This window comes from Sus scrofa, chromosome 8 (genome assembly GCF_054392235.1).
Source record: "Sus scrofa isolate SSC_HxYL_T2T_F1_AM1 chromosome 8, Sscrofa_HxYL_maternal_Yorkshire_Landrace_v2.0, whole genome shotgun sequence".
Classification (NCBI taxonomy): domain Eukaryota; kingdom Metazoa; phylum Chordata; class Mammalia; order Artiodactyla; family Suidae; genus Sus; species Sus scrofa.
Window position 1 is genome coordinate 6,813,791 of NC_139390.1, and position 144,179 is coordinate 6,957,969.

A 144,179-nucleotide genomic window follows, 5' to 3' on the forward strand; every position below is an offset into this window, starting at 1 on the left:
TTCATCTTGGGCTCAGCCTTCAGAGCTGTGAGAAGATAAACTTCTGTTTAACAACTGTAATAACTATAAATAAACTACCCAATCTGTGGTATTCTAGCATTGCAGCCCTAGCAATGTAATATACCATCCAGTTTATAGCTACTCTTTTCTCCAGACATCTCAGATGCCTGATACAGTCCCTGCAATGCATTGTCTTCTATCTCAATATTCGCAGAATTCACCTCCAGTAAATGTGGTAACAACTGGGCCACCATCTTCCAAAGCTGCCCGTGTTCCTACAATTGGGATGGGGTCAGCCAGGAGGTGGGCCACCCATCTCCAAATCTCCTCTCGTTACCCACTTTATTCTACCACTCTCTGTGCCAGTGGTTGTAGGGTGAGTTTTCTGAAGGCAAGCACTTAGACAGAGTTTGGGCTACAAGATCCTTTTCAGGGACCAACACCTGTGAAGGGAAGTGTCCAGAAAAACCGGACTGGTTGCAAGAAGTGAACTGTGATTCAGGATTGGCCAAGCCTCCAAAACACAGAGGGATCTCTGGATCTACCATTGTCCATTGGGGACCCCATGTTGCGGCAACATGGACACCCCTTCATATCCATACCATGCTCAGTCTCCAGGGGGAGGCTGCTCCAGGTAGGGGGTGGCTTCAACTGAGATGGCTGTCTAGCAACTCTGCAGTCCCTGAAGGGTTTATAGCTGGGAGCTGTGTGCTGACCACATCCCTACAGCTGGACAGAAAATCTCTCCTTGCTAGGGGACACTGGTGTTACAATATTACATGCACCCAAACAAAACTTAAAGCAAAAATGATCCTTGATAACTCAGTATTTAAAAGCAGTACCGTTGAGAAAGGAAGAAACAAACACAAGCATATTCCTCTTGCCCATTCTTTTGGGCATGGTATTAAAGCAACCCACTTTAATTCCCCTTGTGGCTCAGTGCATTAAGGATCTGGCATTGCTGCAGGCTGTAGGTTGCAGACACAGCTTAAATCCCTCACTGCTATGGCTTTGGTGTAGGCTGGCAGCTGCAGCGCTGATTTGACCCCTAGCCTGGGAACTTACATATGCTGTGGGTGCAGCCCTAAAAAACAAACAAACAAATAAATAAAGTGACCTGCTAGTGTAGTATGGCAAGACAATGAAAAAGGGATTGTAAAAGAGGAAACAACATTCTCTGCAAGTAATTTCTCTGTGCACACAATATCGTGGCAAATTGTATGTTCCAACACAGCCCCATCAATGCCTTCTTAAATGATGCTGCTTAGAGCGTGATTGACACTCCTCCTTGGGAGAGGTGGCATCTGTCCTCCCTCTCCTTGAAACTGGGAGGGTGTCTGTGAGGGCCCAGATCAATGAGTACAACAGAGATAGTGCTATGGTTCTCTGTCTCTCAGAGACACTTGATTTTGCAACCCAGCTGCCGTGTTGGAAGGAAGCTCAGAGGGCACGTGGAGGGGCCACATGTGAGTGTTCTGCCTGACAGCCTTAGCTAAGGTCTCAGCTAAGAGTCAGCATCAATTTCTCGGAAATGAACAAGACTTTAGATGATTCCAGGCCCCTGCTGTCCAGCCGAAGACATTGTAAAGTGGAGACACCCATCTCTGCTGTACCTTATCTGAATTCCTTCCCATAGAAAGAATAAATTATTGTTATTATTGCCTTTGACCACTATATTTTGGGGATACTTTATTATGCAACAATAGATTGCTACAAATATTAAAAGAAACTGTAAATACAATAGTAGAATTAATAAGAATTTAGCACAGCTGCTGGATACAAAATCAATATAAAAATCAATTGTTTTCTATATTCTAACGACAAACATAAGTCAAATTTAAAAGTTTACAATAGCACAAAAATATAATTACCTACAAATAAATATAACAAAAGTCATACACGTCCTTCAAAGAGATAATCGCAAAACTCTATTCAAGTACATCAAAGAAGACCTAAAAAATAGATATGTATTATGCATATGGATTCATAGTATACATTATGTAGCTATTTTATGTCCTATCAATCAAAATCACAATTTTTAACATAATGAGCTGATTCTAGAAAATTACACAGGGATTGGAAATGTGGTTCTCCAGGAGAGGAACAAGTGAATAATTTCTCTACCAGATTGTAAGGCTTAAGGACCTATGACACTGGGTTATTTGTACAAGAACTCTGGGGTATGAGCAAACAAACCACAACAGAAAGCTTAGACAGCAAACCCACATACCCATGTAGACCCAGAGGCTTTAAATATGGCAGACATGATAGTGTCACTTAGTAGCAAATTGATGGATTTTTTTTCCCTGAATGTTCTAGATACAACTTGGCAACCATATTGAACAAAAAATGAAATTAATTCCAGGTAAATTAAGAATGATACATGAAAGTTAAAAAAATTAAAACAAAACAGAAAACAAAAGAAAAATATTTCTTCTTAAACTTGTAGTAGGAAAGGTTGCTTCTTTTTTTTTTTGTTATTAGTTTTGTTTTTTCCTTTAGCTAGTCTAAAAAGCTACCCTTCTCCAAATAAGATTGGCTAAAGTGACCTATTAAAATTAAGAATATTCATTAAAAATTTATACAGATGATAGATGGAATTCAATGAGCTTTTGAATTGCTTTAGAATAATCAAAGGAGGCCAGAGGAGGAGGAAGGGGTTACATTTATCTCAAGTGTGGTCTTGAGATGGTGACTGTTGTAGCTGGGAATTGTTCATAAAAGTAAACAATGAAAATACCCATAAAGAGAATAGATAAAACAAACAAACAAACAAACAAACCAAAAACAAGCACACACACACACACCAAAAACCAAAAAACATGACACATTCACACAATGTAACCACAGAGCATACAGCGGATAAAATGAACTATAGTTACCTGCATCGATATAGATGGTTTTCATCTGAAGAAGATGAACCAAGCCCCAAAGACCTATTCACTATAATTCAAAAACAGTCACATAGTGACATTTGTTGAGGGATCCATGCATGGATAGGAAAACAAAGAAGGGGATGATTGCTACAGCACTTTGTGTAGCGATGGTCTCAAGGGAGGAGGCAGAGGGGGTGAGACACTGTATCTTCTCAATAACTAAAAATACTATTTCTTAATCTGGATGCTAGTTACTTAAATGTTTGCTTGACTTGAAAATGCTATATGTTCTATGGCACTTTATTATTTTTTTTGCACTTGCCCACATGTAAAATAAAATTCATTGTAGAAAGAAAAGTATCCAAAAAGACAAGGAGTTATCTAAGTTTTTCTTTTTTTGTTTTTAAGTGATTGTGGTTTATTTGTCTCCCAAGCAAGAGATGCAGAAGTGGCTAGTCCAGGGCTGAGAAAGATGCTGGAAGCTGGTGTCAAGTGTTCATGATCCTTTACTTCTGTGTTGCCATCCTCAGCTAGTGCTTTTCCTCATGGTCCTGGAAGCTGCTGTCCCTCTGGGCATCACACTTGAATTCCAGGAAGGAAGAAGAAAATAGGACAACGCATGAAAATGCACACCTGGTGACTGTAGGCTTCTGTGTACTTGACTTTTGTTAGGCAAGTGAAAATTTTCTTTGAAGTTTCTAATACAATTTTTCTTTTTTCTTTTTTGTGTCTTTTTAGGGCTGCACCTGTGGCATGTGGTGGTTCCCAGGCTAGGGCTCTAATTGGAACTGTAGCTGCCAGCCTACACCACAGCCACAGCAATGTGGGATCTGAGCCATCAGAGCCACGTCTTTGACCTACACCATGGCTCACGGCAACACCATATCCTTAACCCACTGAGTGAGGTCAAGGATTGAACCTGCATCCTCATGGATACTAGTCAGATTGGTTTCCGCTGAGCCAGGATGGGAACTCCCCACCTAGAATTTTTCTATTTGAATTTCATTGGTTGGAATGATGTTACGTGACCACTTCAGGATGGAAAGAGAATTCAGGGGGCGGATGTAACTGCATATAAGGTTGGTCAGCCACAGTGTCTGCTGCAAAAAGAGATGATCTCAGTTTCAATCTTTGAAGATGTCAGTGGAATATGTCACTTACCTGAGGGGAATATTTTAACTTGGTACCATGCTTACTCCATAGCAGGACAGGAAAACTACCACGTCTCTTATAAACTGCTTCCTTGTTTTTTAGAGTGGTAATTGGAGCCAGAACTTGTGGACTTATATCCCAGCTCCTCCTTTAATTATCCGTGTGACTTTGGGACAAGTTACTTGCTCTCAGGGTCTGAATTTCTCCATCTGCACTAAAAGGATTAAAAGTGGTTCTCACTTTATCAGAATGTTTCGAGAATTAAGTGAGCTAATCCATGTAAAACAGAGCAGTGATCAGCCCACAGCAAGCTCTCGATAAATGCTGGCAATTATTCTTCAAAGTTTAGAAATTTACATGGTGTCAAGTCCTATTGCTGGGTTTGATTGAAATGTCTTTCATTTCCTTTTGACTTCTCATTTTCCATTTCCCTTTAAGCGTCTTGTCTCTGAAGCCCCAGAGCTGTGCCTCTTGAGCTTCTTAAGTGACAAGGTTGCCGTTCTCTCTGAAGCAGGCATTCCCATCCTGACAATAAGTTTGTGGCCAGGACGTTCCATAGTTTCTCTCAGGCCAGTGGAATCTGCTTCCTGGGGAAGGTGCTTGCTTAGACCTATATTTGTTCCAGCGGGAACTCAACACACATTCAACAGATTCCTGAAATGAAGTTATAGATGTTTCTGAAGCACATACTCCTGGGGGTTCCAAGAGCTCCAAGACCTTTGTCCTGTGTTCCCCAAGAAAGAGTCTTTCCCTGGCTTTTAAATATTCCGTACCTAAAATAGCACTGAATTTTCTTAGTTCCCCTTTCTTTTCTGATGTTCCTCCAGGAGCATCCCACGGGGTTTCCTAACCTTTGCTTGTATTCCTTTAGGTCAGTTTCCATCTCTAGCACTCTTTGTTGGATCTCTGTTCCTTCTTTCCCTTAACTTCCCCAATGTTTTCTGGCCCAGATATTTATTTCACTAATATTCTCCTATAGATAACCTCTTATGGGGTCCCCATAGTGAGAGGCATGGAATCCATGAGTCCTGAGCTTACAAAAAGCAGGAGTCCAGGGTTAGATGATCCAATTCAGAAAGAAATTCAATCTTGAGACCAGTATCTAGCCCAGTCCTGGTCTCGCTCTATTGTTTTACAGACTGGTTCCCCTTTAAAATATTCCAAATCTGAATGTATTGTGCTCACCTGTATATCCTTGATTCCATAAATTCAACAATTATATTCCCTGAGGCACAAAGAATACTTCCACTGCAATTTCAATAACTGTGGTCTTGAGACATACCTGGTGATCCCTAACTGAGCTAAAAGGAATTCACCCTATCTCACTTTTCTTCCCCATGATACGATTCTAGTGTATGAAATATAAGTCCCTTTCTTCCAGAAAATATCAATCACCCAAGTTTTTGAGTTAAATTACTTGGAAAAAATCATCCTCTTCCTTTCAGGTAAACGAAGAAAGTGCTCCTGAGTGGATTATGTGATCTTTTGTATGAAAATGTCATTATAACAGTTCAAGAAAATGTTTAGTTGCCAGCCACCCTATGTAATAGAAAACCTATTTAACATATTTAAAAAAAAAGACTTTATGTAGAAACGAAATGTTCCTGATATGTTCAAATTGCTTGCTATAAGTTATAGAGGAAATTTTAGCACAATTTTATTCAGCTTAACACTGAACTTTCTGATTAAAATATTCAGGAGGGCCTCAAACTTATGCATCCATATCCATTATGTTTTTTTAAGAAAAAAATAATTGCATTTACAAAAAAAAAGAATGACAGGAAAATGAACACTGATGCCAGTGAATTTCAAGTTATCAGAATCATATTTATAATTTGAAACAAACTTGAAACCTGATGAAGAGAAAATATATCACAAATTTTTATATTCTTTCTACTTTTAGGTAAGGATGTTTAGTATAGAAAAAAATGAAGTAATCTAAATATTAAAATAATGAATCAATTTAAGCAGCATTTGACACCTTTTCAAATGTTATGAGTAAGAGTTCAAAGTACATATTCATTCTCCTGGTACAACAAACCATATACTTTCAATTGTTAACAATGCTTTTTATGTATACATAGTCCCTATGCTAATAGAAAATAATACACTCAAGGTCAAATACCAAATGTAATTTATCCTTATATTTCCAAGGGTAAAACCATATTGACAACTCTTAAGTAGTATTCAGTGTTTTTTTTTAAAAAGCTAAATTGATAAGAGCACAGTTAATTTCTTTGAAATTCAGAATTCTCTTTATAAAAACAAAAAAACAAACAAACAAAAAACAGCTGTTGACCTTGTTAATCTACAGCATGGGCAGGGAGGAGAAGAATGTAGACTATAATTTCCTGCAAAATTAGGAAGATTGTGAAGGCATAGTATTCCTCTCTGAGCTTGTCAATACCTAATTTACATACATGAAATACATAATTCGAGACGATTTTATATGAAAGTAAAACATTATTTATGATTGAGAAACTAAGACAAATTTCTTTCTTACATACTTTAGTCTTATAAATAAAACACATAAAATCCTTACTGAATATACTTCATTTTCATAAATTGTTTCACTGTATTTTTTTGGAGTTATTCCTCCAAAATAGTTATTAGTAAATATAATGTGATTTAACTATGTTCAGGATTTATTTTTTCTCTCCAAACAGGAGAGAAAAGAATTGCTTGCATGGAATGCTTAGAATAATAGCTTCACTCATTTATTTACTCAACAAATATTGAGTTCCTACCAGGTGTCAGGCAATGATACAAGAGCCAGGACACATTCGTGAATGTGACAGATTGAAATTCTTTATTCACCAGTTTATTGTCTAGTGTAGGTTAGATGCATGTCCCCCTCCACAAATAAATTGTACAGTCTGTTAAAAGGTAGTAAATACTATGTAGAAAATAAATCAGAGAAGGGAAATGATGGTACTGAGTATTGGTAATAAAAAAAGGTGTTTGCAATTTTGAATAGGAGGGTCATGAGAAGGGGACTTCGGAGCAAACGCTGAAAGAAAGTGAGGGAGGGAGGCATGGGGCCCAGAATCCTTGCAAAGTAACTAGAATGGCAAACGACTTACTAAGAAAGTCGTTTATGTTTGCAACAGAGAGTGTTCCAAGGACCCTCTGACACTAAGGTGCTATAAGACCTTCTCCAAGTCATTTCTTTTTCTAGTTCTGGCTCTCATCATCTGAAAAATAACGTGGTTGATCTTTGTTGGTTCTCAGCCAATGGTATTGTTGCCCCTCTAGGGGCATCTGGAAATGTTATGTTTCCAGCTGTCACAATGCTTGGGGGGATATATCTGACAGCTGGGTGTGATCCAGGGAAAAGAAATCTCTTGTAACACATAAGCAAGTCCAGCAGAGAGGCTGGTCCTACTGAATACATACATGGGTCCTCTGTTGAGGACGCCCAGCTGATGTGAACATCTGGAGCCGATGGTGAACATCTCCAACTCCATGTGAGTGGGGACACCTGCTTCCCATTCCCAGTCTCTATGCAGCCGAACCTTCATTAAGGTAACAGTGAGTCTCTTCTCACTCCTTCTGTCTCTCTTCTCCTTTTCTGTTTGGTGCATTGATAGCTTCCCTCTTTCTGTCTCCTTACTCTGTGTATTTGTTTTCTATTGCTGCATAACAAATTACCACAAACTTAGTGCTGGGAGATAGCACTCCTTTATTTGCTCACAGTTCTATGGGTCAGAAATCTAACATGGTTTGGCTGAGATCTGCTCAAGGTATCACAAGACTGAAATAAAGGTGATGGCCAGACTGAGGTTTTACCTGTGGAAATGTCTGCTTTTATGCTCATTTTTACTAATGTTGCTGTAGATTGAATTCAGATCCTTGTGACTGTAGGACTGAGGCTTCTTTGCCTTGTTGGCTGTCCACGGGGGCAGCCTCAGCCCTTAGATTCTGCCTACATTCTTTGACACCGGGTCCCCTCCATCTTCATTGTCTCTGACCTCTAGACTAGTTTTAAAGGTCTCATGGGTTTAGGTCAGGTCCATCTAAATAATCTCCTTATCCTAATATAATCAACTGAATTGGACCTGAATTATATTTTTAAATTCCTTATAGCAAGACTTAGATCAGTGTTGATTGAATAACTGGGAGAATGCATGTGTTTACCAGGGCCAGGAATTTGGGAAGGTATTTTAGAATTTTACCTACCGCATGTCAAGTTTTCTGTCCCATATACTCTCTGCTTCTCTGTATAGTAAATTTTATAGAGGCAGGCTACCTTTTAAAGGTTTTGCAGTTTCTAAGCCCTTGCTATAATTGAGAAGAGAAGGTGAGTATATTTCTGTGTAGAGTATTAGTTCATACGGCTTTCACTTTATGCCAAGTTCTCCAACTTAGCCTTAATCAGTAATAAAGCTTACATAAGGATTTCTGGTGTCTGATCCCTTCTCTAACTTCTAATTACTTATGAATGCAAGTTAAAAAGAAAAGGGGTGTTATTTATTAACTATCTCTAACCCTTAAAACAAATTGCTATTATTTTAGGTGTGAAACTATTAAAGAAACACATTACTAGGTAAACTAGTCAAATCTAAGAAAGACCCATAAAATATCAGTATTAAACAATAATTCTTATTGATTTCTAGCTTATATTTTAAAATTTATTTTAAAATCACATAAGTAATATAATAATGCTTTTATTATAAAACATTAAGTAGAGATTAAGCTTGATATCCCTCTCCCAATATTCTCCCAAGAACAAACCATTGTTAAAATTATATAATCATATAAATAATTTTCCAACAAAATTATATATATATATTATTAACCTCTTTGAATAATTATTCATTTCATTATTATATGTCACAGTAAGCCTTGGAAAGGTTCCCATGTTATTTGCACATATATCCGCCTTACCCTTTTGAAGTTCTGCATAGTAGTTCAGTTATGAGGTTTTCACAGTTTTTAATTATCACCTCAACAGTGACTATTTCCACTGTTCCTATTGCTTGCTCCTGAAATACTGCAGACACAGATATCTTTGTACAAATCTCTTTGAGTATATTTATGAACATGTATTTTAGAGATCCTAGTATTTATATTGGAGGGTATGCCACTTTTTATTTAATCAATGCCATCAAGTTGCCCTTCATCAAAGCATTCATGTGAGAAAAAAGAATGTACATATGTATGTGTAACTGGGTCGCATGCTGTACAGCAGAAAATTGACAGAACACTGTAGACCAGCTATAATGGAAAAAAAATAAAAATCATTATATAAAAAAAATAAAAATTTAAAAAAGCATTAATATTCCCATAAATAGTTTTCTTGAGGTATGCAGAAGCCCAATAAAAGCACTTCTTCCCTATCTGAACTTTAAACTGGCTCAGTAAGAAGACAAAAGTTGTGTGAGATAGAAATCAAAGATGAATACCCTTGTCTTTCCTGTCTCTACACTTATGATACTCTTCACACCAAAAGTAGAGTCTAGGCATTCCCTGGTGGCACATGATGGCTCTGGCACTGTCACTACTGTGGTTTGGGTTGCTGCTGTGGCAAGGGTTCAATTGCCGGCTCTGGAACTTCTGCATGCCATGGGTATGGCAAAAAAAAAGTAGAGTTTTGTTCTCCTTCCCTTGAATTTGGGTTGACCCAAGTGAGTAGCCTTGATAGAAAGGATGTGACAGAAGTGATATATGGGAACTTTAAATTAGGATATAATATAAAAAACCTTGCAGCTTTTACTCAAGTCTCTTGGAGTACTTGCTCTTGAGAAGTACCCACTGAGAGCAGAGTTAAATGCTATAGGAGACAAGCTATATGAGAGGTTCTTCTGGTCAGCACTCCTAGCTAACCAACGAGCTAAAATCCATCATCTGATAATAGAAATCTGAAAAGCTCCATCTTGAATGCCTAGCCTAGTTGAGCCTTCAGATGATTCCAATTCCAGTGGCTATTGGTCTGCAAACAATGCGAGAAATAACAACTGCCCATCTAAGTACAATCAGCACTCAGAACTCTAACATAAAAATAAGTTGTTTCAAGTCACAAGTTTAGGGATGTGCTATTACGTAGTAATAGGGAAATGGGATCGTGTGGTAGAGATGGAAGCAAACAATCTACTTTATCACTGATAAGATGTGTCTTTGAGAAAGCGGTTTTATAGGCGAGTAAACTTTCTACACTGAATCCCAAAACTAGACAGAATTCCCGCTGGAAGTCGCTGGATTGGGGCAGCTTTCTCTGCCGATCTCCCAACCACAGGGACAGGAAATACTACACAGGGGCAAAACAGAAAGCTTGCTGATTTTGAGCTGTGTACCCTCAAGAGAAAGGGAGAAGGAAGAAGCTATGGTATGCACTCTGGCTCTGTTGCATTTTCGGATCCCCAATCACATTAATCCTTCCTCACAGAAGAATAAATGATTGATAGGCAAAGAGAGGGGTGTTATGTGCCTGGGGTTTTCCTCACATGAAAGAAAAGAAATATAATTAGTGGGGGAAAAGTATTTCCCCACTCTAAGTGTATGGGAGTGCTCATTTATGCACAAGCTTGCTAACAGTAAACATGACCTTGACTTTTTCTTCCTATTCTGTGATCTGAAAAATTACATGTTTTTAGAATGTACTTTATTATAGACCTTTACATATAATGATATGTTACTGTACATTTTATATATCATACATTTTTATTGTGTAAAGTAATTATTACTTATGCATTACTATTACTTTTATGATTTATATAGTTTTATTATTTTTATTGACATGTTCTTGCAAAGCTGAGTATTTACTATTGCGTACTAATTCCTCACGTTTTTCTTTTTGTATGATATTTTCATATCCTTTGCCCACTTTTCCTTAGGATTTTTGTATCTCAGATACTAATGCTGTGGGTATTATTTAAGTTGAAAACGTTTTGCCTCAGTTAAAGGTTTGCTTTTTTTTTCACTTTTAAAATAATACCTTAGTTTTACATTTATATCTTAAATTACTAGAACTTCCATTTATGGCTTTAGTATTTGGGGGGGGTAGAAGTATTGATAACCGTATATCTTCTTTTTGTTCTTTAAGTTAAGGTATGGTTGATTTACTGTGTTGTGTATATTTCTTCTGTACAGCATAGTAACCCAGTCATACGGGTATATACATTCTTTTTCTCATATTATCTTCCATCATGCTATATGGCAGGAGACTGGATATAGTCCCCTATGCTGTACAGTAAGACCTCATTGCTTATCCATTCTAAATGTAATAGTTTGCATTTAGCAACCCCAAGCTCCCAGTCCATCCCACTCCCTCCCTGCTCCGCCTTACAAGTCTGTTCTCTGTCTGTGAGTCTGTTTCTGTTCTGTTCTCTGTTGTGTCATATTTTAGATTTTTTATACATATGGTATTTGCTTTCTCTTTCTGGCTTACTTTACTTAGTATGAAAATCTCTAGTTGCATCCATGTTGCTGCAAATGGCCTTATTTTGTTTTTTTGTTCTTTTTTATGTATTTTTTTTTTTTTGTCTTTTTAGGGCTGTACCCATGACATATGGAGATTCCCAGGCTAGGGGTCCAATCGGAGCTAACCGCTGGCCTATACCACAGCCATAGCAACACCTGATCCGAGCCGCATCTGCAACCTACACCACAGCTCACGGCAACACTGGATCCTTAACCCACCGAACGAGGCCAGGGATTGAACCTGCATCCTCATGGATGCTAGTTGGGTTCATTAACCGCTGAGCCACTCCTGTATTTTGTGTTTTAATGAGAAAGGCCTTTCCTATTTCAAGATTACAAAGGTATTACTTTTTTTTTTAACATTTTAATAATATTTTTATGCTTAAGTTTTCATCTCTAGTTTTTTTTTTTTTATGGTATGGTAGGGACAACTTTATTATTACAAGTCCCTAAATATTTATCTAATTTTCAGAAAACAGTTTATCAGCTATTTTACAACTTTCCCACTGGGTTGAACATACAACCTTTGTTATGTGATAAACTCTGGTCTTGTGTTGGAGGAGGTGACCTGTGAGATGGACCAGGGCAATCCAGAGGCTTCTTACCTCCACTGTCCTTGGAATGAACGTTCTGCTTATCATTTACACAGTGAGAACTGCTTTCAAAGATGCAGCCCTAAGAAAGCAGGATGTCGTTGAGGCTGTCTGGGCTGAGTATGCCACACAACTCCAGAGCCTCTCTGTAAATGGGTAAGATTCTGATGTGGGACCTGAAGATTTATTGTCTTGAGCTGCCCAAGACAAGCCTCATAGGTGAGTTTCTTTGGACACTAATCTTGTCACCTCCCAGTCTGGAGTGGTTTTTCTCTTTTGCATCTCTCTACACCCTCTGGGCACAGGGGCCAGCTTCAAATGTCACCAAGGGAACTTCTGAGGTTATGAACCCCTGATCTCTTATTCTGTTCCATTACTCTTTTCACCTATTCCTGAATGATAACACCTCAGTTGTTAATTAACTACTGCATAACACAGTGTTAGGATAATACAGTCTGTTCACTTTCATTTTTTTTTTCTTTTGGTTGTAGTGTTGTTGCAGACACTGGATTAGGGTTCCTATAGACAATTCCACATTCTGTATTTGTCTGGTTGCTTCCTGGTGGAGTCATTTAACATATTCTTTTTTTTTTTTTAACATGATTCTGCTGCTCTTTTAAAAAAATATTTATTTATTTTTGTCTTTTTGCCTCTTCTAGGGCCACTCCCGCGGCATATGGTGGTTCCCAGGCTAGGGGGTCTAAACAGAGCTGTAGCCACCAGCCTACACCAGAGCCACAGCAACTCAGGATCTGAGCGGCATCTGCGACCTACACCATAGCTCATGGCAATGCTGGATCCTTAACCCAACTGAGCGAGGCCAGGGATCGAACCTACAACCTCATGATTCCTTGTCAGATTGTTAACAACTGAGCCATGATGGGAACTCCATTTAACTTATTCTTATGCCCTCCTGACATTTTCTATGTATGAATGCTATGGGTTTGGTTAGACTCAAGTCCAAAGCTTTAGAAAAGAACATTTCATGACATGCTTTGTTGTGTGTCACCCAGGAGGTACACAATGTCTTGCTGTCCCACTGTGACTGATGCAAAAATTGATCAATGGGTTCAGGCAGAACAGCTCTATCTCATCATTATAATTGTCTACCTAATAAATTACGTTTCACTAATTGTTTGTGCATTGATTGTCATTACCTGAGCCAATGATTTCAACTGGGGTTTTAAATAGAGAATTTTTCTTTTATTTATTTCATTTTTCATTTTGTTTTATTGAAGTATAGTTGATTCACAACATTGTGATAATTTGTACAACAAAGTGATTTGGTTTACATATACACTTATCCACCTTTTTCAGATTTATTTCCCATATAGGTTATCACAAAATATTAGGTAGAGTTCCTGAGCTATACAGAAGGCCCTGTTGGGGGTTACCATTGTGGCTCAGTAGAGATGAATTTGACTAGTATCCATGAGGATGTGGGTTTGATCCCTGGCCTCACATAGTAGGTTAAGGATCTGGCTGTGAGCTGTGGTGTAGGTTGCAGACACAGCTCAGATCCTGAATTATTGTGGTGGTGGCATAGATCGGCAGCCGCAGCTCTGATTTGACGCCTGGCTTGGGAACTTCCATATGCTGCAGGTGCAGCCCTAAAGAAAAAAAAAAAAAAGTCCCTGTTGGGAATTTTTAATTCTGTGATCCAGCCTTCCATATTTATTAATTTATTATCCAGAATTCTTCTCTAAATAATAAATTTTCCTCATTACCTAGGGCCATTCGGTCAGTGACATACAATGTATAAAGGAAATACATTAAGTCTTTTCCTTTAATTCCCAGTTTTCAGGGAAATAAACTGGTGGTCTATTGTCCAATTACCTTCAACACACAGTAAAGGAAACTCAACAAAACGAAAGGACAGCATACTGAAAGGAAGGTGATGTTTGCAAGTGATATATCTGATAAGGGATTCGTATCCAAAATATTCAAAGAATGCATACAACCCAACAGAACAAAAAAATTAAAAAATGAGCAGAGGACCTGAAGAGACATTTTTCTAAAGAAGACACGCAAATGGCCAACAGACACATGAAAAGATGCTCAACATCACTAATCATCAGGGACATGCAAATCGAAACAGTAAGATATTACCTCACACCTGTCAGAACGGCTATTATTGAAAAGACCACAAATAACAAGTGTTGGAGAGGATATAGAGAAAGGGGAATCCTCATGCACTGTTGGTAGAAGTATAAACTGGTCCAGCTGTTATAAAAAAGGGTATGGAGTGTCCTCAAAAAATTAAAAACAGAGGAGTTCCCATAGTGGCTCAGTTGTTCACGAACCCAACTAGAAACTATGAAGTTGTGGGTTCGATCCCTGTCCTTGCTCAGTGTGTTAAGGATCCAGCGTTGCCTGTGAGCTGTGGTGTAGGTCGCTGACGTGGCTCAGAACCCATGTTGCTGTGGCTGTGATGTAGGCTGGCAGCTACAGCTCCAATTTGACCCCTAGCCTGGGAACCTCCATATGTTGTGGGTGTGGCCCTAAAAAGACAAAAAAAAAAAAATTAAAAATAGAACAGCCCAGTTCCACTAATTTGAAAAGACATATGCTCTCCTGTGTTCATTGTAGCATTGTTTACAATTGCCAAGACGTGGAAACAACTTGTCCATTGATAGTTAAATGGATAAAAAGGATGTTTTACACACACACACACAATGGAATATTATACAGTCATAAAAAGAAGGAAATCCTGCTCTTTGCAACAGCATGGATGGACCTAGAGGGAACTATGCTAAAAAAAATAGGTCAGATAGTGAATGGCAGATACTGTATGATTTCTTTTATGTATGGAGTCTGAAAAACAAAACATAAACATAACAAATAGAAACAGACCTACAGATACAGATAATGGACAGGCGGCTGCCAGAGGGGAGGGTGCTGGGGGATGAAAAGAAAAGTAAATCAGCTATGTGAGGTAATGGATGTTAAGTAGCTTGATTGTGGCGATCACAGTGTGAATTTATATGAAATCATCACATTGTACATCTTGGATGTTTACACCTTGTTAATTATACCTTCATAAAGATGAAAAAGGATTAAAAATTGCAATTTACCTGATTAAAATGCACCCTTAAATGAGTTTTGAGTAATTCACTTACCTGTGAAGTGACCACCACAATCTAGATAAAAAGCATTTCTTTCACCTCCAAAGCACCCCCTGCCTCTTTCCAGTCAATGCCCATCTCTACTGCTGCCCCAGGTCATGATGGTTCTGCTGTTTACCTTGTAGTCTGGATTTAGTTCTGCCTGTTACACAGCTGTATCAAATGAAATCACCTAGAATGTCCTCTTCCGTGTCTGACATCTTTTGCTGATTAATGTTTTTGCAATTCATCCCTTTGTTTTCTGCAGCGGTGTTTCTTTTTCACTGTCAAATGATCTTCCACGGAATGGATACATTGGAATCTGTTCATCCTTTTATTTGCTTATGGGCATCTGGGTTGTTTAGAGTTTGAGGCTATTATAAATAAATAAACTTCTATGCGTATTCAAATACGAGTTTTGGCAGAAAATGATTTCCATTTTCCTTGGTAAATACCAGGGAGTAGAATGATCACGATACATGGGAAGTCTAGGTTTCACTTTATAAGAACCTGCAAAGTCATTTTCCAAAGTAGTTATGCCACTTTCCAACCAGTGACATATGAGCATCTCAATTGCTCCACATCCTTGAGAGTCTTTGTTTTCATTTATCTTCCTCTCATGACTAATTGTGCTGAACACATTTTCATGTGCTTTTTGGCCATTCGTATATTTTCTTTTGTATAGCACTTGTTTGATTCTTTTGTTCATATTTTAAGCTTTGGATTGCTTGTCTTGTTATTGAGCTATGTAAGTTCTTTACGTTTTTGAGACACAAGTCCCTTGTTGGGTACACAGATCAAAAATATTTTCTCTCCATCTGAGACCTTCTCTGAATTCTCTTAAAGGTGTTATTTTATGATCAGAAGTTTCCATTTCCGATGCAGTCAATTCATTTTTACATGTCTTGTCTGCGAAATAGTTGTCTGCTCCAAGGTCACAATGGTGCTCCATGTTTTTGAAGGATTTTATAGATCTAACTCTGTACTAATAGCCCCTATGAGTTTATTTTTGCATATGACATGACCCTAGGGGGTCATGATGAATGGTTTTTCCATAAAAAAAGATAATTTGCTCCTTTTGATTTAGCACATCACCCTATAGTGGCTTCAAACAACTCAGATTTTTTTGTTTTAGGATACTGGAGGTAAGAAGTCAGAAACGGGTATGCCTGGCCTGAAATCAAGGAGTTGTCAGGGCTGCATGGTGGGAGAATTTGCTTACCTGCCTTCTGTATCTTTTAGAGGGTGTCAGCATTTCTTGGCTTGTAGCCCCACATTCCTCCAACCTCTGCTCCTTGTCACATCTCCTTCCCTGATCTTGACCCTCCTGCCTTCCTCTTACAAGGACACAGGTGAATAAATCTAGTCGACTCTCTTCATCTTGAGATCCTTCACCTGTAAAGTCCCTTTTTGTCATGCAGTGTAACATAATCACAGTTTCTGGGGATTAGACACTGGGCATCTTTGAAGGAGGAAGGCATTATCCTGTCAACTGCATTGGCGTCCCAGGTGAAACACAAAGTAAAGTGAACTACTGACAACGATTTTGAGCAAGTGAAGCTGTGTGGCATTTTCCCCACTTCCTTGACCTGCGTGTATCAGAAATTTGCAGGTCCAGACACATGAAGGGTCCAGTGGGCTTTGCTGCATTAACACATTTAATTCGACTCAGCAGGAACAGTTTCCATTTTAGAGATGAAAAGGATTCCCATAAGCTTATTTAACAACTGAAGGCTTGAGTGCCAGCTGGCTCACCCACTCTTTCTCACACACCCTGATTTTTCTTCTTCTTCTTTTTTTTTTGTTCTTAAAGAGTTGCAATACTTTTAATTTCAAGACAAAAATCTGTATCCTGAGAATAACTCCAGAACTCCTTTTTAGAGCAGCTGAAGCATTTTCGGTATCCATCTGTCACCTGCGGTTCATGGACATTTGGAGAAATGAAGCCTTAGGTTGTTGGGGGGGGGGTAAATGCACATGACGAATAAGGATCTCAATGTTATAGCAAATCCTTTCCTATAGCTTATGCCTTTTAAGATGTAGAGTGAACACCATGTAGTTAACAGCATCCGTTTTCATCTTTTGCTCAATTGGTATCAAATAGGATTTGGCACACAATCGTGAAGGAATATGAGAGTCCTATAATAAAAACATAATTTTCTGTGTGCTAACTTGGCCTCCAATACACAAGCTTCCCAAAGAACTGATGTTCAACTATCAGAGGAAAACATATATTAAATGAATATATGACATTGTTATTTTCCTAATCTTCCTTTTCTGACTATTTATTAAAATAAAATGTATATTCATCTATTTGCCTCCTGAATGACATGAACAATACCGTTTATTTCTTGGTCTGATGCAAAGCTGGTTGCTATGTGAATGTTTTTCTATATGGCTGAATGTGTGATAGCATTATCTTGTTGCTTCACCCTCCCAAGGTGTGTTGTTTTCATCTGCGGTGCTAAAAGTGGCTCACACACTGCATGTCTAGGTTCTAGCCCTGGGAGGGGAAGAAGGGAAGGTGAAAAGCAACATGTTTGTCTCTGAGGGTAACTTAGAACCTGCACAGGTAATGGTATCCTATTGGTCTACATTTTTTCACATGGTAAGAACAACCTGCCAGGAAAGCTGTGATATGCAGCGGTCAGCTGGGTAGCCAAGAGCACATCCAAAACCAAGCAGAGAGAGAGAAAGAGAGAGAAAGAGAAGGGGGGAGAGGGGGAGAGAGAGAGACAATAACTACAATTTGGTGGGTTTATACCAGATGTAAAGGCAACATTTTTGCTTCGAAGCATAGATGTAAATAGTGAAATATATGTTAAAAAATGTTTATTATTCTCTCTCCCTCCCACCTCCCTCTTTCCTTCCTTTCTTCCCCTCTCTCACCCTCCTTCTTTCTTACCCTCCTTAAAACGACAGAAATTTATTGTCTCATCGTCCTAGAGGCCCAAAGTCCAAAGTCAAGGCATCAGCAGGGCCATGCTCCCCTGACACCTGTAGAGAAGAATCTTTCTTTGCCTCTTTTAGCTTCTGGTCTTGGTCAGCCCTCCCTGGCATCCCTTGGGTTGCAGATGAATCATGCCCCTCTCTGTTTCCATGGTCACATGGTGTCCTCCCTGTGTCTGTCTGTCTTTGTGTCTTCACACAGCTGTCTCCTTATAAGGATCCCAGTCCAACTGGATTTGGACTCACCCTAAAGACCTCATCGTAACTGGATTCAGTTGGCAGAGACCATTTTAAGACAGAGTTGTGCTCACATATTGTTACTGGAGGTGAGAACTTCAGCATATCTTTGGGGGGGGGGCACAATTCAACTGTAAACAATACTCACATCAGGTCTAATTATCATGACATTCCTGGATTCCTACTCGTGCTGCTGTAGGTGAAAGGATCTTGCTGGAGAACATTGACCATGGGCCCTTTAGACATGCTTGTTCGTAGACCAAAGGAGGAGGAAGAAAGATTTGGACACTCTCAAGACCATCACCTGGCTCACAGGGCCTTTGCCTTCCTGCCCGATCTTCGTTTTGCCAAAAGCCACTTGTCACCTTCTGTCTCCTTTTTGCCTTCTGTCTGGGACAGGTTCTCATTTTTGTCTCCAGGCATATGCAAGCTAGCAGGGACAAGTTCATGTGTTGTCTTAAAGGCAAATGAATAAAAATTCCATTAGTAATGTAGTGGTTACTACCTAGATAAACATCTGGATGTTGCTAAATTACTACTGAATAATCTTAGGTCTGTGCTTCTGTAACCTGGCTTAATTTTTTTTTAATTGAAGTATAGTTAATATATGATATTGTGTGAATTTCAGATGCACAGAAGAGTGATTCATTAATTTTTTTCAGATTATATTCCATTATAGGTTATGATAGTGAATACAATTCCCTGCACTATAGATTAAATCCTTGTTGCTTATCTATTTTATGTAAGTAGTTTATATCTGTTAATTACACACTCCTAATTTAGAACTTCCCTTGACTTTTCTCTTTTGTGACCATAAATTTGTTTTCTATGTAAGTCTGTTTCTCTTTTGTATGTAGATTCATTTGTATTATTTTTAGATTCCACATATAATTGATATCATACAATATTTTTCTTTCCTTCTCTGATGTACGTAAGGATAATATTCTCTAGGTCCACTCAAGCTGCTGAAAGTAGCAATATTTATTATTTTTATGGCTGAGTGATACTGCATTATATATATATTATATTATATATGTAATACATATAATATCCATTTATATATATATAAGCCATATATCTTAAACATTTTTGTTTGTTTTTGTCATATATATATGTCATATATATTTTTTAATTTTTAATTTTTAATTTTTTATTGTTTTTTCCCCAACACACTTTTTTTCCCTACTGTACAGCATGGGGACCCAGTTACACATACATGCATACATTTGTTTTTCTCATATTATCATGCTCCATCATAAGTGACTAGATATAGTTCCCAGTGCTACACAGCAGGATCTCATTGCTAATCCATTCCAAAAGGAATGGTTTGTATCCATTAACCCCAAGCTTCCAATCCCTCCCACTCCCTCCCCCTCCCCCCAGGCAACCACAAGTCTCTTCTGCAAGTCCATGATTTTCTTTTCTGTGGAACGGTTCATTTGTGCTGAATATTAGATACCAGATATGCATGATATCATATGGTATTTGCCTTTCTCTTTCTGATTTACTTTTCTCAGTATGAGAGCCTCTAGTTCCATCCATGTTGCTGCAAATGGCATTATTTTGTTCTTTTTTATGGCTAAGTAGTACTCTATTGTGCATATATACCACATCTTCCTAATCCAATCATCTTTCGATGGACATTTGGGTTTTTTCCATGTCTTGGCTATTGTGAATAGAACTGCAATGAACATGCAGGTGCATATGTCTTTTTTTTTTTTTTTTTTGTCTTTTTGCCATTTCTTGGGCCGCTCCCATGGCATATGGAGGTTCCCAGGCTAGGGGTTGAATCGGAGCTGTAGCCACAGGCCTATGCCAGAGCCACAGCAATGCCGGATCTGAGCCGCATCTGCAACCTACACCACAGCTCACAGCAATGCCGGATCCTTAACCCACTGACCAAGGCCAGGGATCGAACCCGCAACCTCATGGTTCCTCGTTAACCACTGAGCCACAACGGGAACTCCGCATGTGTCTTTTTTAAGGAAAGTTTTGTCTGGATATATGCCCAAGAGTGGTATTGCTGGATCATAAGGTAGTTCTATGTATAGATTTCTAAGGTCCCTCCATACTGTTCTCCATCGTGGTTGTACCAGCTTACATTCCCACCAACAGTGCATATATATATATATATATATAGTCATATATGTATATGTCATATGTATTTTGTCATATATATGTCATAAAGACATACATAAGTATTATATATACCTATATACACACATATATTATACAATACTCTGCCGTGTATTATATTATATATTCCATTATATATATAATATATATAATATTTCATTTATAATATATATAAAACCCACATATTCTTATGCTATTTTGTTTGTTTTTGTCTTTTTAGGCCCTCACCCACAGCATATGGAAGTTCCCAGACTACAGGTCAAATCAGAGGTACAGCTGCTGGCCTACGCCACAGCTGCAGCCACATGGGATCAGAGCCGTGTCTGTGACTTACACCACATCTCATGGCAATGCTGGATCCCCAACCCACTGAGAGAGGCTGGGGATTGAACCCTCGTCCTCACAGATACTAGTAGGATTTGTTTCTGCTGCACTACAATGGGAACTCCCTAAGCCAATTGTTTGTTGATGGGCACTTGTGTTGTTTGCATGTCTTGGCTATTGAAAATGGTGCTATAGTGAACATTGGTGTGCATGTATCTTTTATAGTTAGTTTTAATTTTTGCCAGCTATTTACCCAGGATTGAGATTGCAGGATCATACGGATGCCCTAATTTTCAAATAACTCAGTGTTGGTTTTGGATTTAGGTGCTTCTACAAATAATAGCATCACCCAATATCACTTTCTTTGGATCCCAGATCCTAAGCTGTTTCCACCTGGAAGCTAGATATTGGTTTATGCTACCGGGATAAAATAAAGTCTTCCTGTCTGGGGTAGTTGCCCTCATCTCCCTTGAAATGTCCTCTCTTCCCTGCTTGGGATTCTCACTGTTTGGTCCATGGAAGATGGGCTCAGAGTCCTTAGAGATCTGTCCTTACAGCACCAAAGCATCTGCTGGATTCAGGAAGACAAATTAAAGCTTCTCACCAGCTGCTCACATTGTGTTGACCCAACAACTAATTGAATGGTCAGAATAGTTCACTTTTGATTTAGCTGTGTGCATCTTGGTAGAAGTAGTCACAGCTCAGTGGGAGAAAAGACACTAGACATAGAAAGACATGAGAAGGGGAACTGAATATCAGATAGACGTAATCAGGTGGAATTGGGCATTTTTAATTTTGGTGAATTTGGTGAACTCGGACTAGTCTTTGCCAACAACATAGATTATGGAAAATCCTTGCTAAGTTTCATGTACTTTGTTTTTGGAGCAGAAACACAGGGAAAACAGCTCCCATATGTTCTCACTTTCAAAATTGTGGAATAATTAGTGCACTGTAACGAGTCAGTAAATCTGTCTTCCGTGTGGCCATCATATGGTACATGCGTAAATTGTTAACTTTCCAGTGTCTGGGTGAAGCCCAACACTTCTGGAGTTCAGGTAGGTGGGAGTTTCTAATGATGGACAATTGCTTATTCTTCCTTAATTAGGTGCCTGCATTTTGCATGTTCCATGGTTTGTTTTCAGATCATAATAGGCAGCTCATTACCAAGACCCTCCCTAAATACTCCAGAAGAACACAGTGCATGTGTCAGAAGGAAATAAATATTTACTGAATTAATTGACAGCCTTGCTCACAAATATATGCCAAGCTCATGTTTGTATTTATTGTTTTAACTTTCACTTTTTCCCTGATGCTGCCTAAAATGTCTGCTTTTTCCTATGGACCAATGTTATTTTAATTAAACTTCTAAATATTCTTTTTTATTATTTATTTATTTATTTATTATCTTTTTGACATTTCTTGGGCCACTCCTGTGGCATATGGAGGTTCCCAGACTAGGGATCTAATCGGAGCTGAAGCTGCTGACCTATACCAGAGCCACAGCAACACGGGATCCGAGCCACGTCCGCAACCTACACCACAGCTCACGGCAATGCTGGATCCTTAACCCACTGAGCAAGGCCAGGGATCTAACCTGCAACCTCATGGTTCCTAGTCGGATTTGTTAACCGCTGAGCCATGACGGGAACTCCCTAAATATTCTTTCTATCATGATTATCATTAACTATCTGGAAACTTATTTCATGAGGAGAGAAGGCTGTCAGAGATGGAGATTGCCAAAGAATTTTTTAAAAAACAAAACAAAACAAAACCCTTTTATTTGTAAGGCTCTTCTGTGATTGTCTTTAGGTCTCACTTCATACTCCTAATTTTTAGAGTAAGCAGGGCAGTGGTCTTTTCCCTCATTATACATGAGGATACAGAAGCTTAAAGTTCATTCATTCTTTTATTCATTTGTTAGGTTTTTTTGGTTGTTGTTATTTGCTTTTTTTTTTTCCACTCAAACAGGAAATAAGTAGAAACCTTGCCCCTGTCTCCATTGAGTTTACAAACACAAAATGAACAAGTCTCTAGCATTCGGTAGCATGAGGAATAGCGGGTCTCCTTGACCTCCTGGTCCCTAATTAGACCATCTTAATTCAGGAGGTCAAGGAAGCTTATCTGAGAGACACTGGAAATGAAACTAGGAAGGAAAGAGGTGAATAGGAGAGTTAGGCAGTGAAGATGGGCCAGAGAGGGAAGGCTATCAAAAGCAGAGGGAAGAGCATATGTAAGGCCTGGGAGGCACAGAAGCATTACTGATTCGAGGAGATATTATCTAGAAACTGTGGCTAAAAATGAGCAAGAAGAAGCAGAGGAATTTTGGGTAATAAGCAGCCAAATGAGAAATTTAAGACTGGAATGAGCTAAAGAGGTGAATGTACATCTGTTCCAAGGAATGATGGAGCCTCTGGGGATTTTCTGATTCCATCAGGTTGTGAGATTTTTGTCTTGGATCAGACTATTTTACAACCTGTTGAAGATAGAAGGTAACTTGTAGAAAACTGATAGCAGTGCAAATAATTCTGCCTAGATAAAAGCAAATTAACTGTGGCCAGTGCACTGCAGTTGACTTAGCCCTCTGGACAGACTATATTTTGCAAATTCATGTCAACACTTTTTATGCTAAGTAAACTTGTGGTTCTTTGACTTTTCATCTAAACAGGTTGTAAGTTTTTTTCCAGTTCCTTCCTCAACTAATGAATTAATGACTTTGACAACATGTTCATTTTATACCTCTGTACCCAATGATTTTAGTTCCAAATAAAAATTTATTTTAAGCCTTGTACACAAAATCATTTGACCCGTATTCATACTGTTAACTTGAAAAACTGGGTTTCACCTCTTGGTGTGTGTTGAGCCAAAAGACACAACCAAGCGGAAGATCAGGAGAAGGATATATTGCTTGTGGCAAGTAAGGAGAACATTGGAGATCTTTCCCAAACCAGCGTCTCCCCGAATAGCAAAATTGGGGAAGTTTTAAGCTAACGATACATGCATATTCAAGAAGGAGCTTGGAAAGGCAACAGTGTCTAAGCGTCAATTGCGTGACATCACTAAGTCAGAAAAGGTCAGCATCATCTTCCTTTAGGTTCCAGTTGATCTGGTGGTTGAGCTCTTCAGGCTCATCTTTAGTACTGAAACAGAACTGGGAGTTTTTATAACAGATATGCCATCTTTGCTCTTGTTCCTGCGTTCCTTGGTTCTCTTAAGATCATTACTTACTGAGACATGTTGAAGGACCAGTATTATGCACGGGCTTAGATCACAAAATAGCGTAGGTCACAAATGGCTTCGCTTATGTTCATAAAGTCATGCCTTGTTCTCTTTCTCTGAGGACCCCCTACCATATCTGCTTATAATGTTTTCTTTCTTCTTTGGTCTCCACAGAGTAGCTAGTGGTCCACAGCACACATACTTATATAGTTTTGCACGCTCAAACACCAGGCAAATACATTCCTATAAATAGACGATTTTGGTTGGCTTTATGGCATTTTTCTAGTTCTTTCTATTATTCACACTAGAATGTGTTTTCTCTGCCCATGTTCCTCCATCTCACCAGTATACACATTGTTTCTCTCTCTCAGACACACACACACACACACACACACACACACACACACACACTCACTCTTTGCAGAGTACTGGAGTTCTCTGGAGGGGGCTCAAGGGCAGCTCTGGGCTCTAAAACATCCCCGTGTGTGGGCTCCAGGCCTTTACCTGGACATAGGTATTACAGGTAGCAACTGCTATATGCATGTGTATAGGAAAGAGCCCTTACTGAAGCTTGCTGTTGTCAGACAAATTTTTTGAAGGAGGGAGTTCTTGTCATGGCACTTGGTTATGAACCTGACTAGTATCCATGAAGTTGTGGGTTTGACCCCTGGCCTCGCTCAGTGGGTTGAGGATCTGGCATTGCCATGAGCTGCAGTGTAGGTCACAGATGCAGCTCAGACCTGGCATTGCTGTGGCCGTGGTTTAGGCCAGCAGCTCCAGCTCCAATTTGTCCCCTAGCCTTCTATATGCTTCAGGCATGGCCCTAAAAAGACAAAAAAAAATTTTTTTTTGAAGGAGATAGGGCTTTGCTGTGATGACAAGGATGAACAGGATTCCAAAGCTGAAAAGAGAATGAATGACATAGAAAATTAGAACAACAACAACCACGAAAATAAACGTATGCCCTAGAGGGACATGTTTGAGTAGATGCAGCCAGTCATGGAGAGGGCTGTGATTGAACTGGTGAAAGAGGCTGAGGGATCTACTGCTTTCCTTTAGGGGGACTTTCTGGAACAGAACAGGGCAATTCTACTTGGAGCTCAGACTCTCCAGCCAAAACTTACACAGCTCAGTACAAGGGAAGCCTTAGAATGGAGTCTTAGCTGAGAACTAACACTTCTTCTTGTTTTTTGATACTGATAACGAAGAGATTTTGGGAATCAACTCTAATGTCTGCTATAGCCCATTTCAAGTAACACCTTATCATCACCCCTGATTGAGATGATTAGAGAAGGATTCATCTCTCCTTCCTCTGGTATCACAGTTGGCTTTCTCAGTGCAACAGGAAGACCATTATTACAAAAATCACAGCTCCAGTGTCAAGGTTAAGACACTCAGTGGTAACCACTTGGTCTTTCTGAGCTTCTGAGCCTGGAGGCCTTTTTTTTCCTTATCAGCAAAATGAAGCAGATGTATTGGAAATTCTTTAGCATCTCTTCCTGGTCTCTTGTGATACATGTTCTTTTTCTCATGCTATAAGGACAAAGGCTATATCATATCACTCTTTCCTTGGGCTTGGTGTTATTTCACATGAAGAGATGCTCAAGAAAGTAATTACACTAAAATTCAGGTTGATTAAAAGTCTAGATGAATGAAATATTTTCTTCCATCCTCTCACTTTCAATTTGTGTGTGTCCCTAGAAGTGAAGTGGGTCTCTTGAAGACAGCATATATATGGGTCTTGTTTTTGTGTCCATTCAGCAAGTCTATGTCTTTTGGTTGGGGCGTTTAGTCCATTAACATTTAAGGTAATTACTGATATGTATGTTCTTATTGCCATTTTATTAATTACTTTGGATTTGTTTTTGCTGCTATTTTTTCTTTCCTTCTTCTCTTGTTCTTTTCTGCCTAGAGAAATTCCTTTAGTATTTGTTGTAAGGCTGGTTTAGTGTTGCTGAAATCTCTCAACTTTTGCTTATCTGTGAAGGTTTTGCTTTCTTCTTCAAATCTGAATGAGAGCCTTGCTGGGTAGAGTAATATTGGTTGGAGGTTTTTTCCTTTTATCACGTTAAGTATATCATGCCACTCCCTTCTGGCCTGCAGAGTTTCTGTAGAAAAATCTGCTGATAACCTTATTGGGGTTCACTTGTATGTTATTTGTTTCTTTTCCCTAGCTGCTTTCAAGATTTTCTCTTTGTCTTTAATTTTGGTCAGTTTTATTAATATGTGTGTTCAGTGTATTCCTCCTTGGGTTTATTTTATATGGTTCTCGTTGTGCTTCCTGGATTTGAGTGAGTGATTCCTTCTCCATGTTAGGGAAGTTTTTGGCTATTATCTCTTGGAATATTTTTTTTTTGTTGTTGTTGTTGTTGCTGTTGTTATTGTTGCTATTTCTTGGGCCGCTCCCGCGGCATATGGAGGTTCCCAGGCTAGGGGTTGAATCGGAGTTGTAGCCACCGGCCTACACCAGAGCCACAGCAATGCGGGATCCGAGCCGCGTCTGCAACCTACACCACAGCTCACGGCAACGCCGGATCGTTAACCCACTGAGCAAGGGCAGGGATCGAACCCGCAACCTCATGGTTCCTAGTCGGATTCCTTAACCACTGCGCCACGACGGGAACTCCTCTTGGAATATTTTTTCTGTCTCCTTCTCTCTCTCTTCTCCTTCTGGCACCCCTATGATATGGATGTTGGTGCATTTAACGTTGTCCCAGAGTTCTCTGAGACTCTCCTCATTTGTTTTCAATATTTTTTCTCTTTTCTCTTCTGCATCTGTAATTTCCACTAATCTGTCCTCCACCTCACTTATTCGTTCTTCTGCCTCCTGTATTCTGCTGTTAACTGCTTCTAGTGAATTTTTTATTTCAGTTATTGGATTTTGCATCTCAAGTTTTATTTCTTGTATCTCTTTGGTCAGTGTTTCCTGTAAGTTATCCATCTTTGCCTCCAGTTTATTTCCAATGTCTTGCATCATCTTTAGCATCGACAGTCTAACACATTCATATGGCTGCAGACTGAGCCTCTCATTCTGTTTCCTAAAAATCATCCATTCATGCAAGAAGCTCTAATAAGCAAAGAAAATTCTACTAAAGCATTTATAGGAGTGTCAAAGCAGGGAACTCACATCACTTGCTCAGCAGTGCCCAGCTTCAGAATTTCCAGTCTTTAAGTCATGTTTGGCTGTACCAGGGTAGGGTCCCCCCACCCCCACCTTGCTGTTTCTCCATGCAGGTCCAACTTTTCTGTCTCATCTTTAATCTCTTACATCCTCTTCCACCACCAACCCACCTCTAGGCCAAAACCACAAAGCAAAACAAAACATTAAATAAAGAACTGCAACTTTCTTCCAGCTAAATAAACCATTTATTTAGTGACATGTCTGCAACATGTTTTTTTCTAAGCAAAATGAGGGAACAAGTTCACAGGGACAATTTCCTTAAAAGGTGTGTGGGGGTTATAACATCTTATTTCTGGTTCAGCCAAATGGATGGAGAGATGAAGATGAGGTGATGGAAGGAAGAGCCGGGACACAGAGTCAACCATTTTTAACAGATGTCATTTACTGAGGATCACTGTACACTAGGCTTCCTATTCTAAAATATATTATTACCCTTATCCTGGAGATCCAAAATATGGTGGGATCTGAGCTGTTTGGGACTACTTCAAGATGCTAAATAGTATTTGCTATCAAAGGAATTAAGCCCAGAGCCACCCGATTCCAGTGTCTGCCCTTCCCTTCCTCAAAATGTTGCTTTGCTGCCTTCTGTACGGAGTTGATTCCATCATGACAGCCATCTCTCTGGATGCCTCACTTCCCCAGGTAAAGAATGGATGCCTAGCAGCAGCTAATTACACCTGAGCAGCTGTAGTTACTCCTTAAATTACTCACACTGTCTTGGCTTGTGCTTCACCAAGGATCCCCCTGCAGGACTCTGTAATCTGACAACAATCAGGGAAACCCAGCAAAGCGCTTATCATCTATTTCACAATGACAAATGTTTGCCAGCAGAGCAGATGAAAAGGAAGATCACAGAGGAGGCTCTTTTTGTGCGAAAGGTAGGGAAAGCATACTGTTTAGGGGAGGTGGTTCCAATAAGTGGGATAACTGTAATTCAGCAAAAGAGAAAAATGAGGATTGTTGGGAGTGGAGAGCTTGTATTCTGTTTTCTCAAAATCATCACAAGCAAAATTCATTCGGGGGTAGAAAACTATGATACAAAAAACAAAAAAACAAACAAACAACCCCCCCCCCCAAATCCCCAAACTAGACTAGTGTGAATAGAGAAGCTGCCTTTGGCTACACTGACTACTTGAATTTAGTTAGTTATAATTAGAGAAAATAAAAAATGCAGATCCTCAGTCACACTAGCCACCTTTTAAGTGCTCGGTAGCCACACATTACTGATGGCTTTTGGTTTGGACCACTCAGATATGTATTAATTCCATGATTGCCGATGGTCTTATTGGACAACACTTGTCTAGAGCGTAAAGTGATGAGAATAAAGAAGCCATCGATGATGGGGTACAGAACTAATTAGCAGAGTGAGCCTCTGCCAGGCAGTGCTCGGATTGAAACTGAAAGTCTCAGAACTCTTCTGCCTCACTCATCCTTCAGTGGCAATAGTAACATGCACCCCTTTTATTTTAAACTGTGATATAATGTACATAACATAAAATGTATCACCTTAATCATTTTAAGTGTGCAGTTTGGTATTTTTAAATATATTTACAATGCTGTACAAATAATCTGCAGAACTTTCCTTCTCGCAAAACTGAAGCTGTGTACCCACTAAACAACTCCCCATGTTCTCCTCCCCCAAGTACCTGGAAACTACCACTGAACTTTCCATTTTTATGAATTTGACTCTTCTAGATAATTCCTATGAATGGAATCATGGAGTATTGCTCCTTTGAGACTGGCTTATTTCACTGAGCATACCGTCTTTGAGGTCCATCCATGTTGCAGCATGTGTCAGAATTTCATTCCCTTTTTAAGGCTAAATAATATTACTTTATAAACTTGTACACCACATTTTATTTATCCATGTGTCCATGGACACATAGTTGCTTCTACCTTTTGGGTATGGTGAACAGCGTCTCTGTGTTCATGGGTATACTAGTAGCTCACTGAGACCCTATTTTCTTTCTTTTTTTAAAATTTTTTTGAGGAATCTCCATGCTGTTTTCTATAGTGGCTGCACAATTCCCGTTCTTTTTTTTTTTTTTTTTTTTTTTTTTGTCTTTTTGTCTTTTCTAAGGCCGCACCCGCAGCATGTGGAGGTTTCCAGGCTAGGGGTCCAATTGGGGTCCAGACCAGAGCCACAGCAATGCGTCTGCAACCTACACCACAGCTCATGGCAGTGCCAGATCCTCAAGCCACTGAGCGAGGCCAGGGAGTGAACTCACAACCCCATGGTTCCTAGGTGGATTCGTTAACCACTGAGCCACGACGGGAACTCCCTGAGACCCTATTTTCAATTCTTTTGGATACATATCCAGAAGAGGAAATGCTGGTTCATACGGTAGTTCTATTTTTAATTTTTTGAGAAACACCAGTTGTTATCATAATGGCTCTACGGTTTTATATTCCCATTCATGGTACACAAGGATTTCAAGGATTTCAATTTCTCTGCATCACTTTAACATTTGTTTTTTCTGGTTTTTTTTCTTCCTTTTTTTTCTTTTGAGGGCCACATTTGTGGCATATGGAAGTTCCCAGGCTAGGGGTCGAATTGGAGCTACAGCTGCCGGCCTACACCACAGGATCCCTACCCTTCAATTTTTGTTGAACTATGATGGCCCTCTACCTGTAAAATGTCCTATGCGAGGAAACCAGTTCCCCGTTAGATGGCCCCGCATGATGGTTTTCCTTGTTAGATCCTGACCTATGAGAGAGGGAACCTGGAAAAACCATTCCCTTGTTGAAAGAGTATAAGGTGTCTGTAGAAATTGAGACTTACAAAAGAATGATGCAATCCTGCTTTCCTTCCTCCACCACATTCCCCGGAGAGGGTTCCGAACAGCATTAAGATCTTGTGAGGTGGTGGGGAGTGGGAAATCTGGAGGAGACTTTCATAAGATACTTGCAAAAATTCCACAAGGCAAAGATCAAACCCTTGTGTGTTTGAAAGCTCTACCCACTGACCAGGAAACGGTGGGAAAATTGCTACCATTAAAGAATCCAAGGCATTGGAAAAGTGAGTGTTCAGGTACCCTTAGTCACTCTCACGCTTTGCTGGTATGTTTCAAACCACTCTTGTACCAAGTGCCTACGCCTCTGTATTTTCATTTTCTGAGGATGATAGAATCTCCTTTATGAAATTGTCTGTATCAATATGAGAATAAGCCTTTGAAGTACCATCACTGGAGTCTCTGAGCTCATAAGTGTGCTCGTCTTAGAAACCATGACCAGTATCTGCTATTCTACCTGCAATAAATGGACCAAAGATTCTTGCCAGGGTGAGCTATTCTACTGAAATGACTTTTTCTATTGTTCAGTCTTTTTTTATTATAAATTTTTATTATATTTTTATTATAATTTTTATTATAACTTTTTACTTTGAAATAGTTTTAAGTCTCACAAGAAATTGCCCAAATAATATAGGGTTCCTGTGCACTTTCATCCAGCTTCTCCCAAATGTTAGTATCCTGAAAAATCATAGTACACTGCCCCAATAAAGAAAGGGGCATTGTGCAATCATATTAACTCAAATGCACACATTATTCAGTTTGGACATGTTTTTACATGAGCTCTTTTTATTTTTATTTTTAGTGTATAGTTCTAGGAAATTTTATCACATGTGTAGATTGATGTAAACATTACCACACTCTACTCTGTCACCACAGAAAACACATTCCTAGTTGACCTAACTTTTTGAAACCTACTAGTGGTAATAGATCATGGTGTTGTAACTTTCCTTGCTTATGGTCATCTATTATAAATGTCTAAACAGAAGAGTTATTAAATTTTAAAAATGCCTTAGTGTATCAAGAAACATTTGGAAGATACTAGATAGTAAATAAGTATCCCTGAGAACTTTCTTCCGGTTACATATTATACAATTGCAAGCTAGGTTCTGGCTATTTTTGCTGCATAACAAATTGCCCCTAAATTCAGTGAGTGAAATACCAAACAGAATTTGTTTTGCTCACAATCAGTAATTTGGGTAGTGAGGACAGGTCCATACAGCATTAACTAAGTGACTCTACTGGGACCAGAGAACTCACTTCCAAGTTAAGTGAATCACCTGGCTGCCAAGTTGTTGCCCATCAGTTTTTGCCATGTGGGCTATGTCTATGGAGACATAGAGTGGCTTGGGTTTCCTCCCAGAATTGGGGCAGGATTTTAAGATAAGAGCAGAGACAGGAAATTGAAGCTGTCAGTTTTTTAATGTCCGGGCCCAGAACCTGCACAGAATCTCTTCTATCTATTGGTCAAGAAGACAAAGAGCCTGGATTCAAGGAGAAAAGGCATCTCACTGAAATGAGAGTGTTTATCTATTTTTCTTGATTCTAAAAAGTTATATTTTGTGTGTTATTCTCTAGTATTAACTGCAGTTAACACAGGAGTGAAAAATCAGTGTTTTTGATGAATGGTATATTTGATTTTATTTAATCATTTAGATTTCTGCACTAAAACTAAATAGCTAAAACTTTTTGCAAATGATCTAAACTATGGGATTTCAGTGGAAGTGAATTTTCACAGTTGAGATGTGTTAAAATTATAAATTTTCTTGTCTTATACGTCGGCTCTAGAAGGACCAGAATCCAGATAATCTGGAAATTATATGAATCTGTAGAAACATTTCCACTTGAACTCTGCAACTGTGGTTTAAATTTTTAATATCAGACTTGTTTTTCCAAATGCTGACATTTTAAAATTAAATTGCAATTTATTGTTATATATACTTTTTTTTTCTTTTTTATTAAAGTGTACTTAATTTACAATGTTATGTGTAAACCGGCTATTTTTTTATAATACATTTGATTAGCTTTGTGAAGTTAGAATTTCTACAGCATTAAGGTAATACATTTGAGAAATTTCTGTCCTAGGATCAGTTTATCTACAACTAAAGTGGAGACACAAGAAATATCTATAAGAATTTCAGGAGAAATGTCAAGAGCTTGTATTTATTTATTTCTCTCTGCTAGTGATATGGGATTTTACGATACTAGGGGTCTTGTCGATTCCCAAGTGGACAATGTAAACTTTAGCTGGTACTACATCAAGATCCTACTCGTTAGGATAATCTCATTGAAACAATACATGAGAAGTGTGTGATACATGTGAAAATAAGTGTGTTTCAATAGTGCTAAAATCATAGGAGGCAGGACTGGTGTATTCAACCAGGAAGCTAATATAGATATCTGGTATCTTGTACTTATAATTGTGTACCAAGTTGTTATAGGTGGCTCAAGTGATAAAATGAAACTTTTGTGCAGAATTTTGACTACAGAGCTGGTGGAGGTTGTTTGTTTTTAACCATCTAAAAGTCGAGCAGAAACTTTTTTTCTAGTGTTTGATAATTTTTTTTTTTTGGTCTTTGTAGGGCCTCGCCCACAGCATATGGAGGTTCCCAGGCTAGGGGCTGAATCGGAGCTGTAGCTGCCAGTCTACACCACAGCTCACAGCAACGCAGCATCCTTAATGCACTGAGCGAGGACAGAGATTGGAGATCAAATTAGATTAGTTTCTGCTGAGCCATCTAAGTAGCCTCCATTCTCTCTGGATTTGCCAGTGGTGACTGCTGGAATGCTAAAAACCTCAGGTTGAAGACCAGCAGAAATCCCTGAACGTTATAACACTGCAGATCTGATAAACACTTGCAGCTATAATGAGTGAGAAATTAAAACTGATTCTACAACAGTGATTGTTTTCATTTTTTAAAGTTTTATTGAAGTATAGCTGATTTACAATATTGCGATAATTTCTGCTATACTACGAAATGATTCAGTTATACGTATACACACATTCATTCTTTTTCAGATTCTTTTCCCACATAGATGATCATAGGATATTGGCTAGTTCCCTGTGCTCTACAGCAGGTCCCCATTGGCCAGTCATTCCATATACCACAGCGGTCATAGTGTGGTTCCTGTACCAGTGTTGTCAGTATCATCAGAAAACTTATCAGAATTGCAAATTGTCAGGCCACCCCAAATTTGCAGAATCAGAAATTTGGGGAAGGGGCAAATGCTACTCTTCCTTCCTTCTTTCCTTCCTCCCTCCTTCCTTTCTTTCTTCCTTTCTTCCTTTCCTCTATCTTTCTTTCTTTCTCTCCTTTTGTTGTTCTGAACAAAACTTCCTGGTATATTCTGATGGATAATAAAGTTTGAGAAGCACTATTCCTGGGAGGGTAATCTGATGGCACATCCATAACAAAATGCAATATAAACAAAAAGAACTATCGAAAAATTATTTATTTATTTATTTATTTATTTATTTATTTATCTTTTTGCCATTTCTTGGGCCGCTCCCACAGCATATGGAGGTTCCCAGGCTAGGGGTTGAATTGGTGCTGTAGCCACCGGCCTATGCCAGAGCCACAGCAATGCAGGATCCGAGCCGCATCTGCAACCTACACCACAGCTCTCAGCAATGCCGGATCCTTAACCCACTGAGCAAGGCCAGGGATCGAACCTGCAACCTCTTGTTTCTTAGTCGGATTCGTTAACCACTGAGTCACGATGGGAACTCCAGAACTACCAAAAAATTAAACTTAGTAATTATACTTTGCATTAATGTTGAATTGATCTTTTAGAATGGCTTTCTTGTTTTTAGTAAAATAAAAAGGCATCAATGTTTATTTCATTTGGAATCAAGATGTTCACTGTATTATCAAAGGAAGCATAATTTTGGAATAAAAAATTTAGGAGTTCCGATTGTGGCTCAGCAGGTTGAGAGCCTGACATAGTCTCCATGAGGATGTGGGTTTGATCCCTGAATTTGCTCAGTGGGTTAAGGATCCATCATTGCTGGAAAGCTATTGTATAGATTGTAGATGCAGCCTGGATCTGGTGTTGCTGTGGCTCTGGTGTAGACCTCGGCTGTAGTTCCGATTCAACTCCTGGCCTGGGAATTTCCATATGCTGCAGGTGTGGCCATAAAAAGAAAAAAAAAAAGTAATAACATTGTAATCTTCAAATTGGATTGGAAATATCAAAGTATAACTTTCCAAAGAGAATTCAGAATACATCGTTTTTAGCTCTGTCCAAAGAAATGGCCCCGGAGAAGTGCTTCCCTCCCACCCTCAACTATTTACAGCAACACTTAGATTCTTGTCTTCAATGCTATTTTCCTACTAAGAGACACCGGGGTTTCTTGTAAAAGTGCTTGATTCTACCTCTGGTTTGAAAGGTAAGAAGTGAGCCTGTGAAACATGTTTTGCCAGAAAGCAAGATAGTTTGCACAATAACAGGGTCATGTCAAAGGGAGATGTAAAGCCCAATGTGAAGGGAGTTTCTGCTGAGTTGAGACAATTGAGCCTCAAAATAACATGAACATTAACGCAGAGTGACTTCTATACAGTAAATCTGAAAAGTCATGAGTCCATAATGAAAACCAAAAGAAGGAAATACTAGCATAAAGGTCTCTAAATGAAGGTGAATTGAAGGCAGTGCAATCTTAGTCTTGCTTTCAAAATATGTTGGTATTATTGATTCATTTATTGTATCAATGAAAAACAAATTAGCAAATATAAATTCATTCCCTAGAAAACATATTTTTATCACTCATTGGAAACACCAATAGAATGATTCTATAAATTGTGAGCTCCAATTAGATAAAGACACATAAAACATCTAAAATCCCACTGGAAATTATTCTAAACATCATCTAAGCATATTTTTTTTTTTTGGTCTTTTTGTCTTTTTCAGGCTGCAACCGCGGCATATGGAGGTTCCCAGGCTAGGGGTCTAATCAGAGCTGCCAGCCTACACCACAGCCACAGCAACACAGGATGTGAGCCACATCTGCGACCTACACCACAGTTCACAGCAATGCCGGATCCGTAACCCTCTGAGCGAGGCCAAGGATCGAACCCGCAGCCTCATGGTTCCTAGTCAGATTTGTATCCACTTCGCCACTATGGGAACTCCCATCTAAACATTTTGTTAGCTGCTTATTCTACAGGGTTTAAAAGCTTAGAATTAAAAGAACAGCATTCACAATTCTCGTATCAGCCTGGGTGTGGGGGAGTAGCAGTTTTTTATTAGTAGAGATGATAATTAGATACTCAGTTTAATTTGAATTCAGAGAAAGAATCTCTTTCCTCTTGAAATTATAAGTTTGATGTAATAACCATAAAGTAGTTGCTAGGTTAAAATATCTCTTTGTAGATAATGCCATTAAAAAAAAAAAAAGGCCAGAACAAGCCTGGGGTCTTTCCAGTTGTCCTAATAGAGGTGTGGATTCAGGTTAAACAACATGAATTTAGCCCATGATAACTTCAATGATTTCTCAGCTGTTGATTTTAGCATCTGTCTCCACACACTGAAGTCTACCCCAAGGCTCACTTCTATTCCAAAGTCCTTCTCAACCTAAATATGAACTTCCAGGACAACAGTAGACTCTAGGGCAAACCAGCTGGAACACTGGGTCTGTGCAAAAGAATTTGAGAAAAAAACACCTGCTTCACTATGGAGACAGGTTCTGCCCTGTGAATGCTTTTGTGGCTCTTGTGGGTGAACAGAACTCATTGCAAGTTAGTGCACATTGTTATGCAAAAATCCTCAAACAAGCCACAGCCACACCAAACTTGCCACCAAAGCAAGATGAGCCTGACTCTTCAGAGAACTGCAGATGTCACTTAACGGCACACAAATCTAGACATTTTTATCCCACTGGTGCAACTATATCTTCATAAAGAAAAAGGAAATTAACCCGCCATATCTACAATGGACTGAACGAAGACTCGGAAAACGGTGTGGGAAAGGAAAAATCAGCCTAGGACTACTGAGGCGTAATGGAAAATCACTTATTTTAAGATTCCTAGGCTTCACTTTGTTTACCATGAAAGCCATCAGTCTCCTGAAGGGGTATTGTGACTTTTTCTTTTCAAAAGTATATTGGTATCTCCTTTCAGAGGCATAGCTTGTTTTTGTAATTCTGTTTGTTTTCAAATTGTATCCTTCAAAACCTTTTCACATAGTATATTTTAACTTCTTTACTATTTTTACTTCCTCTTTTCAAAATGAAGTTAAACAGTTTTTCATATAGATATTTCAAGCCTTTAAAAGTTTAATTACTAATAAATAAAACATCCTTCCTCCCCCCAGGAATTCCAAAACTATATCTGGGGAAATAAATGGGGGAGAGTGGTACCTTCTGTTGTGCTCAACTATAAAAATGAACCCATTAAACAGAGTTGGGGGCAAAAAAGTAAGGTAGGCACAACTTCTGACAAAAAAAATACTGTCCTCATTTCTTACAGACTTTAAGAAATAAATGATAAAAGCCATATTTTAAAAGTTATGTTTTCCATAAAATTTTTTCTAAGATTGTCAGTTGTCTTGTTTATTCATGACTTTTTTTTCATTTCTACTTATGTGTTAATAATGGTAACATGAAACATGCTGTCAATTCACACACACACACACAAAACCATACCTCTGCTAGGAGTCATTTCAAAACTCTAGATCAGTTTGGGGAGAATCTATACATTTTATAGTTCTCAATTTATTTAAATATTCTGTAATTTTTTAAGCTACATGGGGGACACACTCAATATAATTATATATCATTTAATAATATTTATAGATAACTATATATGTATATACTTTGTAAATACTATTTAAATTTAATTTTCAATAGTTGCTATTAAATAGAAATGCAATTGACTTCCATCTATTAACTTTGTATCCAATGAATTTGATAAATTCATTTCTTAAATCAATCTAATGCATTAATAGTTTTTAAAAATTACTTTCTATCTTTTCAATAGATATACTCAAGTATGTTATGAATAATGATGGTTTCACTTCTGATTTTCTAGTCTCATTATTTTCTTGCCTGATTGCATTTGTTACCACCTCCAGAAGAATTTTGGATAGTGCTAGTTTTTATTGCCTAGGTCCTGATCTCTGGAGGAAAATTTCCAATATTTTACCATTAAGTGTCTTTTTTTTTTTTAACATTTTTTTTTCCTTTTATCTGATTAGGAAAGTTCACTTCTATTTCTGGTTTGCTTAAGGTTTTGTCTAGGCTTGTTTAAATAATGATTAGACAGTTTTATTAATTTTTCTTGAGTTAGTTGTGATAAGCTGTGTTTTTTATTGAATTTGTCAATTTTCCCTAAATTTTTGAATAATGGTATAAAGTTGTTCATTATATAGTGCTTTCATATATACTAAATTTACCCTATCTTTATTCTATTTTTAATTTGTGATTTTTCTCTTTTATCATGATTAGCCTTGTTAGGGAATTATCAATTTTACTATTTCATAGTTATTTCATTATATTTGTTTCAACAAATTGGCTTCAACTGTGTTGACTGTCTACATTGTACATTTATTTTCCTTTTATTTTTTTTCTCCTTATTCTCCATATTTTTCTATTTACTTTATTTGGGCTTCTTTGACATTCTTCCACTATCTTAAGGAACATATATGTTTGTCTGTTTTTAATCTTTTAAAACAAATAATATACACACTTAAGAACTTTCTAACCACAGTTGTAGCCTCATATAAACTTTGAGTTTTTTTTAATGTTTTAATTCTGCCCAAAAGTCTTCTAATTTTCATTGTAATTTCTTCATTGACCCATTATTAATTTAGAAGAGTTTTTATTTACTTTCAAAACTAAAACCATAAAATTTAGTTACCTTCTTGTTCATTTCAAGTGTAGTTCTATATTATCAGAATATATTCTTTGTGTGATTTCAGTTCCAAGTGCCTTTGAAAGTATTCTGTAGTTTTCAGGTGTAGTGGCCTATGTATGTCAAACAGGTCAGGGTTTTTAAATTTTATTTTTAACCATTAGTATCCTTATTTTCTCTGATTTTAGTTAAGTCTGTTCCATCACACAGGAACAAAATTTCCACAACAATTAAACACTTTTATTATCTTCTTAAATCTGTCAATATTTACCCTATGCATTTTGAGGATACACTGTTAAAAAAACCAATTATTACAAGTTCTATATAATTTCAATGGACAGGCACTTTAAAAAATATCCTTATTTCTCTTTTCCAATTTTTAAACATCATTTTGATAGTTTACATAATTATACATAAATTATTAATATTAAAAATGAAAAAAGTTAGCTATACTATTCTTTTATCAGACTTCTTTTGGTTAATGGTTCCATAATGTGTCACTACATCTGTTTGCTTCCAATTTCTCTATAACTTTATATTCATAATGTATCTCTTTTAAGTTACATGAAGTTAACGGAAAAATTGAGATGATAGTACATAGAATTTCCATATACTCCACAAGAATTCCTCTTTTGCTAATATCTTACATTAGTGTGGTAATTACAGTTAACAAACTGCATTTTACATTGCTGTATTATTTTATTGATACATTGTTATAAACTAAAGTGTGTGATTTGATGAAATTTCTCTGGCTTTTACCTAATATCTTTTTCTGCCCCAGGATCCCATCCAGAACATCCTGTCATATTTACTCATTATCATTTCTAAGCCTCCTCTCAGAGACTGGGATTCTGTCTTTGTGAAATTTGGTCCCTTATCCTAGGATATAGTCATTTGGAATTCCAAATGAACATTTTTTTTTTTTTTAAATTGAGACTTGTTCTAGATCCCCCCTCTCAGAACCAAGAGGATGCTGGAAGCTCTCCTCTGCTTGTTAGTCTGCCAGCTGCTCTAGAGAAATGGAGAATCCATCGAGACGAAAAGTTGAAAAGTAACGTCAAATGCTGTGGTCACCTGTATGGATTTCGGGTCAAGTACTTTCCATTTAATGGTCTGACATCTTCAAGTGCACTTAAACATTTTTTTAACATTTCTACATTTTTTTTTTTAACAATGGGGATGTCGATACTTGCCATTTAATAGTCTGACATCTTCAAGTGCACTTAAACATTTTTTTAACATTTCTACATTTTTTTTTTTTTTAACAATGGGGATGTCGATCTGCACAAAATTAGTTCATCTTAACCAGAATGGGCACAGGCATTTAAAAGCATTTGTTCTACGTTGCCAACTAGCCTTCCCAAACAGTGTACCGATTTGCATTCTTGCCAAAAGTTTATGACAGTAACTATTTCTCCAGACTTCAACAATGATGTCTATAAATAGTATTGTTAAAGCTTAAAGAGCAAAGATTAGGATTCATTGATTGATTTATTCAACATATATTCTTGAATTTTTATTGTATAGCAGGCATTCTTACCTCTTTCCTTTTACTTTCAAGAGGTATTAGACTCTAGAGAAATTGTTTTCCATCTTTCTTTTCAGCAGCCTTAAAGCTGTATGAAGAAGTTAATTTCTATGAAAAAAATCATGTTAACAATATTTCAGTGTAAGGATGGAGCTACCTATCTCATAGTCATAAAACGAAAGAGCAACCTTGAGGTCCTTCATTGAATGAACACAATTTGATATTCCTTCTATTTAACTAAAAAACAAAAGCAAAAACAAAAACAACAAAAAAGAAATTCTACTGGGAACATTTAAATGAAAGTTTCTCTTACAAAAAAAAAAAAAAGTAAATAAACTATGTAAAAGAAAGAGGAGGAAACAATTTGACATCCCCTATATGGTTTGAATTGTTTTGTTATATATACATAGCTTGGTGAGCCATATGATGTGTTTTTTTTAGAAGGTCGTAATAGACATTCATTTAAACACTTTCATTAAGCAAGGAACTAAAAGGACCCACACTTTCATCTCAATATTCTCTTTTTCATCTTCAACCCATAAATCATTTCTCATGCATCATTTAGAGTAATATTATGTAATTTAAATGTGATCAATTACTTTTATGTGCTACATAGTGTTATAGGACTTTCATCAGTAGCAGCAATGGAACATAATTAAAATAAAAACAATATTAGTAGCCACTGTCTATTTCTCAAACATCGCATGCAAGGCTCACCATAAGCACTTTATAATCATGACCTCAGTTAATCCTCACATCAGCCATCTGAATTAACTGTTCCCAGTTTCCACTTTTTCTATTGCTCAGGCAATTGTTCCTCACTTAGAGGAAATTTGGATATTAACTGAAGCACCAAAACACTTCAGAGGATAATTGATGGAATGCAAATATCGTTACAGCTAATTTAATTAAACAATAAATAAAACTACATGTTCATTGTATGGTAAAATTTATGAGGAATTCTAGCCTTAGAAATTTGGTTTTAATTAGGTAGAGCTAAATAAATGACTAGTTCTAAAAGATAAAGGGTGTTTGTTTTTCTCAGCATGCCATTCTCAAGAAATTCATTGTTTTTAAAAATTATTTTTATTAAAGTATAGTTGATTTACAATATTGTGCTAATTTCTGTGTACAGCAAAGTGACATATATATATATATATATATTCATACATTTTAGGTTTATGGATACAAGTAAGTCAATCAAAGAAAACCAATTCAGAAACAAGAAATGAGAAAAGAAGTGTTAGGACTTGTTATTAAGTATCCCACATGGTTCATTCATATATATATGAATATATATATATATATTCATACATTTTAAAAATATTTTTTCCATCATGGTCTATCCCAGGAGATTGGATATAGTTTCCCATGCTATACAGTTGGGCCTTGTTATAATCCAATACATGTTTTTTAATGTAGTAAATGCTTCTCTGTTACATGGACAGACCCTACTTATCCATTTTTTACTTAAGTATAGCAATGACATATAGGAAGATATATCATTTCCACTGGGAATATGGAATAACTGTGCATGTTACCTTAAGATTCCACTAATTTATCATCTCCTAAGAATGAATTAAGAGTATACACAAGGTAAAATATAGTGCTTTTTTTTGTTTTGTTTTGTTTTGCTTTTTAGGGCCACACCCACAGCATATGGAAGTAACCAAGCTAAGGGTCAAATCAGAACCATAGCTGCTGGCCTATGCCATAGCCATAGCAACGTGGGATCCAAGCTGCATCTGTGACCTATACACCGCAGCTCATGGCAATGTTGGGTCCCTAACCCAGTGAACAGGGTCAGGGATCCAACCCGTGTCCTCATGGATACTAGTTGGGTTTGTTACCACTGAGTCACAACAGGAACTCCATATAGTACTTTTATATAAACTCTGTTACACAAAATTATATTTTTTTCTCAAAGAAAAAAATTCTGTTAATAGGAATATTATATAAGCCATGAAAAGAGAATAATTGTGGCCTTTTCAGATGAAAGAACAGAGGCTTAGTGCCATTGAGTGGCCAACCTGCTAAATCTGAGAGTTTAAAGACATTTTATCCAAGATAATACTGATTCTGGTGCGTTTGATGTGCATGTGTGAATTTGTGGGATGAAGAAAATAGAAGAAAAGACCTATTTTATGTGACTTTGTTGGAATTTATACATAATGAACTTTTATTAAAAATCAAGTAACACAGACACGCCTGAGAACACTTACACTATCTTTTGGTCAATTTGAATGCCAAGTCATTAGCACTTGGCAGTTTTTTCTTTGAAAAGAGTTGAAAATATTTACCCCCTTAGATCAAGTACCCAGACTGTGTGCTTTGGGAATCTAAAAAAAAAGACGTTTGGTTCTCTCAGCTATACAGCTTTCAAGAGATATAGAAATGTTTCCAGTATCGTTTATCATATTTGAATGAACCATGTGGGATACTTAATAACAAGTCCTAACACTTCTTTTCTCATTTCTTGTTTCTGAATTGGTTTTCTTTGATTGACTTACTTGTATCCATAAACCTAAAATGCAACACATTTTACCTCCCCAAGGTATAGCCCTTTCCAGTCAGCAAAACACCCATCCCGAAATGCCAGGATGACCTGTGCCCACACATTTCCTATTTATCATGGCCCTGCCCAAACTCTTCCATAGCTCCCCTTATGCTAGACAAAAACAAACTTCTCTGAGTGTATCTCTTGCCTTCTCCATTCTTCTCTCTCCAATTTTATATTCACCTACTTTCTCCCTCAAAACTCATGCTTTAGAAAAGATGGGGGAGTTTCCACTGTGGCACAATGGATTAAAAATCCTATGCCGTCTCTGCAGAAGCACAGGCTCGTTCCCCCAGTGCAGTGGTTTAAGGATCCGAGGTTGCTGAAGCTGTGGCATAGGTCACACCTGCTGCTTGGATTTGATCACTAGCCCAGGGACTTCCATATGTCATTCACTGAACAAGTGAGTACATAAATGCTTTTTAATATTATTTTTCTACTTACAAATGTCTTATCAAGTAGATAGAGGAGCAATCATTATTATCATTGAACAAATAAGTATATAGAAGCCAAAAGTCAGATCAATTTACCAAGGACGCTTAATAATATCTGACAATTCTTTACCATTTGATGTAGCAGTCCTGCTTCTGGACATCATCCAGAGGAATTGAAACCTCGATCCCAAACAGATACTGCTCTCCACGTTCATTACATCAGTATTCACAGTAATTAAGCTATAGAAACAACCTAAGTGCCCACTGACAGATGAATAGATAAATCCTGGGATAACTCACCATCAGTTTAACAAAACCTGTGCAACCCAAATTCTCTCCATAGGAAGGAGTTGATCCCTTTCTTTCTGGTGGGACTTGGACTGATTTGACCAGGCTAAGGATAAAGAAAATGTGGTTATTTAGGACAGAAAATTATTTAGACTTAAAAGAAAAGTATATCTTGCCATTTGCAAATAACATGGATAGATCTGGAAGACATTGTGAAGACACTGAAAGACAAATACTGCATAATCTCACCTACATGCAGAATCTACTCAAATCATGTGGAAATAGTCAAATTCATAGAGGCAGAGAGTCATTGCCAGGGAATGTGGGGAGGAGGAAATGGTGGGAGGTCTTGGTCAAAGGGTGCAAAATTTTATTTATGCAGAGTAAGCAAGTTCTGAGATCTAAGGCACAGTGTAGGGCCTATGATTAACAATAATTTATTGTATACTCAAAATTTTGCCAAGACCACAGATCTTATGTTATGTGTTTTTACCACAACAGTAAAGAAAAACAAAACCAAACAAAAAAATAGAGCGAGTCCATTTTTGGAGGGGATGGATCACTTTATACCATTGACTGTGATCAAAGTTTCACTGGTGCATACCAAACAAATTAAGCGCTGTGCATTAAACATCCACAGCTTGCTGTATGTCAAAAAAAAAAAATCATTATCCGGCAATTCTTGAAGCAGAGCACAGTTCTCTTCATGCCTGAGCAAGTGATCTTTCCAATTTTTCAAGAGTGTTGAAAAAATTATATATAATGTGTAGGTACTGAAAGATAGTGTGATTTTTTTTCTCTCGTTTTTAAGGAAGTATGGAAAAAATATTTTGGCTCCTCAGAGATCTGATCCAAGACTTTCCTTCCACTTGACAGCAGTGAGGACACACCCAAGGGTAGGGCACCAACCCTGATTTTCCTGTCTTCGGACCATATTTACTCCAGTCCTTTTCTGCTTCATATGGAAGCAGATTCTGTCCCTTGCAGGCTACGTTGTCTTCTGGCTCCCATGCCAACTTAGCTTCTAACTTGGTTCATCAAATGGGAGCCACTAGTGGAGGTTATGCCCTAATTCAAGAGAAAAGACATGGCACCTCACCCTTTTTATCTTCCTCAAACAGTGTTCCTCAGAGCAGCTGCATTTTCTTTGTGACTCCAGCTTCTGTTCAACGGGCTCATCAAGGTCACAGTGTCTGCAGAGAACCCTATATCTCTAGTGACTCTACCTCTCACATTTGATCCTGCCACCCGCCCTAAGGCTCCATGGTGCCTGCTCTTCCTCATGTTGGGCTAACCATTTAGGTGAGCTAAACCATTACCTGTGAAACCCAAATTCCCTCCATTAGAAATAATTGATCTCTTTCTTCCTAATGGGACTTGGACTGATTCGACTAGGCTAGGGTTACAAAACACATTTTGGTGTTGAGCTAAATATTCAAATATATTCTTAGGTTGGCAGATGACAAATGAGTGAAGTGGGCCAGATGTTGAAAAATATATTCCTAATATAAAAGAACAATAGCACAAGTGTAATGATAAATAGCACCTGTTGTTTCATACTGGGGTTGGAAGATAATAGGAAGGGGAAAGAGAGAGCTACAGCTCTGGTGTGCTTGGGCAGTCCAAACCTTCTCTTCTCCAAACAGGTCCACTTCCACCTGCATCTGTATCTCAGGAGATTGTTAGAAACACACAATCTGGGCCCCGAAACTGGATCATCCGCATTTAAACAAGATGCCCAGGTGACTGAGACACACTTAACATTTTGAGGAGCTGCCAGTCCAAAGGATCTTTTATTAAAGTTGTGCCTCAGCTCCAGCTGATTGTTTCCATATAACAATGCGTTTTTCAAGTTATCAAATCTTCCAATTTTTCAGGGTAAATTGGAAATTACCTGAAACCTGTGAAATTCTTTGATTCTTAATACTAGACTTAGTTTTTGAAGGGTGTGGATACCAGGTAAAATTCCCCTCTGGTCAGAGCAACAGGGTCAGCTGCCCACATATGCTTAAGGAAACAAATCATAGAGCTTAGAATGCATGCCAACAAAGCATAATGGAAACTTTAATCTTATTGAAGTTTACCTCTGTCTTACATGGTTTTCTCCTTCTATAGCTGGGGAATCACAGAGCGATTGGCTCCCAGAAGAGAAAGAGTAGTGCAAAGGCACGCAGTGTGGAAGGAGAGGCTAACCCTGAACTTCAGCAAACTCCAAAAGTTCCCTTTCTCTCACTATAGATTTGCTTCCAGAGTTAAAGGGTCAGAACCCTGGTGACCTGGGATCTCTCCAAGGTGCTAAAATCCTGGGAATTTCTCTCCTCCAGCTGTATCTCCAGCAAACAGAGCAACGGTTAAGTACGGAAACTTCCTCACTATTCACAAAGTAGACGTTTAATTACCAGAAGCTTCTGTGTTCCCACAGCAGGACGCATAAAAGGAAGTATAACATAATTGTGGCAGTGCGTATGGTTCGGAAATTAAAACTCAGCAAGGAAGGGCGTGTGGGGAGCCAGATGGCGTGGAGCATAAGGTGGCATGCAGTGAGCCATTTCCTGCTCAGCAGATCTCATTGGGAGCTGATTTGTTCCAGGCTGGGCTGCCTCAGGGCCAGGCCCCTGGCTCTCTGTTTGGGGATTCTCTGTGCCTGTTTTAACAATTGTTCCCTGTCTGGTAGATCCTTTCCAAAGAGGCTCAGATGTTCTGTCAATGGTTAGGGAGAAAAATTGCCAAATATCCAGAAACGCTTGGAAAGTGGATGGACAGGGAAGTGCTAGAAAACAACAACACTGCGTTTCTCATCTTCATCAGGTGACATACTCAAGACCTGACCTGGGTCCTGGAAGAACATTCAGATTAAGGGAAATGCTCCCCTCCATGTCCAGTGTTTGTGAATTTGGAGTCCTGGAGTGTCTGGACTTGCTTGTTCTATACCAGATTTGTTATTCTTAACCCCTTAAATATTACATAAAAACTGGACAGGGTGAAAGGGGGTGGATATCATGGCACATGACTGAGGGTTTTACTTCATCAAGCCTGGTGGAAATTCCTTGTTTCCTCACCACAAAAATTTTGTGTATGATTCAGAGGGGCTGCTGCTCCAAATTTCCTCTCCCAATTCTTTTTTTTTTTAACCAACTCTAATTTCTTCATGTATTTATTCTTTTTTCAACAAGTATTTAACGAGCAACTGTTATATGCTGCTTGCCATTCTCAATGCTGGGAATAAAGTCATGAATAAAATAAATAATACATATGAATACATTGGACAGTTTTGGAAAATGGGGAACTCTGGGCTGGAATGCACTTGTACACACACACCTCAGAATCCTGGGGTAGATGGGGTCACTACTTTAGTTAGGATGACCAAGTGAGGCCTTTCTGGGGAGAGGACATTTGAGTTAGGCCTCAATGATGAGAATCCAGCCAATAAGATGTGATGATGGAGAGAGGGAGGGAAGTGTTCCATGAAGAGGGAAGATTGAAGGTAAGGATCAGGAAGCAGGAATGATCTTGTGTGTTCAGGAGTAGAAGAGATGTGTTGGTGGATGGGGAGAATGGCAGGAGATGGGATTGGAGAGGGTGCAAGGGACTGTATCCTGCAGGACCGTGTAAGCCCAGACAAGGGTTTCAGTGCCCTTGTAGTTGAAAACACACACAAGGATCTTATTCTTTAATCTCATCTGTACCTTAGAGAAATTGCTCTGGCTGTAGGGTGGATGGTGAACTGTAAGGGGGACAAGAATGGGGAGAGCTGTTAGGAGGTCATTGCAGAAATCTAGGTGTGAAACGATGGTGAGAATCAGATGGTGGCCCAACCAGGATGAGAGAAGTAAGTATATGTTGTGGTCTGAGTGTGGGTTGAAAAAGAATTTCCAGACACAGAGCAGGGTGAAGAAAAAGAAGAGTTTATTGTCAGCAGGCTGACTTCCTTCTGATCACATAGAGCCAGCCCCTAGTGCATGGTTGTATCTGCTTTTCTAACCCAGGGACGTAGGAGGGAGGAGAGGTCTTATGATATACCTGCTGACCTGCTGATTGGTTGGGGGCTTACAAAGCCTCTATAGGGGTGGGTGAGGAGTGGGCCAAATATCTCTCCTAATATGGGGCAGAGGGAAGTAGACCAGGTTGCTGAATGGGGGAGGGGGATTCAGGGACTTTGTAACAGTTGCAGTGAGACTGTTGGGGGATAAGGGTCTGGTAATTTTTATCCTGGCCAAAGACTCTTGGAGTTTATCTCATTGGAGAGGCCTTGAAATCCCACAGAGTCGTGAACAGCATTTGAGCTACTTTTAAGAAGAGGCTTCCCCCCAAGCAGCCCCACCTTGGTTACATCAACCTTATTGGTTGAGTTTGCTCGAATTCCAGCAGAGGTTGAAGAATATGGGTCCTTCTTATGCAGAGTAGAGACCCTCATGATTCAAACAAAATGGCAAAAGGAGATATCTGGTATGTTAAGAACACATTGCTCAAGCCTCAATAAGCATTCTGAAAACTCGCACTTATTTATAAGCCATTGCAAGGGCAGAAAAGAGCAGGGATTGTAGCAGAGTAAAGCTAACACAGCCAGAAGAAGAGGATCACTACCCTGGAGAGGAAGATCCCTCAAGATGGGACAGGTGAGCTGATGTCAAATATTTGAAAAATCATCCTATGAAGAGGCAATCTGTTTGGCACCTGAGCAAAAATCAAAACAAAAAAATCAGGACAGTACTAGTTTTCTGGGGCTTCTGTGATGGTACCACAAACACAGTGGCTTAGGCAACAGATGATACTTATTTTCTCACAGTTCTTGAAGACAGAAGTCCAAAATCAAGGTGTAACTGCACAAGACCCTAGGGGCCCTTCCCAGGACAGACCCCTATCCCGCATATCCTCTGCTTTAACTCCTCTCTGAAGCACCTAGGTAACAGTACCTGATGCACGTTTCCTGAGTTGTTTTACAAATGTGAAACCCCCCCACCAAAAGAAAGGTGTTAACTACTTAAGGACCATGAGCATCTTAGCCCCCAGGCCTCCTGGGGACCTAAGGACTGATCACGTTAGTCTCCGTTAGTCTCCACGACACCGCCCTGTGACACCACCGTCAGCCAATCAGAGAATCGTGCACAAGCTGATCACTTACCCTGTGATGCCTCTTCCCTCAACTAGCTTTTAAAAATATTTTACAGGGGGTTCCCTATTGTGGCTCAGCAGTAATGAATCCAAGTAGTATCCATGAGGACTTGTGGTTTCATCTCTAGCCTAGTTTAGTGGGTTAAGGACCTGGCATTGCCGTGAACAGGTAGCTGCATCTCTGATTGGATCCCCAGCCTGGGACCCTCTATATGCCGTGGGTGCAGCCCTAAAAAGAAAAAAAATTTTTTTACAATTTTGGTTTGGGAAGTTTGGGATATTTAGGGGCACAAGCCACCCATCTCCTTGCATAGCCTGCAATAAACTTTTCTGTGCTCCAAACTCTGACATTTTTGTTTGTTTGGCATTACCGTGCATTGGGTACATGAACTTGCATTAACAAAGGTGTCAACAGGGATGGCTCCTGAGGGCTGTGGGGGCATGTGTCAGATCTGTTTCCTAGTTTCTGAGAGTTTGCTGGCAATCTTTGGTACTCTATGGCTTATAAAAACATCACCCAGACTTTTATGGCAACTCCTCTGTGTGTATCTGTCTCCAAATTTCCCTTTTTATTTTTATTTTCTCATGTTTTGAAGTTCCCAGGCCAGGAATCAAACCCACAGCAGTGACAACACTGGATTCCTAACCTTCTAGGCCACCCAGAAACTCCCAAATTTTCTTTTTTATAAGGACATCTGTCATAGTGGGTTATGGGCCATCCTGATGACCTCATCTTAATCTGAGTATACCTAAAAAGTCCTGAGGGTTGAGAATTCAACATATGTCTTCTAAGGGGAGCAAAATCCATCCTATAAGAAGGACTAATTAGTAGAAGTTGACAGAAGGCAGGTTTTATTTCAATGGTAAAGATGAATTTTTCACTAGCCAGAATTTTGCTGCCATAGGGAAGGTCTGCCTTTCTCAATAGTGAGTTCCTAGTGCCTGGATATTCTCAAGAAAGAGTTGAAGGATATTCTGCCAAGGGTATTGTGAGCAGGAATGTCTACACTGCAGGTAATGTGGGGTTGAAATGATCTCTACAATCTTCAAAGGCTAGTGCCATAGTTCTGTAGTATTTATCTCATTAATAATAATAACTGACATTTACTGATGCCTCACAAGGAGCCAAGCTCTAAATTGAGATTTTTTTTTTTAATTACAAAAACCTCATGAGGTTACAACATGGATGAACCTTGAAAACATTAGGCTAAATGAAAGAAACCAGACACAAAAAGCCACATATTGTATGATTCTATTTATATAAAATGTCAAGAAGAGAAAAATCCATAGAGAGTGAAAGTAAATTAGTGGCCGCCAGGACCTGGGGGATGGGGGAGGAGAGTGAATGCTGTGGGGTAAAGGGGCTCTTTTGGGGGTGAAAAAATCTCTGGAATTAGACAATCATGATGGTTGTACAACTTCATACATAAAACTACTGAATTGTATATTTTGAAAACAGTGAATTCTAAGGCACAAGATTATGTCAATTAAAAAAAATGAAAATTTCATGAGGTGGGCACTATTGTCCCCATTTTACACATGAGAAAACTTGGATTTAGAGAGATTTAAAGACGAGCCATACTCATACGGCAAACGCCAGAGCTAGGGTTTTATTTACCTTTATTCTTTCTTGTTTATATAAACAAATTTCTTTTGGACCACTTGACTGACATTTATGCACTTGATAAGACACACCTTCTGGCGATAAATATCCCTTATCTTGAAGACATTCCTTTTTTTTTTCTCTCCATTTTCTTTCCACTGGAGGACTTGAAGACATTTTTTAGAACCCAGCCTGTCCAGTCATTTAAGCTGTCCCCAGACTTGAAATATGAAACTCTTCTTTCCTTCATGGTAAGAAAGAAGCAGAGAAAATCATCTTTCCTTCCATCAAGTTTTCTTTGTTTTGTTTTGTTTTTTTTTTTTTTTTTTTGGTCTTTTTGCCTTTTCTAGAGCCACTTCCCAAGGCATATGGAGGTTCCCAGGCTAGGGGTTTAATCGGAGCTGTAGCCGCCCACCTATGCCAGAGCCACAGCAACACAGGATCTGAGCTGCATCTGTGACCCACACCACAGCTCATGGCACTGCCGGATCCTTAACCCACTGAGCAAGGCCAGGGATCGAACCCACAACCTCACGGTTCCTAGTCGGATTTGTTAACCACTGAGCCACAACGGGAACTCCCCATCAAGTTTTCTGATTCTCTACCAAATAAAGAAGAAAAGCCTATGGTGGAGACAAGATTTGATGCTAACCAAGATGTGAACATGGTGCCTGTGTATGTGTGTCTGTGTCTATGCATGGAGTTGTGGAGAGCAGGGAGAATCAGCATTCTGTCCTTGTGTTAGTTTCCCATTTGTGCTGTAATGGATTGTCACTAACTTATCGGCTTTAAATAACCAATTTTACTGTTTCAAGATTTTCTTGGGCCAACAGATTGAGCCTGGGTTTGCTGAGTCCTCAGTTTAGGGCCTCCAGTCAGATCTGGCTTAAACCCAGGTGCTGAACACAGCTTTGATCTTCTCTGGGGCTCTAGGTTCTCTTCCCAAGTTATTCAGGCTATTGGAAAAATTCAGTTCCTTGGGTTTGCAGGACTGAGGTTCCTACTTAACTTTTGGCTGTTGGCCAGGGGTTCCTTTCAGCTCCTAGAGGTCAATTTAGATCCTAGTCATATGGCTCTTTCACAGTTTGGCCACTTTTCCCTTCAAAGCAGGAGAAGCTCTCCCCTCAATCCGCTAAAGCAGACTCTTACATATAATATAATGTTTGTGTAGGAGTGACTCTTTTGTCATTTTCACCATATAACATAACCTAGTCAAACCATAATCCCACTCACTCTCAAAGGGAGGAGATTATACTGGGCAAAAACACTGAGGTGGGAAAGGGAGTGAGGGTGCTGTCTTGGAATCCTGTCTACCACAGCCATTAAGCTGTGTCGATCTGAAACTAGATCAGCTTACTTTGGTTCCATCACCAGCACAGTGGATTTTGCAAAGTCTGCTCTGTGGAACACTGCACAGAAAGACCTCCTAAGCAACAGACACGGGAGGCAGGAGGAAGTACTGGACATACCGTGGAGGTATTTATCATGTTTTGCACTATTAATTCAAAAAGCACTTCCACACAACCTTTGTGTCTGACATGCTCGTAGCTGCCAAGAAGCCTCAGTGGAGTGCCATTTCAGGAGCAGGTGCAAAAATAATCACCTAATATTTTCAGCACTGCAACTGTAGTGGTTAGTTGGAGCCACCATGACAAAATAACACAGACTGGGGGGCTTAAACGAGAGATATTTATTTTCTAGCAATTCTAGAGGCTAGAAGTTCAAGATCAAGTTATTGGCAGGGTTCATTTCTTCTGGGGTCACTCTTGTTTTCTCTTGGGTGTTGGTCTCCTCCCTGTGTCCTCACATCGTCTTCCCTGTGTATGTTTGTGTTCTAGTTTTCTCCTCTTATAAGGACAATATTATATTTGGTCCACCCTAATGACCTCATTTTAATGCATTACTTTTTTAAATACCCCAACACCAAATACAATCCCATTCCGAGGTACTGTGGGTAAGGGCATCAACATGTGAATTTTGGAGAGGACACAATTTAACCCATAGCACCAACCAAGTACGAGGCATGCAAAAAAACTGTTGCTATCATCATGCTACTAATGAGAAAGGGCCCTAATAGAGAAATGGCTCAAGGTCAAATAAGTTATAAAGGGCTGTGGGGCCATGAAAACACAGGGCTGCAGAGCTTCAAATGAGGCTCTTTCAAGTGCCCCAGGTGCAGATTTACCTCTAAGATACCAGAAGAAAAGCTACGAAGTTGGGCAGATTCCTGTAAAGACAATGTAGAAAAATCTCAGAGGGCTGCATTAAATCTGTAGCTCTTTGGGGGACGTGAAATTATCCTTGCTTCCCTCCTGCGTGGATGCTATTCAAAGACTTTTTGTTTTACCCCATCCTCTTGTTTTATGATGAATTTGTGCGTGAAAAGACTCATTAAGGACGTCATTATTCCACATTTATCAGTAATGAACTGTCTGTGGCACCTATTAGCAGGAAAATGGTCCAAGTCCCTTTTTGTATCTGTCTACATTCTTCTTCATTATTTACTGCTCAACTCTCATCCATTTCAAATGGATTTGGCTGGATGCAATTTTCCCCCCAATTGTTCTTTTATTTGAGAGACAAATATTAATAGAAGCCATAATCCTTGCAGAGTCCACTCTGCCTGTTTCAATGTTAAAATGGCTTTTTAATTTTTAATATTGGGAAGGGGCAGGGGAGATTCACCTGAGGAAACTACAGTTAGCCTACCCTTTCATTCCTTACTGCCCTTAATTTTTCACAAGGGCTCAGAGGTGGGTGTTTTCACCACCAAACAAAGAGACATTGCAGAAACAAAGGGGCAGACTGCCTTGTTTTGGTCACCAAACTAGTAATTACAGGCAAGGCTTGAGGCTGGAGATGGTTAGGAAACCCACAGTCAAAGGTTTTGATGCAGGGTAAGTTTTCTCTGACTTCCAAGTTCATGCTGATTCCAGTCTATTCAGACACACTCTCAAACCTTCAACTTAGTGAAACGTGTGAGCTGCTCTGCTGCCTGGAAACCCCACAACACCTTTGGCTCAGCCTGAATGATTTCTGTTCCTGTTTTATGATGCAAATGACTCCTTCTGTTATAGTCTGTCACCTTTTCTGTCACCTTTTCATGTGCCTACTGGCCCTCCTTATGTCTTCTTTGGAGAAATGTCTAGTTAGGTCTTCTGTCCATTTTTCAGCTGGGTTTTGGGTTTTTTTGTTGCTGTTGTTGAGGTGTATGAATTGCTTTTATATTTTGGAGATTAAGCCTTTGTCAGTTGCATCATTTGCAACTATTTTCTCTCTCATTCCATAGGTTGTCTTTCCTCTTTTCTTTTCTTTTCTTATCTTTTCTTCCTTCCCTCCTTTCCTTCCTTCCTTCTTTCATGGTTTCCTTTGTTCTGCAAAAGCTTGTAGTTTGATTAGGTCCCATTTAGTTTGAGTTAGTAGATGCATACTATTACAATTAGAATGGGTAAACAATATGTCCCTTACTGCATAGCACAGGGAACTATAGCCAAACTTTTGTGATGGAACATGATGGAAGTTAGTATGAGAAAAGGAATGTATTTATATGTATGACTGGGTCACTTTGCTGTACAGCAGAGATTGGCATAATGTTGTAAATCAATGATACATTAACGAAAATAAGTTTTAAAAAGTCTTTCTTAATTAATTCCTTTGCAGGGTTTTTCTCTTAGCTCTGTCCTCAATGATGAAATTTCCTTTTGAGGGCAGTGGGAGAGGAATCTTATCAGAGCTCCATTTGTTTTGCTGTCTATAGTAGTAAAGATATTTGCATCTAAACTCTCCAGCATCTCTTGCTGCAATTGAGCAATTTGCTAAGTTTACTTTGTGCAATTTGCTCAGAAGAGAGAAACCCAATCAGTGATTAACAAACCACCTCTTAAATATAACCTTAAAATGTTGAGAAAAAATTATTTATGTGTCTACCCTGCTAACCTTCAGAGTATAAGAATTTTTACGGACATCTGCTGACAGTGGTGATATCATCTGTGGCCTGAGTCTTGCTGTGCCTGAACTTCAGCATTATGCTTTTGAAATATTTTGCTACCTGTCAATGGATTTCCTTTTTCTGATCTTGAGATGCAGAAATCTAATTCAAAATGGCTTAAACAAAGAAGTCTTTGAAATTGTGACTACATCTTTCTTAAATTTTAAGTACTTCATAGTGCTGTCAACTAAAAAAAATATATGCACAACCTAAAAGTTGAAAGTTAAGTTTCATTTAGGGCAAAATGAAGACTTAAGCCCAGGAAGTGGCATTTCAAGTAACCCTGAGAAATTTGCCCTGAAGAGGCCGGGGGAGTCAGGATATGTAGTAGTTTTGCAACAAAGGGCAGGTAGTAGGAACAAAAGATTACTGTTAATAACAGAAAACTAGACATCTCAAGTTAAGGAATTTAGCACTTTTCTATGTATGGGGAGATGCAAGGGTCTGGGCTTACTAAGATCATTCCTTTGATATGCACCTTAGCCATCTGGTGCCAATGTCCTGTGTTTTCACATCCTGATTTTCCTCAGGGTGTGCCATGGCGGGTGGCTGCAGTCTGATGGCGGCTGGGTGGCAGTTATTCTGTTTCCTTCCTGAGCTCCCCCAGGGTGCACTGGCTCAGCCTTGGAGGTGGCTACAGTCACTGATAACTAGGGAATCCTTTGTTTACTGATAGGACAGGCAATATTTTATTTCTCAGCCCCTATGTTTCAGTGAATAATAAGGTTGTGATAAATATTTTTGACTGATTTATTATATGATATTAATATATTTATCTTTATTTTTAAAAATTGTTATTTAATGATCTCAATAAAATTCTGCTGGACATTTCTATGACCTCTAGCCATTCAAGGTGCTTTGCAGCACAAATCAGCACACGGCAGGAAGTTGGGTTCTGGACCTAGGCACACTGAGAGACATCTTTGCTGCATTCTTTTTTCTTTTTTTTCTTTCCTTTCCTTTCCTTTGCTTTCCTTTCCTTTCCTTTTCTTTTCTTTTCTATTCTTTCCTTTCCTTTCTTTTCTATTATTTTCTTTTCGTTGCTGCATTCTTTTTTCTTTTCTTTTCTTTTCTATTCTTTCCTTTCCTTTCCTTTTCTTTCTTTTCTTTTCTTTCCTTTCCTTTCCTTTCCTTTCCTTTCCTTTCCTTTCCTTTCCTTTCCTTTCCTTTCCTTTCCTTTCCTTTCCTTTCCTTTTCTTGTGGCCACACCTGTGGCATATGAAAGTTCCCAGGCTTGGGGTGGAATGGGAGCTGCAGCTGCAGGCCTATGCCACAGACACAGAAACGCTGGATCTGAGCCGCATCTGTGACCTACACCACAGCTTGCAGCAAGGTGGGTTCATTTACCCACTAAGTGAGGCGAGACATCAAACCTGCCTCCTCACAGAGACCATATCATAGTCTTAACCTGCTGAGCCACAAGGGAAACTCCTCTGCTGCATTCTGATTGTGTGATTTTTAGGAATGTTGCAGTATCTCAGACATGGGAGGTAAAAAAAAAAAGTCTTTCTAAAGAAAGTGATTTCAATTAATGTAATAAAATACTAAGCTAAGGATTTAAGAATTTGATGTTAACTAGCCTTCTCTGATCCCTCAAATTAGGTTTAGTATTTCTTTTTATATGCTATGGGTTTCTGCTGTATTTTCTTTTCTTAACATTTGTCACAATTTAGTTACTTGTAAATACTTATTTTCCTGAGGGAAGTATATAAAAAATTCAAGGACTCTGTGAGTGCTTGAAGGATTGATGGAATGTATGGTAGATGGTGGATGGGTAGATTGATGGGCAGATGGATAGGTGGATGGATTGATGGATTGATGGATAAGTAGATTGATAAATGGATAGCTGGTTGGATGGACAGATAGATGAATAAATGGGTGGATGGATGGATGCATAAACGGTCCACACCAGCAAAGTCCTAAAGGTGAAATAGAGCATGGGCTAGCAACCCTTTCTCTATTTTCTGAATTTCATGAGTAGAAATTATTTTAAAATGTACAGTTACAACTATGATATATATTCAGAAAAATCAGATTTTCTAATAAACACAATATGATATATGTGTAAAATCCTTCATTGGTTTACAGAATATAGTTACAGTAAGTAAAATATTTTAACATATATTTCAAGTAATTTATAAAAATATCATACCTATAAAAGAAAACCTCATATATTAGTATATTTTATTAGTCGTATTAACAATATAAAAAATAGCCATGTGTCCAAATCCAGGTTAAGTAACAATATTTCTAAACTTTCTCTCTTCTCTTTGACTATATCTTCTTCCATCTTTGCAAGAAGTAACCACTTTCTGGAATTTGTTCATCAACCTTGCTTTTCTTTGCAATTTTTCTAAGTGTGCACATGTCCCTAAAAGTGTATTATTTAGTTTAGTTTGTTTCTGAGCTTTGTTAAAATGTACATTTCAAAACTGAAAAGCATGACTTTCTTTACTTTTATGTTGTGAGTTTATGTTTAACAATGCTTTTAACTCAGGAGTGAGGGAGATGACAGAACAATAGAACTGATTCAAAGAATGGTAAGAGAGACTAGAGCATAAAGTTAATGAATAAAAGAATGATAAGATCACTAAGTTAGATAAAACTCTAAAGTCCTCTAGGTCAATAAACCCATAAACTTTGAGGTTATCTTTACTACAGGTCAGAAATTATCTGCAACTTAACAACCCTCAAAGACTAACATTGATTCTCCAAAGCTGGGCCCTTGATATCAGTGGTAAATAGACAGTTAAGCAGAAGTCACATTATCCTTGGGGGGATTGTTAGACCAGGTTCTAGGATAATGCTGTAGAAGTAGTAATTTTTTTTTTTTTGCCTTAGTGGTAATATTTCTGTCTTATTTCCAAATTTTAGATATTTTCATCTTTGTATATGTAGAATCATTACATATATATGTAATATATATATGTATGTGTACATACATGTAATGTATATGTATATGTAACATATAATATATACCATTACAGATATATGTAATATATGTGTATATGTAATATACATATAATATATATGCATAAGTAATATACATGTAATGTATATATTATACATATGTGTGTGTGTGTTGTCTATGTGTGTGTATAGAATGTATATATATTTTTAAATGTTATATGTAGTCATTATGTTTCTGAGTTAATCCATATTGATAGATATAGTTTACACATTTTAGTGTGAAAGCCCACAATTTATTCAATGAACAGAAATATATATTGTTGAGTGAAAATATTTATTTAAGGATTGTATGTTCTTTTCACACACTATAGTTTAAGAAAATCATTGTATGGTGCGATGGTGAAGTCTTTTTCAGTTCCTGGCTAACAGCTCATGAAAGTCTGGTGTCCGGGTATAAATCTGCTCTGGCAAATATTAAGTCATTCACGGCTTCTCTTGTCTCCCTCAGAATAGGGTAATAATCGCAGCTACCATACAGTGATATTGAGAGTATAAAATGTAACCCCAAACTTACAGCAAGCTAAACACTAGTGCTCATTGCTGTCATTATTTTGAAGTACAAACATCTGAACTCCAAATATATATTAATAATACATCTATCATTAAGTGGAAGTTCCAGATTAAAAAAAAAATCTACTGTTCTAATAAACTTGAAGAAAGAATATATTGTTTGGCATGGGGTCTGTTGGAAGCAAAATCACATGGGAAAGAGATTTAGAGAGGCAGGGGTAGAATTTGAGGACACCTAAGAAATTATGAGATTATATGCATAGTCAATTGATCCAACTACCCTTGCTCAAATTTCATGCTCTCCACTCCTCATCCTAATTACTATTTAACCTTTCCTGTAAGGCGGGCCAAGGGTGATAACAGCTGGCCATTTTTACTAAAGTAAAAAGAGCGTCTTGTCTAAAGCGTCATAACATGTGAATCTCAGGTAAATTTCAAACTCAGACCGTCTGACCCTGTGTCTTACACTCTGAGCGAAGTATGAACACTGTGATAGGATGTTTGTACAAACACTGATCCAGAACAAGGACCCATCTTACTCCTTGGTGACAAACTGTGAGCCCAAGTTCATGTTTTCTCCATGGTGGGGTTGACTCATATGCTGGACCAGCTTCTTAAAGCCAAGGTGGCTTTGACATTCAATCATTTGACTCCTCATGCAACAGACTCATTTAGGAGGAAGTTGACAGGCTGAAATGGAGACAGAGAGTATAAGCTGAGCTCCATTAAATTTACATATATACATATAAATATGTTTAATATACTATATATTTACTATATAAGTATATAATACACCTGTGTAATATAGATTATAAATAAAATTATATATGCATATGTGTAATATATATCATCAATATTATATGCATATGTACACACACACAATTTTAAACGTGTTCCTGTTGCTGAAATATCAGCTGCCTCCGTACACCACCAATACCAAATAGAAACATGGAGACAGAGTTGGAGGAAATAGGAAAAGTTGCTTAATTGCCAGGTAAAAAGGGGAACACAGCAGGCTACTGCTTCAAGGACTGTGCCCTCCCTTAGTGTAGGCAGTCAGGAATCTTACAGTGCTTGAGGAGTAGGACAGGATCAGTTCATGGACATTTTCCTGATTGGTGGCTGGTGAGGTCATTAGGAGTCAGTGTCATCAACCTTGTGCTTGTGGGCAGCACACAGTTGATTCTTCTGCTCAGTGGGGGTTTCAGCACCTGCAAAACAGCTCCAAGGACAGAGCTCAGAATATTATCTATCCACAGTCTTTGAAGAACTACTAAAGTCCTTGATTTGTTAAATGGCTAAACTATCATTATTTTGTCTTTCTTGACAGTTTTCCTTTTTCTCTATATTTTCTCACTTCTCTGATTAAGTTGATTCTTTGACTAAAGTTTTGCTATAGACAAAAGGCAGGTGGAGGACATGAGTGGGGGGTCTGTTCTTGGTAGAATCTCAGGGTCCATACTGGAGATGTGGTCACTTTTTTTTTAATGTTCTTCTTATTTTATAGATCACACTGATAAACCTGGCATCTCTAAAATGCACCTTTTTTTTTTTTTTTTTTTTTTTTTTTTTTTTTGCTTTTCAGGGCTGCGACCACAGCATATGGAAGTTCCCAGAATTGGGGTCCAATTGGAGCTACTGCCGCCGGCCTACACCACAGCCACAGCAACACGGGATGCCAGCCTCATCTGCGACCTCTACCACAGCTCACAGCAACGCTGGATCGTTAACCCACTGAGCGAGGCCAGGAATTTAACCTGCATCTTTATGGATACTAGTTGGAGTCATATCTTCTGAGCCACAACAGGAGCTCCCTAAAATACACATTTTAAAATGAAACTATAAGAAGTTTCTGTCACGGAGCAGTGGAAACAAATCCGAGTAGGAACCATGAGGTTGCAGGTTCAATCCCTGGCCTCACTCAGTGGGTTAAGGATCCGGCGTTGTCGTGAGCTGCAGTGTAGGTCGCAAACGTGGCTCGGATCTAGCGTTGCTGTGGCTGTGGTGTAGGCCAGAGGCTACAGCTCCAATAGGACCCCCTAGCCTGGGAACCTCCATATGCCGCAGGTGTGGCCCTAAAAAATGACAAAAAGATAAAAAAAAAAGATACATAAAAAATTAAATGAAACTAGGAAGAAGAAAGAAAAAAATAATGGAAGAAGAAAGAAAAATGGGAGAATAATCTTACAGTATTATAACAAATGAGTATCAACAGCTGTTTTTAAGTATGAGGTCACCTTTTCCCTAATAACGTTCAGAACTAATTCATTACACATCCTGTAGGTCCCTTGGACCTGCAGTCACTTCTATCCTGGTGTTCAGGGCACTGTGTTGAAGATGGTTATTTTCCACAACCAGGTGTGTTCTCAGAGCAGAGAGTTTTACTCGGTGCTTTGTCCTCAGAGCTTACAGCCCTTCCATCATCTTTTTCAAGCTGCCTTGTATATTGTTTATCTTTTCGGTGTCCTCAACCCATATTTTCCTGGTAATGAGCCAGAAGACAGAACATTCTTGGATCTAGTGATGAGTGATACTGTACCTCTTGGTCCTAACTGTCACCCCCTTAGATGTTATGACTTTTTAATGGACACCCTAAATTTCTTTGATATATTTGACAGCTCTGGGGATATAATCTCTGTTATTCACTTTTGGTTTCAGGTGTGTGTGTGTGTGTGTGTGTGTGTGTGTGTGTGTATGAATAAGAAGAGGAGAGAAAGAAGAGACTTCTCCCTCCTTTCTCCTTTTCTTCTGATGATAAATAAACATGAAATAAAATGAAAAAAAATGTAAAAGGGTCTGTGTATTGGCAGCAATAAGACTCCTCCCCTAAGGGACCAAATTTCCTCTTAACTCTGTAGAGTCCCCCTAGTTATAGCTCTCCTTGGCTTCTTTGACTTCACTCTGAGCAATTTGCTGAATGGTAGGACAGTGCTTTTTAGGGCAAAACTTCCCCCTCAATTTCAATGAAGCATTTGTATTGTTGGTGTAGCACCAGTGGGAATCCCTCTGCTTCTCTTTGCAGAGCTCAATGGTCAGGTGCCCAGGGCATATTCTTGTTTCCTCTCTTGTCTGTCTACACTCTATCCCAGGTGATTTCATCAGGATGCATAGCTTGAAATAACATCAATCAGCTGATGACTCCCTGATTTATACCTTCAGTCTTGAAAACTCCCTTGAGCTCAAGAAGAGTTTTCTAGCAGCTTACTTGACTGTTGCACCTGGATATCTAAAAGAATTTCAAATCTAACATCAAAACAGAAGCTGTTTTCCCTTGCATCCCCAAAACTGTTCCTCTGCTAATCTTTCCTCAGAATGTCTAGCATCACCATGGCTGTTGGCTTAAGGGCAACAAGTTAACTTAGTTTTGATTACATTGCTCGTTAACCTCTTAGCTCGTCCATCAGCAACTCTTCCTCCAAAATTTACACTGAATCTTTTCATGTTTCTCCATTTCCACTGACTTAGCCTAGCCCATACTAATAGTGCTTCTTGCTTGGAGCAATAATAAAATATTATCCCTCAATCTGTAGCTACAGAGATATTTACAATTTAACAATCAGATTATATCACCGCTCCTCTTGTTGAAAATTCTATATTTCCCTTTGCACTCAGAACAAAACCTGCCCTATTTACCATGGCCCTCAAAACATGATAAGATCCTGTCTACGCCTTGTTCTAAAAAGTCACATCGTGCCCCCTTCGCTCCAACTAACAGTCACCTCCTTTCCTTCGCTCTGTTTGCCCCACTGGGTTCCTCTCCCCAGCACAGGGCTTGCTGGCTCCTCTCCCTGCTCTGCTGTCACCTGACTCGTGACACACAGATCTCAGTGCACAGGGTGAGCTTTTCAGGAAGGATTTCCTCTCTGAGCAACTCATGGAAAACAGCTGGTCTCCTCCCGTCACGTCTTAATCTGTTGCTTTTTAAAAATTTCCTTCTTAGTGCCGATATTGCCAGAAATACTTTGTTTCTTTCATTTGTTTTAAAGTTTTATCGAAGTAATGTTGATTTATAATGTCGTGATACTTTCTGTTGTACCACAAAGTGATTCGGGTGTAGACATCCACTCTTGCTCAGATTCTTTTCCCACATGGATTCTCACCGAATATTGGGTAGAGGTCCCTGTTCTATACAACAGGTCTCCATTGGCTGATCTTTCTATACACAACAGTGTAATCTGCCAGTCCAAACCCCCAGTCCATCCCTCTCCCTGTACCTTTCCCCTTTGGCAACCATAAGTTTGTTTTCCAAGTCTGTGAGTCTGATTCTATTCTGCAGATAAGCTCATTTGTATCATTTTTATTAATTTCACATACAAGTGATATCATATGACGTTAGCCTTTCACTGCCTGACTTACTTCACTTAGCATGATAATCTCTAGGTCCATCCATGTTGCTGCAAATGGCATTATTTCATTCATTTTAAAGGCTGAGTAATATTTCATTGTGTATATGTACCACATCTTAATCCATTCTTCTGTTTATGGGCATTTAGGTTGCTTCCAAGTCTTGGCTGTTGAGAATAGTGCTGCGATGAACACTGGGGTGCATTATCTTTTTGAATTGTGGTTTTCTTAGGATAGATGCCCAGGAGTGGGATTGCTGGATCATATGGTAATTTTAGTAATTTTGTGACAGCCTCTTTCTACGAGAATATCACTCCTCGAGGCCAGGAATTTTGGTGCTTTCATATTTACTTTCCTTCCTATATATTAAACAGAACTCAGTGCAAAATAGATGATCAGAATATGTTTATTGATAACGAATGATTAATTAAATGAATGCTTGCTCTAAATTTAAGCTTTATTCTTATAGGCAGGAGCTTTGCTGTTCTTAGGCGGGTACATTTTCTTCTTCGAAATTTTATTGATGTCAATGCTTTTATATGCAATGGAAATGCTTCATCCGTGAATTATTTTTACAAGGCTCCAGGTATGAGAAACAAAGGTTTTTTGTCCGCTTTTCAGAGTCTGTTATATATTCATAGGTGTTTATGGTTATAAGATGACAGATAATGGCTTCTGTAACACATGCAGCTGATATTCTAAGGCACAACTGCAAGTGTGTGATTGAAAACACTAGTTGTCTGGTTTTGTTGCTATTGATAGGGATACTTACCTTTACAGGTGGAGGTCCCATGCATCTCACATGATCTTGTCTCTGCATCACCTTTGCTTGGTCTAGTTTTCACGATTTGGTTTTTATGTCCTGGCATGGCTCCCCAGTTCACTCCATTAGCTTGGACTTTCTGGAGATGGTGTCTTATCTCTCAGCTTCTTCTCATGACCCAATTTTTGGTCCTTTGTCTCACACCATGTGCTGTCATCAGAGAACTTAACGGTCAAGACTTTGGGCAAATTAGGTATCCATTCTCAGAAACAAATTTATTATCTATGAGAGACACTATTGCGTTTTTTTTGTTTGTTTTGTTTTGTTGTTTTTGCTTTTTAGGACCACACCCACAGCAGATGGAGGTTCCCAGGCTAGGGGTTGAAGTGGAGCTACAGCTGCTGGCCTACGTCACAGCCACAGCAACTCATGATCCGAATCAAGTCTGTGACCTACACCACATGCACGGCCATATCAAATGTGGCCCACTGAGTGAGGCCAGGGATTAAACCTGCATCCTCATGGATACCAGTCAGATTCATTTCCACTGCAGCACAGTGGAATCTCCAAGATACCCTCGTAATGGTGGCAGTGCTGAACTTACGTCTGTAAGAAGAGGTGAGGTAAACCACGTAGAAGACTCAGAGCAGTCTGGTCCAGAGGGCCCACGGAAGTAGGTGCTAACAATTATTATCCATGTTAACTCCCTGACTCATCCCCAGGCCACCTTTCCCTCTTTGTTCTCAACAAAAACCCCCGTCTTTTCGGGATTTGAAAATATCACTACAATCCAAAGCCATGATCCAAAGACTAACATGATTCTTGGCACATACGGTGCTGGGAAGGCCTGTTGATTAAATGGATATCTCCCTCTGGGAAGACTCCCCTTACCGTAATTCCTTTCCTTAGGAACAAGAGCCATTAAGATATTTCTATTGCTTTTGAAATTTTCAAGAGTATTCTCTCAAAGCTAATTTTCCACTCATTCAAATAGAGTATTTGCTTTTGCTTCATGCAACAAAAAAGAGCACCAAAACCCTATGTACTGGAAAATAAAGTTCTGCAAGCATTCACAGACATTCTCCTCTTATTAAGCCTTGGGACCACAAAAGTTTGTAATGTTTATGAGTGGACAGATCCGAGGCTGCAGCCAGGATGCATCAGGGTAGTACTGTGAGCTTGACCTGCATGTGTCCTTTGCTGCCCATAGTTCCTCAACAGTAGTATGGGGAAAACAACCCCGCCCCCGGAAAGTTGTTAGAATAAAGTATAAATCCAGGGCATTTTATGGAATACTAGATAAATGACTTCCTGGTCTCTGGCTTCACCTTCCTTATTTGCAAAGCAGGATAATAACGATGGTATCTGATAAAGGACTCAGTCTTACTGCAATGCCTGGTTCACAGTAAAACTTCAGTAAATATGGGCTCTCCTTCCTCTTACTCCTCTCATCCCTCTTTCCCGAATGCTCTCTTCTTTTTTCTTCATCTTTTGCATTTAGGACATATATTTATAGAATTTATATACCAACTACAGTAATAATACCTTTGTAAGTATTTATATACAGACATAGAAATTGGATTTACCACCAAAGAAAGTAAAAATAATAAGAGCTACTATAAACACACTATGTATCACATATTTCATATGTTACATTTTAACCTTGAATCCTGACAATAACTTTATCAGGTAAGCATTGCTACCCCCATTTTTAGGATGAGGAGAATGATCCTGAGACTAAGAGAGATTAAATAACTTATTCAATGTTTTAAAGTTAGAAAATAGCAGAGACAGCTTTCTAATTCAAGCTTTTCACATTCAGAGAATGCAATCTACTTTGCATACTGTCTCTCAATGTTTTATGACCATTAACCTCAATTTATCCTCAGGAGATGACCTTGAATCTGACAGGGCATTCTCCTCCCCTGAGTCTAGCAGTACGTAGAAACACAGAAAGTAAACTGGGGGAGACGAAGTTGTGTTCTTCAGCAGAGGAATCAACCTTTTGGACCTTGTCCTCTTAATTGTGCCTTTAGCTATTTCCTAGTATTTGTTATTTGCCTAGACTTGTGCCAACATAAAGATATCACCCAAAAGTATAGGTAGGCTGCCTGGGTGTCAGATTCTTTCCCTAGGCAATAAAGTTGGACCTCCCATATGTTCTGCACTGATTGCCGCCTACAGTCAAGGGATTGGGGCTGGGCTAAATGTGCTGGGTCACTGGGATGGCCAGAGCAGCATAAAGCTTGACCATGAGTGCATGCCTGGCCTTATTTGTGGTAGAGTGCAAGGTTGGACGTCAATGAGGCTTTATGGGGCAGGTGACACAGGAGGAGGTGGGGCAGATACACGTGGAGGTAGAGCAGGCTGAGAAGACGGTATGGAGGTGAAACACAAGATTAGATGACAAAAGAGAGGGGAAATCTAGGATCCCTCATGCTAGGTGTTGGCTGCATTATGGATGGACTGCTGGAGGCACAGGGTCAGGGTCAGCATGGCTTTCCAGCTCTGCTCCATAAAACTCCCATGTGTTTGTGAATCAAAACCATCTACCCACCACACCCAGCCTGAACACTGAACTGAACCCACAGTTTATGGTCCACATGAACTTGGCTTTGCTATTTTACTGTCTCTGCGACACCACCTTGCTTTACTGGAATTACTCTCCCTAATCAAGTGCTTGGATTGTTCATTTCAGGAACTTCCTGAAAGATCCACTGACGCTGCAAAGGAAAGCAGTGACAGAGCGTTTTCACCTTCAAATTCTTTGAGTTCTTCACCAAAGTCCCTGCTTGCAATTTCCACAAATCCTGGGCTGTTGTATCATGACCTAACTCAATCCATATCAAGACCCTGCACTGAAAGTCTTTCCTTAAGCTGAACTTCCAAGTCTCGGTAAATTCTGATCTGACCACCCCCATGCTGAGACACTGCCAAAGCGTTACAAAGATCTTGTTTCCCTCTAATGATATAAACAATACATTCACTTCTGTATTATCAAAAGTTACGGTGGTGATATTTGGATGGTCAGTTTTTGACAGGTTCCAAAAGAGTCCAGTGGTGTGTAACTGTGGACATCTGAATCTTACACAGAGAAGTGTTGCTCATATATTGTTGTCGTGCCATATTTGATTAGAAATATATATATATATATATTTAGCTTATAATAAAAATATTTTAAAAATAACTGTTGCATTCAAAAGAAATATGGCTTTTGAATTGTTTTCCCTGAGTCTGGTATGTTTCCTCCATTGCACCCAAACAATTTTGAGGAAATCTCACCTTCCAGATCCCATGCCCCTTCCTCTAAGTAATGGGGGTGTTTAGCCAGACATCCTCTAAGGTAGCGTCCGTCTTTAACATTCTCTGGTTCTGAAATGGCTCTGCATGGATGCCGTCTGTCAAAATGACCTCTTATGGCATAAACTTCTGTTCCTAAAATGCTAATTTTTCTCACAGCATCTCATGGCATGCTGGGCACATACCAGTCGCTCAATAACCAGCTGTTGGTAGTTTGTACAATTGAAGCTGGATCCAGTTCAATGTCTGGTGTTTTTTTTATTTTCACTGTCTGATTCTGTAATGTGCCAAGATAATTTTATATCAGAGACAAAGCTGATTGATGGAGGGAGAGAGAAGGCATATTTATTGAATGCCTGGCAATGGCAGGCCCAGAGCTGAAGTTTTTATATGCTGAAGAAATCATCTCACTCTATTCAAAAAGTTTGAAAACAGAGGCCAAGGCAGTTTAAGGAAATTTCCCCTATTACTAGTCTATGCAAGACAGGGATTGAAACAATTATGTCTCATGCCCGAGCTATGTTTGGCCATCAGAATCAGCCGAGGTTTCACCAAATGCACAGATCCTTGAGCATAAGGGCTGGGTGAGGGTTTACAGATGACGGATGGAATCTGCATTTGAAGAAGCAGCTCACATGGTTTCAATTCAGATAATCACCCAGAAATACGTTATTAAAGACTTTTCTACATGCACTTTATTATTATATTTAATTCATTTATTTACTTTTGGCCACAGCCTGCAGCAGCGTGATGTGGGGGCCTCAGTTCCCAGACCGGGGATGGAACCCAGGTTGCAGAAGTGACAGCGCCAAATCCTTACCTCTAGACCACCAGGGATCTCCCTCTATGTGCATTTTAGTAGGGAGATGTCCAGTGTGTCCTAAAACTGCAAACTTTTACAGGTAATGGAACTGAGAGCCATTCACAGGCACCTTGGGAAACACTGTTAGTTTTATGGAAGCATCTCTACTTAAACTCAGGCCCTTCTAGATTCTTAAATCAGGACACTTTCTTAAAAAAAAAAAGTTTTTCTTTTAACAAGTTTGTATCAGTTATTCACGCATGGAGTGTAAAAAGTAAAACCATCAAACAAGTCCTGTTGTGGAAAAGATGGCCCTAACTGCCCTCCGACCTCTTTTCTTCTCACCAAGAACAGCTACTTCCTTTTTAATTTTTAGTTCTTTCATCTTTTTAGGCCCACACCCAAGGCACATGGAAGTTCCCAGGCTAGGAGTCAAATTAGAGCCATAGCCGCAGGCCTACGCTGCAGTCACAGCCATGCCAGATCCAAGCCAAGTCTGCAACCTACACCACAGCTGATGGTAACTCTGGATCATTTAACCCACTGTGCAAGGCCAGGGATTGAACCGGTGTCCTCATGGAGCCTGGTCGGGTTTTCTTACCTCTGAGCCACGACAGGAATCTCAAGAAGAGCTAATTCTGTCACTTATCTCTATGTTTACAGAGCAACGTTAAACATCTACTTCTGGCTTTTACAGTTTTAAGCCTTATGTAATGTGTTCTTATTACAGAAAATGAGGATTTTTCTTCCTTTTGCATCTCCTTCCCTTGCATCCATCATTTGCTCACTTTCCGGTTTTACGTCTTCCTTTGATAAATGGATCATAATTTGGTTTAGATCCTTATTGAGAATTTAAATTATCCTGACCACGTCAATCTATGGATGGCTGGGTCATTTGTTTAATTTTTCCCTGTCTGGTATTTTGTCTTTGTTTGTAATCATCTATGCACTTATTGCTGATGTGTTCCCCACATTTCTCTCAGCTGTGAAAACTTTTGACACATGTAAATATTTTGGGTTTTGTGCGCCCTAGAAATTTCTTTTTTTAATTTAACTTTTTCTTTTCCTTAAAGCAATTTTAGCTCTATGACAAAATTGACAGGAAGGTACAGGAATTCCCCATATAGGAGTTCCTGTTGTGGCTCAGCAGGTTAAGGACCAGACTTGGTCTCCATGCGGATGCAGGTTTGATCCTTGGTTCAGTGCATTAAGTATCTGGTGTTGCCACAAGCATCAGCATAGGTTGCAGATGTGGCTTGGATCCAGTGTTGCTGTGGCTATGGCACAGGCCACAGCTGCTGCTCTGATTTGACCCCTAGCATGAGAACTTCCATACGCTGCAGGTGCAACAGAAAAAAGAAAAAAAAAAAAAGAAATTCCTCATACACCAGCACCCCCCCACATTCACAGCCATTACCAATATCATTCACAAGAGTGGTGCTTTTTTTTTTTTTTTTTAACCACAGATAAACTGCATTGACACATTATAACCACCAAAGTCCACAGTTCACCTTAGGGTTCCCTTTAATGAAGTGAAGACTATTGCTCAGTCTACGGGTTTGGACAGAAGCATAATGACATATATATATTATTATAATGTCATGCAAAGTACTTTCACTGCTCTAAAAAACGTCTGCATTCTGTGTACGCATCCCATTCCCCCAAACTCCTGACAACCATGGATCTTTCTATTGTCTCCATAGTTTTGCCTTTTCCAGAATGGCATATAGTTCAATTGTTTTTCCTTTTTTTTTCTTTTCCTTGAAAAGATAGGTTCAAAGCCTTTTTGTCTGTAAGCCCACTCATGGCCCACCTATGCATGGATCAAACAAGCTCTAGGTGGCAAATTTTCTCACCAAATGCTGAAGCTTTACTTCCAGTATTGAGACCCGGGCCCCTGATCCTGCCCAGCAGCCATGTGGAGATGCAGAGGAACGTGTCGAGTATTTGTTCATAGAAAGGCTATGGGTTTTGTGTCCCTTGTCACAACACGCCAAGGTTCCTGCCGCGTGTGTTGAAAACAGAGGAGCCGTTTCTCCAGGCCCCTTTCCCTGAGCACATCTCATAGAAACTTCTAATCTGTTCTTGTCTATGCTGATTTATTTCTGGTTCAGTTGTACAGATGCAATCTAGACACTTCCTTTAGCAATTTTCCTAGGACTTTCACTGCCTATTATACGCATCGTCTGTGTTGTGGATCTCATGCCTTCAACTTTTTAATTTTGATTCCTTATTTTTATAGGAACGCCCTTCAGTAGCTTCCTATGAGGGAATGTGAAGAAGGTAACATATTAAGAACTTGCTTTTCTGAAAATGCCTTTAGTTTCTCTTCACATGTATTTGATTTTTGGGATAATAGAATTCAAGTGTCAAGTTTTTTTTTTTTTTTTGGAATTTCAAAGGCATTTTTCACTGTTTCACGGCTTCCAATTTTTCTGCTTATAAGTTTGTTTTTCTGATTCTGCAAATGCCTTTGAATAGAGTTACTTTCAGTTTTTCTTCCTAGAAGCATTTTGAAGTGTCTCTTTTCTTTCTAAATTTTTTTTGTCTGTTTTTTCTAGGGCTACACCCACGCCATGTGGAGGTTCCCAGGCTGGGGGTCTGATCAGAGCTGTAGCCACCAGCCTATGCCAGAGCCACAGCAACTCCAGATCCGAGCTGCATCTGGGACCTACACCACAGCTCACGGCAATGCCGGATCCTTAACCCACTGAGCAAGGCCAGGGATCAAACCTTAAACCTCATGGTTCCTAGTCGGATTCGTTAACCACTGAGCCATGACGGGAACTGCTAAAAATTTTTTTTGAAATTTTTTTTTCCCCACAGCAGGTGGAAGTTCCTGGGTGTGGAACCCATGCCATAGCAGCGACCTGGGCTGTTGTTGTGGTAACACCGGATACTCAACCCACTGTACCACAAAGGAACTCCCTCTTTCTAATTTTAATTCAGGTGAAACTAGACAAAAGTTAAGTGTAATGCATTGTTTTGGTAAGAGAGAAAAAAATTTCAAACTCAAGTAAAAAGGTTTTTTGTTTTGTTTTGTTTTTGGTGAAAAATAGAGCTTACAAGAACTCCTGACAGAGTCAGCTGTTCATGAAATGTTCCTGTGGATGTTAAACTGATTTCCAACAAAGGCATCAAGGCAAATTCAAGGGCAAAATAAAATTTTGAACAAATAGTGATAGAAACGCTAGCTATCTGTCTACAAAAATAAATGGACTTCAACCCATATCTCATTTAATATGACGTTTAAGTTAAAGAAAGATCAGATCACAAACTGAAACTGAAATTATAGAAATTTGGGAGATGGACAAACTAAGCACTAACCATAAAAAATCATATATTAGATTTACAATGTCTAGTTAAAAGATTTGGGTTAAAAGATAACATTAATAAAGCTCAAAAGAAAGTCTCAAGCTGGATGGGGGTGATATTTAAAATACACTCATCTGGGAAAAAGACCTTGTGTCTAGAATAAATAAAGAACACATACAACTCAATAATAAAGATATAAGCAATTCAGATTTAGTAAATCCATTTAAAAGAGGTACAGATGGCAAGTAAGTAGATGAAAGTGTGCTCCTCATCTTTTGTCAAAAAAGGATACAAGTTAAAACATAGTGAGATGTATACTTCACATTCACTAAAATGGCTAAAATTTAAAAATGGACAATGGTTCCACATTAGACTATGAAGTAACATAACTCTTTTGTATTATTGATGGAAATGTAAGATATAACCACTTTTGGAAAAAGTAGTTTGGAATTTTTTTTATAATATTAAATATATATGTGCCCTCTGACCCAGCAAGTCTATTGCTAGACATTTACCCATGTGTAAGGGCAACATCTATTCACAAAAAGTCCATATACAGATAAACAGTCATAGCAACTTTCTTCTTAACAGCCCCAAACTGGAAAAACTCAAATGTCCATTATTAGGTGAATGAATTAAGAGCAAAAAAAGAAGGTATATTCTTTTTTTAAGCATTTTTTTTCAGATTCTTTTCCCATATAGATCATAACAGAATATTGGGTAGAGTTCCCTGTGCTATACAGCAGGTCCACATTGGCCAATCATTTCATATATGACAGGGTGCATATCCCAGTCCCAACCCCCCAGTCCATCTCTCCCACCCACCTGCCCTTTTCGGTAACCATAAGTTTATTTTCAAAGTCTGTGAGTCTGTTTCTGTTCTACAAATATGTTCATTTATATCTTTTATTTTATTTTTTGTCTTTTTAGGGCTGCACCTGTGGCATATGGAAGTTCCCAGGCTAGGGGTCAAGTCGGAGCTACAGCTGATGGCCTATACCACAGCCACAGCAACACAGAATCCAAGCTGTGTCTGTGATCTACATCATAGTTCACAGTAATGCCAGATCATTAACCCACTGAGTAAGGCCTGCTTCCACATGGATACTAGTCAGGTTTTTTACTATTGAGCCATGACAGGAATTTCTGTATCCTTTTTTTAGATTCCACATATAAGTGCTATCTATCGTTTGATGTTTGTCTTTCGCTGGCTAACTTCCCTTAGTATGGTCATCTCCAGGTCAAGATAGTATATTCTTACATAGGAATATTACTCAACCAGGAAAAAGGAATGGTGGATCCATATGATAACATGGATGGATATAAAAATATATATACTGGGGAAAAGAAGCCATGCCCCAAATGAGTAATCAATATATTTGTTTATTCATATGAAATTACAGAAATCAAAACAGAGTTTGCTGGGGGATGACTGGGGAAGAACATGAGGTACATACCTGGGGGATGGAAAACAACCTATTATATGGTGGGAGATAATTATGATTTAGGTACATAAGTTTGCCCAAACTTATTGAACTTTACAACTCAAATGAGTGTATTTTATTGTAAATAAATTATGACAACTGAAATTATAATATAAAAATTTATGGGACTGGCATGAGCTCTAAGGTCATTTCAACCAGGAAGCAGCATAAAAATTGTGTCCACTTACATCATCACTTTCTTTTTTTATAAAATAGAACTACTGACCCTTTCTCATCAGGGTACTGTTAGGGTTAAATGATACAGCATAGGGGAAAATTATCTCTGGTGTTACCAATGGTATTTGAATTGTTTATTTTAGCTCCCTCTCCTTCACTTCTGTCCTGAATCTCAAGTTCACAATATTGCATGAATTAGTTTGAATTGTTTAGAAAGCGCATTCAAAGGCTCATTCCTTTATCTGACTGCCTTACAGTTGCAGCTCTCTGTGACTTGCATTTTAAAATTTTTCTGCAAAGATGCTTCTCAAGTGAGGGAAACCTCAGCCTACCCTACTCCAGCTCTCTTGGGAGGGCTAGAAAGGGGAAGGTAAAGAGTGGAAGAAGGAGCATAGACCAGCACTGACTGCCAGGAGGGTTGGTGGTGTCGCTTTTGGGTCACATCTGGGCCAGGGGACTCTGTCCCTTGTCATTGATGACTGACCTGAGCAAACCAGCTGTCCCAGCTGGGTTGCTCTGTCTCCTGGAAAGGTCACATGAGAATGAAAACACATCGGAACTGAGTTCCATTGATGACACCAACCTGCAGGGAGAGACCACTTAGCCCCCTATGCTGAGGTCTAGAGAGCCTGTCCCAAATCTGGGACTTAAAACTCATCTTTTGATGCCTTACAGCATCTTTCCTTCAACATGTCAGTCTGGTGGCTTGTGATGTAAAGAATCAGAGCTACAACAACAATTAAAGGTCTCCTCTTCATTTTTCAAAATCTTTGTTCCTTCCATGTATTCCAGATTCAAAATCTTGTTACTTCCCTTCAACCCTCCCAACCCCACCCATTTGTAACACTCAGAAAAGGAGGCAGAAAACACCTACAGATCCTGCCGGCATGATGCAGCCTCTCATCCTCGAAGTCCTCTGAAGGGTCTTCCCTCCCCGCTGCACCATACAATGCAGCCTCCCCATCTTCCTATGGCTACTGCATTGAGATGAAAACATGGTAGACTCTGGGGCCCAAACCCTATAAATATTTGAAGAATGGTTCTCTTTTCATGTCCTGTTTGAAGAAAAATTTTCTTATGTTTTTTTTCTTCCTTCTAATTAGTTTATTTTTTTTCCCTGGAGCACTGGAAAGCAAAGTTATTCTATTAATATACACTAAAATATGTCCCTGATGTTTGAAGAATCATTTTCAATAACATCTGTAATTTTCTGTCATTTTGGATAACATGGTAGGAAAATAAAAACAAGGAAAATTCAAGATGTCTTTAATATATTAAAAACTATATTTTTAGTATATATATATATATATACATATATATATATATAAATTTAGATTCAGTAAATATTTATTAGGCACTCCTGTGTGCAGACTATTGTATTATGCTAGGCTGGCTTGATAATTTATAGCAATAATAATAACTACTATCATTTAAATGGACTAGGCAGTATATTGATTATTTAATCCTTAGAGCAATTTCAAAAGGTATATATTACTATAATATCCAATTTTTTAAGAAGAAGGTCAGACGTAGATAAAGGATGTAGAGTAATTTAAGTTCATATAGTATATGGTAGAAACAGGGTTTGAGGGTCTAGTTTCCCCCCCCCAGTTTTATTCAGATATAATTGAAATATAACATTGTGTAAGTTCAAGGTGTACAACATGTTGATTTGATGCAATTATATATTATATATTGCAATTATATATTGCAATTATCATATCACAACATTATCACATCACAAAATTAGTTTCTTTTTTGTGGTTAGAAAACTCTCCTAGTAAATTTTAGGTATGTAATATGATATTGTTAACTATATTCACAATGCTGTGCATTAAACCCTTAGAATTTATACATCATCTAATTGGAAGTTTGCATCTTTTGACCAGTATCTCATTTCCCTCACCTACTAGCCTCTGGTGGCCATATTCCACTGTGTTTATGAGTTTTAGTTTTTTTCAATTCCAAGTACAAATTGTATCATACAATATTTGTCTTTCTAAGCCTGACTTCTTTTACTTAGGATAATGCTCTCAAGATTCATTTACGTTATTGGAAATGGCAGGATTTCCTTCTTTCTCATAGCTGGCAGTACCTCATTGTCTGTATATTTCTTGTACACATCACATCTTTATCCCTTCAGCCACCGATGGGCACTTAAGATGTCTTCATATCTTGGCTGCAGTGAATAATTCTGCAATAAATATGGGAGTGTAGATATTTCTTCAATATCTTGTTTTCATTTCCTTTGGATAGATACCCAAAGTGGAATTGCTGGATCATATGGTAGTTCTATTTTAATTTTTTGAGAAACCTACTGTTTTCCACAGTGGCTGCACCAATTTACATTCCCACCAGCAGTATATGAGGAGTTACCTGTTTCTCTTCATCATCACTGGCCCTTCTTATCTCTTGCCTTTTGGAGGGTAGCCATTCTAACAGGTGTGAGGTGATATTGCTTTGTGGTTTTGATTTGCATTGCCGTGGCGATTAGTGGTGTTGAGCATCCTTCCATGTGCCTTCTAACCATTTGTAAAACAATACCATTTACAATAGCACTAAAAAACAATAACATACTTAGAAATAAATTTAACCAAGGAGTGAAAGATCAGGACACTGAAAACTGTAAGACACTGATGAAAGAAACTGAAGAAAGAAGAAAAGTGGAAAGATACTTTATGCTCATGAATTACAAGAATTATGATTGTTACAATGTCTATATTATCCAAAGCCATCTATAGATCCAATAAAATCTTATCATAAGCCCAGCAGCATTTTTCACAGAATCCCTAACTTCGTATGGAATCACAAAAGACTCCAAATACCCAAAGTATTCTGAGAAAAAGAAAAAAGCTAGAAGCATGAAACTTCTTGATCTCAAAATGTACAATGTAACTATAGAAATTAAAACAGTACAGTGCTTGTACAAAATAGGTACAAAGCCCAATGGAACATAATAGAGAGCCCAGAAATAAACATACACATGTGTGGTCAACAACACTTAACAAGGGAGAGAGGAGCATGTGGTAGGAAAAATATTCTCTTCAATAAATGGCTTTGGGAAAACTGGATATCCACATTCCAGAAAGTGGGCTCCTATGTTACGCCACTTACAAAAATTAACTTGAAGTAGATTAAAGACAAACATAAGACCCGAAACTTAAAAAACTCCTAAAGGAAAACCAAATTAAGAGCTCCTGGACATCAGTCTTGGAAAACATTTATTGGATATGACACCAAAAGCATAAGCAACAAAAGCAAAAATCAATAAGCAGGACTACATCAACCAAAAAACTTCTGTACAGCAAAGGAAACAATTGGCAAAATGAAAAGGCAGCCTCCAGAATGGGAGAAGATATTTACAAACCATTTATCTGATGGACGGTTAATATCCAAAGTGTGTGAAGGACTCAAACAATGTGATAACAGAAAACAAACAACCTGATTAAAAAGCGGGCAAAGGAACTGAGTGGCCATTTTCCCGAAGAGTCTAGCTTTACCTGATTCTAGTTTTATATTTCTTACTGCAGTGGCGGAGGCTGCAAGTGTCTCTCCCACATCCCCTCACCCTGTGAATTTCCAGTTCCCAGTCTCTGATTTCTTAAAGGCCTGATTCATTCTGCCTGTGATGTGGCTGACTAGAAATACTGGAGAATTCATGACCACGTCCCCGAGCGTCCTCAAAGATGACAGGAATTTGTATAGAAATATCCCAGATCACTAACCCTTCAAGAGGGCTAACTCTGAGAGCCAGGGTCTTCAGGTTCTAGAATTGTCCAAAGTGATACCCTTTAATCCTTGCTTTCTGTTCCAGGCTCACTCCCTATTCTTCACTGTGTGGTTTTTGGGTTGTTGTTTTTGTTTTTTTATTTGTTTTTTACTTGCACCTGCTTACCTGGTACCAAGTTTGCTTCTGAACGAACACAAACTGAGTCAGCCATGGTGCCACATCCTCATGGGAGACCAGCATCTGCTTCCAGGAAGAGAACCCGGGGCCAATAGAGGGGATCGAATGACTTGGTTTTGTAAAGCTCTGATGAGCACATAGTCCAGGAGACCACTTCAGTTCTGTACACAGCACCCCTGGGGACTTGTTCATGGGAAAACACAAGCTGGTAGGAACTGAGAGCTAATACCAAGCACTGAAGACACGATGGCAGAAAGTGAGAGGCAAAAGACAGGTGGAGACGAACTTTAAGAGGAGGAAGGACTTAAAGTATACTGTGAAAACAAGAAGACGTTACAGAGCAGGGAGACCTTCTGAACACAAGCACAGGAGAAAGACTAACGTCACCAAAAACAACAACAGCAAAAAAACAAAAAACAAAAAAACATTCAGGAGTTCCTGTCATGGCTCAGGGGAAATGAACCCAACTAGTATCCATGAGGATGTAGGTTCGATCCCTGGCCTCGCTCAGTGGTTTAGGGATCCAGCATTGCCATGAGCTGTGGTGTAGGTCCAGGCATGGCTCAGATCTAGCGCTGCTGTGGCTGTGGTATAGGCCAGCAGGTATAGCTCTGATTCAACCTCTAGCCTGGGAACTTCCCTATGCCGCAGGTTTGACCCTCAAAAGAAAAAACAATGACACATTCACTGATGAAAGCATTTTCTAGAATCCATTCATTCATTAAAACTTAAAGGCCTCAGGTTTGTAGAAGAGCCCTCTTATATGTTTGCCACACAGCTCTGAAAAGTTCATAGGCCATGGGTATGGGTTATGGCCTTTGAATTGTGACCTCATAAATGATCTGACTTTAGTAACCCTAACAGGTAACAATTTATTGTTCCATCCTTCAATGAGGAAATGCAAGGCTACTAAAAACAGATCCAGAGGTTACACAGCTGGCTTGTAAAGCCAGCTGGATATGATACTGAACCACAGTGACGAAAACCCTGGGAGCCGCATGCCGAGCCCTGGGGTGAGCTCTCTGCAGTGTGAGTTGTATGCCATTCAGTCCTCTTGGGAATAATCACTAGGGTATTGTCATTTCCATTTTGCAGGTGAAAAAACTGAGGCCCAGGATGTTAAGTTATTTACAAAGCTGATGTGTGATGGAGATCTGAGGATGAGAGAGAGAGAACTTGAAGTCAGGTTAACTTCCTTGGCCCTTTCATTTTTATAGATCGTGTGATTTTGTTTGTAACTTCTGAAGCAAAATGATGTCACTTCTTCTGCCTGTCTCCTTGATCCAGTGCTTTCTCTGGATGTACCCCATCCAAAGGGGCCTGTGTGGACACTTGGCTGTGTACATGCTACCAAGGCAGGGCCTTTGGGGTGGGACGTTGACCATCCAGGAGTAAGAGTCCATCACTCAAAGACCATTATCACTTGTTGTCACTTACATTGACTCCTACATTATCTCCCTGAGCTCTTTGTTTTGCAGTCACAGGACTCTGGATTCTGTCTGATTATCCAGTTGGATTCAGAGGAATCATAAATGCCAATATAAGTGGACTTGAGCTCCAAGTCAGGAAAAAAGAGATGCGATGAAAGACGCCAAGGTGAATGATGATGGGCTTTGAAAAATGGAGGAAGACAAACATGAGCCATGGAAGGAAAGTGGCTTCCAGCAGCTGGAAGATGTAGCCTGCTGATTTATTTTGTACTTGATGATAAGTGTTTGTTGGCTTAATCCACCTAATTTGTGGTACATCATTATAGCAGCAATGGAAAATGAATGCACTAGCTAATAAAGTCACCTGCATGCTGCCTCGAGTCAGTTACATGTGTTAGTATTGGAGCCAGAAGAAGAGTGTGAAGGACCAGGAATCAGGGCTTCACGATGAGATGTTCTGAATTTGAATCCCGGCAGAGTCATTTGCTAGTGTTATGATCTTAGGCATACTCCATGCATCCTAAATTACTAATTTGTAGCTCAGGGAGCAGACTAGTTCTCTCCAAGTGTTACTATGATAGAATGATATAATACAGTAAAACATTTTGGGCAATGGCGTCTGCATTGTGCATTGGCTTTATGCTCATTTATTTTCCTTCTGCCATTTAGTATGTAGTATATTCCTCTGTGTCACCCTAACTGGGCACTAGAATTTTTTGCTAAAATTCTCAACAGCATGGCTTCCTTCTTTGTCATGCCTGATAAAGTTCTTAGTTCAGGATTTCACAAGGATGGGTGCCAGTTGGGAAAAAGTCATACCTATCTAATCAAACTATTTATTGACTTTCTACTGTAATTATGATCTGACAAACCTGTACAACCACTGACCTCTCCTTTCTAGGGCTCTGATGCTCTGCTTTGGTATCATCGCCAACCTCCCTGGTCCACTTTGGGGTGCTGGCTGCTTTGTTTCTTAACTGATGGAGTGGTTGTAGAATTCTATGACTTTGGAGTCGAAGGTGCTCGAAGTTTAGCCCTCATGGCCTTGGTGCAGTGGTGTTTCCATGTGGTTTGTGAAGACATACTTACAGAAGGTACCCCACTTCTCTTATACCAACTCCTCTGGGGTTACCCCCATGGTCTCTGCTTCCTTCTTCTGTGAGAGGAAATTTATTTGCATCCACTGTCATAGGAGAAAAAAAATGACACCTTTGGGGACAAACCCTATCTTCTAGACTCTGTTCAACTCTCAAAAGCACTTTTCCTGCTCCTGTTTCCTGTCTCTACTTGCAGAGGTGCTCTGGTGATACCTCCCTAAGGTTGAGTGAATTTGGTTTCTGCCTGAGGATCTCCTGAAATGCCCACTTGGCTTCCCTAGATGTGGATCTCAAAACAGAGATTGTTTTCTCATAATTGAAAGAAGACTCAAATTCTGATATTTAGCTTTGATGCATCTGACACATATACATGGATGCTTCCCAAATGCAGAGCAGTTCTGAGTGAAATACTAAGAGCAGTTTCAGGAGACTGACACAGGGTTACCCACTTCCAGGAAGTCCTACCCTTCTCATATTCAGGGCCCAGAGTAAGAGAATAAAGGCAAGCCCACACACCATATGTCTAAATAGTAAAAAGTCATAAATAAAAATAACAAACTATTAAATTATGTTATATTCCCTACCTATTTTTTGTGTATCTCCAGTATCATAAATCAGAACAAAATGGACTCATCATTTCTGCAAAACTTTTCCCTCTCATGCAACAATTTACTGCATCCATGCCATCTGAAAGGAAAGACATGGTAAATTAATTAATCTGCCTTTTCTTAGTACTTCCTCTGCTCAAATCCTCCCTGGATTCTGAAGCAGCAGCCACATTCAAAGTCAGCAGATAGCATAACCCACAAACCTTCAAGTCACTGGAATGCAGTCATCTCTTCTTCGAGGATACAGGGCAAAAGATGGGGGCATTTCCCTGGGGCCTGACTAGTGTGAATCATGGGAGAGGAGGGTTTTGGTTAACGGTTGTACTATGTCAGTGTGAAGCACCTGACTGCAAGTAAAAGAGGCATCTCTGTTTCCTTTACTAAATTTGTGTGTGTGTGTGTGTGTGTGTGTGTGTGTGTGTGATTTAAGGGACCTTTAAAAGAATAGAGGCCTGTACAAAGGTCCCCCATTAAGCTCTGAGCAACATACCTTTCCAAGAACTTATATCCTAGTTGAATAAATAAAAATTAGGAATATAGAGTTGTTATGAAGCATCACAAGGCATCATGTCACATAACTAACAGGTAGTAGCAAGGACAATAGCTTCTTTAATCATGAGGAATTGCAGGCATAGGTCTCAGGACAGACCAAATTTTGTATATGGGAAAAAATTGGATTGAATTAGAGCAACAGAGGATAAAAATTACAATGCATAACATTCCAATAATAACCTCAGGTCATATTTTACATTTTTGTTATCACACGGGATGGGAATCCATGTCAGAATTAGATAATGAAGAGATCAGAATTACTCACCATTTTAGGGTTTATTAATACACAATCTTGAGGCTCTGAGAGTGATGCCAACTGGAGGTGGGGATGAGGATCCTGGTATGGAAGAGCATGATGCAGTGGTCCAGGAAGGGAAGAGGTGATGCTGGATCCAACCCAAAGAGTCTGAGTTAATCTAACACAGCATTGGGTTATGTTTGAGAAGTGAAGAGAGAGCAAATTCAAAGAACAAGTCACAGGCAAGCATCCAACACTCAATGCTAAGATCACAGGAGCTTGAGAGATGGCAGAAACCTCCAGAAATCATCCTCAAAGGACATGAAAAAAATTGAGTGCTGTAAAATGACAGTGATATGAAAGCAGTTAAACATCCAGGTGGGTCCATAAAAGAATATCACTCTCACCCTGTTACAAGGGAACTTAAAGACACAAGTAACAAAAGTTTATTGAAACATCTGGGATCTTTCTCCTGACTTCTAAACACTAAGAGTGAGGAAAGGAGTAAGATAGATATATATATATTTTTGTCTCTTTAAGGCCACACCTGTGGCATATGGAAGTTCCTAGGCTAGGGGTCGAATCAGAGCTGTAGCTGCCAACCTATACCACAGCCACAGCAACTCGGGATCCAAGCCACGTCTGCGACCTACACCACAGCTCATGGCAATGCAGGATCCTTAACCCACTGGGCAAGGCCAGGGATCAAACCCGTGTCCTCATGGATCCTAGTCAGGTTCGTTACTGCTGAGCCATGATGGGACTCATGACAGAGATCTATTTTTAATGCTGATAAAGCTGAAATGGAAGGAAGTGACATATGCCTGTGGGCAAGCAGGCTTCCTGACTTTGATCTTGTTATACTGATTCATCCTCCCCAGCATAGGCAGCCCCGGGTGCTCCAGCCCTGCTGTGTGGGACACCCACGTAAACACTGCGATGTGAAGAAGTAGAGTCAGTGGTATGGTCCCTGTGGGATGTTTACCACCAAGCAAAGGAACTACATGGCATGTAATAGTTCTCCTGTGGCCACTGTAACAAGGTGTCAGCAGGGTTACACTCCCTCTAAAGTCTCCAGGGGAAAATGCTTCCTTGCCCCTTCCAGCTTCTGGTGGCTGAATCATTCTAATCTCTGCCTCCATCCTCACATGAGATGTCACATCACCTTATTTTCTCTTTCTTTGTTTCTGCTTTTCTTTCAAAGGACACATGTCATTGGATTTAGGTCTCACCCTAAATCCAGGAAGATCTCATCTCAAGATTGGAAGATGCTTCATTGCTGAATAAGATCACATTCACGAATTTCTGAGATTCGAACTTGGGGTATATTTCATGTGTTTGGGGCAGGGAGCATGATGCTATTCAAGCCGCTACATGGAACATATCCATTTCTTCTTCCAACTTCCCACCAAAGAAGGTCTACCCTCTTCCCCCAAAGAATAGCAGGGGAGAGGGAGAAGGTGGAGGCAGCCATGGATTAACCAAAGGGGCCCATGGACAGCAAAGTCAGCTCAGGTGTGGGAACATTTCCTCCTAACAGTACTGAACTGATTAAAACAGCTTAATGTGCCAGGTACTGACATAAGTGAATTGCAGATACTCATTCATTTAATCCTCCCAACCATTCTATTTTTATTATCCCCATTTCAGAGATGAGGAAATTGAAACTCAGGGTATTAAGCCACTTGCAGAGTCGTGCACAAAACGAATGGTTCCGTTGGGATTAAACGCTGGTCGGATGGCTGCTGAAGCCATGCTGAGCCCCTGCACCATCTAACCTCTAACCTCTCATGTCATCTGCTGTTATGTCATCAGTACAACAATGAGACCCAAACATACAAGAAATATCACTGTGGAAAAACCATGATCTTTGAAATATTGAACTACATGTACAATGATAGCGAAATGGCGGAGTAAATTATTATCTTTTCACCTGATAGGATATTCTGCAGGAGATTTTTTTTTTAAATCTTATTGAAGTATAGTTGGATTACAATGTTGTGTTCATTTCTACTGTACAGCAAAGTGATTCAGTTATACATACACATATATACACGTGTCCTTTCTTTTTCAGATTCCTTTCCTGTGTAGGTTATCACAGAATATTGAGTAGAATTTCCTGTGCTGTACAGCAGGTCCCCACTGACCCTCCATTCCATACACATAGTGTGCCTAAAATAATGTCTTTGAAGATATTTAATGATAACCTAAAATATTCATGAATGATGTTAAAATATCAGAACACATAAAATTCAAAAAGATCAGATTGCCTATCTATAAATAACAAATTCATAGAAAAATAAGACAGAGGAGAAATATTAAAATGTTAATATTGGTTGTCTGTGGGTTGGAGATTTTGTTTCCTCTGTCATTTCTTTTGTATTTTTCAGATTATGTCTAATACATGTACATTGCTTTTATGATATGGTAAAATCAAGACTGCTATTGATTTGGGGGTGAAAAAAAAGAATTTGAATTGGTCGCAGAAACTGATAGAGAAAGAGAAAAAAAAGAACAATTAATAGTCCCCAAAGAATTTGAATTGGTCGCAGAAAGTGATAGAGAAAGAGAAAAGAAAGAGCAGCTAAAGGTCTCCATGTGTGGGCTGGTGGAGGAGCATCAGGAGGAAAAACACTAGGTGCTGCAGGGTCTTGGTTAAGAGGATCCAGAAAAGGGTGTTCCGGGGTGGTGGTTGCATGTGTGGGGGGCGGGGATGGGGAATACATCACGAACCCCACAGAAGCCTCAGAAGCTGCCTATAAGGAGAATGCCAGTGTTTTCTGGCTGAAACTTGTAACTGCCTCAGAGAGGCCAGGGAGGTGGCTCAGCATTTTGTGTGGCAGCATCCCAAGCTTGATTTTGTTCACGAAGCGTGTGCTTGTTCCAAATGGGAGCACTGAGCTGGGCTAGGTGCCTGCCTCTCCATCTTCCTAGCCCTCCCTAGGACGCACTCATGTCAGGCCCCTTGTGCATCCCAAGGGCTTGGTTCCTCAGGCCCAGCCCTTCGATCGCCTCCAGATCATGCAGCAGCCATCCCTACGTACTTTTCAGCCTGAGTTCAGGGCAGTTTCCACTCTACAGCACATTGCCAACATTCTCATAACCTGAGCCAGAGTTCCCGTTGTGCCTCATCAGGTTAAAAGCCCAACCTAGTAACTGTGAGGATGTGGGTTCCCTGGCCTGGCCTGGCTCAGTGGGTGAAGGATCGGTGTTGCCACAAGCTGCAATGTAGGTTGCAGACGTGGCACAAATTCTGTGTTGCTGTGGCTGTGGTGTAGGCTGGCAGCTGCAGCTCTGATTCGACCCCTAGCCCAGGAATTTCCATGTGCAGCAGGTACAGCCTCGAATTAGGGGAAAAATAAAAAAAAAAGAACCTGAGCTGAGCTCTCTCCAGAGTACGTGAAAAGGAAGTCGTGAAGAGGCACATGGACCAGGACCAGCCCAGGATCCAGAAGACCACGTAGCCTTCAGGAGCCAAGGCTGTTCCAGGGACCCTCGTGGTTCCCTTCACTGCCTCAGGGTGACCCCACATTTCCCAGGTGTTCCAGCTTCCTCTCGCAGCCAGCTGGCTTTTATTCACCCTTCTTTTATTTCTCTATTTCAGAGACTACTCATCACTTTGTCTCACTGGAGACCCCACACGTCCCCTCTGACCCATCACAGGGCTATGGCTCTGAGCAGCTGCTTCTTTGCTCAGGCTGCATTTCATTCAGAATTTGTTCGAGATGCAGAGAGGAAAATAATTTGATTGTCTCAGCCTGACTTTCCATTTAAATGCAAGATGACAGGGCACTGGTTTGGCCACGGATCTGCTTCCCTGGCCAATCATCCATGTTTCTTGGCATTGCTGACTTCTTCAGGTCCTGTGGGTGGTCGATTTCCTTTCAAAGAGGGTGTCAGCACGGAAGGCACTGTGGCCAATATATCTTTTATACAAATTATGCAGGAAAAAGACCACTTTGAGTAAGAAATAGCATCTCTATGGCAGGTGCCTAAGTCTAAATAAATGGATTCCTTGATCAGGAGTCCAACACATCTTTTGACCAAATGGAAAGGAAAAGACAGGAAAGACTGTCATCTATGGAGAGTTTATTTCAAAATATAAGAAGAGGGATCAGACCACTCAGAGAAAAAACCTAATGGGTTTTTCTTTAACTTACACTATTTTTAAAAAACATTGATCCATCCCTTTCAAGGACTGAACAATTATTTTCATAATGAATATGTAATATAATCTCTACCCTGGTAAATTATTTTGAAGTGTTGTCTTGGGGGAAAACTCTAAAGAAAATCTACCTTGACCTTATGTTAGCTTGGTGTCTCTCTCTACTGACTGCTGAGTTGTGACTCCAGAAATTTCAGGCAGAGTATGCCTAATTGGGGATACTGAACATGAAAATGAATTGCACAGCTGGGACCCTCAAAACTGCCTGGGCTAATTAACAGGAAGTAGCTTTGAACTTTTTGCTCTGTTGGGCTTCTTGGTAGTTACTAAATCATTGGATCAAGTCCAAAAGCAGAGAAGGATCCAGGAGTTAGAGGACATATCTCCCAGGAGTGTGAGCTATGAAGAGTGAGAGGATGAAGGCTGTTGCTATTTTAAGCAAGGAGGACTTTGATTTTTTAAAAAATTATAGCTCATGTATAAGCCTGAGGGATGGACGGGCTCATTTAGATCAGTGACCACATGGATTATACATTCTTGGCTTCAGCTGAAGTCTGTTAGGAAGGATTTGAGAAAAGATTATACATGTTCTGAAAGCACAAAACCTTTAGTTTTCATCTCCTCCTTGACTTCCTTTTGATTCTAGACTGGATCTAATCCTGGTTGTCAATTAGCCTCTATAATCTTCATTTTTTGTTGTCTATAAAACGGACCCATCCATACCTACCTTTTCTACTTTGTATGGCTCTTGTATATTTCAGATGACATGGTAAGCTTCTCCGTATGTTCTTTTTGTAGGTGTTCTAGTTTTCCACTGTTATGTAAGTAAATATTGCAAAACTTAGTGATTTAAAACAACAAATTATTATGATCCTCCATGGTTCTGTGGACCGCTGGGGTCAGCTGAGCTGTTTTGCTTGACTTCTCTCATCGGATCACAGATGACAGCAGGGACTGGAGTCCTGACAGCTGGGCTGAAACACCTGTGGCTGGTCAAGTTTCACTCATTCCGTATGGCCTTTCTACATGCCTACCTGAAGCTTCTTCCCAGCCTGAAAGTCCAGCATAGTCAGTTTTACATGGCAGCTGGATCGAGCATTTCAAGAGATGTGAGAAGATGTTGCAAGCTTTACAAGTCATAGCCTCAGAAATCCCCAAATGTCACTTTTCTGTTATGTTACTTTGATGAACCAAGTCATGGAAGCCCATTCAGAATATAAGGGATGAAAATTTATACTCTGCCTACATGTCAGTTGCAGCATGCCTACACGGAGGGGAGGGTTTTATGGCACTGTCTTTGGAAAGTATCACTCACACCTGTTCTGTGTTTCTCCTGACTTCTCATCCATCCATCCATCCAATTATTAAATAGTTAAAGCCTATTATGAACCCATCTCTATCTGGGTGCTGGCAATACAGTGTAAAAAATACAGGTCCTACTATCTCTAAACCTCGTAAGGATGATAGATTAGTGGGAGAGACAGGGACACTAACAAATAATCAAATACATGTATGGCTTCAAACCATGATAGGTGCAATTTGTCAAAACACGGGATAGGATGGCAGACTTTATTTGGATTTATGATAATTCACAAAAGTTCTCTTTGAGAGAAGGTCACTGAGACTAATTGCAAGTTGGTCAGGAAAGTGAAGGACGATCTATCTATGCAGGAAGAGCAGCATGGAACAAGTCCACCTTCGGATATTACTGTATGAGTGAAGCTTTACCTTCTTAAAATCTAATTCACTTTAACCCTTCTTGGGTTCCCTACTCCCTTTCTCCGCATAGCTTTTCACAGTGGCCCTTAACGTACCTAACACACTATGTATTTCTCTTACTTTTAGGCTTATTTATTTTCTGTCTAACCCACTAGCATGTACGTCCCATGAAAGTGGAGATCATTTCATTGTTGTTCCCTGTGACATCTAGGACACTGCCTAGTGCCTAGAGAGCAGTCAACATATTTATTGAATAAATGCATACCTTGTCTTCAGTCTCTCTACTCAAACTGGTAGAGTATACTACCAGCCACTTGTTTACCAATATTCTATTTTCTGGACACCAGAAACACCGGACAGATGCTGAGGAAACCTAGATGCTGGTCCCTGTCCTGCTGCTAACTTCCTGCTTGACGTTGGGAAACTGGCTCAGAGGTCTTCTGTCGACTTCCTCATCCCTAGGACAAAGACATTAACTTCTGCCCCCTCCTCCATAAATCTTTGATTTCTGTACAGCGAAATTGTAACAGAGGGACAAAGGCTTAACTCATTTGACCTAATTCACAAAAGAGATAGCTGAAGTGAGGGTGGGGGAGGAGAAAAAGGAGATTCTTAGGGGAAGCAGGACTTGTAAAGTTGTATTTTCTTTATACAGAAAGATGAAGAAGAAGAACACCCTTACCCTCTGGGATGTGGGTACTAAGGAGTAGCACAAAAGATTCATCAAACCGCTTTTATAACTGACTATGTGTGGTCTGGTCTGGGCTGGTCTGGCTCTCTTCACACGGAGGAAAGAATTTCTACAAGGGGTTTGGAGAAAAAAATCAGGACATTTGTCCTGGGAAATGAGAGAAACTATCCCAGGAACTCACTTCCGTCCTTACCTTTAGGGTGGCTTAAGCAGATGGCCATGCCATGAGCAGCATGGTTTAGGGGACACATCCATGGGCAAGATAGGAGTAAAGCTCCTTAGCACTGCAGTGTGCTCTGCAGGCAGGCGTGGCAGTAGGATGAAGACACGGAAGTGTTTCTTGCAGGCATGAATGATTCCTACCCAATGGTGAGGAGCATCGGACCATTTCAGAGTGAGCTGCAGATTGCAGTGAGTCACCTCAAGGGAATCAAGAGTTACTGTTAACTTAGACCCAAGTCGAAGCCTGGGAAAATAGGAACTCTTCTCATTCTTAGGCATAAACACACATCTATATTCTGATGGCTGGGAAATAAATCTGATGTTTGCAAGCCCTTCTTTGGGACTGAGGCATTGAAGATGTTTTTAAACCTGTGAATACATTACCTGGGTTCTCTCAGCAGCAGACACTAAGACAGATTCACGTAGATTTTTAGTTGAGGTTAATCCTAGGGAAATGAGTCAGGGAAGAATTCTAATATGGTATCAAGGGTGCAGGGCTAAGCAAGTGACCCCTGAGGCAACTGGAGCCTAATTTTGCTGGGAAAGTTTGGGTGTCAGAGTGGAATGCATGTCTCTGAGTCTCTTAAGACAAGGGGGAAAGTGCTGTGGGTTCATACACCAATTCCATTCAACCATTTGTTGAAGCGTACTCTCAGAAAGAGGGTGACATATTCATTTCTGGCACTTTAAGACCATGGTGTGCATAGGCAGAGGGGGTTCTAGAGGCCAGACAGAGCTTCAGATAAAGGCACATGGGTGCTGAGTGTTGGAAAGGATGTGGGATTGACTGGAACAATAAGAATGATGGGGGTGTAGGAGTCACATGGTAGTCTCCGCTCCACCTGGGTCGGGATCAAATGTCACAGATCAAATGTCACAGATCAAATGTCACAGACATTAATAGCTTCTTTAGAATCAATGAACAGAATAATAAGAGGTATTTTTTTTGCCAATATATAAGGTAAGTAAACATGGTTGGAGGGTGACAGTACGTGGGGAAGTTACTGTGACCCCAGAGCAGAACAGAGGTTGGAACGCTCTGAAAGGAAGAGAGAAGAATCGACAAATTTTATGGTTTGTGCGTCTAGTAACATGACGGCTACTTTCTCAACAGAAACAATGTACAGCAGAAGACAATGGGACGCCAACTTCAAAGTACTGAAAATAAAAATTAAAAAAGAAAACCTTTCTAAATGTAATTCTATGTCCAGAAAAAACTTTTCAGGTATGTGAAAAAAGATAACTTTGGATAAACAAAAACTGAGGGAATTCATCACCAGCAAGCATTCACTATAAGACATGCCAAAGGATATTTGTAATGGAAATCCTAGCCAGTACAACAGAACAAGAAAAAATAAAAGTGAAAGACACAAAGATTGAGATAAAAGAAACAAAACTGTCTTTAGATGACCTGATGGCATACTTGCAAAATTCAAAACAAACTACAAAAACTCTGACACACCTAATAAGTGACTTAAGGAAGGTCTCAGAATACAAAGTCAATAGGCAAAAAAACAGATCTCTTTCTTCAAGTCTGCAACAAACATTTGGAAAAAAGTTTTTTTAATATTTTAAATTTTAATGTAAACAATTTATATATTTAAGGTGGATAATTTATATATATGCTCTGGTATACATATATGTAAAACGATTATGACAGTCAAGCTAATTAACATACTATTTTCACAAAGTTACCAATTTTGTGTGCATAGGTGCTAAGAGCACACAGAATCTCCTCTGTTCACAAATGTCCCATATTCAATGCATTATTATTTACAATAGCCATCATACTGTACATTTTATCTCTAGATTTATTTATCTTACACAACTGAAACTTTGTATTCTTTGGTTGACATTTTCCCCACATTTCCACTCCTGGTATCCACTGTTCTATTCTCTGCTTCTGTGTATTTGACATTTTTTTATATTCCACAATAAGTGAGATTATGAAGTTTTATTTTTTTTCCATCTGGCTTATTTCACTTAACAAAATGTTCTTCAGATTCACCCATTCAGCCATTAGTTTGCAAATAGTAGAATCTCTCTTTGTGTTGTTTTTTTTTTTTTTCCTTTTTTGGCCACACTCATGGCACATGGAAGTTCCTGGGCCAGGGATCAAATCCAAGTTGCAGCTGTGACCTACACCATAGCTGTGGAAACACTGGATCCTTAACCCATGTCACCACAGTAGGAACTGCTAGAATCTCCTTTTTTGAGATAATAATATTCCATTAAATATATAGAGGTTAAAAATAGAGCTAGAAATATATGTGTATATATACATATAAATACAGACATATATTATGTATGTAATATGTCTATTAATCATAATTTCTTTATTCTTCTGTCACTGAATACTTAGTGTTGTTTTCATATCTTGGCTACTGTGAATAATGCTTTCATGAACATTAGAGCACAGATATCTCTTTAAGGTATTGATTTAATTTCTTTTGGGAAATATACCCAGAAGAGGGGTTGCTGTATCATTAGGTAATGCTATTTTTTTTTTTTGAAGACTCTCCACATTATTTTCTACAATGGCTGTACCAATTTAAATTTTCACCAGCAGTGTACAAAGGTTCACTTTTCTTCATATTCTCACTGACATTTTACATTTATCTTTTTTTGTCTTTTTAGTTCTGTACCTGTGGCACATGGAAGTTGCCAGGCTAAGGGACCTACGCCACAGCCACAGCAATGCAGGATCCTAGCCATGTCTGTGACCTACACCACAGCTCATGGCAATGCTGGATCCTTAACTCACTGAGCGAGGCCAGGGATCAAACCTGCATCCGCATGGATACTAGTTGGCTTCATTACCACTGAGCCATGATGGGAACTCCCATATTTATCTTTTTGATAATAACCATCCTAAGAGGTGTGAGGTGACATTTCATTGTGGTTTTGATTTGCATTTCCTTGATTAGTGATGATGATAACATTTCCATATTACTGTTGGCCATTTGTCCATTTGTATGTTTTCCTCTGAAAAGTGTCTGTTCAGGTACTTCACTCATTTTTTAATCAGGTTGTTTGTCTTGCCACTGGCTTGTATGCATTCCCTATATAATTTGGACATTAATTCCTTAGCAGATATATCAAAAAGAATATAAACTACTTAGGGATAGATTTAACCAAGGGGATGAAAAATCTGTATACTGAAAACTCTGAAGCTGATAAAAGAAATTGAAGAAGACACATATAAATCAAAAGATATTCCATGTTTTTGGATCAGAAGAATTAATATTGTTAAAATACCCATACTACCTAATATGACATAAAGATTAAACTCATTCCCTATGAAAATTCTAATGGTATTTTTCATAGAAATAGAAAAAAAAATTCTAAAATTCATATGGAACCACAAAGAACCCTGAATAGACAAAGCAATTTGAGAAAGGAGTATGGAGTTGGAGGATTCATATTTTCTGATTTCAAATTATATTATAAAGCTATAATAATCAAAGCAGTATAACACTGGCATAAAAATAGACCCATAGACTAAGGAAACAGGATGAAGAGCCTAGAAACAGACAAAGTGGATGTGGTCAACTGATTTTTGACAAAGATGTCAAGAATATATTGCTGGAGGCCAGCTCCAGCTGCCAGGGAGTGCACTTTCCTGAAGGAGATGGACGGGCGTTGGTGTATGTACACGGAGACAGCTTCTTTGTCCCTTCTTTCAGGGCGCTGGACTGCTCAAATTTTATTGGCATAAGTGGTTGATCATATAGACAGTTTTTCACTACAGATTACATCATAGTGTTAAAAGTACATTGGTTAACTATTAGGCTTTGTTTTTTGATCACATGGTACAGTAGCAATACGTCGTTTTAAAATCTTTAGCTTAAGTAAATTTAGTGAGTACAATTCAAGGACAAACAGGCACAGCATATCATGTGGGAAAGAGGAGATCCAGCACAAACCATCTCATGGCCAGCCAGTTCCCATAAGCTGAAGAAGTTACAGACACAAAAAATCTTGTCCTCAGACTAGTGTCTATCTTCAGAGTGTCCTTGGCAGAGAGACAGTGTGAGAAAATACCAATCAACTTAGCCAGCTATCACTAAAAGCTTTTAAAATCAAGGAAAAAACTCACAGCTAGGTTTCTTTTCATCATGAATAATATGTGTCTAACTTCTATAAACTTCATTAAAATCCTAACTCTAAAGTTTACTGTATAACTAGTTAGTAGATAAACACTATGCTTTAATTAAGTTGGATTTGAATAGGGGAAAGTCCTTCAGGATGAAATTCTTATTATATTATTGTTGTAACTTTGTTAAATCACAAATCACCACAGGAAAATAAGAATGGAAAATAAGAATCATAAGCAAATAATCAGGAAAGACTGAGGAAAAACCTGAATAGCAAGTGAATAACAGAAAAGACTGTCATCCATGGAACAATCCCTACTCAGCAATGCAAAATGGAAATTATTTCCTGGAAAATTCAGTTCTCCACCAAGTTCAGCAGGCGAGCCTTATTGTCTTCTGGGGCCTGTCCTCAGAATTGCACCGTGCAGGCAGGCATCCCCTTGTTTAGGAACCTGCCCTCGGAATTGCACTGTTCAGACAGGCCCCTTTTCCTGATTAGGAGCTTGTCCTTGAAATTGCACCATTCAGGCAGGCCCCTTTTTCTGATTAGGAACCTGCTCTCAGAATTGCACTGTTCAGGCAAGCTCCCTTCCTTGGCTCCTTGTATCTTCTCTGCTCCCCGCATATATAATGAGGAAGGAATAGTGTTTTCAATAGGTGATGTTAGGAGAACAAGATATCCACCTGCAAAATAGTGAAGGTGGACCTTTATCTTACACCATACGCAAAGATAAAATCAAAATAGATTAGGAATTCCCTGGTGGCACAGCAGGTTAAGAATCTGGTGTTGTCATTGCTGTGGCACAGGTTTGATCCTTGGTCTGGGAATATCTGCATGTCACAGGTGAGGCCAAAAAAAAAAAAATCAAAATGGATTAAAAAAGTTAAATATAAGCCTTGAAACTATAAAACCACTAGGAAAGAAAAACATAGGGAAAAACTTCCTTGACATTGGTTTTGGCTATGACTTTTTTGATATGAAACCAAAAGCTGAGGGTCCAAAAGCCAAAAATAACATGCGGTCCTGTATAAAACCAAACGGCTTCTCCATCACAAAAGCAACAACCAACAAAATGAAAAGGCAGCCTATGAATTGGGAGAAAATATTTGCAAATCATGTATCTGAACAGCAGTTGATATCTGATATTAAAAAGGATATATTTAAGCAAGTGTTAAAAATATAAAAATATGGGAGTTCCTGTCGTGGCACAGTGGTTAACGAATCTGACTAAGAACCATGAGGTTGCGGGTTCGGTCCCTGACCTTGCTCAGTGGGTTAAGGGTCCGGCGTTGCCATGAGCTGTGGTGTAGGTTGCAGACGCGGCTCGGATCCCGCGTTGCTGTGGCTCTGGCGTAGGCCGGTGGCTACAGCTCCGATTCAACCCCTAGCCTGGGAACCTCCATATGCCGTGGGAGTGGCCTAAGAAATGGCAAAAAAAGACAAAAAAATAATAATAATAAAGAATATAAAAATATTTATGAATAAATGTAATGAAAGATGTACAAGATCTTTGTGCTGAAAACCAGAAATTATTGCTAAGAGATAGTTTTAAAGAAATACCTCAATTAATGAAGGTAAGTACTGGATGCCCAAGAGTGGGGTTGCTGGGTCATATGATAGTTCTATGTATAGTTTTCTGAGGAACCTCCATACTGTTCTCCACAGTGGATGTACCAATTTACATTGCCACCAACAGTGCAGGAGGGTTCCCTTTTCTCCACACCCTCTCCAGCATTTGTTATTTGTGGACTTATTAATGATGGCCATTCTGATTGGTGTGAGGTGGTAGGTACCTCATAGTAGTTTGGATTTGCATTTCTCTAATAATCAGTGATGTTGAGCATCTTTTCATGTGCTTGTTGGCCATATGTATATCTTCCTTGGAGAAATGTCTATTCAGGTCTTTTGCCCATTTTTAAATGGGGTTGTTGGCTTTTTTGCTGTTGAGTTGTAGAAGTTGCTTGTATATTTTAGAGATTAAGCTCTTGTCTGTTGCCTCCTTTGAAACTATTTTCTCCCACTCTATAAATTGTCTTTTTGTTTTATGTAACTGGGTCACCTTGCTATACAGTAGAAAATTGAAAGAACACTGTAAACCAGCTATAATGGAAGAAATAAAAATCATTATAAAAGAAAAGAAAATGAAGGTAAGTATTGTGCTCATGGAATGGGACTCAATGCAGATGCCAATCCCCTCAAAATTAATATAAAGATTTGGTGCCATTCCCATTAAATTCTGGTGGGATTTTTGTAAAGCTGACAAGCTCACACTAAAATTTATCTCAAAAAAGAAGAAAGGTAAGAGAACACACACTCTCCGATTTTGAGACATAAAGCTACAATAATTAAGACGTTATGAAAATAAACATAGGCAAATAAATCAAGAGAACACAATAGAAAGCCCAGAAAGAGACCAGTTATAGGGTCTAGAAATATACTTTCAAACAATCACTGATTGACATATGAAAACAGTTCAATTGAGAATGGAAAACGTTTTCAATAATAGTGCTAGAAAACACGTCTATCTCTATGAAAAAAAGTCTTAATCGATACTTCACATCATACACATAAATTCTAAATGTGAAATTAATTCTCTATAGTTCCTAGAAGAAAATATAGGAAACTATCTTTGTGCTCTTGAGGGAGGCAAAGTTTTCTTAGAATTCAAGAAGCAATGTTTTTAAAAGAAAAAGAAAATCACTTCACACACTGGACGTCACAAAAAAAATGAAAACTTTATCAAAAGTTCACTTTAAAAATGAAAGGGCAAGCCACAGATTGGAAGAAATAATTTATAGTCATATATCTGGCAATGAACTTGTATCCTTCATATAGAAACAGTTCTTGTGGATGAATTATAAAAAGACTAAAACCTTAAAAACCGTGAGCAAAAGACGTGGGCAGAAATTTCACAAAAAGAGGATATACTAATGCTTGATAAGCAGATGAAATGCATTTATTAAGTTTAGGTATTAGGAATGTACTAATGAAAGCCACCATGATATATCACTACACAGCAACTAGAGTGGCTAAAATGTAAAAGATTTAACATTTCCAAAGTTTGACCAGAATACAGAGAAATTGCAGCTCTAATATACCACTAACGGGAGTACAAAATGGCACACTTGGAAACTATACTACAATTTCCTGTAATGTTAAATTTATACCTACTTTGTAATCCTCAATTCCTCCTCTAGTTGCTTATCCTAAAGAAATGAAAACATATGTCTATTAAAAAGATGTGTATAAGAATATTGATTGCAGCTGTATTCATAATTTCAAAAAAATAATGAAAACAATTCAAATGTCCAGTGACAGAAAAATGGCTGAATGTAACATACAAATGCATAAAGTTAATGAACAGCAACAAAGGCAGATACAAAAAGCTTATACTATATGCTCCATTTTATGTAAAGTTTTGAGAAGGTAAACATAACATATGGTGGCAGAAATCAAGTAACTAGTTGCCTCTGGAGATGGGCTGGTGGTGGGGTGCTGGGTGGCTGGTGGCTTTGACTGAAAAGGGACATAACTGAGGTTTCTGGGACACTGGAAATGTTCTATATATTGATTATGGTTGTGGTTACAGGACTGCATCAAAATGCATCAAATCGCACACTTTAAGATTCAAGCATTTTACTGACAATATTAATATTTCAATTACGTATATAATTGAAAAATAAGCAACGAAAGCCAAGGGAAAAAAAAGCCAGCAATCGTATTCTATGACTAAATGTGCATTTAGAAAATTTCCCTTTCTTGTTCATCTATGGATAACCACCAGAAACACTATGATTATGGCTAACTTTCAAGAATTATTCTTTTGTACTAATGTAAAGTTAATTTACAGGGTTGTGTTAATTTCAAGTGCACAGCAAAGTGATTGTTTTATATACAAAATGATTGTGTGTATATACATATATCTTATATATAAGCTGTGTATATGCATATATACATACATATCTTTTTCAGATTCTTTTCCATTCTAGGCTATTACAAGATATTCCCTGAGCTATGCAGTAGATCCGTGTTGTTTGCCTACTATATATATAGTACATATATGTCGATCCTAAACTCCTAATGCATCTCCAGAATTATTTATTTCTTCAAGCTTATCAAGTAGATAAGGCATTGGTGAGGATTCAACTACAACACCCGACATACGCTGGCTGGTAACCAGAGCTATGCAAATGCCTTTCAGAATAGATACTGGGAAAAGAAGCCGGAGAGAGCAATTCCCTGGTGGTGCAGTGTGACAGTCACTCAGTTGGATTTTCCCCATTCAGTTGCTTTTCCTGTAGAGAGCCTGGTTAAGAAGCATCTGGGAGGGGAGGCAGAGAATGTCAAAGCAGAAGTGCAGTATTCCTCACCACCCTGCCTCTTTGCAGCAGCCTTAGCAGAGGGGCTGGGTGAGGGGGTAGGTGGAAGCCATGGGGTGGACTAATAAAGAAACAGCCTAAAGTTTTCATTTGTCCCAAGCAAAAATCTTTTTGCCAGTTCCTGGACTTGCTGTTTAAATGAGGGCAAACGTGGATGCCTATTTCCTTAGCACAGCTAACCCTGGGCCCCACGTGCTCTAGATGGAATCCCTGACAACACTGAGAAGCTGTCTTTTATACACTTGGTGTTTGCTGGGAGGTGGCACCTTCACTGGATTTCAAGTGTGTTGTGCTTACGCAGCTCATTTTTCCCAGCCAGTTCCTCTGCAGTCTTCATGGGCTTGGTCCTCTCTGATGATATCATCAGAATCTCTATCCTCATCAACTGCTAGTAACGTAGATGTCAGATGGCTTTGATGGAGCAGAGACTGGGATTTGAATTTCACCTCCAACCCCCATTCTATTTTCTCAAACATTTTCGTGGCTGTGAAATGATGAGTCCCATCAAAGATCGATAGATTATGAGACAGAGCAAGGCTTTTGGATGAAATCGATCTGAAACCTGGCTCCATGGCTAATTTGGGCAATGCCCAATTTTACCAGTTGTTTCCACAATTTTCCAATGAAATTGTTCCTATGATTATGCAGTGAATTTATTGATATTCACTTCACAAGCTTGGGGGTAAGAATTTAATTACATTTAAGCTTATACAGAGATATAAATAGTAAACTGGCTCAAGTGACAGTATCTGGCATATCGTTGATGTTATATTCACCTCAGTTCCTACTCTGACTCTTAGTTTTTCTGCAGAAAAATCCATTTGTGGTATGTTTAGTAAATGAAAAGTTTTAAATGATTTCAAGACTGCCTCCTTACCACTCCAAAACACACGTGGGTTCAAATACTCATGAACTCCTTCATACACTCAGTCTTTTACTAACTCATACTATACATTTTCAGGCAGGTTACTGTATAGAAGCAAACAAACTTTTTTTTAAATTATAGTGACAGCTTATGGACCATCAATCCCATCATTGCAACTGACACTGTCACATACGAACTGGGTGGATCATATAATTTGGTGGAACAAATCTGGATTATTTATGAGCGTAAAAGCACGTCATGATTTATCTGAGGCAACAATCTGGGATTGACCTGGGCACACTGGATGCAGGAACACATAGAGTCTGAGATTTATTTCAAACAAGTATCAATTTTTCTTATCAGATGGTGAAATTGAGAGTCAGGAAAGTGACATATCTTGCGCAATATCATATGTGAGTGAATGTGAGTGTCAGAATTTCAGTAAAGATATATGGACACTGAAATCTGTGATTTTTCTAGAATAATAAAATTTAGGTTAAAAAGTCATAGGGTAGCAGAAATTATCACAACCTTGTAAATCAACTATACGTCAATAAAACTTTAAAAAAGGGAAAAATAGAGTCAGGGGAATGTCTGCATTTTTTCGTTCTGTTGGAATTTTGCTAGATTAAATATTGGATTGGCTAGAATCCAAACACTTTTTCATATGTAGCTTTTTGGCTTAGGCTTCGTTGTAATTAGACTTAAGAAGCGCCATAACTATCTTTGCCCACTGGGGTACTATTAAGTGCTGTAATGCATTATGGAAATGCAAATTTCCATAGCTAGAAGTAATCTTTGCTACAGAGTTGAAGTATAATCTCTTAGCCTGATACTTAAGGCCCATTATTATTAGACCAGAACTCCTTAACTCTTTTCTCCAAGCTTTCACAGAGAAGGGAACTGCTGCAGTTGCCCTCCAGAGAGAGAGCGTAAGGGGGGGCGGTATTTCTGGTCTCTCTCTTTTCATTCTCTTCCTCCCACTCCTCAAAGGAGTTGCTATATCTGGAGAGATCCAGGACCTGCCTTCCAGGAGCAGGTGTGTTTTTCTGAGCAGATTGCCAATCCTGACAGCCCTATGGGCCCTACAGGTATGATAGTGAAGCCAGATCTAGCCTCAATGCTCCAGGGATGGGGTGTGTCAAGAGAAGGAAATTTTCTTTAGGCCTCCATTGCAAAATTCCCTGGAGACCTCTGAATGGGAACTTGTAGATAATGTGCAAAAATGTCTACAGCTGATACTTAGATCTATTATGACCAACTTACATACAGGTCAGCTTTATAGACCAGACGCTTGGAGAGAAGGATGGATAAAGGGGTGGAGACCATGAAGCCCACATAGCATCTCTAAGATATCCACCAGCATCCCTGGTCATTAAACCCAAAGGCCTTTGCAGATGTAATCAAACTAAGGTGTGGTTTTTTTTTTGTTGTTGTTGTTATTTTTGCTTCATTTTAGGTCTGTACCCACGGCATATGGAGATTCCTAGGCTAGGGGTTGAATCAGAGCTACAGTTGCTGGCCTACACCACAGCCACAGCAATGCCAGATCCCTGACCCCTCATGGATATTAGTCTGATTCGTTTCCACGGCACCCCTACGGGAACTCCCAAGATGTGGCTCTTAAATACAACGTGGTCCCATAACTTTGCCACCCCCTTTCCTGTAATGGCTATGGATGCCACTAAGGCTAGTTTATCAGTTTCTCAGGGATGCCAAAACAAAGTACCATAAACTGTGTGTCTTAAAACTTCAGAAATGTATTTTCTTACAGCTCCGGAGAAGTTGAGTTGTCCTCAAAGTCTGAGATCAAGAGGGCAGCAGAGCCATTTTCCTTCTGAAGTTTCTAGAGGAGGAGGAGGATCTGTCCTCGCCTTTTGTTGGCTTCTGGTGGTTGCTGAGCATCTGTGGTTCTCCTTGGCTTGTAGATGCATCACTTCCATCTCTTCCTCCATCGACACATAGCATTCTCCCCTGCGTACCTGTGTCTGCACAATACCTTCTTAGAAGGACACCACATCTTAGCTTGATTACATCTGCAGTGACCCTATTTCCAAGTAAGGTCACTCAGGTACTGGGAATTATAACATGTCTTCTTGAAGGACACGATTCGACTCAGTACAGCTAGCATTTCTTTTTGTGTATCAAATTCGTCTCTTCCCTTATGTCTAAAAGTATCACTCCTGTTATTCTCCCCTTTCTTCCTGCAGCATGAGTTCTTTTATCCTCTCTACAGGGCCTTCTTTATTAGAATGTAAGGTGGTTATTTTATTTTATTTTTTTGAAAACTTAGGCCAACAAACCGCTCTCTACCTCTGGGTTAGGATCCTCTAGAGAAACAGAAGTAATATAAGAGGATATATCTCTGTCTCTATCTACCTCTCTAGAGAAAGAGAAGGACATTTTTTAAGGCATTGACTCACATGATTATGGAGGCTGACAGGTCCCAAGATTTGCAGAATGAATTGTTGGTAAGCTGGAGAACTGATGGTGTAGGTTTCATTTCAAAGCCCTTCGAGCTTGATATCTAGGAAGAGCCAGGGTTTCAGTTTAAGTTACAAGGCAGGTAAAAGCCAAAGTCCCAGTTTACAGGCTCCCATAGAGAAAGAATTCATTTACTCAGGAGAGAGGATCATTTTCTTTCTTTTTTAAATTTATTTTATTTTATTTTTTTGGGTACCATTCAGACCTTCAACTGGTTGGAAGGGGCCCACCCACATTAAGGAGAGCAATCTGCTTAAATCAATCTACTGATATAAATGTTACTGTCATCTGAAACACCTTTACAGAAACACCTAGAAGAATGTTGGAACACATTTCTGGGTACCAATGGCAAAATGAAATCGATACATAAAATTAACCATCACACCCTTTCTTCTCCTTCATCATTTTTCTTCTTGTCTTTAAAGCAAAATTCCCAAAGACGTATTTTACTCATTGCATCCAGTTGCTCTTACTAATGCTTGATCCCCTTCCAATTAGACTTTTGTCACAATTACAGAAAAAGCCTTTGTCAAGAACTGATTGCCTCCACAGCCTGAATCTAAAGTGATAGTATTAGAGGGTGGGGCTTTGTGAAGTGATGACATCATGAGAGCAAAGGTCTTAGGGGTGAAAATAGAGTCCCCTCATAAAAGAGACCCAAGAGGACCAGCTTATCCCTTCTGCTGTAAGAGGTGGCAGATAGAAGGTACCATTTAAAAGGGGGCTCTCATGCAGCATCACAGGTGCCTTGATCATGGACTTCCAGCCTCCGGAACTGTATGAAATAAATTTCTGCTCTTTATAAGCTACCCAGTTTATAATATCTTGTTATAGTTGCAAGAAGGGACTGAAGCAGTATATAAAGTTATTTTGTTTATTGTCTATTAGAATATAAGTTTCATTAGGGGTTACATTCTTTTGTTAAAGACTTTGTTCATGGGATCTAGAAGAAAGGAACATAACAACTGTTTGATAAACATGCTTTGAATAAATACAAGTCCTCCTATTCCTTTAGGAAATTATAGTCCTATCTCTTCTTTCAAGGTCCTGCTTGTATAATCACCTTTTTCCTAAAGACTTTGTAAATCTCTTCAACTAGAGTTAACCACTCATTGCTCTGGTTTTCCAATAAACCTTGCTTTTATATTTTATTGAATGGCTTCTTTGTCCTAGACTCACATATGTTCTCTCATTTAATAATTTATTCCAATCAGTAATACAATGCCTTTGAACTTTCAACAAATGTTTTGCAAAGGATGAAAACAATAATGTTTAATATAATAAAGAAAATGAGTTTCCATAGCAGTAAGCATCTTGCAGAAGGTTTTATAGCTGGTAAATGAGACTCAGAATGAAAATCAAGGTCTTTAATTTGAGTGCATTCTTCATTTCTGTACACTCTTTCAACCATATGGACTGTAGTTCCCAACCTAGGTTTAAGTGAACTGGTTTTCTGCATGGACTGTCACACCAATTTACTTTATTCTATAAGAGAATAGTGACCTACTTTATGACTTGGGAAAAAAAGGTTATAAGTTTTGTACTGCTAAATCAAAACTTATGTTACTTACTAGTTTGGCTATACTGTTTCCTTGATAATATTTTATTGTTATGAGAAGAAATAAAATTAGAAGCAGTGAGTGTGGTAAAGAAGGGAAGGCTGATACCGCCAGATGTCAAATCACCAAGAAATGGAAACAAAACAAACAGCAATAGCAACAAAAATAAGAGTAATAAGAGAGGTAAAAGGAAAGATCAACATTAAGAAAGTGATAATAGAAAGAAGTTAAGAGAGAAAGCTACATTTTATGTATTTATCTAAAATCTAAGGACAATTTTGCACTAGAGTAACTGATTTAAAATATTCTGGTTAATGGGGCGGGGATATGTATAATGATAATACAATTAAAAAAATATTTTTTTGTCTTTTTAGAGCTGCGCTGCAACATATGGAGGTTCCCAGGCTAAGGGTTGAATTGGGCTGTAGCTGCTGGGATCTGAGCTGCGTTGCAACCTACACCACAGCTTATGGCAATGCCGGATCTCCAACCCCCTGAGCGAGGCCAAGGATGGAACCTGCATCCTCACGGATACTAGGCAGGTTCGTTAACCACAGAGCCACAGTAGGAACTCCAATAATACAATTTTTGACAACAACCCCATCGTGTTATCTTTTTCTAAGTACAACTTTTTTTTTTTTTATTGCTAACTCTTAGTTTGCTCTGAACATAAATCAAGTCTCAGGTTTATGGATTAAATTAATATAATTTAATTGTTTCAAAATCACTTTGGAGAGCCCTCTACATCTGATTGAAGTGGAGTCATAAGGAAAGACCTACCCTCTCTCCTGAAACAATCAACACTTAAAAAAATACTACAATGGCTTTCAAGACAGTGACATTAGGCAAAGTAACCACGGAGAGAAAGAAAATGAATGAAGTCAGCCCAGTGCTTGCCTCAGCCTACCGCAATGAGGCGTTTTCTGTTTAGTAATGTATGCTCCCAGTGGGTTCAGCACTGTGCCCTGTATATGTACACACTGAGCTTCTGTTATGTAGAAGATACTGCTCTAAAGAATCTAGAAGATACTATTTTGGGGAAAATGTATACAAGCTAGAAAGGTAATAGGGCTGCATATGTTTTTGCATATCATTCTTGGCATACAGTAATCAGGCAAAGGTGTATGTATGGGCAGAAATTTCACTGGTCTCCCTACTCCAAAATGTGTTTTGGCTGTAAGGGTTGGATCCATTCAGGGAGACCTTTCTTTTAATTTGCAAAGGCCTTGCAGAAAGAGCTTACAGACACGGTTTCTATTATAATTTAGCTTTCATTCTCGTGGCAGAGAGGTATAATAAACATATAAAAAGGACAATTACGTGCAATATCTGCTCTGCAAAGGTAAAATAGAGTAGCGAGAAAGAAAGTCACTAAGGGGGCTACCTTATTTGTTTACTAATTTACTAATTCCTTCTGATTTTTTTATTTTTAATAATATGTATGTTACAGAGGTCAAAGGGATGAACAAGGATACAGGAAAAAGTAATCCTTATCCCCCTTTTCCTCACACAAATTTTCAACTCATCATTTCTCCTCTCCAGAGGTAATTAGGGTTATCAATTTCCTATGTAGAATTCTATAGATATTCGTGCCTATCAAACCATACATGTGAATGTTTTAAAATCTCCGCAAACGACAATATACAAACTCATGGTTCAGCATCTAGATTTTCCCACTTAAAAATATATATGCAGATCATTCCAAATCAGCATACAAAGCTGTCACATTTTTTTAACTGCTGCGTAATGTAACATAGAAGGGAGGGATCTGGAATTATTTGATGAGTTTCGCACTAGTGGAGTTTTAGGTCATATGTAATTTGTTGCTATGAAAAAACAAAGCTTTGAGTATTCTTGAACATATTTCACAGATGACAAAGTTTATCTGTAGAATAACTTCCTAAAACTGAAAATGCTGAGTCAAACTTTATTTGTTTTTTTTTAACTGAATAGAAATTTCTATTTTCCCCTGAGGTTATACTAATATAAGGTTTTATAAGCAATCTATAAAATTGTTCTTCCATGTGTAATAAGAAACTTTCAGATATTTGCCTTTAAATGATGTTGAAAATTTTATAATTTCACTTTAAGTTATATATTGAGGGCGGTTACTTACTGTTAGAAACTTTTCTATCTTAAATAGCCTGGACACACTCTTTATTCATTTTTCTATTAGATCCTTGGTAATTTTTTATTTTTTACTGAGTTTTAGGAGATCATCTCATGTCTAGCACATTAGCTATTAAGTCTACGATATACTTTGTAAATATTTTTTTCCCAGTTTATCAATTTCCTCTTGATTTTCATTTTTGGCACTTTTCCAGGCCAACTTTAAAATGTACTTGTAAGTAGTCAAGTTTTCATATTGAGTAGAATGTGGATGAAGAACATGCAAGCATCAATAATGGAAAGGAGGTGGTTAACGAATTGGCAATTGGAGAAACTGTAAGAGTTAATTACTGGATAAGAGATCATAGGTTGAATGAGGTGATAGACCGAGGTGGATCACAGAGGGTAGGATGATGCCCTACTCAAGTTATCACAGAGGTTTGGTGATGACAAGGTTAAGGTATGACCTTGGGAGTGGTAGCTGGCAGTAAGTGGGTGATTGGAGAGATGCCCAAAAAGAAGAATGAAGACAACTGTGTATTAGAAAACATTCTTCTGTGGACACTGGAGCGACAGGTGTATGGGTGGACAGGTGGAAAGAAGTAGTGACCTGCCGAGTTGAAAGCAACATGATATTGTTTAGTAAGTACTCAATTACAAGAAAAAATTAGCAAGAGGTAAGAGGACAGTGCTGTATTTCATTTTATTGTTTCAATCCTATCATGGTGTAGCAGCGTAAGTGCTGTGGATCAAGGAGTGGGTGGAGAGTCAGAAAAATGGTGTCCTGTGTAAGACTCTTTCCCTCTTTGAGCCTCAGTATTCTCATTTGTAAAATTTGTCTGCTGGACTAAATGAATTATCCAATTATATCTAGCTGTCGTAGTGGATGAATTTACAGTGCCCTGGGCAGCATCACTGTAGATTAATACCTTTTCTACCAGACACACAACAGGGCAGGCCAGAAACCCCAACACACTCACCAAACTATCAGATGGGGGAGACCACTTCTGGTTGGCGTGGGGCCATCTTCTAAGCAAGGCTGTCTCCAGGGGAGCTTTTGAAATATTGACAGTCAAGTTGGACTAAGGCCCAGAATTGAAAAGAGATCAAAAGCCTAGCCTTAAATAAAACCAGCTGGAAACACAGCTATTAAAAAAGAAGGAGGAAAAAAAAACCGAGATACTGTAGGCTGGGACCTTATTTTACCATGTAAAACACAAACACTGGAGGCTGGGAATCAGACCCTTTGCCGAGCATTTATAGAAGAGGTTGAGTGAGCATTTTGATTTGTGTAATGAGAACCGGCTGTTGAAACATGTTTGGTCTCATTAACCATGTGTAGGAAGAAGAGATGTCTTTCTCTTGTGCTTGACAGGACTGTAGCAAATGCGTTTTTGCAAACAAACAAACAAACAAACAAACAAAAAAACCCCACTTGGAGGTGAAAGTGCTAAAGCTGTCACCACATCACCTCATTTAATTTTCATAAGAAACCTTTAAAAATGAGGAAAAAAAGCTCAGAGTGTGCTTCTAAGTAACGGAGGCTCAGAGCATTTAAATAACGTGTCCAATAAATGGCCAAACAAAGACCCTTAAGACTGTAAAACTGGCAGCAAGAATGAGAAGCTCAGTTTGAAGTCATGGTAGCCGAGAGACTGGGACGGGATGGACTCCTAGGGCAAAGTGATGGCCCCGGAGAGGAGCAGGATGCCTCAGCCTCAGTGCTAGTGACATTGGGGCCAGATTATTCCCTGTGGTGGAGGACGGTCCTCTGACATTGTGGAGTATTAAGCAGCATCCCTGGCCTGATCGGTAACACTCTTTCTTGATCAATAAAACTCTTTTTGGTGACAATCAAAAATGTTTCCAGACGTTGCCGGATGTCACCTGGGGAGGAAGGAAAAATCACCCGCAACTGTAAATCCGCGAACTGGAGAATGAAACACTTCTGAAATGAACCATAGTGGGGACTGGATTACAACGAAAAGAAGCAGTTTGGCTGCAAGAACAGAGTCCTATGTTTTCTTACCGTGGTAGGTTCACCCGGATGTGTCTGTCTGTCTGCCTGGTCAAGTCACTTAGCCCCTCTAATTCTCCACTTCTTCATAATTCAAGTTGAAGTAGGAATATGCAAATTTCACAGTTGGTGAGAGGTTTAAAAAACAGAAGAGCATGTATGTTAACACATCAGCTTCTTATTCTCTCTCCATGAACTTGGGGGATGTGAATGTGAGCAGCTATGTGAGCATGTTTGCCTGCTTATTTATCACAGACAAGTTATTCAAGTATAGGAATGATGCCTTAAGTCAACTTTATGGTTAATTCCTCTCCCCCAATGCCTTGTACATTTACGTACAGAAAAAATAATGCTAAAAATTTTTAAAAGTTATTCTCTTCATCTAGCCTTAGAACATTTAGTTTTCTAATTGATACTTAATGGTTTTTTCTTTTTTTTTTAATCTTCCATTTGGCACAGAAAATGCAAATATTATACCAAAGCAGGTTTTGGAGTTCCCGTTGTGGCTCAGTGGGAATGAACCTGACTAGTGTCTATGAGGATGTGTATTTGATCCCTGGCCCTGCTCAGCAGGTTAAGGATCTGGTGTTGCCATGAGCTGTGGCGTAGGTTGCAGATGTGGCTCAGATCTGGTGTTGCTGTGGCTGTGGCATAGGCTGACGGCTGCAGCTCTAATTCGACCCCTAGCCTGGGAATTCCCATATGACACAGGTATGGCCCTAGGGGGAAAAAAAAACAACCCCAAACCAAAAAAGCGATTTTCCACAAACACGTTTGCATTCGGGAAGTTTTGCTTAATTTATTGCTCATTAGAGCAGGCTTTGCTTTATGAGGACACAAGAAACTCTGACAAGGCATGAAATAAGTAGCCCGTGCTTGCAGTAGCTTTGTGGGGTGGACAGAAGCAGAGACTTTCCACTAAAGTCACAAAGTGGAGACACAAAGTCAGAGGATGCCAAGGTCCTGATAGAGAGCTGACGTTCAAAACTGTCCTGCGGTAAGGGGAGGCATGGGTGTACCAGGAGAAGCACATCTCTCAGGGCACAAAGGGAAACAGTGGTGTATTGAGATTAGGATCATTCAAACAGGGGGTTCCCTGCCAGATGTAGGAATTAAAGGTGGGAGTGTGATGTGGGGAACTAAGAAGGATAATGCAAAGACTGTTATCTTCCCCGATCTGAAGGGATGGGGAGGGGAGCTTGCTGGAGTCTGGAAAGCCAGAGAGAGTTCGTGTATAGAGCAGGTGCCTCGGGAGGAGAGGTGGCCTGAAGGGGACAAAGCAGTCCTGAAATGATCTCATTGCATGGAATCCAATGGAAGAAATACCCTGACCTCTCTCTCTTCCTTCTCTCTAGTCTCTTGCTAAGTCCCCCTATTGGTTTAACTCACTCAAGGGACAAAGTGCACAAGAGACAGCTGACATTGCCTGAGAGATCAGCCTCCCAGATTAGAGCTCGGTGGGTCTGGGTGGGCAGCTGGAAGATGTCAGCAGTCACCAGGTCAGAGAATGCACCTGGAAGAGGAGGTAGCTGAGTAAGAAGTGGGGTTGGGGTGATTTGGGGCTAATATTTAGTGTGTTTTAATGCCAAGTGTGAGTTCATTGCTTGAATGTCAGGGATGTACAGCAACCCGGTCTGTTTCATTCCCACTAAGGTCTGTAGGTGGTAAAAATGAACGCAGGTGTAACGATGGAACACCAAGTGTTGATTGGTTGGGATTGTGCCTGTGGACAGATCTGAAAAATCTTCAAATAACCTTGAGCCACGTGTTTGCATGTATGAAACATTTGCAGGAAGACTTAGCCCATTCATTTAAAAGTAATTGTACACAAAGCTTTAATGAACACTGACTTTGTGTCAGCCTCTGTGCCTGGGGTGAGAGGTGTGCAAACGCATATGCTGTGGTTATTGTGAAAATAGGCCCAGCTGAGTGAAAAATACTAAGCCAATAATGTCCACGAATTTAATGCTATTTTAGTAGAGGTTTGCACAAGGGAGAAGTCTCAGTTATATCTGAAACTGCTCATGCCAAATATGCTGTTTTCATCTCCAAGAAGACTATTAACAAGGTCTTTGAATAAGACCCTGTATCCATTCCCAAATCACCTTATTCCACTAGAGCTTCATCCTTTGACTTTAGAGAATCGAACAGACTTAATCACACATGAAGAGGCCAAAAGATGTTCTTGTGTTTGACCTCAAGAAATGACTTTTCTTCTATTCTTAAATCAGAAGTGCAGACAGTCTGGGAAAGTTTAAAAAGGATTATTTCTTTTTCATTTATTTACACGGTCATCATCACCAGTATTATTGTCACATTAAATATGTATTGAATGTCAAGCAACCACAGGCTAAGAATAGAGTAGACTAAAGTAGAAAGCTAGGGGATGGAAATACAAAGTGAGTCTCCAACATGGAAACTGTGATGGGTAGACTTATGCTCAAGGGTGAGAACTGGATTCAGGACAAGAGTGCCCTACAAATAGGTTTAGATTCTACTGTGGATGATCTGGCTCTGGTTGGATACCTTTCAGGGGATATTTGCATTTCTTCATAAAGAACCAGTGTTTTAAGCCAATCTCTGTCTAACAAAATGGTTATTATATACCTGAACTTTGTCCAGGAACTTAGGCTAGTTTTATGCACGATAAAGCAAATATCCATTTCTCAGAGGGAAAGATAACAATATCAAACACAGACACGGAAGGCAGAGAATAAAACAGTGGCTTTGAGTGTGATTTAGTTACTTCAGTTTTAAGTTTCTAAAACGTTGAAAAAAGAGGAAAAGAAAGAAGAGAAGCAAAAACAAACGAAGCCAGTTCTTACCAAATTGGTGAATGAGAGCTGGTGTGTCTTCACTGAAGAGGTTTTATTTCTGAGATTGAGGTAAAATAGAATGAATTAGAGGAAAACTGTGTGAGGAATTTCAGCAGAAAAAACGACTTAATTAAAAGAAAAAACAAACTCTCAGGGAGTTAACTGTTGTGGTTGAGCTGTAATGAACTCGACTCGTATCCATGGGTTCAATCCGTGGGTCCCTCAGTGGGTTAAGGATCCAGCGTTGCTGTGAGCTGTAGTGTAGGTCGCAGATGCGGCTTGGATTCCTTGTTGCTGTGGCCATGGTGTAGGCTGGCAGCTACATCTCTGAGTTGACCCCTAGCCTGGGACTTCCATATGCCACAGGAGTCGGCCTAAAAATCAATCAAACAAACAAAAAAACCCCTCTCAGATGATTTTGCCTTCACAATATGCAAAGCTGACATCTACATTCTTCACCAAACACTGAAAAGGGTTGCCCTACATGAAGTAGACCTCTGTTGGTTGCCCCAGCGGTATCAATTTTCCTCCTTTTTTTTTTTTCCTTGTCTTTTTAGGTCTGAACCTACTACATATGGAAGGTCCCAGGCTAGGGGTCAAATTGGAGCTGCAGCTGCTGGCCTATGCCACAGCCACAGAAACGTGGCATCTGAGCTGTGTTTGGGACCTACACCACAGCTCCTGGCAACACAAGATCCCCCACCCACCGAGCGAGGCCAGGGATGGAACCCGAAACCTCATGGATACTAGTTGGACTCGTTTCTGCTGCACCACAATGAGAACTCCAATTTCCTCATTTTCTTTATTGGAACCACCTTGATTTCCAGCTGTGGACTCATGTGACTTTAGAACAGCTGACATCCCCCTGTCTCCAGGAGTCAGATGTTGTATTTGGCTGACACTGGATTCTGGAATGGAAATGTGACCTAAGCTAGTGCAATTAGGGTTAGAGTTGGAACTCTTGCCTCTGCCTTGAAGGCTGGGGACCCCTCTACTTCTGAAGGTTGTAGGTTGTAGAAATGAATAACCAGTTTGAATAACCAGTATCGGTAGGAAGCCAGCCTTAGGATGAAACCACAGTGAAGGCAGAGTTCAGAATGTCTAAGAGAAATGAAGCTGAAATCTCGATAACACTGTAAACCTCTCAATCAAACTGCCTGAAACCATCCTAATCTTTCGGTTCTAAGTTGCCTAAGTTAAAGATTGTTTTCATTTCTTAGTCAATTTAGATGTAGTCTTTCCTGGTGACGGCTAAAGTGATTCTAGCCAGTACGTGTTTAGAAACGGTAACTCTTTGTCCAGACGTCCCGAAGTGTCTGACCCCGTGATAGTTACACAAGTTACAGGGAATTATACATTCCCCAAGTCCATGCTCCCGCCTTTCCTCCAAAACGTTGAAAAGTCCCAATTTACCCTTTATGCCTCAGTTCTGTTCCCCATCCTTTGCGAATTAGACCCATCTGACTGCTGACCTTAATAAAATGTATCATGTCCTCTTCGTATTCACATCATTATAAATATAATTCATGTGAGGCACTTACCACCTTGTCTTCTGGTTGATTGTTTATGTGACGGTCTTCTCACAATACCATCAATCTCTGAAACCCAAGTGCCTGGATCAGAACCTTGCCCATGGTACATGCTCAATTTCATCTGTTCCCTTGTCCTTTCTAGCCTGTCAAACATTGACGAGTGCAATTCAGAGACGAATGCCTCATCTTGGCTTTTACAGAGACTACGGTCTCAAGATATTGGATTTATTTTTGGTTGTCCATTTCTCCTCATTTATATCCCACTTGTGTCTGCAGACAATAGTAATTAAAACACAATGGCAATATATAACTTTATTTATAAATTATGTAGATGTGCCACTGTGCTAATATGTTATGCACACTACAAAATTTAAAGTAAATATTCAATGAGCTAAAACGAAGCATAAATCAATGGCATGCTAATGGGTTGCCTTGGGTGTGCCCTGGATCCCCACCCGACAGTGAAGTCTGCTGGCCTGTTGGCTTGGAGGTCAGTGGGAAACAGACAGGTTGGGAGTTCCATTCTGTGAGTCTCGTCCCTGGAAGGGAGGAGATGGAAAATGTATTCCCAGTGCTCTGGGCCAGAGGCTTCAGGGAGGGAAGGGCTGGAGTCCCTCCACTTCCCAGAAAAAATCATGTTTTCTGCCTCTCCCAGAAAAACCCACAGAAAGCAGAGTTCCTGTGGGGACTAAAGGCCATTGCCTCCAATGAGGATTAATCCTGTTGTTTCCGCAGCTTTCTGCTTGCACGGTTCCTGGACATACAGGGTATAGAATGCGTGTCTGGAATCCTTCACTGCCCAAACAAGGGTTTTTTCTAACTTAATGATGAGCTCTGTGTCCATAACCCATATTAAACACAAAGGGCTTGCCTTTAACCTTGACGCCAAGAGGTCTTTATTAGCTCCCTGACTCCCAATGTCTCCAACCAGGCAGAACTAAGGGGCTTCAGTATTTCATTTGCCATATGCCCGCTGGATATTTTTAAAAGGACAGAACTAATGAACTAGAAGGCACTATCTCATGAATTTTTCTCCCCTCACGGAAGTCCCATGAGGGGGCGAATGATCCCATTTTACAAAGGAGACAACCGAGGCCATGACAATTTAATAACTGCTCTAACGTCAGTTAATATGCTGAAGAACCAAGATCCAAACCAGAGTTCTCTGGCCTCACTTACTTTTATTCTTCCCACTATGCCGCTCTGCTCTTTCTCCTTACTGGTGGTGGAATTATTGTTAAAAAAGTATTAGATTCTATTTGTAAGCAGATAGCAGGTGCATGGGAATCAAACAACTTCAGAGTTTCAAGGGATTACAGAAATAGAGTATCTACAGGCTTCTTGCAGTAGCACAGTGTTCCTTTAAAACTTTTTTTTTATTATAATATAGTTGCTTTGTAGCGATGTGTCAATTTCTGCTGCACAGCAAAGTGACACAGTCTCTCTCTCTCTCACACACACCCACACTTATTTATACCCACTCTTTTTCTTATATTTTCTTCCATCATGGTCTATCCCAAGAGACTGGATATAGTTCCCTATGCTCTACAGTAGGATCTCATTGCTTATCAACTCTAAATGTAGTAATTTGCATCTACTTACCTCCATTCCACTCCCTTCCCCTTTCCCCTGGGCAACCACAGGTGTGTTCTCCATGTATGTTAGTCTGTTTCTGTTTTGTAGCTAGGTTCTTTTGTGCCATACTTTAGATTCTATGTATAAATGATATTCTATAGTATTTATGTTCATATTATTTGCTATATTGATGTTTATTTCACCTGCAAGGTGAAATGACTGACTTACCTAGTGATGGTGTTGGACATAAAATCAGAGTCCTTCCTTCATGCCTACCTTTCCTTCGTCCAACCCTATAGGCCTGATCTGGTTCTTTATGAAGAAGACAGGCCAGGGCTTTACACCTGCAACACAAGGTAATATTTTGCAGCATCTCAGAATTGAACGAATACTCTGATATACATTATTTCCTTGAAATCTCATCACCATCCTGTGAGGTTACTGCTATTCTTCTCCCCTGTTGACAGGAAAGAAAACAGATTTTGAGACCACAGATAAGTTCAATTATCCAAGTGGGGAGCCAGGACTTGAAAACCATAGGATACTGCTATCCCCAGTGAAGTACACCTAACATTAGTTTTCAGCTTCATGTTTTATGCAGACATTTATGATTCTAAGGCTTACTTTACAGTTTCCCCAGCTATTAACAGCAACTCATGCATGAGGAAGACAGGGACACAGTCAAACCGACTGGCCCCAGATCGTATTACGAGTTACTACTGAGGGTGAATTTTTTATTAGGAAAGTCAAGGGATCCTAGTTATCTGCAATGGGACACTTTATTTAATTTCTATGTTTAAACAATCATTTATGTCTAACAGATAGAAAGAAAAACAATCAAAATTATAAAAGTATCGTAAAAGTGTAGCGAATAGAGATGGAGACGTGGGGTAACCAGAAAAGGTTTACCCTGATGCATAGGGGTGATCTGAAGAGTCCTTCTTATGACACGATGTTCATGGAGTTACAGTGTCCAGGCGTGGCTTATGTATCACATCCACAATCCTCACAAGCTCCCATGAGGTAGGTTTATATTATGATCATCGCTGCTCTTATTTTACCTAGAGAACAGCCAGGCCTGCCTGGGATCCCATAGCCTCTGTGTGACTTAGAGTCCAGACCAGCTAAGTACAGCTGGTGAATGACAATGCTTCTCACACACTTCCCCTCTTCAGTGGTGCATTAGCTCATTTTGGAAAGAAAGGGGATTGCGGAGCTTTCCAGACCCTCATCTTCTTGAAAAGATTTCTTAGCAGTTCAGGACTCAAAGGACACTACATTTAAATGCTCTTTGGGATAATATTCTTGTCGAAGAACCAGCAAAATAATGACAATGTCTTTTCTGTTAATTTTTTTCCCATCAAAATGGAAGTAGAAAAAGGTTTTATTGTGAGCTAAAACTAGGTCCAGCCCTAGATATAAAACACAAAGCATTTAATTTGCTCTATAATTGTGATGTAAAATGAGATCAAGAGACTAGTACTGCCTTCATGAGAAAAACAAGAAGCAGAGAAAAATCTAGGGTTTAAGTGGGGCCTGTCTGAACCCTAAGGCTGTGCATGACACAGAGTCAGTTCAACCAATATCGACAAACATAGAACTCTCGTTACATGTAAAAGCAGTGCTGTGGGGCCACACAGACCAGAGAGGACCAGACTGAGCTGGTAGTCAAAGACTTTGCTTGGGGTTAATAGATACAAACTATTGCCTTTGGAATTGATTAGCAATGAGATCCTGCTATGTAGCCCTGGGAATTATGTCTAGTCACTTATGACGGAGCATGATAATGTGCGAAAATAGAATGTGTACATGTATGTGTAACTGGGTCACCATGCTGTACAGTAGAAAAAAAATCATATTGGGGAAATAACTATTAAAAATAATAATAATAAAATGAAAAAAATAAAAAATAATAATAAAATAAAATAAAGGGATAATACATAATAAATAAAAGGATCATACATTTCAAAGTCAAGTGTGACTCATACTGGAAGAGCCATCTCAACCAAGTTTTCTTTCTGAGTAAGAATGCGTGAAGAAATATCAAATAATTTGGGTGGGGGGCACAGCGTGGAGTGAGTTAGAGGAGGCTTTGCAGACTGGAAATCCGTTGGCTTGACTCCAGAAAAGGAAACAGGACAGAGGTGGAAAATGCTCTTGCCAAACACAAAGATGTGGGAAAGGAAGGGGTGTACTTAGGATCTTATAGGTTCTAACACAAGTGGCAATGGTCCCAGAGACCAAATGCAACCATTTACTCGGCGATGCTGGACTGGGTTGGTTACAGTCGGAGACAGTCTTTGTTTTTATCCCTTGTCCTCATTAATCTCACTCTGTGGACTGTTGGTGTGTCCAGGGGACCCAGGATATCTCATTTCTCTTCTCTGTGTGAGCACCGGACAGTTGAGAGATAAGATAAAGGGTAAACACATGGAGACCAATACAGGGTTTTCATGTTGCAGAAAGGCTGATGGTTGGACTTCGCTGAAAATGAGAACCAAGTGCCCCAGGGAAGTGAATTCCTGATTTAAACAGACTTCTCCAACCTGTCACAGGTAAGCTGGTCCAGCATGAGTATCCATAGGCTGAGCAGGCCAGGTGCTGTCCAGGTAAGATTCACCACTGGGAGCAGCTGAGGGCCTGTCCTCTGTAGTTTGCTCCCAGTGGGAGGAGATAAGCTGAGTACGCTGTTGATTCTTGTAAATGTATCTTATTGTACCTCCAATAAGAAAGGTGCTAACCATTTAAAAATTGTTAATTCTTTCCCATGTGAGAAGGGTCCTTACAGGGTCCTTACAAGATCCTTTGGTTTCCTGCCCCAACCACGGCTCAGCCACTTCCAAACATTCTGGGGTTACATCAAAGTGCAGATCCTTTTAAGTAATTTAAATATCCAGAGTTCCTGTTGTGACTTAGTGGGTTATGAACCCAACTAGCGTCCACGAGGATGTGAGTTCAATCGCTGGCCTCACTCAGTGGTTTAAGGATCTGGAGTTGCTATGAGCTGGGGTGTAGGTCACAGATACAGCCCTAAAAAGCATATATATACAGAGAGAGAAAGAGACTGATGCCATCATCACAACTCACACCTTATTTAGATTCCTAGCTCCATAACTCCCTCCTGAGTCAAGGCATCTTCAGACCTTCAGGCTTGGAGGCCTTGGGTGATGCATGGGCAGGAAACATCTTTTCAATTTCCCCAGTCTTCCCTTCTGTACCCCCTGCTCCCTCTAGTCTAGATTTCTGATCTTCTCCATAATCAATGCAGGAAAAGAAGGTAATAGGGAAAAAGCACCTGATGTAACATGGTGGCCTGTGTATTGGGCAGACATGTGGTCAAGTGAGGTTTCTTCAGGACACAGCATAAGAGCGCTCTGTCAGTTTAAGGACATCTTTCAGAGGTCTTCCTGAGACAGGCTTTTAAAAAAACTTAATTTAATTTTTTATGGCCACACCCAAGGCATGTGAAAGTTCCCTGGCCAGGGACTGAATCCAAGCCATTGCAGTGGCACCAGGCTGGCTAGGGAGCCAGCCCTCCAGCCTACACCTCTGCAATGGGCTACTGCAGTCAGATTCTGCGCCCTGGCAGGAACTCCCCTGCTAGAGGATTAATACAGGTGTTGCCACACCTCCAGCTGGCCAATCTCAGCTTCTCCTCCTATCCCCTTGTCTCTCTACTATTCATCCCACAAAGATTCCAGGCTGGCTTCCAACTTTGAAGTCACATCTCTTTCCTAGAAACTGCTGCTTGCTTCGTGGATGGGACTCCATCTCCCTCCTTTGCCAGGAGGCATAGTTCTGGCCACAGATCTCCCCACTGGGGTCTTCCCAAGGCAAAGGTCATGTGTTTCTCAAATCCCATATCACGAAGGAACCCCAGTGCTCCTTTAAAGCCCTTTTCACTTGGTTTGAGGTAAGGGGCAAACACTTCCATTTTCATTGTAGGTTTTGGGAGGGGGCACACAGCCCCTATGGATACTCTCTTAGGAAACTTTTCTCACCTCCCACTCAAGCCCTTTATTGCTTTGAGGTGGGTGATGGACATTTCAGCCGTACAGTTTAGTACCAAATATGGTCTGGCCCTTATTTAGGATCTGCTGATTGTCACCCATTGTTGTGGTCTTTGGGTCGACAAGAGAGGCCCCATTGATAGGTCTTTTATGCTAACATTTATCAAGGGCTTACTACCTGCCAGCTTCTGTGCTAATCTCCAGTTATTCATTTAATCCCCAGAAAAGCCTATCGGGTGGGCATTGTTTTACCAATGAGGAAAATTTCGACACAGTAATTCAAGTTAACGCAGTTACAAGCATTGGAGCCAGGCATTAATCCAGCCATTCTGATAATTCCAATGGCTAAACACAGCATTGAACTCCTCCTTCCCTTACAATAGCAGCAGCGTTGGGAGTTGTGCCAAAGTCAACTCCTTGGAAGGAAACCATGCTTACATCTTTTTTTCAAATCTGATGATCACTAGTACTTTAACTGATTCATGTATGCCCTGGTGTTTGGAAATTGCATTTTCTTTTAAATATGGTGGTCTTAATTTTTTTTCAGATAAATTATTTAAAAGCTGGGTATCTTTTCTTTCTTCTTTTTTTTCCTTTTCTCCATTTCGTCCTTCCTTTCTTCTTTCTAGCCTGTTTCAGTTAGGTTTCTTTGGTCTTTCTTTTGTACTTATATTAATTTAAATACCAAAAAATTAAACAGTTTGTTGGGTGGATTTGAGGTTGCTCTCTGAATGGAAAAGGAAAGGAAAAGGTGAGTCCCAAAGCCAGAAACCGAAACTGCATCCTCATGGTTCCTGGTTGGATTTGTTTCCACTGTGCTACTATGGGAACTCCAGGCTATTCTTGTTTAGGTCTTTTTATATAGCTCAATGCAGCTTCTTCCTGGAGGACTCTGCTGATGATGCATGAGTGAGGACTTGATGAATGTTTGATAAAGGGATAAACTGTGGTGAGAAGAGTCATCAACAACCCACTGATAATAAATGCTGGAGAGGGCGGGGAGAAACGGGAATCCTCTTGCACTGCTGGTGGGAGTGTAAATTGGTGCAGGCAGTGTGGAAAACAATGTTTGTTTAAAAGAAAAACAAACTAAAAATAGAGCCACCGTAAGATTCAGCAGTCCCGCTGCGGGGCATATATCCAGAAAAGAAGAAAACTCTAATTCGACCCCAGGCTTTTTAGCAGCACTATTTACAACAGCCCAGACTTAAGTGTCCATTGACACATGAATAGAAGACTGCAGTGGTGTGTGTATATATGTATACTTTATATATTTATAATATTCCATTATATACAGTTGACCAGTCATAAAAAGGGTGAAATAATAATGCCTTTCTCAGCAACATGAACGCACCTAAGGTTATCAAACTAAGTGAAGTCAGTCAGACAAAGACAAATATCAGTTATACATGGACTCTTAACATGATACAAATGAACTTGTTTACCAAAGAGAAATAGACTCACAGACAAAGAAAACAAACTTACAGTTACCAAAGGGGGCTGGGGTGGAAAAGGGATAAATGAGGAGTTTGGGATTAATAGATAAACACTGTACATAAAACAGGTAATCAACATGGGTCTACTGTATAACACAGGGAACATTTTTCAATATCTTGTAATAATCTATAACGGAAAATAATCTGAAAAAGAATATACATATGAATCACTTTGCTATTTATCAGAAACTAACACAGCACTATAAATCAATTATATTTCTGTAAAAAACAAAATTAAAAAAGAAAGCATTTCCAACAGTGATCAGCAGGGAGCACTTCTCACCTCTAACAGTCCCATCCTGTGAAAGATGCTCAGTTGATATAACTCTCAGCTTCCTCTGCTCTTTAGCTCATGAATGAAATGATTTACCTGGGTCACTTGGATGAGATATCCATAAGGAATATCCAGGGATGCTCAGATCAGCTCAGCAGAATACATCTCAAGAGTTAGAGGCAGGGGGTGCTGTGCAAGGCAAACACTGCTGGCATTTGAGGGGCCAGGATTCCTTAGACCCAGAGTCTGGTATTATCCTCATCAAGCCTACTTGATTAATTGACCTAAGGATGTGCCTTCCATCTTGGCCTCCATCTGTAATAAATATCATGTTTGGCCTCCATACTTATTTTTTGATTTATTTCCCTCCTTGTTCAAAATCCAGGTGGTAAAGGGGAATTACATTTTTGAGGGCACAATAAAATAATTGGGAGCATTTTGGAAACTCTGTGGATCATATAACTGGACTAGAGGTGTGGGATGGAACATAAAGCTAGAAAGGCGTGTGAGAGTCAGACAATGAAAGACTTGTGTGCCATACTGAACAGTATGGGCTTCATAATGAGGGCCTTTGTAAGTTGTGGATATTGGTTAATGCAGGGAATGGATATGAAAATATCATGTTTTGGAAAATCCACTCAGGAACCATTGCTGAGAATGTCCAGTCAGAGCCTCAAGGACAATGCAATGGAGCTAAGTCATAAGCACCACCTTATCGATTCAAATGCATGTGTTCCACAGGATACAAAAAGCAGAGAAGTAAAGCAATCAAGAAAAAGAGAAAAGGATCAAAGAGAGGCTGAGAAAGAGTTTTCAAACTGTATAGGTGATTTCACTGTCCATTCTCACCAATGAATATATTGGACTTAGTCCGGCTGCTATGGAACAGATTCCTATATATTCCCAAGGCCAAATTTCAATCTGAAATTGTTGAACTCTGGATCCAAAAGGACTCAGAAATGATTCAACCCATTTCTCATGAAGGTTTGATGATTTCCACAAAGTCCTATATAGTTCACTTTCCAGTCTTTTTCGGCTCTGCAAACTAGTTGTGCTTCATGTGTTCAATATTTCATATTATGTCCTATAAGCAGGACTGATAGGTGTTATCCTCCATTCCGCCACTTCCTCTCTCCTCCAATTGAATCTGTTGCCTTGTTACTTGTTTGTTCTGTCTTAGGAGAGTTGCCATGCATTTCCATGGCAGTAAATCACGTTGTCAGTCATGTCAGTTCCCTGCTCAAAAGTCATTCAACAAAGATGTCAGGACATCGAAAAATAAGAGTTTCAAAAAGTCTTTTGCAGCCATATTCCATGCTTCATCTCACTGAACACACCCTATATACCTAGGCTTGGACGAAGTGCTTGTGGATTCTGACCAGGGGTCTTAGGCTCAAACAAACACCTGACTTGCTCTAAACCACTCCCTATCCTTGCCTCTAGCCTTTTCCTTTCTCTGCTCTTGCCATCTGTCTGCTGAATTCTATAGTTTCATTAAACCTCCAATTATTCCTTGTAGTTTAACTGCTCATAAATTTCCATTCAGAATAAACTTTGACCTACAAGCTGGCCTCCTGTGTTTACAGATTTATTATAGCATGATTACACTCATTCATTTGCACAGGTCTAGGGCTGCTTTCAGGCTACGACAGCAGACTTGAGTAGTCATGAGGCAGACCCCACAGCCCACAGAGATGAAAATATTTACTACCTAGTTATTTACAGGAAAAAAAATGTGTTGACCCCTAATTGAGAAGGTTAACCACCTAGCACTTTGCTTCTACTGCTCTTCGTAATAAATAATGGCCATTAGCAATAGTTACCATAGATAGGATGATTGATTAAGAATTTAATAACAATGGAATCTTTTTTTAACATTATAGCTTGATGTATCTTAATATATAATTCTTCACATGATAGAGAGAAGTAAACAAGCACTAGAGAGGTCAAGAAATCTGAACAATACAACACGTGTTAAATAGCAGATATGAGATTTGAACACAGTTTTTTGTTGAAACCATGCATTGGTCTACCCTATAGCTGATTGAGCGTCTCTTCTCTCTTAGGCTGAATTTTTACTTCCTCTTTGTACAGTGCCTGACAGAGGGTTTTGCATGGGGCATGCCATCAGTCTTTTCAGTTACTGAATAAGATCAAGGCTGCATTCTTGTAAGCAGAAGAAAGATAACTAGGGAACATTTAACCATCAGCTGGTTCGTTGTACTCTGAGTGTGACCAGAGGTATAGATTGGTTTTGGCATTGCCTTAGTAGAATGAAGGCACAGAGTCACATCTCCATTGAAGCAACCAAGAAATAAAGTCATATCTGGGGAATGCCTTTGAACTAGAGACCAAGAGAACAAGCCTATAGTCATGCTTTAGCTGCAAATTAAGTATTACCTTGAGCAAGTCACTCATCTTTCTAAGCCTATGTACTAATCATATATCAAGAGGGTGTGATTTGCTGATTTCCAGGGCTGTATTACAAAGCCTAATCAAATAGAAGAATCTGTGAGTACAACTGTAACACTACTTTTGGTGTATTTATTATAGAACCATGAGGTCTAAGACAGAGTGGGGAAAAGGAAGAGAGTTGGCTTTTATAAAATGCACAGGTCTGGGTATATTTCATGCATCAGGTCATTGAAACCTCAGAGCAGTCCTGGGAGGAGGGAGCAAATTATTAAACTAATTTAAATGGAGTTTCAGATAAATTGACAGTTTTTTAAGATCAGGCACCAAATAAGAGTCCCAGCGGGAATCAGAACCCATGTCAGATTCATGACAAATAATTTGCTGAGCTCACTGCATCAAGGTTTGCTGCACAATGTCACTCCACACTGGACACTGAGGGCTTTAATTCACTTCTTAGCTTTCAGTTCAAGACAAGTGATCTGAAAATGCAGGGAAAAGTTAAAAGTTCAGTATAAGCAGAAAGCATTTTTACAGTGAGACTTCAGTTTTCACGTCTTCTGAATCATAAGTTGCCTACTACTAAAATCTGTTGTGATTCTTTTGCCATATGGTTATCAAAGAATCTGAAAAAGAAAGGATATGTGTGTGTATATGTGTAACTGAATCACTTTGTTGTACAGCAGAAACTGACACAACACTGTAAATTGACTATATAATAAAATTAAAAAAATAAAGTCTGTTTTGTTATGTGCTATATCTTATCAGTTCTTTTAAAACAATATATTTTTTTAAAAAGTTGTCACTACGAGCATCTGAATATGGGCCTTTGTGGTTCTGATTAGGACAGGTCAAAAATGTCTCTGCCATTTCCTGTCAACAAATCTCAAACTTTTCCAAAACAGTCTTCATGTTTATCAGAGCCGATCATGTCAACCCCAAACTGGGACAAACAATAAATTCTTAGCATTTATTTCATGTTCCTGAAAATAAGACACTATTTCCATACCATCAAGCTCTCTGCTTGATGATATGCTATATGATATACACATGTTCTCTTCGACTTTGGTATAAAAACACAGATTCCAACAAAAAGTAATATTAACAGCTAATTTGGAAATATAATTTCCATTCTCATATATCACCATAATTAATCCTCCTTCCCTACTTTATGAGGTGGGTTTACTGATCCATATTTTATTTTTTAATTAATTAATTTTTTTTCATTTTAAGAAAAACAATTTTAAATGATTTTTATCTTTTCCATTATTACTGGTTTACAATGTTCTGTCAATTTTCTACTGATCCATACTTTAAAGACAAGGAATAGAAGTTCAGACAAGTTAAAAACATTGCCAACTCTATCTAGTCTTTGCAGCCATTCATAGGGTTAGACACTCTTTCAAGTATTTTACGTATATCAGCTCATTGTAATTTCAATGGGGGTAGAGTCAGACTAGAATCCAGGCTCTTCCAACCAATTCCCATCCTTTTTCTTCACACATCAACCATTTCACTGGATGGTGCTGGCATATCACTTTTCCCATTTTGCTCATTCTGTGGGATATTTTATCCTGTAATCACAAACAAAACTTAAAGAATACAGAATGATCAATCATTGCATGGTGCTTCATAGCTTATAAATCAGTTTTGGTAGAGATGTTTTGTTTTCTCTTTTCCTTACGATAACTCTGGGAGATAATTATCATTATTCTCAAGATTGTCAGATTGAAACAAACAAACAGACAAAAATGAAGACTTGGGAAAATGTCAGCACAAAGATTTCTATACTCTCAGTGCTGGTCCATGTTTTTTTTTGTTTGTTTTTTTTCCTTTCATTTTCAAGAACTTGTTATGAAGTTAGCATTGCTGTAGGCGCTGAAGGCGAGGCAGGAAGAAAGCAGAATCTCTATGTTCGTGGTGCTGGAGGGCACTGGAAGCCATTTCAGAAAAGCTGAAAGTCAGTTGATGCAGCAGGATTGTAGGGAGCAAGGTTGAGTGTGCATCAGGACAGCCCTGAAGGGCTTTAAGGCAAAAAAATCAGGAGTTTGGAGTTTGTCCTCGGGGCAGTGGGAAGCCAAGAGCGAGTTTTCTCGGTCCATATGTGTTCCTCTCTTCTTGTTACTGTCTCATTCTGCCCAAACTCTCTGAATAACTGATACTTCATCCTGACTCAGTAGTCTCATCAACTTTCAGAAGCAGATTAGGCAAGAGAAGATACCAGTCAGATCAAACAGAGTGAATATTTAACCTACTGCTTCTTTCTGGCTTCCACGTTGCATTATACCATCAGGCAACAGAGGTTTCTGTGAAATTAGGGAGATTAGATTTTATGACAATGAAGACGTCTCCCTGAAGGGTTGCATTTCACCTTGTGTGCACTGTGGGCCTGCTCTGACAGTGCCAACTGTGAGGCATGTTCCGCCACTCACGGCGTGGCTGTGACTCACCTCCAATAATCTGTCTGCAACATCTGTCCAATTTGTCTTTTCTCTTTCAAATCGTGATGTTAATTTTACATTCATCATGCTTTCAAGCAAAGCCCACGTACTGCTGTCCTACCAGAGAACTATTTAAAACAACCATGGAAGTTAAAATGCAGAAAATATGTCACTCTCCAAAGTTTTTCTAAACGGGCTCTGGTCTTGGGCATCATTATCAGTGGAGGAGTAGAGTTAGAGTTGAATTTTAAGCTCTCAGGAACCGTGAACATTTGGTAGACACTGTGTATGCATTCATAAACCATAGACCTAGCAGAATAATTCACCCATTTATTCAATATTCCAATATCTTTCCTTAAGTTTCCAGAGCGCTCCTAGCATGTGGTCCTCCACCAAGGATGAGAGCTACTTTTCCAGGATAGTATTCTTCTGCCTCTGTGTCCACCATGATTTATGCCTTGTCTCTGTCGTGGGGTTTATTCTCTGAGGTTTTCTTAGTAATCCTTTCTGAAGTTAGCATGAATTATTGTCTTAAAAATTTAAGAAATACTACAAATCTTAACCAGTTCCTTAGAACTCTGACCCTATTTAATCCTAATCTCCAATAAATTTTTGTTTCTAAACTCCCCAATTTGCATACTGACATTTATTGTGACAGTACGGTTAATTTTACACTAAATCATATTCCAGAGGCCAAGTGCCTGTGGGTGAACCACATGAGTTCACAGGCAATGTCTTATTTATCTCAGATTCCCCAGCACCTAAACTCAACTATACCTCATCTAGTAATTCATAGGCTCTAATAGGTTAGAGTCCTTAATATCAACTTCTGGACCAGTCTCTCTCTCTCTTTTTCTTTTTTTTGGCTTTTTAGGGCTGCACCTGCAGCATAAGGAAATTCCCAGGCTAGGGGTTGAATGGGAGCTACAGCTGCCAGCCTACACCACAGCCACAGCAACGCAGGACCCAAGCTGCATCTGTGACCTACATCAGAGCTCACGGCAATGCTGGATCTTTAATCCACTGAGTGAAGCAAGGGGTTTAACCCACATCTTCGTAGTTTCCAGTTGGATTTGTTTCAGCCGTGCCACAATGGGAACTCCCTGGACCAGTCTTTAAATAGCTATTTGATCTTTGATACCTGTGTTAACTTCCTGGAGTCTTGGTTTTCTCATCTGTGGAGAAAAAAAAAAAAAAGCCAGTAGTGACACTTAATGTATGTATTTTAGTAGCAGACTAAATAAAAACAAATGAGTTAATTCATGTTAAGATCAGAGCACAGTGCCTGACATATAGCAATTACACAAAAATGGTAGCTATTATTATTAGACAAGGCATTGATTTAAAATCTGCTGAAATAATCTTGAATAAAGTTGGAAAATATACAATCTTATATCATCTAGAATTTTCTATTACTAGAAAATTTCGAAGAAGACTCAGAGGTGAAATGGAAAGAATACATGTATTTCTGACCAGACATCCTGGCTTGGAGTCTGTGCTCTGTGACTTACTAGTGGGCAAGTTTCCCATCCCTCTGAGGTTTGTGGACCTCTGTTAGTAACCATGGATAATATTAATAACTGCTGCCTCAGTTTGTCCTGAAGATTGGATCTGTGGAAACATTCTTCAGGGCAGGGATTTTCAAATTTTTAACCCCCAAAGGTTTTTTTCCCAAAAGATTTTTCTTCACAAAGAAGCTCAAAGAATAAGAAAAGAAAACAAATTACACCGGGGCTGAATTTGTAGACTTGCACCATGGACGAATGAGAATCCTATGTACTGACACCTGCATCCCACCTCTTACCACTCCACCTCACTCTACCCCAGTTACCCCAAAATTAGAAAATCATTTCTCTAGGGTAAATAAACCCTGAACCAATGGAAGAATTATGACACAAGAAAATGAGTGGGCGGATAAATTGTTTCCTCTGTCTCTACTTTTGTAGTTCCAAATATTTCTATAATGCATCATATTCTTCCTGGATTTGGGAATAAGATCCCAGTGACACTAACTGGGGAGGTTTTGGGAAGGCTGAGACTTTTGTAAGGCTCTAGGGTTACTAAATATTGCACAATAAATCTTTGTTCAGGCTATAGGTAGTAATAAAGGAAGTATGGAAAAGTTGGTGTCTGGTTAACCACTGAATGGAGAACATCCCACAGAATCAGGATTTTGGTGGTGGGGACCTAGTTTAATGGAATCAGTCATTTTCTGTCTGACTAGTTCTATTTGATTGATGCTTTACTAAAAATCAGTTTATTAACAATTGGTGCATTTGATAGAGAAGGAGGAGATGACAGAATGAGAGGATTTATAATTGGAGGACGCTTTCAAGATTAATTCATTCCAAACCCCCCTTTTTTTTGCAGACAGAGATGTTAAGACCCACAGAATAAAGAGCCTTCCCCGAAACTATCACCTGTAATCAGGTTACTTGGACTATCCTGAGGATGTGCTGGGGACAATGATCAGAAAAACTCAATCATTATTAAGACGGTACGGTGCTGTCTCTGGCTGACTTCTTACATCTTTAGTGCAGGTGAAAGAGAGGAGAAAACATATGCTTATCTAATTTGAAAGGCGTTTCAATCAGAGATAGATAGAGAGATAAATAGATGATGGATAGATAGACAGACAGACAGTTGATGGAAGGATGGCAGACAGATGACAATTATCATCATTTAGAACTTGGACTTTCTGTAGGCCAGGCACTAGTCCAAGTGCTTTATGTTTAACTTAATCTTCACACAGATCTCCGCGGTTATTCCTTATTACTGTCCTTGTTTAACGAATGAGGAAATTGAGGTGCTAAGGAGTTAACTACCTGGCCTGAGGTCACCCAGCTAGTGTGGAAGAGGGAATGGAACTCTAGAGTCCTAATGTCTACCTCCTCTGCCCTTCTGCTCCAGAAAGACCCTTCACTGTATGGAGAGCAACTGAGAGGTTGGGAGAGGTAGGGTGTTCCCCGGGTCTGATGAGCCTGTTCCCGGGTGTCATCTCCAAGCCCTGTGCTCGGGAGCATTCTTCCTGTGTGGTCTCTGTCTCAATCACCTTCCTGCTTCTACACCACACCTCCTCCTGCCATGTGGTATGTGGGTCCTTGGAATCAGGCCGTTTATCCCAAGTTCCACCCCTTCTCTCTTCCCAGATGTCTGCTTTGCCCCAGGTCTCCTCTTGCTGCTCATTCCTGTACATGTTGTGAGTCCCAGCTTTCTCCCTTCCTCTGTTTCCATGGCTGGGATGGGGAAGACAGAAGCCAGGAGATCTGGAACTGGCCTTCTCACCAAGTGCTAGGAGTTAGAAGTGGCAGCGGGCTTCTCAAGTATGTTGTAGGTGATACTAGAACACAGCGGGGTGACAATTGTGGCTTTGTGCTGGTGTGTCTTGCTGGGAAGCAGTGGTCAAATGGGGGACGTTGTTTCATGTGTACCTATAAGGAGCGACCATGACTGTGGGGCTGTGTCTTAGAGGTCCAGGTAGCTTGAACGGAATGAAGCTTGACAGAAGATAATTTCCTTCTAGCCCGAGGGTGCCTCCTGCTCAGGGAGCATTGACGGAAAAGCACCCTCACACTGAGGAACGTCCATGAGGATGGGGGACACTGAATCATCTCCCTGCATCTCCATCTGGGCTCCTGGGTCTACAAGTTTCCATTTTGCCCATGAGACAAACCAGCAAAAGAGACTTGCCAGCATGGCCAAGTCAACAAACCAGCAAAAAAGTAAATAGACAGTTAAAAAACTGCCTTGACTCTTAAAATAAAAACTGTTCTGGAATTCTGGGAGAGTACTTAAAGTGAGACTCAGCCAAGATATTTTGATATTTTAAAGTCCTGCAGAAGCTCTTATTCCTGCCCCACACAGGTCTGCACCAGGCTGTTGTGAGGCTGGCTCCCAGCCCTTGTGACCCTTGCTGAACGTCCCTCTGTCCCAGCACTTGCACCTGCTTGCAGCTCCTGTTAGTGCCTGCTTTTCAGTGGTGCTGCTCAGGGGTTCACTGCCAATAGGCTGTGTAGAGAGCAGGCTTCTACCTCCTGACAAAGCCAAGTGGGCTTCTCCTTTTCTGTTTCCTGGGTGCTGTCGCTATCCCCATTCTTCTTGATCCTGGTCTTGCAGACCTTTTTATTTTCCTACAGGCCTCATTCTCTGCTATCAAAAGAAAGCATATTTAGGAGTTCCCATCATAGCTTAGCAGAAACAAATATGACTAGTCTCCATGAGGATGCAGGTTCAATCCCTGGCCTCGCTCAGTGCGTTAAAGATCTGGCATTGCCATGAGCTGTGGTGTAGGTTGCAGACACCGCTCGGATCTGGTGCTGCTGTGGCTGTGGTGTAAGATGGCAGCTACAGCTCTGATTCGACCCCTAGCCTGGATCTTAGTAAGTGTTGGGCCATAGCAATGCACCACCCAGATCCCCCTTTAATGAAAATCATCTTGCTCCATTTGTGAAGAGTGTTGTCATAACACAACCTTCAGCTCTCAGCCCCTTCAGGGCTGGCTCTAGCTGCAGAGAGCCACCCTGCACCAGGTTTTGCACCATCGCAGAGTGGCCCACATCCAGTGGGGATCAATGTGGAAATATAAAGATCTGATCATTTTGGTCCAACTTGGGACAAGTCTGAAGGGCCATTCTAGCTCCATGGGGCCCATGGAACCAGCTGCGTTTCCACTGCATCAGCTGCATTGCAGCTTGGCTTCATTCTGCCCAGTGCTTCTTCCCTTGTCTCCTTTCCAAGGGCACTGATCTCAGGGTCACTGCTTAATAAACATTCTGCATTCTCAACCCTATCTCAGGGTCTGTTTCCTGGGAACACAATATGTAGCCAAGTGTTTCTACAAATGAGCAGTCCTTCTGGGATGGGACTGGAGCGTAAGTTGAAAGTGACTTTCTACTGCCAAGATATATTTTAAATATGCTTTCTCTTTTTTTGTCTTTCTTTTTTATTTTAGGGCCACGTCTTCTTGTTCTTTTTTTTTTTTTTTTTGTCTTTTTGCCATTTCTTGGGCCGCTCCCGCGGCATATGGAGGTTCCCAGGCTAGGGGTTGAATCAGAGCTGTAGCTGCCATCTTACACCACAGCCACAGCAGCACCAGATCCGAGCGGTGTCTGCAACCTACACCACAGCTCATGGCAATGCCAGATCTTTAACGCATTGAGCGAGGCCAGGGATTGAACCTGCATCCTCATGGAGACTAGTCATATTTGTTTCTGCTAAGCTATGATGGGAACTCCTAAATATGCTTTCTTTTGATAGCAGAGAATGAGGCCTGTAGGAAAATAAAAAGGTCTGCAAGACCAGGATCAAGAAGAATGGGGATAGCGACAGCACCCAGGAAACAGAAAAGGAGAAGCCCACTTGGCTTTGTCAGGAGGTAGAAGCCTGCTCTCTACACAGCCTATTGGATGCAGTGAACCCCTGAGCAGCACCACTGAAAAGCAGGCACTAACAGGAGCTGAGCTTTCCTTAAGAATCTTCCCCTTTCATAATGGGGGTGGGTGAGCTGGAACATTTTTACTATATGTGATTTTCCCCTTGACATGTGGTTCATAGTACCAAGAATGGAACCTCTGACTCAGTCCCCTAGATTGTCCCCAAAATGATCAGATCTTTATATTCCCACATTGATCCCCACTGGATGTGGGCCACTCTGCGATGGTGCAAAACCTGGTGCAGGGTGGCTCTCTGCAGCTAGAGCCAGCCCTGAAGGGGCTGAGAGCTGAAGGTTGTGTTATGACAACACTCTTCACAAATGGAGCAAGATGACTTTCATTAAAGGGGGATCTGGGTGGTGCATTGCTGTGGCCCCACACTTACTAAGATCTCCCATCTCTGACACCAAGAAGTAACTACACTTTAACCTTTCCATGTTCAACATTGTTTAGGATGATGTCTGTTGAGACTCTGGGACACAGATGCCAAGATGGAGTTAGAAGGACTGTGTTAAAGAAGAAAGGTAAAGAAGAACACATATGAGTTGTTGGGAAAGGTCTGTCAATCTCTGTGTAGGTCTGGCACCTGTGAAGGGAGGGAAAAAAGAAGGAGGGTTGGAGAGCAAGGGCCTTAGTTGGTAGTGCAATGGGGAGCCCCAGGGCAAAAATCCTACATCAATCAGAAAGAGCCCCTAATGTGCTCAGTCATTGACTTGAACCTGCTCAGGAGGGTGTGAGCTCAGTATCTACACTGCAGCAGATCCCACAGGTGTAGAAGCTGGAGGCTGCAATGAAATTCTCCTTGCTGAGCAGGTCCTCTCTTGAAGGGAGGTCTAGGTGCCACAGCCCCATGGCTGCCCCCAGGATAGTCCAAAAAATGTCTAACGTGGCAACTGAATGCATTCTGTAAAGATGTAGCCAGTAGACGTTTGGAAATCTGTTTGGCCCCCAATCCACTGAGATGAGCTTTCTTTAAGAATCTTCCCCTTTCATAATGGGGGTGGGTGAGCTGGAACATTTTTACTATATGTGATTTTCCCCTTGACATGTGGTTCATAGTACCAAGAATGGAACCTCTGACTTAGTTCCCTAGATTGTCCCTATATTTGAAAATTTGGAAATGGAAATTCATGATGACAATTCAACATATATGTATATAATTATATACATATATAAACATATATATATATATAATATACATTTATGTCTATTTAAAGTCATTGTAGCTCTGTGGTTCAGGGCACAGAGTCTAGAGCAGGACTGCTTCAGCCACAGTTGAGTCCCAAGGAGGATACATCTTCTGTCACCTCTGAATATCCAATATACCCTCAACAGAGAACTCCTTGCAGCCCCCAATCTGTCGCTGTTCCAACTGTCTAGTGGACAACTAGGTTGACGCTTGGTGGCAAGTTGACTATATCAGTCCCTTCTTGTCCTGAAAGGGCAATGGTTACTCATGCAATAATGAGCGCTGGACACTTATTCCTGGGATGGGTTTGCATTGCCTTCCCACAGAACCTGAGTCTGCACCATTCCCAGGTGACATTTAGAATTTCTGAACGAGAGTCATGGCATCTTAAACAATGTAGCCTTTGATCAGGGAACCCACTTCATAGCAAAGGAACTGTGGGAGCTCCATGGTCATGTCACCTGAAGTGCCATTCAGAATCTGCGGAGTCACACGTAGAAATGACCTACTGCAGGCACAGCCTTGGCCAGCTCAGAGACAATCCTGAGTTGGAGGTGCCATCCTGCTGAGTAAAATATATATACTGGCTTAGAAAACTCGCTATGGTCCTGCATCCCCAGTAGGAAAAATACCTCAGTCTGGGACTCCAAGGGTGTTGGCAAGAATCACCTCATTCCCATCATTGTCAATAACCACTGTGGGAATTTGCATGTCTCATCTTTGGAACCCTGGACTTGGTAGGTTTGTGCATTCCTTCCAGAAGACACATCTCACACACACACACACACACACACACACACACACACACACACACACACACACACAAAATATATAAGCTATATATACACTTATATTTATTTACTTAGATATAGCTTATATTTGTGTGTGTGTGCACGTGTGTGTATGTCTAAACTGGATAAATGAGATTAAATAGCAAAGATCATATCAAGGAGAGTGTTAAATAAACTTTTCATCATGGCAAAAAAGAAAAAAGAGTCTGCTCTCAGATTTGCAAGTGAGTCATTTTGGATTTATTTTTTTTTTAACTATTGGGAAGTTTCTTCTCTTTGGGGTAGGATTCCAAATATTTGCTGCACACATAAACCTTTTTGACTCTATGTAGACAGCAGCCACTAACAGAAATGTACTTTACAGTGTCAAGAGTTCATGCACATACATCACAGTAGCAGGGCAGATATGTTCCAGTTTTAGTTTTCAGAGGCAGACTGCCCACATTATAGGTCTTGCAGACCCAAGCTGAGTTTAGAAACTAGTTATATATACTCCACTCCAAGTGTTACCTTTATAAATAGAATTCAGAACATTAAGGGCATTTCCAGAACAATGCCAACAGGCCACATGCACCCTCCACTCAAGATTCACTTGATCAACAAATACATCAATCACCTCCTATGCACTAGGCATTCCCCTGGGGATTGGACATGGGGGCAAAGAGACACACACATTTAGCTGTGAGCATTAGACATGGGTAATTTATTACAATAATTTTAAAATTAGGTAAGTACCCTCTTTTGGCTAAGAAAGGTATTCAGAATTAGAAGTAATACTAGATTTTGTTCTTACCTGTGGTACATACTCAGAAAGCAACTTATTTGAGCTTCTTTTTTATCTTTAAAATGTGGATAGAAATGTCTATTTTCTAAGATTCCTGTGAATATAAAATGAGGCAATGTCATGTAATGCACATGATAAAATATCTGAAGTTCACAGAATATACTCTTCCTTAAATTCTTGTTCTAGCTCCCACTTCTCATTAACCAACAATAATAATTATTTTATATAATTGGCCCATCTGCATATATATAAAATAATTATTATTATGTATTATGTACAGTAATAATTATTACATATATATGCAGATGGTCCAATTATATCTAATTACAATATATACATATATATACAGTTCTCTTATGGCACAGTGGGTTAAGGATCCAGCTTTGTCACTGCTGTGTCTTGGGTTGTTGCTGTGGTGTGGGTTCGATCCCTGGCTTGGGAACTTCCAGATGCTGTGGGTACGGCCAAAAGGAAAAAAAAAAGAGCCTATCTTTCTAATTCTGGCAAAGTGCTATGACAGAGAAGGTCTCAAATAAAGGAAGCAAGAGACTGGTTGATACTGTAATGCTCCTAGATGACTGTGTGTGTTAATACCCCAAACCCAAAGAGTTTTCCACGGTCATCTGCCTTTAATTTGGACAGAAATCTAAGTGACAGGGGATATATCTCTTCCTATAAAAATAGCTTAGGCTTCTGGAGAATTTGCTCTGTGACCTGCCTCTTCTGAGGACTTGAACATGCTGGGGGGGCTCTCTGAGTTTCTCTCCCTCTACTAAGATAAGTCGAACATGGTTAATGATGCTTTCCTTGCAGGTTGGTTATAAGAATCAAATAAGCCCTAAAACTGGAGTAACCTGAGGGTGAAATGGCCCCCACCCAGCTTAAAAAACTTGTGAAACTTGTGACTTTCCATTTTCCATTTCCCCGTCTTTGTTTCTTGCATGGCTTTATGTTCTTCGTCTGTTGTATAACTCAATTGTCAAAGCCCCTTCAGCATGGGGTAACAAAATAAAGTCACAATTCCATTAAATAAACAATTTAGAGGGGCTTAAAGCTTCAGTTACCCAATTAACAGGAACTCAGCTTTTCATTTCTTCAGTCTCCTGGGATTTCTTTTACTATATTGTTTATGAGTCAACAGAGGCCTTGTGTTCTTACTGAAATCTGTTGATAAAAGAGGAATTGAATCTTGCCCTCTGATGCTCATTTTTGCAGCCACTAACCTCATGGGCAATCTCTCGTTCTGCTTTCTTTTTTTTTTTTGGGGGGGGGTACCAGGGCCACCACCGTGCAGCTGGTATGCACAACCTGCTGAAATTACAAAACCTATGGCAATGTGCTCCCAGTTGAGCTGCTGACTCTGGTACCCCAGAGCCTTCCTTTCTGCCCCCTCTTCCCACTTCCCACGGTTGGTCCTTGAGTCTCTTCTCAGGGTCCTGTTCAGCCATTCTGCTTAGGTCCCTAGATGCACCCTCAATAAGGTATCTCAGATTTACACAATCCAGCCTTTTCCTTCCAAGACACAAATGTGCAGTGCCAGAGTTTTGATATGAATGGTTTTCAGTGCCAGCGGCACAGAGGGAAGAGGATCAGCCTTCACAACTGGCACCAGCCCCAGGTCTGCCTTTTGTTCTCTTCATAGCAGAGGGCTCCTCTTAGGGCATATCCGCTGAGTGCACAAGACATGCGGTTTGGGTTCCTGCCTTACATTCTTCAGGAGAGTCTCTGAGCCCCACATACCAGTGAATACAGTGGTTGTTGGGTGAGAACAGCTCTTCTCTGCCAGCCCTAGAGCAGAGAAGCCCCGGATCTAAATGCCTCTCAACTTTCTAAGATGGTTGTATTGGAGAGTAAACAAGCCACTAAGGGGAGGCAGGCTGGGAAGCAGTATGGGCAGGGGGAAGGTACAGGGATGGAAACTCACACTGTATTTGAAAAGCAGCAAGTAGTTCACTGTGTGCCGAAGTAAGTTGAACAATGGGGTCATTAGCAGGCAAGGCTGAAATTGCACTGAGCTCTATAGAACTCAGAAAGGCTCTGACTGCCACAGCAGGGAATTAGCCTCTTATCCTGTGGTCATTGGAGCCACTGTTAGACTGTTCAGAGATTACTCAGCAGTGGGGCTGGGCTGATCACATCCACAGAGGCATTTCCAGCACATGAGAAGTTGGAGTCAAAGCCCATTCTATTCATCAGTCGTTACACTTTCTGATCAGAGTTCTGCTGACCACAGCATCCCCTGACTACCAGTCGATATTTTGCAGCAAATTTACAGAGGTGGGTCTATGAGGAGAGAAGGAACCCCCCACGAGACTTCTACACTGGCCTCCCCCACAGCCTCAATCCAGCAGCAAGCTTAGCTACCTCTGGGATTCCCCATAAAACTTCACCTGGTTCACACATGCCAGGGCTGGCTGGTATAGATCCAGTGCCCGAAGTCTGGTTCTTTTTTTTTTTTTTTTTTTGTCTTTTTGTCTTTTTGCTATTTCTTGGGCCGCTCCCGCGGCATATGGAGGTTCCCAGGCTAGGGGTCTAATCGGAGCTGTAGCTGCCAGCCTACGCCAGAGCCACAGCAACGGGGGATCCGAGCCGCGTCTGCAACCTACACCACAGCTCACGGCAACAGTGGATCGTTAACCCACTGAGCAAGGGCAGGGACCGAACCCGCAACCTCCTGGTTCCTAGTCAGATTCGTTAACCACTGCGCCACGACGGGAACTCCCTTTTTTTTTTTTAATTAATTTTTTTTTCTTTTTATGGTTGCACCTGCAGTGTATGGAAGTTCCTGGGCTAGGGTTTGAATTGGAGGTGCAGCTGCCAGCCTATGCCACAGGAACACCAGATACGAGCCTCATCTGTGACCTATGCCGAAGTTGGGGCAAAGTGGATCTTTAACCCACTGAGAGGCCAGAGATTGAACCAGCATCCTCAGAGAGACAGTGTCAGGTTCTCAACCTGCTGAGCTACAATGGGAACTCCAAAGGTCTGTTTCTTATAAGACTTTGATTCCGTCATCCTCTTAGAGGCTCTGCTTCCTTGATTGATCCTTAATATGCATGCATATCACATTTTGTTTATGATCTACCTTAAATGGTTACATAGGATGGTTTTTAATCATTAAATGTTATTACTTTCTCAACTTCATGCACTGCATATGTTGAGTTACTTTCTTTTTGAAAATTTTTTTATCGTAGTTGACTTACAGTGTTCTGTCAATTTCTGCCGTACAGTTTTATTTTTTGTTTTTTTTTTGTTTTTTTTTTTTTGTCTTTTTGCCATTTCTTGGGCCGCTCCTGCGGCATATGGAGGTTCCCAGGCTAGGGGTCGAATCGGAGCTGTAGCTGCCGGCCTACGCCAGAGCCACAGCAACGTGGGATCTGAGCCGAGTCTGCAACCTACACCACAGCTCACGGCAACGCCGGATCGTTAACCCACTGAGCAAGGGCAGGGATCGAACCTGCAACCTCCTGGTTCCTAGTCGGATTCGTTAACCACTGCACCATGACGGGAACTCCAGCCATACAGTTTTATAATTTTTTAAAAATTATAGTTGTGACGTACCATCAAAGACAGGAAGCTTAGGCTTAGGGAGTTGAAGCAATACTTGTTTTGTGATAGTGGCAGACAAGCCCTTGATCTTAGGACTCCAGACTGATTTTTTTCCATGCTGCCATTGCCACACCCAAGTCCCTGAGGAAAGGAGTTACTGCTCTAACTATAAGCTACAGCTAGAGCCTTTTGCCCATTTTTCACAGATCTCTTGTTCTCATAGGGCCTGGGGTTTTGACTGGGGTCATTTCCAAGGAAAGAGTAGATCCTGAAAGATGACCCTCTATTTCAGATCAGGAAAACCACAACTGAGTGCTTCTTGCAAGTTCCAAGACATGTGTTCTTTGTGGTCAACCACCGTGGTGCTGTTCACATGGCACATTCACCGAGGAACAGTCAGGGAGATGTGGGGGAGGGCGTGGGGTGGCAGATGCGGAAGAGCTGGTCTCTGCCTCAGAATTAGGCTGTGTAATCAGCAAGCATGGGCGCGCTCGCACAAACACACACACACACATACACACAGGCACACGCCTGGCAAATTTCAGTCACAGGGCAGAGAAAGGAATCAGGGTTTTATAGCAATTAGACCTTAGACAGTTGGTTGACATGAGCCAGCCCTGTGATGGGTGAAAGAGTGGGAGTCAGCAGGAATACCTCAGAGCTGGCACATTTGAAACAAGAGGGTGGAAGATCGTTGCCTAAACATGAGTCTACTATTTTTGTGAATGTTCAACAAAGCAATGCACACACACACACACACACACACACACTTTACCTGCTTAAAGTCACCGTGAAGAGCTCATGCTTTCTTTACCAGTTTCCCTCTTCTGTTTGGAGAATTTGACATTAGATTGTTTGGGCCTTAAGAGCTAATTTTTCCCAGAAATAAGAGTAATGAAAACTTATTGCAACAAATGTTTCTTACATTTTAATGGCTCTCTAATCTTTCTAAAGCGCTTTTACATTTGGTCCTAACCACAGTGAGCCGGAAAGTGGGCCTACAGGGCCTGCCTGAGTGATATTTCTTCCTCTTTAGCCAAGGGTGAACTAAATAGATAAAGCGACCTAGCAGAGTTTAGACTTAAGGGTAGATTCTGCTAAATATCTGGCAGGTGAAGTAGGTGGTCTCATCTTATTAAAAATGAAGCAAAACACAACCCAAAAAGCTACTTGTGAATATGTGTATGCACATACACAGTGAGTATATCATAGATGCCTTGTTTCAATTCTAAATAAAGACAACATCTTTATTCTGGATAAGGCGGCATCTTAAGAGTGATTTCAATAAAAATATCAATTATAACTAGAACATGACTTTTTAAGTTGGTGCCCATCCATGCATAAGCTTCTAGAAGATTTTTAATCTCTTCAATTATGTGCAAAATGTTGACAGTTTATGTGCACCCCAAGAGTGGCTTTCACAGAGTAGGTTATTTCTGTTGAGTCCTGGGCATTCCTCTCCAGCATGTTCTGGGTACCAGCGCATGGCCTCCTAGGGTGGGAGAAAGTACATCCAGGCACAGGATTGCTCTTCTTTTAGACAGTATGAGTCCTGGAGTCTGGACAGCTCTTGGCCCTGAGGCCTAATCACTCTGCTATGTTTATACTCAGCTTCCCAACTTGGGAATGAGAGGAATGTGATGGAGTCCAGCCTGTTCCCCCCAGGGAGCTCCAGCTGCTGGACCCCTCCCTGCTAGAAGAGACATAAAGCAGCCCACCCACCAAGGACTCTGAACATAGTCTGTCCCTCTCCAAGAAGGACTTCTGTCCAAAAAGGAGGGTATCCTAAGAAAATTGTGAATGGATGTTATATAGATTTTATGTCGAGTCCTTGGATTAAGTTGAATATTATGTCATTTGCTTGCCCTGGGTGCATTTCCAGATTTTTTTTTTTTTTTTCACTTGGCACATCACCTAAACTCTATACCAACTTGGTTCAGCTGGCAGATTTTATTCATTTACAGGTGAGAAAAAAGAGACTCAGAGAGGGCAGTTACTTTCCTTGGACCCAGCAGTAGAATGAGGACTGTATCCCGTTGTTTACAGTCAAAGTGAAGGTCCCACCACTGACAGGCCAATCACAGGCTTTGCTTTGGATTTCTTGTTCTTTTTTTTTTTTTTTTTTTTTGTCTTTTGCCATTTCTTGGGCCGCTCCCGCGGCATATGGAGGTTCCCAGGCTAGGGGTCTAATCGGAGCTGTAGCTGCCAGCCTACGCCAGAGCCACAGCAACGCGGGATCTGAGCCGAGTCTGCAACCTACACCACAGCTCATGGCAACGCCGGATCGTTAACCCACTGAGCAAGGGCAGGGACCGAACCCGCAACCTCATGGTTCCTAGTCGGATTCGTTAACCACTGCGCCATGACGGGAACTCCTTGGATTTTTTGCTCTCTCATCCTTGTATAAGGAAACAATTCTAGTCGAAGAGTAGGCATTATTAACAAAGATGTATGTGGCTGTATGGTTTTAGGGAAAAGCAGGAAATGATTGAAATAGTATCTACTAAGTGTGTTTATTCTGAACTCTGAACATACATTTACAGAATTGAGTATAACAAGGAAACATTCTCTCTCCCTCTCTCTCTCTCTCTCCTTTTTTTTTTTTTTGGCTGCACCTACAGCATATGGAAGTTCCTGGGCAAGGGATCAAGTTCAACCCACAGCTTCAACCTACACCACAGCTGTGGCAAAACCAACACTGGAACTTTAAGCCACTGTGCCAGGCCAGGGATTGAAATCACACCTCAGCAGCAACCTGAGCTCCTGCAGAAACAATGCCAGATCTTTAACCCCCTGTGCCACAGTGGGAATTCTGAAACATTCTCTTTTATAAATAACAACAACAAAATAGTTATAGAAATTTCTATATTAAATTCACCTATGTCAAGAAGACAATATATTAAGTTCAGGTAATGAGATATTTAAAGTATCTGTACCCTAGTTTTCATCGTCTTTCAAACTTTTGAAAATGGTCATGATTGATTTTATAATGGAAAAAAAATCATGGAATTAATTGGGGTTCAATAGCACTGATATTAAACACCAGTGTTACAGGATCAATGTTGGTGTCCTTTCAACATTCCTATGTTGAAACCCTCACCAGCAACTTGGAAATCATGCAGTTTAGGTGAGGTCATGAGGGTGGGGCTCCTGTGATGGTATTAGCGCCCTTATTTAGTAGAGGAAGTCAGAGCATCTCTGCCTCCATGTGGCTGCAAAGAGGAGTGGCCTTGTGAGCACAGCATGAGAGGGCAGCTGTCTGCAAGCCAGGAAGTGGGGTCTCAGGAGGAACTGAATCTTCTGGCTCCCCAGTCTTGGGCTTCCCAGCTTCCAGAACTGTGAGAAATAAAAGTCTCTTGTTTGAGACACCCAGGCTAAGGTATTTTGTTATCACAGCCTGAGCTAAGATAGTCAGATATTGATGTAAGTACTTTTTTATGTAGCAATTGACAAAGACTCTCCTTGACTAAACTTTCGTCCTGCTTCTTTGAGACATCTGCCCTTTTGGGCATGCATAGCCCAGTTTCAGCAAGAATATAGCTAAGCCATTTATTTATTTATTTACTTACTTACTTATTTATTCTTTTTCAGCCACCCAGTCACATGTGGAGTTAACAGGACAGAGATCAGATCTGATCTGAGCCATAGTTGTGACCTATGCCACAGATATTGCAATGCCAGATTCTTAACCCACTGACTCTGGCCGGGGATCCAACCTGCATCCTAGTGCTCCAGAGATGCTACCAATGCTGTGGCACCACAGAGGGAGGTCCAGCTAAACCACCAGGTTAGTGAGAATCCCTCCTCACCCTTAATATGTGGTCACCCTTATTGTTTGATCAGATTCCTTATCCCATGCACTTGACATCTGATCATCGTCCCTGCCTTCAGCAAGAATTCTAAGCTGGTTTAGCAAGAATCTCCCTGCCATTGATGTCTCCTCTTAGTAATTTTCCATTCAGTGACCTTCTACCTCTGCTCACAGGCTATAAATCCCCAGCTGTCTTTGCTGTACTCAGAGTTGAGTCCTATCCCTCCTCTTTACTGTGATGGTCTGGACAGCTATTGCAATAGCCCTAAATAAAGTATTCCTTATCATTTTAATGAGTGTCTGGATATTTTTAAGACAATTCCTTTAAGCATTTTAAGGTAGATATCATCACCCCATTTTATAGATGGGGAAACTAACTAGAAGCATTATGACATCTTTTATTACTTACTCAGCAAGTGATAGTGCTAGGATTTGAATCTAGGTTGTGTAGACAATGTGAGAATTCATGCCATTCTGCTTATTTAGCTGAGTCTTTTCTTGGACCATGCTCTTTATTTCCCTATGGGTCCTTTCTTTCAGCTCATTTCTGCTCGGCTGATATTCATATGCTTGTTCTTCTTTCAGTGCTTCTTCTGTGTTTCTTCCATGAATTCTGGCTGGCCCTTTCTCATTAGCTCTGCATGCCTATTAAGCATGATTCCTGACACCTTGGAGATCCTCAGCAAAAACTGGCTCAGTGTAATAAAAATGTATATTATCACAGCACTTGGGAAATATCAGGTGACAAAAACACATATCTATTACATTGTTGAATTTGATTTTTTAACAGTTTTAGGTTTATAGAAAAATTAAGCAGAGTATAGCAGCCCCATACAACCTCCCTTCTTACCACCAGTTTCCCCTAGTCTCATACATTTTTGTACCAAAAAGAAAATTGGATGGAATTGAGGAAGAGTGACAGATATATTTCAATGTGCTCTTGACCTGATAAATGTGTATTAAGCAATGTCCTAGCATTTTTCAGAGGTCAAGACTACTCTAGGGAAGTTTATTCATTCCTTTGGCTCATGGAAGTAGGTATTTAAGAAATGTTTGTTGAGTAAAAGAGCTAAGTGTCAAGCATCATAGGAAGAGTGAGGGAAACAGAGCCAGATCTCTGGAAAGGAGGCGAGTTTCATGGTGATAAGCTCACTTTATTGCCTCCTCTCCCACTTCCTCCTGCTTTTTTAATGAGAAAAAAATTAACCACATCCTTGTGTGGGGTGTGGGTGCAGGGAGGATGTTCGGGCCATGCCATTTTCAGAAGACCATCCTTATCAATCAACAGGTAGGAGCACTGGAGCAAATCCGACTGAGCATCAACTGTCCATGATGTGTTGCATTTTTGTAAATGCCCTGCAGATTTGGGTAAATAAACAAAAGAGCTAACATGAAAAATAACTTACAAAAATGAGGTGAAATGTAGCAGGTGCCAAATAAAGTATGGAGAAATTGAGGGACCAGAGGATCTCAGAGCAGAGAGATATCCAGCAAGGCCCACAGGGAGGATGATGGGGGAGGTAACAGGTCTTGAAACACAGCTTCCCTTGGTTCAAATTGCAAATACATTTATTTACACTAACAACAAAATTCAGAAAGAGAAATTAAGGAAACAATACCATTTACTATCTCATAGAAAAGAATAAATTACCTGGGAAAACACTTACTTATGGAGGCAAAAGACCTGTACTCTGAAAACTATAAGATGCTAATGAAAGAAGTTGAAGATAACACAAACATATGGAAAGAGATACCATGTACTTGTATTGGAAGAATGAATATTGACCAAATGACTATACTACCCAAGGCAATCTACTGATCTAGTGCAATCCCTATCAAATTACCAATGGTGTTTTTCACAGAATTAAAACAAAACATTTTAAAATTTGTATTGAAACCCAAAAGACCTCGAATAGCTAAAGCAATCCTGAGAAAGAAAAATGGAGCTGGAGGAATCAGGCTTCCTGACTATAGGCTATACTACAAAGTTATAGTCATCAAAACAATATGGCACTGGTACAAAAACAGAAATATCAACCAGAGGAACAGGATAGAAATCTCAGAAATAAATCCACACACCTATGGCTAATTAAGCTATGATAAAGATTGCAAGAACATCCAATGAGGAAAAGATGGTTCCTTCCTGGGAACCATGCTGGGAAAACTGGATAGCTACATGCAAAAGAATGAAATTAAAACTCTAACATAATACACAAAAATAAACTCAAAATGGATTGAAGACCTAAATGTAAGACCAAATATAATACTCTTAGAGGAAAACAGGCAGAACATCATTTGACACAAATTGCAGCAATATGTTTTAGATCTACTACTAGAGTAATGAAAATAAGAGCAAAAATCAACAAATGAGACCAAATTAAACTTAAAAGCATTTTCACAGCAAAGGAAGCCATAAATAAAAACAAAAAGACAACGAATGGGAGAAAATCTTTGCAAATGAAGCTATCGATAAAGAAATAATCTCAAAATATTCAACAGATCATGCAGCTCAATAAAAAACAAAACAAAACAAAACAAAAAAACCCAGCAAAAATTGAGAAGAAGATCTGAATAGACATTTCTCCAAGGAAGACAAATAGCCAAAAAGCACATGAAAATATGCTCAACATCAGTAATGGTTAATGAGACACAAATCAAAACCAGAAAGAGGGATCACCTCACAGCAGTCAGAGTGACCACCATCAAAAAGTCTACCTATAACAAATGCTGGAGCGGGTGTGGGGAAAAGGGAGCCCTCCTGTACTGTTGGCGGGGATGTGAATTGGTGCAGTCATTCTGAAGAACTGTATGGAGGTTACTTAAAAAACTAAATAGAGAAGTACCACCTGATCCACGAATCCCACTCCTGGACATATCACCAGAGAAAACTGCAAATTGAAAAGATACATATACCCCAATGTTCATAGCAGTAGTATTTACAGTAGCCAAGACATGGAAACAACCTAAATGTCCATCAACAGAGAATGGATAAAGAGGATGTGGTATATATGTACAATAGAATATCACTCAGGCCATAAAAAACAATGAAATAATGCCATTTGCAGCAACATGGATGGACCTAGAGATAATCATAAATTAAGTCAGCCAGAGAAAGACGAATATCATATGGTATCACTTACATGTGGAATACTAAAAAAAGTGATACAAATTTCCTTTTTTATAAAATAGAAACAGACTCACAGACTTTGAAAACAAACTGATGGTTACTGAAGGGGAAAGCTGGGGGGAGACAGAAATTAAATGTTTGGGATTAACATGTACACACTACTTTATATAAAATAGATAATCAACAAGGACCTTCTACAAAGCACAGGAAATCTACTCAGTATTCTATAATAACCCTATGTGGGAAAAGAATCTGATAAAGAATGGTTATATGTATATGTATGGCTGAGTCACTTTGCTGTATACCTGAAACTAGCACAATATTGTAAATCAACAATACTCCAATAAAAAAAATGAAAATTAATTTTTTAAACAAGGCTGCCACCATCTCAAATCCTTCCAGCCATGAGCCTCTTGAGCTGCACAGACACCAGACCCATCAGTGGTTTTCGACTGTGGTTGTGTATTAGGAGCTTCATTCAGATGGTAAAGGCCACGAGATTGTAATATGAGGCCAGGAAAGAGAGTAATGAAAAGAAGAGAAAGCGGCTGGGCGGGGTCGTGCTGGTCGGGGAGCTCGCATGAGCAAAGGCACTGGGGCAGAATTCACCTAAGGCAGCCAGGGAGGAGGAAAGAAGCCAGTGAGAGTGGAGAGAAGAGAATAAGGCAGGGGGAGGACAGGTCACTGGAAAGGAGCTCAGGGCCATCTCCACGTGGCCTTTAAGGCTGACAAATGTGTTTCCTTTGCATCACAACAGGGATCTCACTTTCAAAGCACCAGCTAAATTGCAAGCACAGATATTTCACTTTACCTTTCTAATCCTCATAAAGTATTTATCCATGCAACGAAGGTATACTCAGTGCCTCCTATGTTCTAGGAGCGCCTATGGAGAATCAAACAGACAGGCTCTCTCCTTATTTCTGGTGGGGGAGATAAGCTAAAATCAAATAGGCAAATATTGTTATAACTAGGGGTTTCCTTTGTGGTTCAGCGAGTTAAGAACGTGATAGAGTGTCTGTGAGGCTTGATCCCTGGACTTGCTCAGTGTGTTCAGGATCCAGAATGGCCACAAGCCCCTTCATAGGTCACAGATGCAGCCTGGATCCCTCGTTGCTGTGGCCGTGGCGTAGGCCAGCAGCTGCAGCTCCCATTCAATCCCTAGCCTGGGCACTTCCAAATGCCTTGGATGTAGCCCTAAAGAGAAAAAACATATATTATAACTAATTAATTTTAAAAATCAAATAAGCACATCAACCAATACAATTTTTCCACCAGAAATGAGTGCTGCAAATGAATAACCAGTATGATGGGACAGAAGTTTCCAGTGGTTAAAACTGTGTTTATGATGTTTCCTATTATTCTCTCTTCTTTAGGAAAAGATCTTCAGTTCCTTTACAAGTTTCCATGACTCTCACGGCACAGAGCAGAGCAGTGAACTGAAGAGTGAAAACTCAGAGGATAAAAGATATTTGTGTATATATATATCTCACTGTGTGGTACACCTGAAACTAACACAATATTATGAATCAACTAAATCACTGTGTGGTATACTTGAAACTAACACAACATTATAAGTCAACTACATTTCAATAAAAATTTTTAAAAAGAACATTTGGCAACAAATTTAATATGTATGTGAGAATCCAGTTGTCTCCTAGTAAGTCAAACATTTTTAAAAATTGCAAAAATAAAATAATGCTGCTCTTCAAAAAAGACAGCTACAAATATTGGGGACACAGAAAATAGCCCACTGGTTTCTATTTGTTGTCTAGATATCAATTTCAAGTAAAGTCCCTCACTGAGCAGTAGATACTGCATAGGTGCCCCGGGGCCGTCTCTTCAGCAAACCAGCAAATGTATGAATGTTTGAAACCTCCCGCCTGGGCTGGTACCATCATGGGTCCCACTAGGAGAGAGGCAGGAAGGGCAGCCACCTTTAGGGCTGATCCCCAAAGATTTGTTAATCATGAGGTGTAATAGAAGTGTCTTCTAAGAGTTCCTGTCATGGCTCAGTGGTAACAAACCCGACTAGTATCCATGAGAACATGGGTTCGATCCCTGGCCCCTCTCTGTGGGTTAAGGATCCAGCATTACCGGTGAGCTGTGGTGTAGGTGGCAGACAAGGCTCTGATCCCACATTGCCATGGCTGTGGTATAGGTCGACCCTTAGCCTGGGAACTTCCATGTGCTGCACTTGCGACCCTAAAAAGACCAAAAAGAAAAAAAAAAAGTGTCTTCTAACGTTACACAGACACTGTTTCTGAGCCCAGTGATCCTAGAAAACCAGACCAGCTGACTGGTCCTCCTGCTGGCCTGACTTCCCTGAAAAACGGGTGACGTGACCACAGTGAAGCAGGCATGTATTACTAGGGCTCCCCTATCAAGGTATTCCTTGAGATAGTGTTTCTAGAGGAGAAGGAAGCAATTAAACAAGAAAGGAAATCACGTTTTTCCATTAACCATTATTGGGACTTAGGAGATTTGGGCTTTTTGCAAAAGTCGGCTCAGTGATAATATTAATTGTCAATATCCAGAGGTGAGACTGTACTATAATTTTGCAAAGTGCTATCCCTGGCAATAAGTGACCGAAGGGGACATAGGTTCTCTATGGAGTGTTCTTACAACTGCACGTGAACCTATGATTATCTCAGAATTAGAAATTTAATTTTTAGAGATGACTTAGGAGAATGTATCAACCAGATGCAACAGGAAGACCTTATTCGGGACTTGATTCAAATGCAAACTGTAAAAGGGCATTTTTGAGTTGATCTGGAAATTATGGAAGTGGTATCAGATATAAGGGAGTTATCGTTATTTTGTTACAGGTAATAAGGACATGGTAGTAAAGTTTATTTAAAATGTCCTGAAGTTCCCACTGCGGCTCAGCAGGTTAAGACTAGTGTCCATGAGGATGCGGTTTTGATCCCTGGCCTCAGTCAACGGGTTAAAGGATCCAATGCTGCCTCAAGCTGTGGCACAGGTCGCAGATATGGCTCTGATCTGGCATTGCTGTGGTTGTGGCATCGGTCTCTGCTGTAGCACCAATTCGACCCCTAGCCAGGAACTTCCATATGATGCAGGTGCGGGGCAGCCCTAAAAAAGAAAAAATCTGTATGTCTTAGATATGCATACAGAATTCCAAGTAGATTAAAAAAACAATTTTTTAATCTACTTGGAATTTTCCTTAAAGAATTTAAGGAGAAAGTGTGGAGTCAGGGAGATGAGATAAGATTGGTAAAATGTTGATAATTCAAAGAGCTGGATTATGGGTGCATACGTGGTGATTTGTTATGCTTTCCTTTCTACTTTTATATATTTAAAACATTCTGTGATTTAAAAATTAACAAAACAAAACAAAACAAAACAATTCAAGGCTAAGCTTTGAGTGTAGCTAAATTCAACTAAAAATGCTAAGACTGGGCTTGGCTGGCTGAGCACTTAGGGGTGGAGAACAGAGGCTCCTGGCCAACCTCAGCCAGCACAGAAGGAGCTGTTCCCAGCATGAGAGACCGAGAAGCCCAGCCAAGTCAATTACATGACGGCTGCTCTGGTGCTAGCAACCCAAGACCTCCTGGTGGGACACAGTGTCCTGGACGGTGATGAGCTCCAGGGCAGGCACTCCCTCTGTTCTGGATCTTTCTGATGATGGGGAATAGCCTGTGTGGGTCTAAAGCTATTTTTCAAAAGCCATCTATTGAACATGCACAGAAAGGAGGTGGTTCCTAAGTGCACAGGGGGAATAGAATCTGGGGAAGGAAAGCCACGGCTGGACGGGGCTGTGTCCTGCAATGAACCCTAGCTAAGCAGGAGGACAATGTCTATCAGCAAGAGGCACCATGAGCATACCGATGAGCGGTAGATACCATGCTTTTTCACATCATTTCCCCTTTCCACCCCCCTCTGAGTCTCCCCCGCTTCCTATCCTGTCCATAAAGTGCTAACTCCAGCCGCTGGCCCATGGGGCTCTTGTGAGCACTCAATAGGTAATAACAATTTCTCTAAGTATCCTGTTACTTGTCTTTAATCCTATATCTGTTATTTTTGCCCCTGGGGAAGTCCCTCAAGGTCTCCACACTTCACTCTCTTCGTGTGTAAAACATAGCTAATAGGAGCATCTACCCCAGAGGGTGCTGTGAGGTTAAATCGCTCATGTCAAGTTCCTGGCATTGCACTTGACACTTAGTAAGTGCTCAATAAGTGAAATAATTACCATGGCCATTGTTATTATCATCATAGCAAGATGCCCTAGACTAAAGGAGCCCACCAAAGTCAACTTCCTTTTCCTCCCATTTCTTTTCACTCAGGACAATACAGTAAGGATTCTGGGTCACAGAATGTGACACTAAGTCTCAGAAGAATTGAGAAAGCCACATAGAACACTTAGCCCTTGACCTGGCACTGGGTATGCATGGAAGCAAACAAGTAAACAAACCAGCCTCAGCCTGATTAGTTGCCTGTGCTTTTAATCCCAAATGCAATGCTCTTCCCTTTTCAGTATGCCCTGGATTTTCAGAGACAGTTCCAACTTGAACTATATTTTGCCGTTGAGACAACATCTGTCAGAGGTGTTCTTTCCTGAAATCTGGCTCCAGTTTTGAACTCCAGTGCTCCTTGGAGGAATAGGAAGGGAAAGAATTTGCTTTTGTTTGAAAATAGACCGTGTTCCTATCTAACAATCCGTCCGCAGGAAAACACACATATGCTCACTCACACACATGAAAAACACACATGTACACGTGCACACATATCCATGGATATGGACACAAGGATGAATAACAGTGGACAGGCTGGCCAGCCTGACAGCTGAGCCAATAGACTCAAAAGCTGAGATGAAAAGTAAACTTGCCAGATGCCTCTCCTGAACCATTTCACTTCTTCTTTAAGTACAGTAATGCTGGCTTACAGGCACTTTTTGCTCTCTGAGACGGCAAAGCCCTTTCTGTAGTTATCCTCAGAGATGCTGATTAAGTCGACGAAGGGAGGCTGGTTGTTCTGAAAGCACTGGGTATTCATTGCAGCTAAGAAAGGGGCTCAGATCTGGAAGAGAGGTGCCAAGAGTCCACAGAGACCAAACTACATGTGATACCTACACTTGGAGGAGTGCCAGGTATGATGGACTCAGGTGCAGAAGTTTCGGGGTCTGCTTCTTACCAGCTCTGTGGGTTTGGGCAAAACACACCCAACCCTCATCTAAAAAGAAACATTTGAACACCTAGTGTGCAGTCATTCTTGAAAAGTGCTTAGAGCATTTCCCAGCACATGGCGAAAATTCAGTAAATATTGCCCCCCTGATTGTGTATATGGTACTATGTTAAGTTATTGGGGTGCTAAGAGTCTTTGAGGAAAGAGAACTATTGACCATATAAATAAGAACAAGTATTATCAGGGAAATACATAAAGGATGCACACGGAGCAACATAGGGGAGGCTTTGATATTTCCTTGCAAAAGTGGGAGATAGAAGGGAAGATTTCTCAAGGATGCTATCATCTAAGCAGAGCTAGAAAACATCAGTAAGGGCTCAGTGATGTAGGCTTGGGCACTCCAGACAGAAGAAAAGCCTGCTTAAAGTCCAGAGGTTTGAAAGAATCTGGTCCCTTAGGGGAGCCCCAGTGATGCAGGGTTGTGCTGGGGAAGGAAAGGGTGGGAAACAACACCAGGAAGGAAGCCAGAGGCAAACCATGATGTCCAAGCTTCCATCCATCACCACGCGTGTGATTCTGAAACTACCCACCTGCATCTCTATGGACCGCATCATTAGCCAGCCAGGCTTCATCTTGACCTTGCATGGCAGGTGCTTGCAC

General features: G+C 39.9%; 1 non-coding gene across 1 annotated transcript; it reads right to left on the reverse strand.

The window, feature by feature from the left end:
* Positions 1-67,956: 67,956 nt before the first annotated feature.
* On the reverse strand, positions 67,957-68,086 carry LOC146400303 (small nucleolar RNA SNORA11). Its single transcript, XR_014813936.1, has one exon. It is a non-coding gene; the product is annotated as a small nucleolar RNA SNORA11 (small nucleolar RNA).
* Positions 68,087-144,179: the final 76,093 nt, after the last annotated feature.